Here is a 126,240-nt window from a genome sequence, read left to right on the forward strand (position 1 = left end):
CCCTGGTGGTCTGGGATAGTGAGGGGATACTTGTACATTCCCTGGTGGTCTGGGGTAGTGAGGGGGATACTTGTACACTCCCTGGTGGTCTGGGGTAGTGAGGGGGATACTTGTATATTCCCTGGTGGTCTGGGGTAGTGAGGGGGATACTTGTACACTCCCTGGTGGTCTGGGATAGTGAGGGGGATACTTGTACACTCCCTGGTGGTCTGGGATAGTGAGGGGGATACTTGTATATTCCCTGGTGGTCTGGGGTAGTGAGGGGGATACTTGTACACTCCCTGGTGGTCTGGGATAGTGAGGGGGATACTTGTACATTCCCTGGTGGTCTGGGATAGTGAGGGGGATACTTGTACTCTCCCTGGTGGTCTGGGGTAGTGAGGGGGATACTTGTACATTCCCTGGTGGTCTGGGATAGTGAGGGGGATACTTGTACATTCCCTGGTGGTCTGGGGTAGTGAGGGGGATACTTGTACATTCCCTGGTGGTCTGGGATAGTGAGGGGGATACTTGTATATTCCCTGGTGGTCTGGGGTAGTGAGGGGGATACTTGTACACTCCCTGGTGGTCTGGGGTAGTGAGGGGGATACTTGTACATTCCCTGGTGGTCTGGGGTAGTGAGGGGGATACTTGTACATTCCCTGGTGGTCTGGGGTAGTGAGGGGGATACTTGTACACTCCCTGGTGGTCTGGGGTAGTGAGGGGGATACTTGTACACTCCCTGGTGGTCTGGGGTAGTGAGGGGGATACTTGTACACTCCCTGGTGGTCTGGGATAGTGAGGGGGATACTTGTACATTCCCTGGTGGTCTGGGGTAGTGAGGGGATACTTGTACACTCCCTGGTGGTCTGGGATAGTGAGGGGGATACTTGTATATTCCCTGGTGGTCTGGGATAGTGAGGGGGATACTTGTACACTCCCTGGTGGTCTGGGATAGTGAGGGGGATACTTGTACATTCCCTGGTGGTCTGGGATAGTGAGGGGATACTTGTACACTCCCTGGTGGTCTGGGGTAGTGAGGGGGATACTTGTACACTCCCTGGTGGTCTGGGATAGTGAGGGGGATACTTGTATATTCCCTGGTGGTCTGGGGTAGTGAGGGGGATACTTGTACACTCCCTGGTGGTCTGGGGTAGTGAGGGGGATACTTGTACATTCCCTGGTGGTCTGGGGTAGTGAGGGGGATACTTGTACATTCCCTGGTGGTCTGGGGTAGTGAGGGGGATACTTGTACACTCCCTGGTGGTCTGGGGTAGTGAGGGGGATACTTGTACACTCCCTGGTGGTCTGGGATAGTGAGGGGGATACTTGTACATTCCCTGGTGGTCTGGGGTAGTGAGGGGGATACTTGTACATTCCCTGGTGGTCTGGGGTAGTGAGGGGGATACTTGTACATTCCCTGGTGGTCTGGGATAGTGAGGGGGATACTTGTACATTCCCTGGTGGTCTGGGATAGTGAGGGGGATACTTGTACACTCCCTGGTGGTCTGGGATAGTGAGGGGGATACTTGTACACTCCCTGGTGGTCTGGGATAGTGAGGGGGATACTTGTACACTCCCTGGTGGTCTGGGATAGTGAGGGGGATACTTGTATATTCCCTGGTGGTCTGGGATAGTGAGGGGGATACTTGTACACTCCCTGGTGGTCTGGGATAGTGAGGGGGATACTTGTACACTCCCTGGTGGTCTGGGATAATGAGGGGGATACTTGTACACTCCCTGGTGGTCTGGGGTAGTGAGGGGGATACTTGTACACTCCCTGGTGGTCTGGGATAGTGAGGGGGATACTTGTATATTCCCTGGTGGTCTGGGATAGTGAGGGGGATAATTGTACACTCCCTGGTGGTCTGGGGTAGTGAGGGGGATACTTGTACACTCCCTGGTGGTCTGGGGTAGTGAGGAGATACTTGTATATTCCCTGGTGGTCTGGGATAGTGAGGGGGATACTTGTACACTCCCTGGTGGTCTGGGATAGTGAGGGGGATACTTGTATATTCCCTGGTGGTCTGGGGTAGTGAGGGGGATACTTGTACACTCCCTGGTGGTCTGGGGTAGTGAGGGGGATACTTGTACATTCCCTGGTGGTCTGGGGTAGTGAGGGGGATACTTGTACATTCCCTGGTGGTCTGGGGTAGTGAGGGGGATACTTGTACACTCCCTGGTGGTCTGGGATAGTGAGGGGGATACTTGTACATTCCCTGGTGGTCTGGGGTAGTGAGGGGGATACTTGTACACTCCCTGGTGGTCTGGGGTAGTGAGGGGGATACTTGTATATTCCCTGGTGGTCTGGGATAGTGAGGGGGATACTTGTACACTCCCTGGTGGTCTGGGGTAGTGAGGGGGATACTTGTATATTCCCTGGTGGTCTGGGATAGTGAGGGGGATACTTGTATATTCCCTGGTGGTCTGGGGTAGTGAGGGGGATACTTGTATATTCCCTGGTGGTCTGGGGTAGTGAGGGGGATACTTGTACATTTCCTGGTGGTCTGGGGTAGTGAGGGGGATACTTGTACTCTCCCTGGTGGTCTGGGATAGTGAGGGGAATACTTGTACACTCCCTGGTGGTCTGGGATAGTGAGGGGGATACTTGTATATTCCCTGGTGGTCTGAGATAGTGAGGGGGATACTTGTACATTCCCTGGTGGTCTGGGGTAGTGAGGGGGATACTTGTACATTCCCTGGTGGTCTGGGGTAGTGAGGAGATACTTGTACACTCCCTGGTGGTCTGGGGTAGTGAGGGGGATACTTGTACACTCCCTGGTGGTCTGGGATAGTGAGGGGATACTTGTACATTCCCTGGTGGTCTGGGGTAGTGAGGGGGATACTTGTACACTCCCTGGTGGTCTGGGGTAGTGAGGGGGATACTTGTATATTCCCTGGTGGTCTGGGGTAGTGAGGGGGATACTTGTACACTCCCTGGTGGTCTGGGATAGTGAGGGGGATACTTGTACACTCCCTGGTGGTCTGGGATAGTGAGGGGGATACTTGTATATTCCCTGGTGGTCTGGGGTAGTGAGGGGGATACTTGTACACTCCCTGGTGGTCTGGGATAGTGAGGGGGATACTTGTACATTCCCTGGTGGTCTGGGATAGTGAGGGGGATACTTGTACACTCCCTGGTGGTCTGGGATAGTGAGGGGATACTTGTACACTCCCTGGTGGTCTGGGATAGTGAGGGGGATACTTGCATATTCCCTGGTGGTCTGGGGTAGTGAGGGGGATACTTGTACACTCCCTGGTGGTCTGGGATAGTGAGGGGGATACTTGTACACTCCCTGGTGGTCTGGGATAGTGAGGGGGATACTTGTATATTCCCTGGTGGTCTGGGGTAGTGAGGGGGATACTTGTACACTCCCTGGTGGTCTGGGATAGTGAGGGTGATACTTGTACATTCCCTGGTGGTCTGGGATAGTGAGGGGGATACTTGTACTCTCCCTGGTGGTCTGGGGTAGTGAGGGGGATACTTGTACATTCCCTGGTGGTCTGGGATAGTGAGGGGGATACTTGTACATTCCCTGGTGGTCTGGGGTAGTGAGGGGGATACTTGTACATTCCCTGGTGGTCTGGGATAGTGAGGGGGATACTTGTATATTCCCTGGTGGTCTGGGGTAGTGAGGGGGATACTTGTACATTCCCTGGTGGTCTGGGGTAGTGAGGGGGATACTTGTACATTCCCTGGTGGTCTGGGGTAGTGAGGGGGATACTTGTACACTCCCTGGTGGTCTGGGGTAGTGAGGGGGATACTTGTACACTCCCTGGTGGTCTGGGATAGTGAGGGGGATACTTGTACATTCCCTGGTGGTCTGGGGTAGTGAGGGGATACTTGTACACTCCCTGGTGGTCTGGGATAGTGAGGGGGATACTTGTATATTCCCTGGTGGTCTGGGATAGTGAGGGGGATACTTGTACATTCCCTGGTGGTCTGGGATAGTGAGGGGATACTTGTACACTCCCTGGTGGTCTGGGGTAGTGAGGGGGATACTTGTACACTCCCTGGTGGTCTGGGATAGTGAGGGGGATACTTGTATATTCCCTGGTGGTCTGGGGTAGTGAGGGGGATACTTGTACACTCCCTGGTGGTCTGGGGTAGTGAGGGGGATACTTGTACATTCCCTGGTGGTCTGGGGTAGTGAGGGGGATACTTGTACATTCCCTGGTGGTCTGGGGTAGTGAGGGGGATACTTGTACACTCCCTGGTGGTCTGGGGTAGTGAGGGGGATACTTGTACATTCCCTGGTGGTCTGGGGTAGTGAGGGGGATACTTGTACATTCCCTGGTGGTCTGGGGTAGTGAGGGGGATACTTGTACACTCCCTGGTGGTCTGGGGTAGTGAGGGGGATACTTGTACATTCCCTGGTGGTCTGGGGTAGTGAGGGGGATACTTGTACATTCCCTGGTGGTCTGGGGTAGTGAGGGGGATACTTGTATATTCCCTGGTGGTCTGGGGTAGTGAGGGGGATACTTGTACATTCCCTGGTGGTCTGGGATAGTGAGGGGGATACTTGTACATTCCCTGGTGGTCTGGGATAGTGAGGGGGATACTTGTACACTCCCTGGTGGTCTGGGATAGTGAGGGGGATACTTGTACACTCCCTGGTGGTCTGGGATAGTGAGGGGGATACTTGTACACTCCCTGGTGGTCTGGGATAGTGAGGGGGATACTTGTATATTCCCTGGTGGTCTGGGATAGTGAGGGGGATACTTGTACACTCCCTGGTGGTCTGGGATAGTGAGGGGGATACTTGTACATTCCCTGGTGGTCTGGGATAGTGAGGGGGATACTTGTACACTCCCTGGTGGTCTGGGGTAGTGAGGGGGATACTTGTACACTCCCTGGTGGTCTGGGATAATGAGGGGGATACTTGTACACTCCCTGGTGGTCTGGGGTAGTGAGGGGGATACATGTACACTCCCTGGTGGTCTGGGATAATGAGGGGGATACTTGTACACTCCCTGGTGGTCTGGGATAATGAGGGGGATACTTGTACACTCCCTGGTGGTCTGGGATAATGAGGGGGATACTTGTACACTCCCTGGTGGTCTGGGATAGTGAGGGGGATACTTGTACATTCCCTGGTGGTCTGGGGTAGTGAGGGGGATACTTGTACATTCCCTGGTGGTCTGGGGTAGTGAGGGGGATACTTGTACACTCCCTGGTGGTCTGGGATAGTGAGGGGGATACTTGTATATTCCCTGGTGGTCTGGGATAGTGAGGGGGATACTTGTACACTCCCTGGTGGTCTGGGATAGTGAGGGGGATACTTGTATATTCCCTGGTGGTCTGGGGTAGTGAGGGGGATACTTGTACACTCCCTGGTGGTCTGGGGTAGTGAGGGGGATACTTGTACATTCCCTGGTGGTCTGGGGTAGTGAGGGGGATACTTGTACATTCCCTGGTGGTCTGGGGTAGTGAGGGGGATACTTGTACACTCCCTGGTGGTCTGGGATAGTGAGGGGGATACTTGTACATTCCCTGGTGGTCTGGGGTAGTGAGGGGGATACTTGTACACTCCCTGGTGGTCTGGGGTAGTGAGGGGGATACTTGTATATTCCCTGGTGGTCTGGGATAGTGAGGGGGATACTTGTACACTCCCTGGTGGTCTGGGGTAGTGAGGGGGATACTTGTACATTTCCTGGTGGTCTGGGGTAGTGAGGGGGATACTTGTACTCTCCCTGGTGGTCTGGGATAGTGAGGGGAATACTTGTACACTCCCTGGTGGTCTGGGATAGTGAGGGGGATACTTGTATATTCCCTGGTGGTCTGGGACAGTGAGGGGGATACTTGTACATTCCCTGGTGGTCTGGGATAGTGAGGGGATACTTGTACATTCCCTGGTGGTCTGGGGTAGTGAGGGGGATACTTGTACACTCCCTGGTGGTCTGGGGTAGTGAGGGGGATACTTGTATATTCCCTGGTGGTCTGGGGTAGTGAGGGGGATACTTGTACACTCCCTGGTGGTCTGGGATAGTGAGGGGGATACTTGTACACTCCCTGGTGGTCTGGGATAGTGAGGGGGATACTTGTATATTCCCTGGTGGTCTGGGGTAGTGAGGGGGATACTTGTACACTCCCTGGTGGTCTGGGATAGTGAGGGGGATACTTGTACACTCCCTGGTGGTCTGGGATAGTGAGGGGGATACTTGTACACTCCCTGGTGGTCTGGGATAGTGAGGGGATACTTGTACACTCCCTGGTGGTCTTGGGTAGTGAGGGGATACTTGTACACTCCCTGGTGGTCTGGGGTAGTGAGGGGGATACTTGTACATTCCCTGGTGGTCTGGGATAGTGAGGGGGATACTTGTACTCTCCCTGGTGGTCTGGGGTAGTGAGGGGGATACTTGTACATTCCCTGGTGGTCTGGGATAGTGAGGGGGATACTTGTACATTCCCTGGTGGTCTGGGGTAGTGAGGGAGATACTTGTACATTCCCTGGTGGTCTGGGATAGTGAGGGGGATACTTGTATATTCCCTGGTGGTCTGGGGTAGTGAGGGGGATACTTGTACACTCCCTGGTGGTCTGGGGTAGTGAGGGGGATACTTGTACATTCCCTGGTGGTCTGGGGTAGTGAGGGGGATACTTGTACATTCCCTGGTGGTCTGGGGTAGTGAGGGGGATACTTGTACACTCCCTGGTGGTCTGGGGTAGTGAGGGGGATACTTGTACACTCCCTGGTGGTCTGGGATAGTGAGGGGGATACTTGTACATTCCCTGGTGGTCTGGGGTAGTGAGGGGATACTTGTACACTCCCTGGTGGTCTGGGATAGTGAGGGGGATACTTGTATATTCCCTGGTGGTCTGGGGTAGTGAGGGGGATACTTGTACACTCCCTGGTGGTCTGGGATAGTGAGGGGGATACTTGTACATTCCCTGGTGGTCTGGGATAGTGAGGGGATACTTGTACACTCCCTGGTGGTCTGGGGTAGTGAGGGGGATACTTGTACACTCCCTGGTGGTCTGGGATAGTGAGGGGGATACTTGTATATTCCCTGGTGGTCTGGGGTAGTGAGGGGGATACTTGTACACTCCCTGGTGGTCTGGGGTAGTGAGGGGGATACTTGTACATTCCCTGGTGGTCTGGGGTAGTGAGGGGGATACTTGTACATTCCCTGGTGGTCTGGGGTAGTGAGGGGGATACTTGTACACTCCCTGGTGGTCTGGGGTAGTGAGGGGGATACTTGTACACTCCCTGGTGGTCTGGGATAGTGAGGGGGATACTTGTACATTCCCTGGTGGTCTGGGGTAGTGAGGGGGATACTTGTACATTCCCTGGTGGTCTGGGATAGTGAGGGGGATACTTGTACACTCCCTGGTGGTCTGGGATAGTGAGGGGGATACTTGTACACTCCCTGGTGGTCTGGGGTAGTGAGGGGGATACTTGTACATTCCCTGGTGGTCTGGGGTAGTGAGGTGGATACTTGTACATTCCCTGGTGGTCTGGGGTAGTGGGGGGGATACTTGTACATTCCCTGGTGGTCTGGGGTAGTGAGGGGGATACTTGTACACTCCCTGGTGGTCTGGGGTAGTGAGGGGGATACTTGTACACTCCCTGGTGGTCTGGGATAGTGAGGGGGATACTTGTACATTCCCTGGTGGTCTGGGATAGTGAGGGGGATACTTGTACATTCCCTGGTGGTCTGGGATAGTGAGGGGGATACTTGTACACTCCCTGGTGGTCTGGGATAATGAGGGGGATACTTGTACACTCCCTGGTGGTCTGGGGTAGTGAGGGGGATACTTGTACACTCCCTGGTGGTCTGGGATAGTGAGGGGGATACTTGTATATTTCCTGGTGGTCTGGGATAGTGAGGGGGATACTTGTACACTCCCTGGTGGTCTGGGATAGTGAGGGGGATACTTGTATATTCCCTGGTGGTCTGGGGTAGTGAGGGGGATACTTGTACACTCCCTGGTGGTCTGGGGTAGTGAGGGGGATACTTGTACATTCCCTGGTGGTCTGGGGTAGTGAGGGGGATACTTGTACATTCCCTGGTGGTCTGGGGTAGTGAGGGGGATACTTGTACACTCCCTGGTGGTCTGGGATAGTGAGGGGGATACTTGTACATTCCCTGGTGGTCTGGGGTAGTGAGGGGGATACTTGTACATTCCCTGGTGGTCTGGGGTAGTGAGGGGATACTTGTACACTCCCTGGTGGTCTGGGGTAGTGAGGGGGATACTTGTACATTCCCTGGTGGTCTGGGATAGTGAGGGGGATACTTGTACATTCCCTGGTGGTCTGGGATAGTGAGGGGGATACTTGTACATTCCCTGGTGGTCTGGGGTAGTGAGGAGATACTTGTATATTCCCTGGTGGTCTGGGGTAGTGAGGGGGATACTTGTATATTCCCTGGTGGTCTGGGGTAGTGAGGGGGATACTTGTACACTCCCTGGTGGTCTGGGATAGTGAGGGGGATACTTGTATAGTCCCTGGTGGTCTGGGGTAGTGAGGGGGATACTTGTACATTCCCTGGTGGTCTGGGATAGTGAGGGGGATACTTGTACACTCCCTGGTGGTCTGGGATAGTGAGGGGGATACTTGTACACTCCCTGGTGGTCTGGGATAGTGAGGGGGATACTTGTACATTCCCTGGTGGTCTGGGGTAGTGAGGGGGATACTTGTACACTCCCTGGTGGTCTGGGATAGTGAGGGGGATACTTGTACACTCCCTGGTGGTCTGGGATAGTGAGGGGGATACTTGTACATTCCCTGGTGGTCTGGGATAGTGAGGGGGATACTTGTACACTCCCTGGTGGTCTGGGATAGTGAGGGGGATACTTGTACACTCCCTGGTGGTCTGGGATAATGAGGGGGATACTTGTACACTCCCTGGTGGTCTGGGGTAGTGAGGGGGATACTTGTACACTCCCTGGTGGTCTGGGATAGTGAGGGGGATACTTGTACATTCCCTGGTGGTCTGGGGTAGTGAGGGGGATACTTGTACATTCCCTGGTGGTCTGGGATAGTGAGGGGGATACTTGTACTCTCCCTGGTGGTCTGGGGTAGTGAGGGGGATACTTGTACATTCCCTGGTGGTCTGGGATAGTGAGGGGAATACTTGTACACTCCCTGGTGGTCTGGGATAGTGAGGGGGATACTTGTATATTCCCTGGTGGTCTGAGATAGTGAGGGGGATACTTGTACATTCCCTGGTGGTCTGGGGTAGTGAGGGGGATACTTGTACATTCCCTGGTGGTCTGGGGTAGTGAGGAGATACTTGTACACTCCCTGGTGGTCTGGGGTAGTGAGGGGGATACTTGTACACTCCCTGGTGGTCTGGGATAGTGAGGGGATACTTGTACATTCCCTGGTGGTCTGGGGTAGTGAGGGGGATACTTGTACACTCCCTGGTGGTCTGGGGTAGTGAGGGGGATACTTGTATATTCCCTGGTGGTCTGGGGTAGTGAGGGGGATACTTGTACACTCCCTGGTGGTCTGGGATAGTGAGGGGGATACTTGTACACTCCCTGGTGGTCTGGGATAGTGAGGGGGATACTTGTATATTCCCTGGTGGTCTGGGGTAGTGAGGGGGATACTTGTACACTCCCTGGTGGTCTGGGATAGTGAGGGGGATACTTGTACATTCCCTGGTGGTCTGGGATAGTGAGGGGGATACTTGTACACTCCCTGGTGGTCTGGGATAGTGAGGGGATACTTGTACACTCCCTGGTGGTCTGGGATAGTGAGGGGGATACTTGCATATTCCCTGGTGGTCTGGGGTAGTGAGGGGGATACTTGTACACTCCCTGGTGGTCTGGGATAGTGAGGGGGATACTTGTACACTCCCTGGTGGTCTGGGATAGTGAGGGGGATACTTGTATATTCCCTGGTGGTCTGGGGTAGTGAGGGGGATACTTGTACACTCCCTGGTGGTCTGGGATAGTGAGGGTGATACTTGTACATTCCCTGGTGGTCTGGGATAGTGAGGGGGATACTTGTACTCTCCCTGGTGGTCTGGGGTAGTGAGGGGGATACTTGTACATTCCCTGGTGGTCTGGGATAGTGAGGGGGATACTTGTACATTCCCTGGTGGTCTGGGGTAGTGAGGGGGATACTTGTACATTCCCTGGTGGTCTGGGATAGTGAGGGGGATACTTGTATATTCCCTGGTGGTCTGGGGTAGTGAGGGGGATACTTGTACATTCCCTGGTGGTCTGGGGTAGTGAGGGGGATACTTGTACATTCCCTGGTGGTCTGGGGTAGTGAGGGGGATACTTGTACACTCCCTGGTGGTCTGGGGTAGTGAGGGGGATACTTGTACACTCCCTGGTGGTCTGGGATAGTGAGGGGGATACTTGTACATTCCCTGGTGGTCTGGGGTAGTGAGGGGATACTTGTACACTCCCTGGTGGTCTGGGATAGTGAGGGGGATACTTGTATATTCCCTGGTGGTCTGGGATAGTGAGGGGGATACTTGTACATTCCCTGGTGGTCTGGGATAGTGAGGGGATACTTGTACACTCCCTGGTGGTCTGGGGTAGTGAGGGGGATACTTGTACACTCCCTGGTGGTCTGGGATAGTGAGGGGGATACTTGTATATTCCCTGGTGGTCTGGGGTAGTGAGGGGGATACTTGTACACTCCCTGGTGGTCTGGGGTAGTGAGGGGGATACTTGTACATTCCCTGGTGGTCTGGGGTAGTGAGGGGGATACTTGTACATTCCCTGGTGGTCTGGGGTAGTGAGGGGGATACTTGTACACTCCCTGGTGGTCTGGGGTAGTGAGGGGGATACTTGTACACTCCCTGGTGGTCTGGGATAGTGAGGGGGATACTTGTACATTCCCTGGTGGTCTGGGGTAGTGAGGGGGATACTTGTATATTCCCTGGTGGTCTGGGGTAGTGAGGGGGATACTTGTACATTCCCTGGTGGTCTGGGATAGTGAGGGGGATACTTGTACATTCCCTGGTGGTCTGGGATAGTGAGGGGGATACTTGTACACTCCCTGGTGGTCTGGGATAGTGAGGGGGATACTTGTACACTCCCTGGTGGTCTGGGATAGTGAGGGGGATACTTGTACACTCCCTGGTGGTCTGGGATAGTGAGGGGGATACTTGTATATTCCCTGGTGGTCTGGGATAGTGAGGGGGATACTTGTACACTCCCTGGTGGTCTGGGATAGTGAGGGGGATACTTGTACATTCCCTGGTGGTCTGGGATAGTGAGGGGGATACTTGTACACTCCCTGGTGGTCTGGGGTAGTGAGGGGGATACTTGTACACTCCCTGGTGGTCTGGGATAATGAGGGGGATACTTGTACACTCCCTGGTGGTCTGGGGTAGTGAGGGGGATACTTGTACACTCCCTGGTGGTCTGGGATAGTGAGGGGGATACTTGTATATTCCCTGGTGGTCTGGGATAGTGAGGGGGATACTTGTACACTCCCTGGTGGTCTGGGATAGTGAGGGGGATACTTGTATATTCCCTGGTGGTCTGGGGTAGTGAGGGGGATACTTGTACACTCCCTGGTGGTCTGGGGTAGTGAGGGGGATACTTGTACATTCCCTGGTGGTCTGGGGTAGTGAGGGGGATACTTGTACATTCCCTGGTGGTCTGGGGTAGTGAGGGGGATACTTGTACATTCCCTGGTGGTCTGGGGTAGTGAGGGGGATACTTGTACATTCCCTGGTGGTCTGGGGTAGTGAGGGGGATACTTGTACACTCCCTGGTGGTCTGGGGTAGTGAGGGGGATACTTGTACACTCCCTGGTGGTCTGGGGTAGTGAGGGGGATACTTGTACATTCCCTGGTGGTCTGGGGTAGTGAGGGGGATACTTGTACACTCCCTGGTGGTCTGGGGTAGTGAGGGGGATACTTGTACACTCCCTGGTGGTCTGGGGTAGTGAGGGGGATACTTGTACACTCCCTGGTGGTCTGGGGTAGTGAGGGGGATACTTGTACACTCCCTGGTGGTCTGGGATAGTGAGGGGGATACTTGTACATTCCCTGGTGGTCTGGGGTAGTGAGGGGGATACTTGTACATTCCCTGGTGGTCTGGGGTAGTGAGGGGGATACTTGTACACTCCCTGGTGGTCTGGGGTAGTGAGGGGGATACTTGTACATTCCCTGGTGGTCTGGGATAGTGAGGGGGATACTTGTACACTCCCTGGTGGTCTGGGATAGTGAGGGGGATACTTGTACATTCCCTGGTGGTCTGGGGTAGTGAGGGGGATACTTGTACACTCCCTGGTGGTCTGGGGTAGTGAGGGGGATACTTGTATATTCCCTGGTGGTCTGGGATAGTGAGGGGGATACTTGTACACTCCCTGGTGGTCTGGGGTAGTGAGGGGGATACTTGTACACTCCCTGGTGGTCTGGGGTAGTGAGGGGGATACTTGTACACTCCCTGGTGGTCTGGGGTAGTGAGGGGGATACTTGTACACTCCCTGGTGGTCTGGGATAGTGAGGGGATACTTGTACATTTCCTGGTGGTCTGGGGTAGTGAGGGGGATACTTGTACTCTCCCTGGTGGTCTGGGATAGTGAGGGGAATACTTGTACACTCCCTGGTGGTCTGGGATAGTGAGGGGGATACTTGTATATTCCCTGGTGGTCTGGGATAGTGAGGGGGATACTTGTACATTCCCTGGTGGTCTGGGATAGTGAGGGGATACTTGTACATTCCCTGGTGGTCTGGGGTAGTGAGGGGGATACTTGTACACTCCCTGGTGGTCTGGGGTAGTGAGGGGGATACTTGTATATTCCCTGGTGGTCTGGGGTAGTGAGGGGGATACTTGTACACTCCCTGGTGGTCTGGGGTAGTGAGGGGGATACTTGTACACTCCCTGGTGGTCTGGGATAGTGAGGGGGATACTTGTATATTCCCTGGTGGTCTGGGGTAGTGAGGGGGATACTTGTACACTCCCTGGTGGTCTGGGATAGTGAGGGGGATACTTGTACACTCCCTGGTGGTCTGGGATAGTGAGGGGATACTTGTACACTCCCTGGTGGTCTTGGGTAGTGAGGGGATACTTGTACACTCCCTGGTGGTCTGGGGTAGTGAGGGGGATACTTGTACATTCCCTGGTGGTCTGGGATAGTGAGGGGGATACTTGTACTCTCCCTGGTGGTCTGGGGTAGTGAGGGGGATACTTGTACATTCCCTGGTGGTCTGGGGTAGTGAGGGGGATACTTGTACACTCCCTGGTGGTCTGGGGTAGTGAGGGGGATACTTGTACACTCCCTGGTGGTCTGGGGTAGTGAGGGGGATACTTGTACACTCCCTGGTGGTCTGGGGTAGTGAGGGGGATACTTGTACACTCCCTGGTGGTCTGGGATAGTGAGGGGGATACTTGTACATTCCCTGGTGGTCTGGGGTAGTGAGGGGGATACTTGTACATTCCCTGGTGGTCTGGGATAGTGAGGGGGATACTTGTACACTCCCTGGTGGTCTGGGGTAGTGAGGGGGATACTTGTACATTCCCTGGTGGTCTGGGGTAGTGAGGGGGATACTTGTACACTCCCTGGTGGTCTGGGATAGTGAGGGGGATACTTGTACATTCCCTGGTGGTCTGGGGTAGTGAGGGGGATACTTGTACACTCCCTGGTGGTCTGGGGTAGTGAGGGGGATACTTGTATATTCCCTGGTGGTCTGGGATAGTGAGGGGGATACTTGTACACTCCCTGGTGGTCTGGGGTAGTGAGGGGGATACTTGTACACTCCCTGGTGGTCTGGGGTAGTGAGGGGGATACTTGTACACTCCCTGGTGGTCTGGGATAGTGAGGGGATACTTGTACATTTCCTGGTGGTCTGGGGTAGTGAGGGGGATACTTGTACTCTCCCTGGTGGTCTGGGATAGTGAGGGGAATACTTGTACACTCCCTGGTGGTCTGGGATAGTGAGGGGGATACTTGTATATTCCCTGGTGGTCTGGGATAGTGAGGGGGATACTTGTACATTCCCTGGTGGTCTGGGATAGTGAGGGGATACTTGTACATTCCCTGGTGGTCTGGGGTAGTGAGGGGGATACTTGTACACTCCCTGGTGGTCTGGGGTAGTGAGGGGGATACTTGTATATTCCCTGGTGGTCTGGGGTAGTGAGGGGGATACTTGTACACTCCCTGGTGGTCTGGGGTAGTGAGGGGGATACTTGTACACTCCCTGGTGGTCTGGGATAGTGAGGGGGATACTTGTATATTCCCTGGTGGTCTGGGGTAGTGAGGGGGATACTTGTACACTCCCTGGTGGTCTGGGATAGTGAGGGGGATACTTGTACACTCCCTGGTGGTCTGGGATAGTGAGGGGATACTTGTACACTCCCTGGTGGTCTTGGGTAGTGAGGGGATACTTGTACACTCCCTGGTGGTCTGGGGTAGTGAGGGGGATACTTGTACATTCCCTGGTGGTCTGGGATAGTGAGGGGGATACTTGTACTCTCCCTGGTGGTCTGGGGTAGTGAGGGGGATACTTGTACATTCCCTGGTGGTCTGGGATAGTGAGGGGGATACTTGTACATTCCCTGGTGGTCTGGGGTAGTGAGGGGGATACTTGTACATTCCCTGGTGGTCTGGGATAGTGAGGGGGATACTTGTATATTCCCTGGTGGTCTGGGGTAGTGAGGGGGATACTTGTACACTCCCTGGTGGTCTGGGGTAGTGAGGGGGATACTTGTACATTCCCTGGTGGTCTGGGGTAGTGAGGGGGATACTTGTACATTCCCTGGTGGTCTGGGGTAGTGAGGGGGATACTTGTACACTCCCTGGTGGTCTGGGGTAGTGAGGGGGATACTTGTACACTCCCTGGTGGTCTGGGATAGTGAGGGGGATACTTGTACATTCCCTGGTGGTCTGGGGTAGTGAGGGGATACTTGTACACTCCCTGGTGGTCTGGGATAGTGAGGGGGATACTTGTATATTCCCTGGTGGTCTGGGATAGTGAGGGGGATACTTGTACACTCCCTGGTGGTCTGGGATAGTGAGGGGGATACTTGTACATTCCCTGGTGGTCTGGGATAGTGAGGGGATACTTGTACACTCCCTGGTGGTCTGGGGTAGTGAGGGGGATACTTGTACACTCCCTGGTGGTCTGGGATAGTGAGGGGGATACTTGTATATTCCCTGGTGGTCTGGGGTAGTGAGGGGGATACTTGTACACTCCCTGGTGGTCTGGGGTAGTGAGGGGGATACTTGTACATTCCCTGGTGGTCTGGGGTAGTGAGGGGGATACTTGTACATTCCCTGGTGGTCTGGGGTAGTGAGGGGGATACTTGTACACTCCCTGGTGGTCTGGGGTAGTGAGGGGGATACTTGTACACTCCCTGGTGGTCTGGGATAGTGAGGGGGATACTTGTACATTCCCTGGTGGTCTGGGGTAGTGAGGGGGATACTTGTACATTCCCTGGTGGTCTGGGGTAGTGAGGGGGATACTTGTACATTCCCTGGTGGTCTGGGATAGTGAGGGGGATACTTGTACATTCCCTGGTGGTCTGGGATAGTGAGGGGGATACTTGTACACTCCCTGGTGGTCTGGGATAATGAGGGGGATACTTGTACACTCCCTGGTGGTCTGGGGTAGTGAGGGGGATACTTGTACACTCCCTGGTGGTCTGGGATAGTGAGGGGGATACTTGTATATTCCCTGGTGGTCTGGGATAGTGAGGGGGATACTTGTACACTCCCTGGTGGTCTGGGATAGTGAGGGGGATACTTGTATATTCCCTGGTGGTCTGGGGTAGTGAGGGGGATACTTGTACACTCCCTGGTGGTCTGGGGTAGTGAGGGGGATACTTGTACATTCCCTGGTGGTCTGGGGTAGTGAGGGGGATACTTGTACATTCCCTGGTGGTCTGGGGTAGTGGGGGGGATACTTGTACACTCCCTGGTGGTCTGGGATAGTGAGGGGGATACTTGTACATTCCCTGGTGGTCTGGGGTAGTGAGGGGGATACTTGTACACTCCCTGGTGGTCTGGGGTAGTGAGGGGGATACTTGTACACTCCCTGGTGGTCTGGGGTAGTGAGGGGGATACTTGTACATTCCCTGGTGGTCTGGGGTAGTGGGGGGGATACTTGTACACTCCCTGGTGGTCTGGGATAGTGAGGGGGATACTTGTACATTCCCTGGTGGTCTGGGGTAGTGAGGGGGATACTTGTACATTCCCTGGTGGTCTGGGGTAGTGAGGGGATACTTGTACACTCCCTGGTGGTCTGGGGTAGTGAGGGGGATACTTGTATATTCCCTGGTGGTCTGGGATAGTGAGGGAGATACTTGTACATTCCCTGGTGGTCTTGGGTAGTGAGGGGGATACTTGTACACTCCCTGGTGGTCTGGGGTAGTGAGGGGGATACTTGTACATTCCCTGGTGGTCTGGGATAGTGAGGGGGATACTTGTACATTCCCTGGTGGTCTGGGATAGTGAGGGGGATACTTGTACACTCCCTGGTGGTCTGGGGTAGTGAGGGGGATACTTGTATATTCCCTGGTGGTCTGGGATAGTGAGGGAGATACTTGTACATTCCCTGGTGGTCTTGGGTAGTGAGGGGGATACTTGTACACTCCCTGGTGGTCTGGGGTAGTGAGGGGGATACTTGTACATTCCCTGGTGGTCTGGGATAGTGAGGGGGATACTTGTACATTCCCTGGTGGTCTGGGATAGTGAGGGGGATACTTGTACATTCCCTGGTGGTCTGGGGTAGTGAGGAGATACTTGTATATTCCCTGGTGGTCTGGGGTAGTGAGGGGGATACTTGTATATTCCCTGGTGGTCTGGGGTAGTGAGGGGGATACTTGTACACTCCCTGGTGGTCTGGGATAGTGAGGGGGATACTTGTATAGTCCCTGGTGGTCTGGGGTAGTGAGGAGATACTTGTACATTCCCTGGTGGTCTGGGATAGTGAGGGGGATACTTGTACACTCCCTGGTGGTCTGGGATAGTGAGGGGGATACTTGTACACTCCCTGGTGGTCTGGGATAGTGAGGGGGATACTTGTACACTCCCTGGTGGTCTGGGATAGTGAGGGGGATACTTGTACACTCCCTGGTGGTCTGGGATAGTGAGGGGGATACTTGTACATTCCCTGGTGGTCTGGGGTAGTGAGGGGGATACTTGTACATTCCCTGGTGGTCTGGGATAGTGAGGGGGATACTTGTACACTCCCTGGTGGTCTGGGATAGTGAGGGGGATACTTGTACACTCCCTGGTGGTCTGGGATAATGAGGGGGATACTTGTACACTCCCTGGTGGTCTGGGGTAGTGAGGGGGATACTTGTACACTCCCTGGTGGTCTGGGATAGTGAGGGGGATACTTGTACATTCCCTGGTGGTCTGGGGTAGTGAGGGGGATACTTGTACATTCCCTGGTGGTCTGGGATAGTGAGGGGGATACTTGTACTCTCCCTGGTGGTCTGGGGTAGTGAGGGGGATACTTGTACATTCCCTGGTGGTCTGGGATAGTGAGGGGGATACTTGTACTCTCCCTGGTGGTCTGGGATAGTGAGGGGGATACTTGTACACTCCCTGGTGGTCTGGGATAGTGAGGGGGATACTTGTACACTCCCTGGTGGTCTGGGATAGTGAGGGGGATACTTGTACATTCCCTGGTGGTCTGGGGTAGTGAGGGGGATACTTGTACACTCCCTGGTGGTCTGGGATAATGAGGGGGATACTTGTACACTCCCTGGTGGTCTGGGGTAGTGAGGGGGATACTTGTACATTCCCTGGTGGTCTGGGGTAGTGAGGGGGATACTTGTATATTCCCTGGTGGTCTGGGATAGTGAGGGGGATACTTGTACATTCCCTGGTGGTCTGGGATAGTGAGGGGGATACTTGTACATTCCCTGGTGGTCTGGGATAGTGAGGGGATACTTGTACACTCCCTGGTGGTCTGGGATAGTGAGGGGGATACTTGTATATTCCCTGGTGGTCTGGGATAGTGAGGGGATACTTGTACATTCCCTGGTGGTCTGGGATAGTGAGGGGGATACTTGTACATTCCCTGGTGGTCTGGGGTAGTGAGGGGGATACTTGTACACTCCCTGGTGGTCTGGGGTAGTGAGGGGGATACTTGTACACTCCCTGGTGGTCTGGGATAGTGAGGGGGATACTTGTACATTCCCTGGTGGTCTGGGATAGTGAAGAATAAGCTGTACCTTTCCTAATGGTCCAGGATGGTGAGGGATAAGCTGTACCTATCCTAATGGTCCAGGATGGTGAGGGATAAGCTGTGCCTATCCTAATGGTCCAGGATGGTGAGGGATAAGCTGTACCTTTCCTAATGGTCCAGGACGATGAGGGATAAGCTGTGCCTATCCTAATGGTCCAGTATGGTGATGGATAAACAGTGCCTATCCTAGGGGTCCAGGATGGTGAGGGATAAGCTGTACCTTCCCTAGAGGTTTAGGATGGTGAGGGATAGGCTGTACCTATCCTAATGGTCCAGGATGGAGAGGGATAGGCTGTACCTTTCCTAGTGGTCCAGGATGGTGAGGGATAAGCTGTACCTTTCCTAGTGGTCCAGGATGGTGAGGGATAAGCTGTACCTCTCCTAGTGGTCCAGGATGGTGAGGGATAAGCTTTACCTTTTCTAATGGTCCAGGATGGTGAGGGATAAGCTGTACCTATCCTAATGGTCCAGGATGGTGAGGGATAAGCTGTGCCTATCCTAGTGGTCCAGGATGGTGAGGGATAAGCTGTACCTATCCTAGTGGTCCAGGATGGTGAGGGATAGGCTGTACTTATCCCAATAGTCCAGGATGGTGAGGGATAAGCTGTACTTTTCCTAAAGGTTCAGAATGGTGAGGGATAAGCTGTACCTATCCTAGTGGTCCAGGATGGTGAGGGATAGGCTGTACCTATTCTAATGGTCCAGGATGGTGAGGGATAGGCTGTACCTTTCCTAGTGGTCCAGGATGGTGAGGGATATGCTGTACCTATCCTAATGGTCCAGGATGGTGAGGGATAAGCTGTACCTTCCCTAGTGGTCCAGGATGGTGAGGGATAGGCTGTACCTTCCCTAGAGGTCCAGGATGGTGAGGGATAAGCTGTACCTTTCCTGTTGGTCCAGGATGGGGAGGGATAAGCTGTACCTTTTCTAGTGCTCCAGGATGGTGAGGGATAAGCTGTACCTTTTCTAGTGCTCCAGGATGGTGAGGGATAAGCTGTACATATCCTAGTGGTCCAGGATGGTGAGGGATAAGCTGTACCGTTTCTAATGGTCCAGGATGGTGAAGGATAAGCTGTACCTTTCCTAGTGCTCCAGGATGGTGAGGGATAAGCTGTATCTTTCCTCGTGGTCCAGGATGGTGAGGGATAAGCTGTACCGTTTCTAATGGTCCAGGATGGTGAAGGATAAGCTGTACCTTTCCTAGTGCTCCAGGATGGTGAGGGATAAGCTGTACCTTTCCCAGAGGTCCAGGATGGTGAGGGATAAGCTGTACCTTTCCTAGTGCTCCAGGATGGTGAGGGATATGCTGTACCTATCCTAGTGGTCCAGGATGGTGAGGGATATGCTGTACCTATCCTAGTGGTCCAGGATGGTGAGGGATAAGCTGTGCCTTTCCTAGTGGTCCAGGATGGTGAGGGATAAGCTGTACCTTTCCTAGTGGTCCAGGATGGTGAAGGATAGGCTGTACCTTTCCTAATGGTCCAGGATGGTGAGGGATAAGCTGTACCTTTCCTAGTGGATCAGGATGGTGAGGGATAAGCTGTACCTTTCCTGTTGGTCCAGGATGGTGAGGGATAGGCTGTACCTTTCCTAGTACTCCAGGATGGTGAGGGATATGCTGTATCTTTCCTAATAGTCCAGGATGTTGAGGGATAAGCTGTACCTTTCCTAGAGGTCCAGGATGGTGAGGGATAAGCTGTACCTTTCCTAGAGGTCCAGGATGGTGAGGGATATGCTGTACCTATCCTTTTGGTCCAGGATGGTGAGGGATATGCTGTACCTTTCCTAGTGGTCCAGGATGGTGAGGGATAAGCTGTACCTATCCTATTGGTCCAGGATGGCGAGGGATAAGCTGTACCTTTCCTAATGGTCCAGGATGGTGAGGGATATGCTGTACCTTTCCTAGTGGTCCAGGATGGTGAGGGATAAGCTGTACCTTTCCTAGTGGTCCAGGATGGGGAGGGATAAGCTGTACCTTTCCTAGAGGTCTAGGATGGTTAGGGATAAGCTGTGCCTATCCTAATGGTCCAGGATGGTGAGGGATATGCTGTACCTTTCCTAGAGGTCCAGGATGGCTAGGGATAAGCTGCATCTTACCTTGTGGTCCAGGATGTTGAGGGATAAGCTGTACCTATCCTAATGGTCCAGGATGGTGAGGGATATGCTGTACCTATCCTTTTGGTCCAGGATGGTGAGGGATATGCTGTACCTTTCCTAGTGGTCCAGGATGGTGAGGGATAAGCTGTACCTATCCTATTGGTCCAGGATGGCGAGGGATAAGCTGTACCTTTCCTAATGGTCCAGGATGGTGAGGGATATGCTGTACCTTTCCTAGTGGTCCAGGATGGTGAGGGATAAGCTGTACCTTTCCTAGTGGTCCAGGATGGGGAGGGATAAGCTGTACCTACCCTAGAGGTCCAGGATGGGGAGGGATAAGCTGTACCTATCCTAGTGGTCCAGGATGGTGAGGGATATGCTGTACCAATACTAGGGGTCCAGGATGGTGAGGGATATGCTGTATCTATCCTAGGGGTCCAGGATGGTGAGGGATAAGCTGTGCCTATCCCAGAGGTCCAGGATGGTGAGGGATAAGCTGTACCTATCCCAGAGGTCCAGGATGGTGAGGGATAAGCTGTACCTTTCCTAATGGTCCAGGATGGTGAGGGATAAGCTGTACCTTTCCTAATGGTCCAGGATGGTGAGGGATTAGCTATATCTTTCCTAATGGTCCAGGATGGTGAGGGATATGCTGTACCAATACTAGGGGTCCAGGATGGTGAGGGATAGGCTGTACCTATCCTAATGGTTCAGGATGGTGAGGGATAAGCTGTACCTTTCCTAGTGCACCAGGATGATGAGGGATAAGCTGTACCTTTCCTAATGGTCCAGGATGGTGAGGGATAAGCTGTACCTTTCCTAATGGTCCAGGATGGTGAGGGATAAGCTGTACCTTTCCTAGTGGTCCAGGATGGTGAGGGATATGCTGTACCTATCCTAGGGGTCCAGGATGGTGAGGGATAGGCTGTACCTTTCCTAGTACTCCAGGATGGTGAGGGATATGCTGTACCTATCCTAATGGTCCAGAATGGTGAGGGATAAGCTGTACCTTTCCTAGTGGTCCAGGATGATGAGGGATAAGCTGTACTTTTCCTAGTGGTCCAGGATGGTGAGGGATATGCTGTACCTTTCCTAGTGGTCCAGGATGGTGAGGGATAAGCTGTACCTATCCTATTGGTCCAGGATGGTGAGGGATAAGCTGTACCTTTCCTAATGGTCCAGGATGGTGAGGGATATGCTGTACCTTTCCTAGTGGTTCAGGATGGTGAGGGATAAGCTGTACCTTTCCTAGTGGTCCAGGATGGGGAGGGATAAGCTGTACCTACTCTAGAGGTCCAGGATGGGGAGGGATAAGCTGTACCAATACTAGGGGTCCAGGATGGTGAGGGATATGCTGTACCTATCCTAATGGTCCAGGATGGTGAGGGATAAGCTGTACCTATCCTATTGGTCCAGGATGGTGAGGGATAAGCTGTACCTTTCCTAATGGTCCAGGATAGTGAGGGATTAGCTATATCTTTCCTAATGGTCCAGGATGGTGAGGGATATGCTGTACCAATACTAGGGGTCCAGGATGGTGAGGGATAGGCTGTACCTATCCTAATGGTCCAGGATGGTGAGGGATAAGCTGTACCTTTCCTAGTGCTCCAGGATGATGAGGGATAAGCTGTACCTTTCCTAATGGTCCAGGATGGTGAGGGATAAGCTGTACCTTTCCTAATGGTCCAGGATGGTGAGGGATAAGCTGTACCTTTCCTAGTGGTCCAGGATGGTGAGGGATATGCTGTACCTATCCTAGGGGTCCAGGATGGTGAGGGATAGGCTGTACCTTTCCTAGTACTCCAGGATGGTGAGGGATATGCTGTACCTATCCTAATGGTCCAGGATGGTGAGGGATAAGCTGTACCTTTCCTAGTGGTCCAGGATGATGAGGGATAAGCTGTACTTTTCCTAGTGGTCCAGGATGGTGAGGGATATGCTGTACCTATCCTAGGGGTCCAGGATGGTGAGGGATAAGCTGTACCTTTCCTAGTGGTCCAGGATGGTGAGGGATAAGCTGTACCTTTCCTAGTGGTCCAGGATGGTGAGGGATATGCTGTATCTATCCTAGGGGTCCAGGATGGTGAGGGATAAGCTGTACCTTTCCTAGTACTCCAGGATGGTGAGGGATATGCTGTACCTATCCTAATGGTCCAGGATGGTGAGGGATAAGCTGTACCTTTCCTAGTGGTCCAGGATGGTGAGGGATAAGCTGTACCTTTCCTAGTGGTCCAGGATGATGAGGGATAAGCTGTACTTTTCCTAGTGGTCCAGGATGGTGAGGGATATGCTGTACCTATCCTAGGGGTCCAGGATGGTGAGGGATAGGCTGTACCTTTCCTAGTACTCCAGGATGGTGAGGGATATGCTGTACCTATCCTAATGGTCCAGGATGGTGAGGGATAAGCTGTACCAATACTAGGGGTCCAGGATGGTGAGGGATAAGCTGTACCTTTCCTAGTGGTCCTGGATGGTGAGGGATAAGCTGTGCCTATCCTAGGGGTCCAGGATGATGAGGGATAAGCTGTACTTTTCCTAGTGGTCCAGGATGGTGAGGGATATGCTGTACCTATCCTAGGGGTCCAGGATAGTGAGGGATATGCTGTGCCTTTCCTAATGGTCTAGGTTGGGGACAAGGTGAGCCATACATTGCCTGGTCTTCCATGTCAGGGGGTATAAGGTTAGTTGTATATTATAAGGTCTGTAAGAAACGTTTCGTTATAAATCCTGGTGCGATACAATGTGTGTACAGGACAGAAGAAACCGATATATAAAAAAATATTTATAAAATCATCAATTTACATAATCTGAGAATCTAAGCCTCATCCCAAAGAGTCAAAGTGCAGGGTAAATAAAGTACACACCCCTCCGCCTGTACTGTCCCCATCACACACACACCTCCGCGTGTACTGTCTCCATCACACACACACACCTCCGCCTGTACTGTCTCCATCACACACACACACCTCCGCCTGTACTGCCCCCATCACACACACACCTCCGCCTGTACTGTCTCCATCACACACACACCTCCGCCTGTACTGCCCCCATCACACACACCTCCGCCTGTACTGCCCCCGTCACACACACCTCCGCCTGTACTGCCCCCATCACACACACACACCTACACCTGTACTGTCCCCATCACACACACACCTCCGCCTGTACTGCCCCCATCACACACACCTCCGCCTGTACTGCCCCCATCACACACACACACCTACACCTGTACTGTCCCCATCACACACACACACCTCCGCCTGTACTGTCCCCATCACACACACACCTCCGCCTGTACTGTCCCCATCACACACACACACCTCCGCCTGTACTGTCTCCATCACACACACACACCTCCGCCTGTACTGCCCCCATCACACACACACACCTCCGCCTGTACTGCCCCCATCACACACACACACCTCCGCCTGTACTGTCCCCATCACACACACACACCTCCGCCTGTACTGTCCCCATCACACACACACACCTCCGCCTGTACTGTCCCCATCACACACACACACCTCCGCCTGTACTGTCTCCATCACACACACACACCTCCGCCTGTACTGCCCCCATCACACACACCTCCGCCTGTACTGCCCCCATCACACACACACACCTCCGCCTGTACTGCCCCCATCACACACACACACCTCCGCCTGTACTGTCCCCATCACACACACACCTCCGCTTGTACTGCCCCCATCACACACACACCTCCGCCTGTACTGCCCCCATCACACACACACCTCTGCCTGTACTGTCCCCATCACACACACACACACCTCCGCCTGTACTGCCCCCATCACACACACACACCTCCGCCTGTACTGCCCCCATCACACACACACACCTCCGCCTGTACTGTCCCCATCACACACACACACCTCCGCCTGTACTGTTCCCATCACACACACCTCCGCCTGTACTGCCCCCATCACACACACACCTCCGCCTGTACTGTCCCCATCACACACACACACCTCCGCCTGTACTGCCCCCATCACACACACACCTCCGCCTGTACTGCCCCCATCACACACACACCTCCGCCTGTACTGTCCCTATCACACACACACACCTCCGCCTGTACTGTTCCCATCACACACACACACCTCCGCCTGTACTGCCCCCATCACACACACACCTCCGCCTGTACCGCCCCCATCACACACACACCTCCGCCTGTACTGTCCCCATCACACACACACACCTCCGCCTGTACTGTTCCCATCACACACACACACCTCCGCCTGTACTGCCCCCATCACACACACACCTCCGCCTGTACCGCCCCCATCACACACACACCTCCGCCTGTACTGTCCCCATCACACACACACCTCCGCCTGTACTGCCCCATCACACACACACACCTCCGCCTGTACTGCCCCATCACACACACACACCTCCGCCTGTACTGTCCCCATCACACACACACACCTCCGCCTGTACTGTCCCCATCACACACACACACCTCCGCCTGTACTGTCCCCATCACACACACACACCTCCGCCTGTACTGTCCCCATCACACACACACACCTCCGCCTGTACTGTCCCCATCACACACACACCTCCAACACCATTTGTCCACCTGTACTGTTCCCATGACACTTTTTCAAATCAAACAGCATCACCAATCCTGTCCCCACCACAAAGCATCACCCACATCACCTGATCTTGTGAAACATGACCGTCTCCCTCTCACATGACAGTCACACTGACCATCTTTACCACCGCGTCACACGTCACCCGTACCATCACCCACCATAACAACATGCTGCACCGCCTGCACTGTCACCCTTAAACTGGTGCTGTATTTCAGTGACAGTCACTCAGAGTTGGCGCTGTGTATCAGTCGGTAGAAGTGCGAGTTTACGCTGCTGCTCAGGATTTTAGGAGAGTCCAGCTCAGCCACTTTCCCAGCATGCATCACCAGCACACGGTCCGAGTCCATGATAGTGTGCAGCCTGTAACACAATGGAAGCATAGCTTCAGCTTTGAGGATGGGGCTGTATGGTGGGGGGTTTGCAGGTTGTAGTATGTGTGTGTGAGGGGGTGGGTGCAGCTCTTGGCCGCTGGGTGACACGGATATATTTGGGGCAGGGTATAGTATGTGCCTACGAGGAGGTGGGTGTAGCTCATGGCCGGTCTGGGCAGGGTGTAGTATGTGTGTGTGAGGGGGTGGGTGTAGCTCATGGCCGGTCTGGGCAGGGTGTAGTATGTGTGTGTGAGGGGGTGGGTGAAGCTCATGGCCGGTCTGGGCAGGGTGTAGTATGTGTGTGTGAGGGGGTGGGTGTAGCTCATGGCCGGTCTGGGCAGGGTGTAGTATGTGTGTGTGAGGGGGTGGGTGTAGCTCATGGCCGGTCTGGGCAGGGTGTAGTATGTGTGTGTGAGGGGGTGGGTGTAGCTCATGGCCGGTCTGGGCAGGGTGTAGTATGTGTGTGTGAGGGGGTGGGTGTAGCTCATGGCCGGTCTGGCAGGGTGTAGTATGTGTGTATGAGGGGGTGGGTGTACTTCACGGCCGGTCTGGGCAGGGTGTAGTATGTGTGTGTGAGGGGGTGGGTGTAGCTCATGGCCGGTCTGGGCAGGGTGTAGCATGTGTGTGTGAGGGGGTGGGTGTAGCTCATGGCCGGTCTGGGCAGGGTGTAGTATGTGTGTGTGAGGGGGTGGGTGTACTTCATGGCCGGTCTGGGCAGGGTGTAGCATGTGTGTGTGAGGGGGTGGGTGTAGCTCATGGCCGGTCTGGGCAGGGTGTAGTATGTGTGTATGAGGGGGTGGGTGTACTTCATGGCCGGTCTGGGCAGGGTGTAGCATGTGTGTGTGAGGGGGTGGGTGTAGCTCATGGCCGGTCTGGGCAGGGTGTACTATGTGTGTGTGAGGGGGTGGGTGTAGCTCATGGCCGGTCTGGGCAGGGTGTAGTATGTGTGTGTGAGGAGGTGGGTGTAGCTCATGGCCGGTCTGGGCAGGGTGTAGTATGTGTGTGTGAGGGGGTGGGTGTAGCTCATGGCCGGTCTGGGCAGGGTGTAGTATGTGTGTGTGAGGGGGTGGGTGTAGCTCATGGCCGGTCTGGGCAGGGTGTAGTATGTGTGTGTGAGGGGGTGGGTGTAGCTCATGGCCGGTCTGGGCAGGGTGTAGTATGTGTGTGTGAGGGGGTGGGTGTAGCTCATGGCCGGTCTGGGCAGGGTGTAATATGTGTGTGTGAGGGGGTGGGTGTAGCTCATGGCCGGTCTGGGCAGGGTGTAGCATGTGTGTGTTAGGGGGTAGGTGTAGCTCATGGCCGGTCTGGGCAGGGTGTAGTATGTGTGTGTGAGGGGGTGGGTGTAGCTCATGGCCGGTCTGGGCAGGGTGTAGTATGTGTGTGTGAGGAGGTGGGTGTAGCTCATGGCCGGTCTGGGCAGGGTGTAGTATGTGTGTGTGAGGGGGTGGGTGTAGCTCATGGCCGGTCTGGGCAGGGTGTAGCATATGTGTATGAGGAGGTGGGTGTAGCTCATGGCCGGTCTGGGCAGGGTGTAGTGTGTGTGTGTGAGGGGGTGGGTGTAGCTCATGGCCGGTCTGGGCAGGGTGTAGTATGTGTGTGTGAGGGGGTAGGTGTAGCTCATGGCCGGTCTGGGCAGGGTGTAGTATGTGTGTAAGAGGGGGTGGGTGTAGCTCATGGCCGGTCTGGGCAGGGTGTAGTATGTGTGTGTGAGGAGGTGGGTGTAGCTCATGGCCGGTCTGGGCAGGGTGTAGTATGTGTGTGTGAGGGGATGGGTGTAGCTCATGGCCGGTCTGGGCAGGGTGTAGCATATGTGTATGAGGGGGTGGGTGTAGCTCATGGCCGGTCTGGGCAGGGTGTAGTGTGTGTGTGTGAGGGGGTGGGTGTAGCTCATGGCCGGTCTGGGCAGGGTGTAGTATGTGTGTGTGAGGGGGTGGGTGTACTTCATGGCCGGTCTGGGCAGGGTGTAGTATGTGTGTGTGAGGGGGTGGTGTAGCTCATGGCCGGTCTGGGCAGGGTGTAGTATGTGTGTGTGAGGGGGTGGGTGTAGCTCATGGCCGGTCTGGGCAGGGTGTAGTATGTGTGTATGAGGGGGTGGGTGTAGCTCATGGCCGGTCTGGGCAGGGTGTAGTATGTGTGTGTGAGGGGGTGGGTGTAGCTCATGGCCGGTCTGGGCAGGGTGTAGTATGTGTGTGTGAGGGGGTGGGTGTAGCTCATGGCCGGTCTGGGCAGGGTGTAGCATGTGTGTGTGAGGGGGTGGGTGTAGCTCATGGCCGGTCTGGGCAGGGTGTAGTATGTGTGTGTGAGGGGGTGGGTGTACTTCATGGCCGGTCTGGGCAGGGTGTAGTATGTGTGTGTGAGGGGGTGGGTGTAGCTCATGGCCGGTCTGGGCAGGGTGTAGTATGTGTGTATGAGGGGGTGGGTGTACTTCATGGCCGGTCTGGGCAGGGTGTAGTATGTGTGTATGAGGGGGTGGGTGTACTTCATGGCCGGTCTGGGCAGGGTGTAGCATGTGTGTGTGAGGGGGTGGGTGTAGCTCATGGCCGGTCTGGGCAGGGTGTAGTATGTGTGTGTGAGGGGGTGGGTGTACTTCATGGCCGGTCTGGGCAGGGTGTACTATGTGTGTGTGAGGGGGTAGGTGTAGCTCATGGCCGGTCTGGGCAGGGTATAGTATGTGTGTGTGAGGGGGTGGGTGTAGCTCATGGCCGGTCTGGGCAGGGTGTAGTATGTGTGTGTGAGGGGGTAGGTGTAGCTCATGGCCGGTCTGGGCAGGGTGTAGTATGTGTGTGTGAGGGGGTGGGTGTAGCTCATGGCCGGTCTGGGCAGGGTGTAGTATGTGTGTGTGAGGGGGTGGGTGTAGCTCATGGCCGGTCTGGGCAGGGTATAGTATGTGTGTGTGAGGGGGTGGGTGTAGCTCATGGCCGGTCTGGGCAGGGTGTAGTATGTGTGTGTGAGGGGGTGGGTGTAGCTCATGGCCGGTCTGGGCAGGGTGTAGTATGTGTGTGTGAGGGGGTGGGTGTAGCTCATGGCCGGTCTGGGCAGGGTGTAGTATGTGTGTGTGAGGGGGTGGGTGTAGCTCATGGCCGGTCTGGGCAGGGTGTAGTATGTGTGTGTGAGGGGGTGGGTGTAGCTCATGGCCGGTCTGGGCAGGGTGTACTATGTGTGTGTGAGGGGGTAGGTGTAGCTCATGGCCGGTCTGGGCAGGGTATAGTATGTGTGTGTGAGGGGGTGGGTGTAGCTCATGGCCGGTCTGGGCAGGGTGTAGTATGTGTGTGTGAGGGGGTAGGTGTAGCTCATGGCCGGTCTGGGCAGGGTGTAGTATGTGTGTGTGAGGGGGTGGGTGTAGCTCATGGCCGGTCTGGGCAGGGTGTAGTATGTGTGTAAGAGGGGGTGGGTGTAGCTCATGGCCGGTCTGGGCAGGGTGTAGTATGTGTGTGTGAGGGGGTGGGTGAAGCTCATGGCCGGTCTGGGCAGGGTGTAGTATGTGTGTGTGAGGAGGTGGGTGTAGCTCATGGCCGGTCTGGGCAGGGTGTAGTATGTGTGTGTGAGGGGGTGGGTGTAGCTCATGGCCGGTCTGGGCAGGGTGTAGTATGTGTGTGTGAGGGGGTGGGTGTAGCTCATGGCCGGTCTGGGCAGGGTGTAGTATGTGTGTGTGAGGGGGTGGGTGTAGCTCATGGCCGGTCTGGGCAGGGTGTAGTATGTGTGTGTGAGGGGGTGGGTGTAGCTCATGGCCGGTCTGGGCAGGGTGTAGTATGTGTGTGTGAGGGGGTGGGTGTAGCTCATGGCCGGTCTGGCAGGGTGTAGTATGTGTGTATGAGGGGGTGGGTGTACTTCATGGCCGGTCTGGGCAGGGTGTAGCATGTGTGTGTGAGGGGGTGGGTGTAGCTCATGGCCGGTCTGGGCAGGGTGTAGTATGTGTGTGTGAGGGGGTGGGTGTACTTCATGGCCGGTCTGGGCAGGGTGTAGCATGTGTGTGTGAGGGGGTAGGTGTAGCTCATGGCCGGTCTGGGCAGGGTGTAGTATGTGTGTGTGAGGGGGTGGGTGTAGCTCATGGCCGGTCTGGGCAGGGTGTAGTATGTGTGTGTGAGGGGGTGGGTGTAGTATGTGTGTGTGAGGGGGTGGGTGTAGTATGTGTGTGTGAGGGGGTGGGTGAAGCTCATGGCCGGTCTGGGCAGGGTGTAGTATGTGTGTGTGAGGGGGTGGGTGTAGCTCATGGCCGGTCTGGGCAGGGTGTAGCATGTGTGTGTTAGGGGGTGGGTGTAGCTCATGGCCGGTCTGGGCAGGGTGTAGTATGTGTGTGTGAGGGGGTGGTGTAGCTCATGGCCGGTCTGGGCAGGGTGTAGTATGTGTGTGTGAGGGGGTGGGTGTAGCTCATGGCCGGTCTGGGCAGGGTGTAGCTGGGGAATGTCATCACCTGTGTGCGATGGTGAGGACCGTGCGATCCCTGAACTTCTCACGGATGGTCACTTGGAGTAAGTGGTCTGTCTGGTGGTCAACGCTAGCCGTGGCTTCATCGATGCAGAGTATCTATGACACATAAGACACCCACAGTCACAAGGAAATCCGTGGAGTCCCTGTACCCAAGAGCTCGCACTCTCCTCCGCTCTGGCTGCCTCACCTTGGCTTCGGTTAGCAGAGCTCTGGCCAAACACAGAAGCTGCCGCTGCCCCAGGGAGAAATTCTTCCCTCTCTCACCCACGTCCGCGTCCAGGCCTCCTGCACAACATGGAGATAGAGGGATTTCTGTAATTGAAATTGAGTCTCCCCCTCCCAGTGACAGGGTCTAGGCCTCACCCATGCGCGACACCACGTCCTGTAGGTGGCATTGCCCCAGCACGTCCAGCAGCTCCACGTCTGTGTGATGGGACAGGGGGTCCAGGTTCTCCCTCACACTCCCGCTCAGCAGGAAGGCATCTTGTGGGATAATGGCCAGCCGGGACCTGGAGGGGACATGACGGTCAGCGCCTGCGGGGCTCTTTAAGTCTATCTCCAGGGTCTAGTACCTACCTCAGCACATCCAGGCTCAGCCCTCTGGTGGACACATTATCGATGATGATGGACCCTGAATTCAGCTCCATCATCCTGAACAGAGCCAAGAACAGGGTGGACTTCCCTGAACCCGTCCTTCCCACGATACCGATCTTCTCCCCTGCACGAATAGTGAAGTTGACCCCATCTAGAGCGTTGGGTAGACCCGGGCGGTAACACAGAACTGCGTCTCTGAACTCGATGCATCCGCAATGGGGCCACTCCGGCCGCACCTGGGAAAGAAGGTGGGAGGTGGGACATCCCCAACAGGAGCCGACATGACCCTCAACCTGTGGAGCCTAAACTTACCGTCACTGTGCCCTGTGTGGGCTCGGAGGGCAGTGTGGTGGAATACTCCTCTGCTCGCTCCACGCTCACCATCATGGCTTCAGTCTGAGTGAAGCTGGAGATGAGTCCAGAGAGTAAACCGGTGATGGAGAGAGCGTAGGACAGAGACAGTCCCACCAGCCCTGAGGAAGAAGAGGTCAGAGACGCTGCATAGAAGAGGCAGAGGAACCAGAATGTGCAGAACTTACCTGGATCTCCCGCATTTCTCTGGTGCTGGATTAGAGCAATGACAGCGATGGCAGTAACCACTACAACTCCTATCATCTGCAGCCGGATGTCCAACCACTGCACGGCCGTGTTACTGGCGAACAGGCAGCGCTGGTTCAGCTCCATCCGGGATTCACACTCCTCCGCAAACCTGAACCATGGGACGGACGGGAATGGGTCAAACTCATCGGGTGATAAACCATCCAGACCCGACGACAGTCAAACCCAGAACAAACTATTCATGACCCAAACACAAGTATAAATCCAGACGACCCAAACACAACTCCCATCCAGACCACAGAACCCATCACTGCAGTGACCCAACAGAACCGACCTGAAAATGGAACAACCCCCCCGTCTCACCTGTCCGCATGGCGCGTGGCTCGGATGGTGCTGAGGCCGGTCAGGGTCTCGGAGAAGTGGCTGTAGATGGGGGAGAGGGTGATGCTCTGCAGCCTCTTCAGTTCGCGCGATGTGTGGCGGTAGAATCGCTGGATATAGTAGTAGAGGACAGCCAGGGGCACCAGGATGAGCAGGATGAGCGGCAGCCCGTAGCTGATCATCACCAGCATCCCCAGAAGACCAAATACGTTCGCCAGGAAGATGTTCAGCATGAAGGGCAGGAAGTCGTCCACACAGTAGAGGTCGGAGGAGAAGCGGTTAATGATGCGGCCCACAGGTGTGCTGTCAAAGAAGGTGACCGTGGCCTAAAAACAGGGGAATAAGGCGGGTTACCTCTACTACACCTGACCCGGAGCCCCCGATCTGTATGATGACCCCGGCACAGGTCTGACCCTGCACCCCTGATCTGTATGATGGCCTCCGCACAGGTCTGACCCCGTGCCCCAGATCTGTATGATGACCCACACAGAGGTCAGACCCTACTCCCCTGATCTGTATGATGACCCCCGCACAGGTCTGACCCTGAGCCCTGATCTGTATGATGACCCCCGCACAGGTCTGACCCTGAGCCCTGATCTGTATGATGACCCCCGCACAGGTCTGACCCTGCACCCCTGATCTGTATGATGACCCCCGCACAGGTCTGACCCTGAGCCCTGATCTGTATGATGACCCCCGCACAGGTCTGACCCTGCACCCCAGATGTGTATGATGACCCCAGCACAGGTCTGACCCTGAGCCCCCGATCTGTTTCATGACCCCCGCACAGGTCTGACCCTGAGCCCCTGATCTGTATGATGACCCCGGCACAGGTCAGACCCTGCACTCCTGATCTGTATGATGACCCCGGCACAGGTCTGACCCTGCACCCCTGATCTGTATGATGACCCCCGCACAGGTCTGACCCTGAGCCCCTGATCTGTATGATGACCCCTGCACAGGTCAGACCCTGCACCCCTGATCTGTATGATGACCCCGGCACAGGTCAGACCCTGCACCCCTGATCTGTATGATGACCCCGGCACAGGTCTGACCCTGCACCCCTGATGTGTATGATGACCCCCGCACAGGTCTGACCCTGAGCCCCTGATCTGTATGATGACCCCAGCACAGGTCAGACCCTGCACCCCTGATCTGTATGATGACCTCCGGCACAGGTCTGACCCTGAGCCCCTGATCTGTATGATGACCCCGGCACAGGTCAGACCCTGCACTCCTGATCTGTATGATGACCCACACAGAGGTCAGACCCTACAAACCTGATCTGTATGATGGCCCCCGCACAGGACAGACCCTGCACCCCTGATCTGTATGATGACCCCGGCACAGGTCAGACCCTGAGCCCCTGATCTGTATGATGACCCCCGCACAGGTCTGACCCTGCACCCCTGATCTGTATGATGACCCTGCACAGGTCTGACCCTGCACCCCTGATCTGTATGATGACCCCTGCACAGGTCAGACCCTGCACCCCTGATCTGTATGATGACCCCTGCACAGGTCAGACCCTGCACCCCTGATCTGTATGATGACCCCGGCACAGGTCAGACCCTGCACCCCTGATCTGTATGATGACCCCGGCACAGGTCAGACCCTGCACCCCTGATCTGTATTATGACCCCGGCACAGGTCTAACCCTGAGCCCCGATCTGTATGATGACCCACACAGAGGTCAGACCCTACAAACCTGATCTGTATGATGACCCCCGCACAGGTCAGACCCTGCACTCCTGATCTGTATGATGACCCACACAGAGGTCAGACCCTACAAACCTGATCTGTATGATGGCCCCCGCACAGGTCAGACCCTGCACCCCTGATGTGTATGATGACCCCCGCACAGGTCTGACCTGAGCCCCTGATCTGTATGATGACCCCTGCACAGGTCAGACCCTGCACCCCTGATCTGTATGATGACCCCGGCACAGGTCAGACCCTGCACCCCTGATCTGTATGATGACCCCGGCACAGGTCAGACCCTGCACCCCTGATCTGTATGATGACCCCGGCACAGGTCTGACCCTGCACCCCTGATCTGTATGATGACCCCGGCACAGGTCAGACCCTGCACCCCTGATCCGTATGATGACCCCTGCACAGGTCAGACCCTGCACCCCTGATCTGTATGATGACCCCGGCACAGGTCAGACCCTGCACCCCTGATGTGTATGATGACCCCCGCACAGGTCTGACCCTGAGCCCCTGATCTGTATGATGGCCCCCGCACAGGTCTGACCCTGCACCCCTGATCTGTATGATGACCCAGGCACAGGTCTGACCCTGAGCCCCTGATCTGTATGATGACCCCTGCACAGGTCTGACCCTGAGCCCCTGATCTGTATGATGACCCCTGCACAGGTCTGACCCTGAGCCCCTGATCTGTATGATGACCCCTGCACAGGTCTGACCCTGAGCCCCTGATCTGTATGATGACCCCTGCACAGGTCAGACCCTGCACCCCTGATCTGAATGATGACCCCGGCACAGGTCTGACCCTGCGCCCCTGATCTGTATGATGACCCCCGCACAGGTCTGACCCTGCACCCCTGATGTGTATGATGACCCCTGCACAGGTCTGACCCTGCACCCCTGATCTGTATGATGACCCTGGCGCAGGTCTGACCCTGCACCCCTGATCTGTATGATGACCCCGGCACAGGTCTGACCCTGCACCCCTGATCTGTATGATGACCCCGGCGCAGGTCAGACCCTGCACCCCTGATCTGTATGACGACCCCGGCACAGGTCTGACCCTGCACCCCTGATCTGTATGATGACCCCGGCACAGGTCTGACCCTGCACCCCTGATCTGTATGATGACCCCGGCACAGGTCTGACCCTGCACCCCTGATCTGTATGATGACCCCTGCACAGGTCAGACCCTGCACCCCTGATCTGTATGATGACCCCGGCACAGGTCAGACCCTGCACCCCTGATCTGTATGATGACCCCGGCACAGGTCTGACCCTGCACCCCTGATCTGTATGATGACCCCGGCACAGGTCTGACCCTGCACCCCTGATCTGTATGATGACCCCGGCACAGGTCAGACCCTGCACCCCTGATCCGTATGATGACCCCTGCACAGGTCAGACCCTGCACCCCTGATCTGTATGATGACCCCGGCACAGGTCAGACCCTGCACCCCTGATCTGTATGATGACCCCCGCACAGGTCTGACGCTGCACCCCTGATCTCCTTGCATCACTCACCCTCAGCACCCGCTGTAGTAGACGCTTGTGGATGACGGTGGCTGCACGAACCGTCCCAAAAGCAAAGAGCAGGGCCCGCAGCGCGGTGAAGATGGAGTTAGCTGCGGCGATCCCCCCGTACACCGAGAGATAGAAGCCGACGTCCCCACTGGTGTTCTGACCCGCAGACTGGTCCCAGCGCACCGGGGTCCTGGAGCAACACAAAGGTCTATGACATGGATGAGGACGGCACAAGGAGGCTCCTAACACACAGCAGTATAGAAGGCAGTGTACAGAGGTATAGAGGGGGTTATTACCACATATGGAGGTATAGAGGGGGTTATTACCACATATGGAGATATAGAGGGGGTTATTACCACATATGGAGGTATAGAGGGGTTTATTATCACATATGGAGGTACAGAGGGGTTTATTATCACATATGGAGGTACAGAGGGGGTCATTACCACATATGGAGGTATAGAGGGGGTTATTACCACATATGGAGGTATAGAGGGGGTTATTATCACATATGGAGGTATAGAGGGGGTTATTATCACATATGGAGGTACAGAGGGGGTCATTATCACATATGGAGGTACAGAGGGGGTCATTACCACATATGGAGGTATAGAGGGGGTTATTACCACATATGGAGGTATAGAGGGGGTCATTATCACATATGGAGATATAGAGGGGGTTATTACCACATATGGAGGTATAGAGGGGGTCATTATCACATATGGAGGTACAGAGGGGGTCATTACCACATATGGAGGTATAGAGGGGGTCATTACCACATATGGAGGTATAGAGGGGGTTATTACCACATATGGAGGTATAGAGGGGGTTATTATCACATATGGAGGTATAGAGGGGGTTATTACCACATATGGAGGTATAGAGGGGGTTATTACCACATATGGAGGTATAGAGGGGGTTATTACCACATATGGAGGTATAGAGGGGGTTATTACCACGTATGGAGGTATAGAGGGGGTTATTACCACATATGGAGGTATAGAGGGGGTTATTACCACGTATGGAGGTATAGAGGGGGTTATTACCACATATGGAGGTATAGAGGGGGTTATTACCACATATGGAGGTACAGAGGGGGTTATTACCACGTATGGAGGTATAGAGGGGGTTATTACCACATATGGAGGTATAGAGGGGGTTATTACCACATATGGAGGTATAGAGGGGGTTATTACCACATATGGAGGTACAGAGGGGGTTATTACCACGTATGGAGGTACAGAGGGGGTTATTACCACGTATGGAGGTATAGAGGGGGTTATTACCACGTATGGAGGTATAGAGGGGGTTATTACCACGTATGGAGGTATAGAGGGGGTTATTACCACATATGGAGGTATAGAGGGGGTTATTACCACGTATGGAGGTATAGAGGGGGTTATTATCATATATGGAGGTACAGAGGGGTTATTATCACATATGAAGGTATAGAGGTGGTTATAGCCACACATGGATGTATAGAGGGGGTTATTACCACGTATGGAGGTATAGAGGGGGTTATTATCATATATGGAGGTACAGAGGGGGTCATTACCACATATGGAGGTATAGAGGGGGTTATTATCACATATGGAGGTATAGAGGGGGTTATTACCACATATGGAGGTATAGAGGGGGTTATTACCACATATGGAGGTATAGAGGGGGTTATTACCACGTATGGAGGTATAGAGGGGGTTATTACCACGTATGGAGGTATAGAGGGGGTTATTACCACGTATGGAGGTATAGAGGGGGTTATTACCACGTATGGAGGTATAGAGGGGGTTATTACCACATATGGAGGTATAGAGGGGGTTATTACCACGTATGGAGGTATAGAGGGGGTTATTACCACGTATGGAGGTATAGAGGGGGTTATTACCACATATGGAGGTATAGAGGGGGTTATTACCACATATGGAGGTATAGAGGGGGTTATTACCACATATGGAGGTACAGAGGGGGTTATTACCACGTATGGAGGTACAGAGGGGGTTATTACCACGTATGGAGGTATAGAGGGGGTTATTACCACGTATGGAGGTATAGAGGGGGTTATTACCACGTATGGAGGTATAGAGGGGGTTATTATCATATATGGAGGTACAGAGGGGTTATTATCACATATGAAGGTATAGAGGTGGTTATAGCCACACATGGATGTATAGAGGGGGTTATTACCACGTATGGAGGTATAGAGGGGGTTATTACCACATATGGAGGTATAGAGGGGGTTATTACCACGTATGGAGGTATAGAGGGGGTTATTATCATATATGGAGGTACAGAGGGGTTATTATCACATATGAAGGTATAGAGGGGGTTATTACCACATATGGAGGTATAGAGGGGGTTATTACCACGTATGGAGGTATAGAGGGGGTTATTACCACGTATGGAGGTATAGAGGGGGTTATTACCACATATGGAGGTATAGAGGGGGTTATTACCACATATGGAGGTACAGAGGGGGTTATTACCACGTATGGAGGTACAGAGGGGGTTATTACCACGTATGGAGGTATAGAGGGGGTTATTACCACGTATGGAGGTATAGAGGGGGTTATTACCACGTATGGAGGTATAGAGGGGGTTATTACCACATATGGAGGTATAGAGGGGGTTATTACCACGTATGGAGGTATAGAGGGGGTTATTATCATATATGGAGGTACAGAGGGGTTATTATCACATATGAAGGTATAGAGGGGGTTATTACCACATATGGAGGTATAGAGGGGGTTATTACCACGTATGGAGGTATAGAGGGGGTTATTACCACGTATGGAGGTATAGAGGGGGTTATTACCACATATGGAGGTATAGAGGGGGTTATTACCACATATGGAGGTACAGAGGGGGTTATTACCACGTATGGAGGTACAGAGGGGGTTATTACCACGTATGGAGGTATAGAGGGGGTTATTACCACGTATGGAGGTATAGAGGGGGTTATTACCACGTATGGAGGTATAGAGGGGGTTATTACCACATATGGAGGTATAGAGGGGGTTATTACCACGTATGGAGGTATAGAGGGGGTTATTATCACATATGAAGGTATAGAGGTGGTTATAGCCACACATGGATGTATAGAGGGGGTTATTACCCCGTATGGAGGTATAGAGGGGGTTATGTCCACATATGGAGGTATAGAGGGGGTTATTACCATGTATGGAGGTATAGAGGGGGTTATGTCCACATATGGATGTATAGAGGGGGTTATTACCCCGTATGGAGATATAGAGGGGGTTATATATGGATGTATATACCATATATATTATATACACACTGTCATGACTTACACAAGGCCCCCACTAGAAAACATCAGCAGTGATGGTCCCAGCACTGAAGGAGTTAACGCCAGGAGCGAGGAGTTGTGGGGTGGATCTTGTAATCCTGCGATCCAGTAGGAGAGCCACCAGTCCGAGATGTTCCTGGACGCTGGAGGAAAGGAGCCAGAAGGTCACATGTTATGGTGGTTCTGGTGCTGCCGGATCACAGGAGGGGACACTCACCCTGCATGAAGAGCAGCGCCAGGAGCAGCGAGACCCCCAGCGCGGCCCCCACCGCCCTCCAGTAGGACACATAGACCTGCAGGGACACGGCCCCTTCCTTCTTCTCCTCCTCTCCCATCCCCGGGGCTGTGACCGGCTCCTCATCTCTGACCTCTGACCTCTCAGGACTCGCGTTGGACCCTAGGACGACAGCGGTGACATCACAAGGTTCTCCATGAGACCCCTGGGTCCTGTACAGAGGACCCCACAGTCACCGGTCGCATCCCAGCCCCCAGAATACGCACCTGAGTCACCCGCCTGCGGCCGGCGAGAGCCCTGGGGTGTCGGAGATTTCTGCACCCGAGGCAAAATCTCCTCCGGTGACCCTGAAAGAAGGGGCAGAATTACAGAGGGCACAAGTATAACCCCCATCATCCACCTGTACAGTGGAGACAACCCCCATCATCCACCTGTACAGTGGAGACAACCCCCATCATCCAGCTGTGCAGAGGAGACAACCCCCATCCTCCACCTGTGCAGAGGGCACAACCCCCATCATCCACCTGTGCAGAGGGCACAACCCCCATCATCCACCTGTACAGAGGGCACAACCCCCATCATCCACCTGTGCAGAGGGCACAACCCCCATCATCCACCTGTGCAGAGGGCACAACCCCCATCATCCACCTGTACAGAGGGCACAACCCCCATCATCCACCTGTACATAGGGCACAACCCCCATCATCCACCTGTACAGAGGGCACTACCCCCATCATCCACCTGTGCAGAGGGCACAACCCCCATCATCCACCTGTGCAGAGGGCACAACCCCCATCATCCATCGGTACAGAGGGCACAACCCCCATCATCCATCGGTACAGAGGGCACAACCCCCATCATCCACCTGTACAAAGGGCACAACCCCCGTCATCCACCTGTGCAGAGGAGATAACCCCCATCATCCACCTGTACAGAGGGCACAACCCCCATCATCCACCTGTACAAAGGGCACAACCCCCATCATCCATCGGTACAGAGGGCACAACCCCCATCATCCACCTGTACAAAGGGCACAACCGCCGTCATCCACCTGTGCAGAGGAGATAACCCCCATCATCCACCTGTGCAGAGGGCACAACCCCCATCATCCACCTGTGCAGAGGGCACAACCCCCATCATCCACCTGTGCAGAGGGCACAACCCCCATCGGTACAGAGGGCACAACCCCCATCATCCACCTGTACAAAGGGCACAACCCCCGATATCCACCTGTGCAGAGGAGATAACCCCCATCATCCACCTGCACAGAGGGCACTACCCCCATCATACACCTGCACAGAGGACACTACCTCCATCATCCACCTGTACAAAGGGCACAACCCCCTTCATCCACCTGTGCAGAATAGACAACCCCCATCATCCACCTGTGCAGAATAGACAACCCCCATCATCCACCTGTGCAGAATAGACAACCCCCATCATCCACCTGTGCAGAGGAGACAACCCCCATCATCCACCTGTGCAGAGGAGACAACCCCCATCATCCACCTGTACAGAGGGCACTACCCCCATCATCCACCTGTACAGAGGGCACAACCCCCATCATCCCCCTGTACAGAGGGCACTACCCCCATCGTCCCCCTGTACAGAGGGCACAACCCCCATCATCCTCCTGTACAGAGGGCACAACCCCCATCATCCTCCTGTACAGAGGGCACTACCCCCATCATCCATCGGTACAGAGGGCACAACCCCCATCATCCACCTGTACAAAGGGCACAACCCCCGTCATCCACCTGTGCAGAGGAGATAACCCCCATCATCCACCTGTACAGAGGGCACAACCCCCATCATCCACCTGTACAAAGGGCACAACCCCCATCATCCATCGGTACAGAGGGCACAACCCCCATCATCCACCTGTACAAAGGGCACAACCGCCGTCATCCACCTGTGCAGAGGGCACAACCCCCATCATCCACCTGTGCAGAGGGCACAACCCCCATCATCCACCTGTGCAGAGGGCACAACCCCCATCATCCACCTGTGCAGAGGGCACAACCCCCATCGGTACAGAGGGCACAACCCCCATCATCCACCTGTACAAAGGGCACAACCCCCGATATCCACCTGTGCAGAGGAGATAACCCCCATCATCCACCTGCACAGAGGGCACTACCCCCATCATACACCTGCACAGAGGACACTACCTCCATCATCCACCTGTACAAAGGGCACAACCCCCTTCATCCACCTGTGCAGAATAGACAACCCCCATCATCCACCTGTGCAGAATAGACAACCCCCATCATCCACCTGTGCAGAATAGACAACCCCCATCATCCACCTGTGCAGAGGAGACAACCCCCATCATCCACCTGTGCAGAGGAGACAACCCCCATCATCCACCTGTACAGAGGGCACTACCCCCATCATCCCCCTGTACAGAGGGCACAACCCCCATCATCCCCCTGTACAGAGGGCACTACCCCCATCGTCCCCCTGTACAGAGGGCACAACCCCCATCATCCTCCTGTACAGAGGGCACAACCCCCATCATCCTCCTGTACAGAGGGCACTACCCCCATCATCCACCTGTACAGAGGGCACTACCCCCATCATCCACCTGTACAGAGGGCACTACCCCCACCATCCTCCTGTGCAGAGGGCACAACCCCCATCATCCATCGGTACAGAGGGCACTACCCCCATCATCCACCTGTACACAGGGAACAACCCCCATCATCTTCCTGTACAGAGGGCACTACCCCCACCATCCTCCTGTACAGAGGGCACAACCCCCATCATCCTCCTGTACAGAGGGCACTACCCCCATCATCCACCTGTACAGAGGGCACTACCCCCACCATCCTCCTGTACAGAGGGCACTACCCCCACCATCCTCCTGTACAGAGGGCACTACCCCCACCATCCTCCTGTACAGAGGGCACTACCCCCACCATCCTCCTGTACAGAGGGCACTACCCCCACCATCCTCCTGTACAGAGGGCACTACCCCCACCATCCTCCTGTACAGAGGGCACTACCCCCACCATCCTCCTGTGCTCACCTGTACACACAATCTTCCCGTCCTCCATCAGGGCGATGGCGTCGGCCTTGGCCAGTAGTTCGGTGCGGTGGGTGCAGAGGATCCTGGTCTTGTGGCTGAGAATTCCCAGAATGCACCTGTCCATGAGGTGCGCGGCCACGTCCGTGTCTACCGCAGCGAGGGGATCGTCCAGGAGGTAGATGTCCTTCTCCTGAGGAGGTAAGTACCGGTCATACAGCCCCTCCAGGGGGTCCCCCCTATAATGGACTCACCTGATACACGGCCCGGGCCAGGCTGATCCGAGCCTTCTGCCCCCCGCTCAGGGTCACCCCGTTCTCCCCCACCTCCGTCTGGTCTCCTGCTGGGAGGATCTGTAATGGAGGAGAATGTGTCACGTGGACGGGGGTCTCGTGTTATGGGGGGAGGTGTCCAAGGTCACTCACGCTGAGGTCCTGGGTCAGGGCGCACGCCTCCAGAACCTCCCTGTACAGCCGCTCGTTGTATTCCTTCCCAAACAGAATGTTCTGCCGGATGGAGGCGAACTGGATCCACGACTCCTGAGCCACAAACCCAAATCCAAACTCCTGGTGGGCGACAAACAAGTCACCACCCAATCTGCAGCGAGAAGAGATGACCCCGGTTACTGCGAGGCCCCCGAGCTGCACCCGAGAGTCAGAGAGCGCCCCCTACCTTGTGAGTTCTCCAGTCATGGCCGCCAGTAGGGAGCTCTTACCACATCCCACCTTCCCGACAACTGCCAGCAGCGCCCCCTGCGGATGAGACCCCAAAACGTGACCCCAACAATTCACCGGGCGCCTGGCACCCCACGCTCCGGGCTGTATATGGGGGGCTCAGACCCCGGGGGATAGATACCGCTCCTCACCTTTCTCACAGACAGATGATGGATGAACAGTGTGGGGGATCCCGGATCCTTGACCTCTGACCCCCAGGTGAAGGTGGCGTTCCTCATCTCCACTGCAATGGACCCATTTCTGGAAGAAGCTGAATTGAGCCGGATGTCAGCGCCATCATGTGACTGGCAGGAGGACCCCCGGACCCCGCACCTCACCTTCCCCCCTGTAGTAGCGCAGCATGTCCTGCTCCGGGAGGTCCAGGAAGTTCTGCACTCGGTCCAGGGAGACTTTGGCCTCTAAAACTCCATTGAGGATCCAAGGGAAGTTATTCAGGGGCAGAATCAACATCCCCACAAGGGCCAAGGTCGTGAACACCTGCAAGAGAGGAGGGAGACATGGAGCCGAGCAGATGAGGAGGGGCCTAGGAGGGAGACATGGAGCCGAGCAGATGAGGAGGGGCCTAGGAGGGAGACATGGAGCCGAGCAGATGAGGAGGGGCACAGGAGGGAGACATGGAGCCGAGCAGATGAGGAGGGGCCTAGGAGGGAGACATGGAGCCGAGCAGATGAGGAGGGGCACAGGAGGGAGACATGGAGCCGAGCAGACGAGGAGGGGAACAGGAGGAAGACATGGAGCCGAGCAGACGAGGAGCGGGCACAGGAGGGAGACATGGAGCCGAGCAGACGAGGAGCGGGCACAGGAGGGAGACATGGAGCCGAGCAGACGAGGAGGGGAACAGGAGGAAGACATGGAGCCGAGCAGACGAGGAGGGGAACAGGAGGAAGACATGGAGCCGAGCAGACGAGGAGGGGAACAGGAGGAAGACATGGAGCCGAGCAGACGAGGAACGGGCACAGAAGGGAGACATGGAGCCGAGCAGACGAGGAGCGGGCACAGGAGGGAGACATGGATCCGAGCAGACGAGGAGGGGAACAGGAGGGAGACATGGAGCCGAGCAGACGAGGAGGGGGCACAGTAGGGAGACATGGAGCCGAGCAGACGAGGAGGGGAACAGGAGAGCAACATGGAGCCGAGCAGACGAGGAGGGGGCACAGGGGGGAGACATGGAGCCGAGCAGACGAGGAGGGGAACAGGAGGGAGACATGGATCCGAGCAGACGAGGAGGGGAACAGGAGGGAGACATGGATCCGAGCAGACGAGGAGGGGAACAGGACGGAGACATGGAGCCGAGCAGACGAGGAGGGGAACAGGAGGGCGACATAGAGCCGAGCAGACGAGGAGGGGCACAGGAGGGCAACATGGAGCTGAGCAGACGAGGAGGGGCACAGGGGGGCGACATGGAGCCGAGCAGACGAGGAGGGGGCACAGGAGGGTGACATGGAGCCGAGCAGTCAGGGAGGGGCACAGGAGGGCGACATGGAGCCGAGCAGACGAGGAGGGGGCACAGGAGGGAGACATGGAGCCGAGCAGTCAGGGAGGGGCACAGGAGGGCGACATGGAGCCGAGCAGACGAGGAGGGGGCACAGGAGGGAGACATGGAGCCGAGCAGACGAGGAGGGGAACAGGAGAGCAACATGGAGCCGAGCAGACGAGGAGGGGCACAGGAGGGAGACATGGAGCCGAGCAGTCAGGGAGGGGCACAGGGGGGCGACATGGAGCCGAGCAGACGAGGAGGGGGCACAGGAGGGAGACATGGAGCCGAGCAGACGAGGAGGGGAACATGAGGGAGACATGGAGCCGAGCAGAGGAGGAGGGGAACAGGGGGGCAACATGGAGCCGAGCAGACGAGGAGGGGGCACAGGAGGGAGACATGGAGCCGAGCAGACGAGGAGGGGGCACAGGAGGGAGACATGGAGCCGAGCAGAGGAGGAGGGGACACAGGGGGGCGACATGGAGCCGAGCAGACGAGGAGGGGGCACAGGGGGGGCGACATGGAGCCGAGCAGACGAGGAGGGGTCACAGGAGGGAAAGGAATATGAGGGATGGATAGAAATAACAGAGGTGACGGGTGACTGGGGTCAGGATGGGGGGAGAGGTCACTGACCTTGGCGGCCGTCAGCTGATGTCCCAGTAACACGTAGGTGATAAATGTGATGATGGACACGAGGACGGGCAGCGCCGCCCACAGGTAGACGCACACCGCATCCAGCAGCTTAATGGCACGAAGACTCCGCAGCTCCTCAGCCCGTAACCGGGTCACCTGACCAGCGAAGTGCTCCTCCCACGTGTACAACTTCACCACCCGCATCCCCGACAGGAGCTCCGTCACCAGCTGCAAAGACACAGACATCAGGTAGCAGTGATATTATACAGGAGAGACAGGTAGCAGTGATATTATACAGGAGAGACAGGTAGCAGTGATATTATACAGGAGAGACAGGTAGCAGTGATATTATACAGGAGAGACAGGTAGCAGTGATATTACACAGGAGAGACAGGTAGCAGTGAGATTACACAGGAGGAGACAGGTAGCAGTGATATTACACAGGAGGGGGACAGGTAGCGGTGATATTATACAGGAGGAGAGGACAGGTAGCAGTGATATTATACAGGAGGAGGGGACAGGTAGCGGTGATATTATACAGGAGGAGGGGACAGGTAGCAGTGATATTATACAGGAGAGACAGGTAGCAGTGATATTACACAGGAGGGGGACAGGTAGCAGTGATATTATACAGGAGGAGGGGACTGGTAGCAGTGATATTACACAGGAGGTGACAGGTAGCGGTGATATTATACAGGAGGAGAGGACAGGTAGCAGTGATATTATACAGGAGACAGGTAGCAGTGATATTATACAGGAGAGACAGGTAGCAGTGATATTATACAGGGGGAGGGGACAGGTAGCGGTGATATTATACAGGAGAGACAGGTAGCAGAGATATTATACAGGAGGAGGGGACAGGTAGCAGTGATATTATACAGGAGAGACAGGTAGCAGTGATATTACACAGGAGGGGGACAGGTAGCAGTGATATTATACAGGAGGAGGGGACAGGTAGCAGTGATATTATACAGGAGAGACAGGTAGCAGTGATATTACACAGGAGGGGGACAGATAGCAGTGATATTATACAGGAGGAGGGGACAGGTAGCAGTGATATTATACAGGAGGAGGGGACAGGTAGCAGTGATATTACACAGGAGGGGGACAGGTAGCAGTGATATTATACCGGAGGAGGGGACAGGTAGCAGTGATATTATACAGGAGGAGGGGACAGGTAGCAGTGATATTATACAGGAGGAGGAGACAGGTAGCAGTGATATTATACAGGAGAGACAGGTAGCAGTGATATTAAACAGGAGGAGACAGGTAGCAGTGATATTACACAGGAGAGACAGGTAGCAGTGATATTACACAGGAGGAGACAGGTAGCGGTGATATTACACAGGAGGGGGACAGGTAGCGGTGATATTACACAGGAGGGGGACAGGTAGCAGTGATATTATACAGGAGGAGGGGACAGGTAGCAGTGATATTATACAGGAGGAGGAGACAGGTAGCAGTGATATTATACAGGAGGAGGAGACAGGTAGCAGTGATATTATACAGGAGGAGGGGACAGGTAGCAGTGATATTATACAGGAGGAGGAGACAGGTAGCAGTGATATTATACAGGAGAGACAGGTAGCAGTGATATTACACAGGAGAGACAGGTAGCAGTGATATTATACAGGAGAGACAGGTAGCAGTGATATTATACAGGAGGAGGGGACAGGTAGCAGTGATATTATACAGGAGGAGGAGACAGGTAGCAGTGATATTATACAGGAGAGACAGGTAGCAGTGATATTACACAGGAGAGACAGGTAGCAGTGATATTATACAGGAGAGACAGGTAGCAGTGATATTACACAGGAGGGGGACAGGTAGCGGTGATATTACACAGGAGGGGGACAGGTAGCGGTGATATTACACAGGAGGGGGACAGGTAGCAGTGATATTATACAGGAGGAGGGGACAGGTAGCAGTGATATTATACAGGAGGAGGGGACAGGTACCAGTGATATTACACAGGAGGAGGGGACAGGTAGCAGTGATATTATACAGGAGGAGGAGACAGGTAGCAGTGATATTACACAGGAGGAGGGGACAGGTAGCAGTGATATTATACAGGAGGAGGAGACAGGTAGCAGTGATATTACACAGGAGGAGACAGGTAGCAGTGATATTACACAGGAGGAGACAGGTAGCAGTGATATTATACAGGAGAGACAGGTAGCAGTGATATTATACAGGAGAGACAGGTAGCAGTGATATTACACAGGGGGAGACAGGTAGCAGTGATATTACACAGGAGAGACAGGTAGCAGTGATATTACACAGGAGAGACAGGTAGCAGTGATATTACACAGGAGGAGACAGGTAGCAGTGATATTACACAGGAGGAGACAGGTAGCAGTGATATTATACAGGAGAGACAGGTAGCAGTGATATTATACAGGAGAGACAGGTAGCAGTGATATTACACAGGGGGAGACAGGTAGCAGTGATATTACACAGGAGAGACAGGTAGCAGTGAGATTACACAGGAGGAGACAGGTAGCAGTGATATTACACAGGAGGGGGACAGGTAGCGGTGATATTATACAGGAGGAGGGGACAGGTAGGAGTGATATTACACAGGAGGAGAGGACAGGTAGCAGTGATATTATACAGGAGGAGGGGACAGGTAGCAGTGATATTATACAGGAGGAGGAGACAGGTAGCAGTGATATTACACAGGAGGAGACAGGTAGCAGTGATATTACACAGGAGGAGACAGGTAGCAGTGATATTATACAGGAGAGACAGGTAGCAGTGATATTATACAGGAGAGACAGGTAGCAGTGATATTACACAGGAGAGACAGGTAGCAGTGATATTATACAGGAGAGACAGGTAGCAGTGATATTATACAGGAGAGACAGGTAGCAGTGATATTACACAGGAGGGGGACAGGTAGCAGTGATATTATACCGGAGGAGGGGACAGGTAGCGGTGATATTATACAGGAGACAGGTAGCAGTGATATTATACAGGAGATGACAGGTAGCAGTGATATTACACAGGAGGAGGGGCAGGTAGCAGTGATATTATACAGGAGGGGACAGGTAGCAGTGATATTACACAGGAGGAGGGGACAGGTAGCAGTGATATTACACAGGAGGAGGGGACAGGTAGCAGTGCTATTACACAGGAGGAGATGACAGGTAGCAGTGCTATTACACAGGAGGAGGGGACAGGTATCAGTGATATTACACAGGAGGGGACAGGTAGCAGTGATATTATACAGGAGGAGGGGACAGGTAGCAGTGATATTATACAGCAGGAGGGGACAGGTAGCAGTGATATTACACAGGAGTAGGGGACAGGTATCAGTGATATTACACAGGAGGGGACAGGTAGCAGTGCTATTACCTTGACCCTCTTGTCCTTGTGTCGCAGCATGTCCTTGTTGTTCTTCATGATGCGGGAGGCCAGGACCTTGTTGAGGGGCACCAGGAGGAGGGCGAGGCAGAGACCCCCCAGGAAGGCGATCCCCACCTGGAGGTGCAGGAGGTAGAGGGTGACGGCAAACTGCAGCGGGAGGCTCCAGAGCTCGTGGAAGCTGCGGTAGAAGTTTGCGATGCGGTCGGCGTCGGTGCTCATGAAGTTGACGACTTCCCCCGGGGAGAAGGTGGAGAGTCCGGCTCCTTCCCCGCGGAGGGTCTTCCGGTAGACCCCGCTGAGCACGGCCGCCCGCACAGACAGCATCGTCTTATTAATCTCATGCGTCAGCTGGTTCTGGACCAGAGCACCAAGGAGCCCGGCAGAGAAGAGCCCGAGGGTGTAGAGCGCCCCCCAGCTGAGCGCCTCCTCCCGCGTCTCCATGAAAGTGACCAAGAGGTTCAGCAGCAGCGGCCCCATGAACCCCAGGGCACAGGACAGGAGCTTCAGGAGCCCCAGGGAGTAGTAACCAGCCCCGAAACAGGAGTGCAGCCCCCGCAGGAGGCGCGGGGGGCCGGGGCCACAGCGGGACACAAAGTCCTGGCGGATCCTCCAGGTCTGGAGACGACGAGGCAAGAGATAAACATCCTGCGGACCCCTCAGTCCTCCGGCGGCCCCTCTCCGCAGCAGCGGCTGCATCCAGGAGTGGAAGAAGCGGGACCCCCAGCTCTCCCCGTCCTCTGCCGCCTCTTCATCCGAGGAGAAGGGGGCGACTAATGGGGAACATTCCCCCTCATCATTGATGGAGACGAGCGCAGGAGGCACCGGGGGGCGAGGGGGGGCCAAAAAGGCGCAAAAATACACGAGGAGACAGAAGAGGCGGCAACACAATAACGAGAAGCGGGCGAGGGGCACCGGGTCCAGGGGCGACCCCACCGCCCCCCCCTCAACCAACCAAACCAAAGTGATCACCCCCGAGGGGACCACCAGCAGGACCGGGACCAGCAGGCTCAGAGGCCCCCGGGAGTTACCATGGCAGGACCCCCGCAGGTGCAGGAGGGACAGGAAGTGAGTGACCCACGACAGCAAGGACACGGCGCCGGACAGGACCTCCACATCAGCGCTGACCTCACGGGGGAAGAGAGAGCCCAGGACCAGGTCAGCCACACACAGGAACGAAATCCACAGAGACACGAAGGTCCTGCACCACCAGGAGGGGCCCGGGGGACCGTCCATGCCCAACCTGAAGGAGGAGGAGGACACAGGAGTCACCACCGAGGCATCAGGGGGGAGGCTACACAGGAGGCATCGGGGGGGGGGGCTACACAGGAGGCATGAGGGGGGGGGGCTACACAGGAGGCATCAGAGAGGGGGCGGCTACACAGGAGGCATCAGGGGGGGGCTACACAGGAGGCATCAGGGGGGGGCTACACAGGAGGCATCGGGGGGGGGCTACACAGGAGGCATCGGGGGGGCTACACAGGAGGCATCAGGGGGGAGGCTACACAGGAGGCATTAGGGGGGGAGGCTACACAGGAGGCATCAGGGGGGGGCTACACAGGAGGCATCAGAGAGGGGGCGGCTACACAGGAGGCATCAGGGGGGGGCTACACAGGAGGCATCAGGGGGGGGGCTACACAGGAGGCATCAGTGGGGGGCTACACAGGAGGCATTAGGGGGGGGGCTACACAGGAGGCATCAGTGGGGGGCTACACAGGAGGCATTAGGGGGGGGGCTACACAGGAGGCATCAGTGGGGGGCTACACAGGAGGCATTAGGGGGGGAGGCTACACAGGAGGCATCAGGGGGGGAGGCTACACAGGAGGCATTAGGGGGGGGGCTACACAGGAGGCATCAGTGGGGGGCTACACAGGAGGCATTAGGGGGGGGGCTACACAGGAGGCATCAGTGGGGGGCTACACAGGAGGCATTAGGGGGGAGGCTACACAGGAGGCATTAGGGGGGAGGCTACACAGGAGGCATCGGGGGGGGGCTACACAGGAGGCATCAGAGGGGGAGGCTACACAGGAGGCATCAGGGGGGGGGAGGCTACACAGGAGGCATCAGAGAGGGGGGGGCTACACAGGAGGCATTAGGGGGGGAGGCTACACAGGAGGCATCAGAGGGGGAGGCTACACAGGAGGCATCGGGGGGGGGGCTACACAGGAGGCATCAGAGGGGGAGGCTACACAGGAGGCATTAGGGGGGGAGGCTACACAGGAGGCATCGGGGGGGGGCTACACAGGAGGCATCGGGGGGGGGGCTACACAGGAGGCATCGGGGGGGGGGGCTACACAGGAGGCATCAGAGGGGGAGGCTACACAGGAGGCATCGGGGGGGGGCTACACAGGAGGCATCGGAGGGGGAGGCTACACAGGAGGCATCAGTGGGGGGCTACACAGGAGGCATCGGAGGGGGGGGGCTACACAGGAGGCATCAGAGAGGGGGGAGGCTACACAGGAGGCATCAGAGAGGGGGGAGGCTACACAGGAGGCATCAGGGGGGGAGGCTACACAGGAGGCATCAGAGAGGGGGGGGCTACACAGGAGGCATTAGGGGGGGAGGCTACACAGGAGGCATCAGAGAGGGGGGGGCTACACAGGAGGCATCAGGGGGGGGGCTACACAGGAGGCATCAGAGGGGGAGGCTACACAGGAGCCATGGGGGGGGCTACACAGGAGGCATCGGGGGGGGCTACACAGGAGGCATCAGGGGGGGGGGCTACACAGGAGGCATCAGGGGGGGGGGGGCTACACAGGAGGCATCAGAGGGGGAGGCTACACAGGAGGCATCAGGGGGGGGGAGGCTACACAGGAGGCATCAGGGGGGGAGGCTACACAGGAGGCATCAGAGGGGGAGGCTACACAGGAGGCATCAGAGGGGGAGGCTACACAGGAGGCATCAGGGGGGGGAGGCTACACAGGAGGCATCAGGGGGGGAGGCTACACAGGAGGCATCAGGGGGGGCTACACAGGAGGCATCAGAGGGGGAGGCTACACAGGAGGCATCAGAGGGGGAGGCTACACAGGAGGCATCAGGGGGGGGGGGAGGCTACACAGGAGGCATCAGAGGGGGAGGCTACACAGGAGGCATCAGGGGGGGAGGCTACACAGGAGGCATCAGAGGGGGAGGCTACACAGGAGGCATCAGAGGGGGAGGCTACACAGGAGGCATCAGAGGGGGAGGCTACACAGGAGGCATCAGAGGGGGGGGAGGCTACACAGGAGGCATCAGGGGGGGAGGCTACACAGGAGGCATCAGGGGGGGAGGCTACACAGGAGGCATCAGGGGGGGAGGCTACACAGGAGGCATCAGGGGGGGGGCTACACAGGAGGCATCAGAGGGGGAGGCTACACAGGAGGCATCAGAGGGGGAGGCTACACAGGAGGCATCAGAGGGGGGGGAGGCTACACAGGAGGCATCAGGGGGGGAGGCTACACAGGAGGCATCAGGGGGGGAGGCTACACAGGAGGCATCAGGGGGGGGGCTACACAGGAGGCATCAGAGGGGGAGGCTACACAGGAGGCATCAGAGGGGGAGGCTACACAGGAGGCATCCCCCCTCCTCCGCCCTCTCCAGTATACATGTATCTATTCCTCCTTTATCTGTTTCCCTTTTCAGGGAGAGGTCCGTGGAGTTACCTGGGGGCCCCTGCGTGGCCGGCGCTGATCACAGCCAGGAGAACGTGAGGGACGGCGCTGAGGAGGAGGTGATTGAAGCAAACGCCGACGTGTCCCTGCACCCAGACCGGCAGAGGGTCCGACACGTTGGATCTACAGAACCGGACCACCACATCTTCCATCACAGTCACAGCGGACGAGACTCTACAGGACAGAGAAGAGACCGAAAGTATATTATACACCACACACTATACAGTACACGGGAGGCCACAGATCATCGTATTAAATAAAGGGGACACTCAAATAACATCATAGATCTGAATGAGTGAAATATTCAAATTGATTTTTTAAGCAATGGAGGCCTCGGCATGCTCCTGATGAGGCTCAGTATGGTGTGTGGACTCCACGTGCCTGTATGACCTCCCTACAACACCTCGGCATGCTCCTGATGAGGTCAGTATTGTGTGTGGACTCCACGTGCCTGTATGACCTCCCTACAACACCTGGGCATGCTCCTGATGAGGTCAGTATTGTGTGTGGACTCCACGTGCCTGTATGACCTCCCTACAACACCTCGGCATGCTCCTGATGGGGCTCAGTATTGTGTGTGACCTCCACGTGCCTGTATGACCTCCCTACAACACCTGGGCATGCTCCTGATGAGGCTCAGTATGGTGTGTGGCCTCCACGTGCCTGTATGACCTCCCTACAACACCCGGGCATGCTCCTGATGAGGCTCAGTATTGTGTGTGGGCTCCACGTGCCTGTATGACCTCCCTACAACATCTGGGCATCCTCCTGATGAGGCTCAGTATTGTGTGTGGCCTCCACGTGCCTGTATGACCTCCCTACAACACCTGGGCAGCTCCTGATGAGGCTCGGTATTGTGTGTAGCCTCCACGTGCCTGTATGACCTCCCTACAACACCTGGGCATGCTCCTGATGAGGCTCAGTATTGTGTGTGGGCTCCACGTGCCTGTATGACCTCCCTACAACATCTGGGCATGCTCCTGATGAGGCTCAGTATTGTGTGTAGCCTCCACGTGCCTGTATGACCTCCCTACAACACCTGGGCAGCTCCTGATAAGGCTCATTATTGTGTGTGACCTCCACGTGCCTGTATGACCTCCCTACAACACCTCGGCATGCTCCTGATGAGGCTCAGTATTGTGTGTGTCCTCCACGTGCCTGTATGACCTCCCTACAACACCTCGGCAGCCCCTAATGAGGCTCAGTATTGTGTGTAGCCTCCACGTGCCTGTATGACCTCCCTACAACACCTGGGCATGCTCCTGATGAGGCTCAGTATTGTGTGTGGCCTCCACGTGCCTGTATGACCTCCCTACAACACCTGGGCAGCTCCTGATGAGGCTCAGTATTGTGTGTGGCCTCCACGTGCCTGTATGACCTCCCTACAACATCTGGGCATGCTCCTGATGAGGCTCAGTATTGTGTGTAGCCTCCACGTGCCTGTATGACCACCCTACAACACCTGGGCATGCTCCTGATGAGGCTCAGTATTGTGTGTGTCCTCCACGTGCCTGTATGACCTCCCTACAACACCTCGGCATGCTCCTGATGAGGCTCAGTATTGTGTGTGGGCTCCACGTGCCTGTATGACCTCTCTACAACACCTGGGCATGCTCCTGATGAGGCTCAGTATTGTGTGTGGGCTCCACGTGCCTGTATGACCTCCCTACAACACCTCGGCATGCTCCTGATGGGGCTCAGTATTGTGTGTGACCTCCACGTGCCTGTATGACCTCCCTACAACACCTGGGCATGCTCCTGATGAGGCTCAGTATTGTGTGTGGGCTCCACGTGCCTGTATGACCTCTCTACAACACCTGGGCATGCTCCTGATGAGGCTCAGTATTGTGTGTGGGCTCCACGTGCCTGTATGACCTCCCTACAACACCTCGGCATGCTCCTGATGGGGCTCAGTATTGTGTGTGGGCTCCACGTGCCTGTATGACCTCCCTACAACATCTGGGCATCCTCCTGATAAGGCTCATTATTGTGTGTGACCTCCACGTGCCTGTATGACCTCCCTACAACACCTCGGCATGCTCCTGATGAGGCTCAGTATTGTGTGTGTCCTCCACGTGCCTGTATGACCTCCCTACAACACCTCGGCAGCCCCTAATGAGGCTCAGTATTGTGTGTAGCCTCCACGTGCCTGTATGACCTCCCTACAACATCTGGGCATGCTCCTGATGAGGCTCAGTATTGTGTGTAGCCTCCACGTGCCTGTATGACCTCCCTACAACACCTGGGCATGCTCCTGATGAGGCTCAGTATTGTGTGTAGCCTCCACGTGCCTGTATGACCTCCCTACAACACCTCGGCATGCTCCTGATGAGGTCAGTATTGTGTGTGTCCTCCACGTGCCTGTATGACCTCCCTACAACACCTGGGAATGCTCCTGATGAGGCTCAGTATTGTGTGTGGCCTCCACGTGCCTGTATGACCTCCCTACAACACCTCGGCAGCTCCTGATGAGGTTGCGGATGATCTCCTGAGGGATCTCCTCCCAGACCTGGACTAAAACACCCGCCATCTCCTGGACAGTCTGTGGTGACATTGGTGGATGGAGCGAGACATGATGTCCCTGATGAGCTCAATCGGGTTCAGGTCTGGGGAACGAGAGTCCAGTTCATAGCATCAATGGCTTCATCCTGCAGAACTGCTGACGCACTCCGGCCACATGAGGTCCAGCATTGTCCTGCGTTAGGAGGAACCCAGGGCCATCAGCACCAGCATATGGTAACTAGGGGTCTGAGGATCTCATCTCGGTACCTAATGGCAGTCAGGCCCCTCTGGCGAGCACATGGGGGGCTTGCCCCCAGACCATTACTGACCACTGCCAGACCGGTCCTGCTGAAGGATGTTGCAGGCAGCAGATGTCTCTCCATGGTCTCCAGACTCACCACTTCTGTTGCATGTGCTCCGTGTGAACCTGTGAAGAGCACAGGGCAACAGTGGACGTCAGGCCCTCAGACCATCCTCATGGAGTCCAAACGTTTGTGCAGATACATGGACACTGGTGGCTGCTGGAGGTCATTTTGCAGGGCTCTGGCGGTGCTCTTCCTGTTCCTTCCACTCTAGCGCACCTATTGCTGGATTGTTGTCCTCCTACGGCCCCTCCCCGTTCCCTGGTGTACTGGCCTGTCTCCTGGTATCTCCTCCTCCTCCGTGTCTCCTGGTATCTCCTCCTCCGTGTGTCCTGGTCTCTCCTCCTCCTCCTCCGTGTGTCCTGGTCTCTCCTCCTCCTCCTCCGTGTGTCCTGGTCTCTCCTCCTCCTCCTCCGTGTGTCCTGGTCTCTCCTCCTCCTCCTCCGTGTGTCCTGGTCTCTCCTCCTCCTCCTCCGTGTGTCCTGGTCTCTCCTCCTCCTCCTCCGTGTGTCCTGGTCTCTCCTCCTCCTCCTCCGTGTGTCCTGGTCTCTCCTCCTCCTCCTCCGTGTGTCCTGGTCTCTCCTCCTCCTCCTCCGTGTGTCCTGGTCTCTCCTCCTCCTCCGTGTGTCCTGGTCTCTCCTCCTCCTCCTCCGTGTGTCCTGGTATCTCCTCCTCCATGTCTCCTGGTCTCTCCCTCCTCCTCCTCCGTGTCTCCTGGTATCTCCTCCTCCTCCGTGTCTCCTGGTATCTCCTCCTCCATGTCTCCTGGTATCTCCTCCTCCATGTCTCCTGGTATCTCCTCCAGCCTCTGGACACTACACTGACAGACACAGCAATCCTCCTGGCCACAGCGGCCATTAATGCACCCTCCTGGATGAGCTGCACCTGTGTAGGTTGTAGAGTCCGTCTCTTGTTACCACCAGTGTGAAAGCAGCGGTACTGACCCAAACATCAGCCAGAAAGCAGCGGTACTGACCCAAACATCAGCCAGAAAGCAGCGGTGCTGACCCAAACAGCAGCCAGACAGCAGCGGTGCTGACCCAAACAGCAGCCAGAAAGCAGCGGTGCTGACCCAAACAGCAGCCAGAAAGCAGCGGTGCTGACCCAAACAGCAGCCAGAAAGCAGCGGTGCTGACCCAAACAGCAGCCAGAAAGCAGCGGTGCTGACCCAAACATCAGCCAGAAAGCAGCGGTGCTGACCCAAATATCAGCCAGAAAGCAGCGGTGCTGACCCAAACAGCAGCGGTGCTGACCCAAACAGCAGCGGTGCTGACCCAAACAGCAGCCAGAAAGCAGCGGTGCTGACCCAAACAGCAGCCAGAAAGCAGCGGTGCTGACCCAAACAGCAGCCAGAAAGCAGCGGTGCTGACCCAAACAGCAGCCAGAAAGCAGCGGTGCTGACCCAAACAGCAGCGGTGCTGACCCAAACATCAGCCAGAAAGCAGCGGTGCTGACCCAAACATCAGCCAGAAAGCAGCGGTGCTGACCCAAACAGCAGCGGTGCTGACCCAAACATCAGCCAGAAAGCAGCGGTGCTGACCCAAACATCAGCCAGAAAGCAGCGGTGCTGACCCAAACATCAGCCAGAAAGCAGCGGTGCTGACCCAAACATCAGCCAGAAAGCAGCGGTACTGACCCAAACATCAGCCAGAAAGCGGCGGTGCTGACCCAAACATCAGCCAGAAAGTGGCGGTGCTGACCCAAACATCAGCCAGAAAGCGGCGGTGCTGACCCAAACATCAGCCAGAAAGCAGCGGTGCTGACCCAAACATCAGCCAGAAAGCAGCGGTGCTGACCCAAACATCAGCCAGAAAGCAGCGGTGCTGACCCAAACAGCAGCCAGAAAGCAGCGGTGCTGACCCAAACAGCAGCGGTGCTGACCCAAACAGCAGCCAGAAAGCAGCGGTGCTGACCCAAACATCAGCCAGAAAGCAGCGGTGCTGACCCAAACATCAGCCAGAAAGCAGCGGTGCTGACCCAAACATCGGCCAGAAAGCAGCAGTGCTGACCCAAACATCAGCCAGAAAGTGTCTGTGGTCCCCACCTGCAGGACCTCTCCTTTAATGAGTGTCCTGCTAATCACCTGTCAGATTGATTGTCTGAGGACAGACTCCTCTCAGGGGGTTCATTTATATTGTGATTAAATGTTCCCTTTACTTTCCTGAGATTGTTATACATTGTACATTATATATAACATCCTATGTATTACAGACAGCACATTGTATGCTATCATCCTGTACATTATATGGTGAGGATAATAACACCCCCTGATCGGCTCCATCCACTGCTAACAGGAGGCACCAGGAACCTCTCACCTCAATCCTCTTCCTGCTCCCGGGAAGATGACTCCACGGAAGCGGAACTAATCTGCTCACTGCTGATTCCCGGGGACGACATTCCCCGGCGGACCAAGAACCATAGAGATGAGGCGTGTACAGCGCGACCTGTCCACCACGGCCTGTACTAATGCGGCCGGGCGCTAGATGGCGGAATACATACATACATTCATACATACAGTACAGATGTAATAATGCGGCCGGCCTGTAGATGGCAGTATATCCGCACAGTAACAGATGTAATAATGCGGCCGGCCTGTAGATGGCAGTATATCCGCACAGTACAGGTGTAATAATGCGGCCGGCCTGTAGATGGCAGTATATCCGCAGAGTACAGATGTAATAATGCGGCCGGCCTGTAGATGGCAGTATATCCGCACAGTACAGGTGTAATAATGCGGCCGGCCTGTAGATGGCAGTATATCCGCACAGTACAGGTGTAATAATGCGGCCGGCCTGTAGATGGCAGTATATCCGCACAGTACAGGTGTAATAATGCGGCCGGCCTGTAGATGGCAGTATATCCGCACAGTACAGGTGTAATAATGCGGCCGGCCTGTAGATGGCAGTATATCCGCAGAGTACAGATGTAATAATGCGGCCGGCCTGTAGATGGCAGTATATCCGCACAGTACAGATGTAATAATGCGGCCGGCCTGTAGATGGCAGTACATCCCGTAGTAATAATGCGAAAACTCATGTAACATAGAAAGAGATGCAAACGCTTTTTGCCCCGCACATTATCCCGCCCCTTTATAGCATATTGACCCCCCCCAAGGCCCCAAATATATTATCCCCAAAGCAACTCACAAACATATGATGTTTCCCACACTCATGATGCCCTACCTCTCCACCCCTCACATTGTGGCCCCTCTTCTTCCCTTATATTGTGGCCCCTCTCTTCCCCATCAAAGTGTGGCCCCTCTTCTCCTCATCACTTTGTGGCCCCTCTTCTCCTCATCACATTGTGGCCCCTCTTCTCCTCATCACATTGTGGCCCCTCTCCTCCTCATCACATTGTGGCCCCTCTCCTCCTCATCCCATTGTGGCCCCTCTCCTCCTCATCACATCGGGGCCCCTCTCTTCCCCCTCACATTGCGGCCCCTCTCCCCCTCCTCACATTGTGGCCCCTCTCCCCCTCCTCACATTGTGGCCCCTCTCTTCCCTCTTACATTGTGGCCCCTCTCCCCCTCCTCACATTGTGGCCCCTCTCTTCCCCCTCACATTGTGGCCCCTCTCCCCCTCCTCACATTGTGGCCCCTCTCCCCCTCCTCACAGTGTGGCCCATCTCCTTCCCTCACATTGTGGCCCCTCTCCTCCTCCTCACATTGTGGCCCCTCTCCTCCTCCTCACATTGTGGCCCCTCTCCTCCTCCTCACATTGTGGCCCCTCTCCTCCTCATCACATTGTGGACCCTCTCTTCCCCCTCACTTTGTGGCCCTTCTCCTCCTCATCACAGTGTGGCCCCTCTCTTCCCCCTTACATTGTGGCCCCTCTCCCCCTCATCACATTGTGGCCCCTCTCTTCCCCCTCACATTGTGGCCCCTCTCCCCCTCCTCACACTGTGGCCCCTCTTCTCCTCCTGTCCCCCTGTGTATAGATGTCTTGGTATCTCCCAGTTGCTGCCCCTGTCCCCCTGTGTGTACATGTCTTGGTATCTCCCAGTTGGGGCCCCTGTCCCCTGTGTGTAGATATCTTGGTATCTCCCAGTTGGGGCCCCTATCCCCTGTGTGTAGATATCTTGGTATCCCCCAGTTGGGGCCCCTGTCCCCTGTGTGTAGATGTCTTGGTATCTCCCAGTTGGGGTCCCTGTCCCCCTGTGTGTAGATGTCTTGGTATCTCCCAGTAGGGGCCCCTGTCCCCTGTGTGTAGATGTCTTGGTATCTCCCAGTTGTGGCCCCTGTCCCCTGTGTGTAGATGTCTTGGTATCTCCCAGTTGGGGCCCCTGTCCCCTGTGCGTAGATGTCTTGGTATCTCCCAGTTGGGGCCCCTGTCCCCCTGTGTGTAGATGTCTTGGTATCTCCCAGTTGGGGCCCCTGTCCCCTGTGTGTAGATGTCTTGGTATCTCCCAGTTGGGGCCCCTGTCCCCCTGTGTGTAGATGTCTTGGTATCTCCCAGTTGGGGCCCCTGTCCCCTGTCTATAGATATCTTGGTATCTCCCAGTTGGGGCCCCTGTCCCCTGTGTGTAGATGTCTTGGTATCTCCCAGTTGGGGTCTCTGTCCCCTGTGTGTAGATATCTTGGTATCTCCCAGTTGGGGTCCCTGTCCCCCTGTGTGTAGATATCTTGGTATCTCCCAGTTGGGGCCCCTGTGTGTAGATGTCTTGGTATCTCCCAGTTGGACCCCTATCCCCCTGTGTGTAAATGTCTTGGTATCTCCCAGTTGGGGCCCCTGTGTGTAGATGTCTTGGTATTTCCCAGTTAGGGCCCCTGTCCCCTGTGTGTAGATGTCTTGGTATCTCCCAGTTGGGGCCCCTGTCCCCTGTGTGTAGATGTCTTGGTATCTCACAGTTGGGGCCCCTGTCCCCTGTGTGTAGATATATTGGTATCTCCCAGTTGGGGTCCCTGTCCCCCTGTGTGTAGATGTCTTGGTATCTCCCAGTTGGGGCCCCTGTCCCCTGTCTATAGATATATTGGTATCTCCCAGTTGGGGCCCCTGTCCCCTGTGTGTAGATGTCTTGGTATCTCCCAGTTGGGGTCTCTGTCCCCTGTGTGTAGATATCTTGGTATCTCCCAGTTGGGGTCCCTGTCCCCCTGTGTGTAGATATCTTGGTATCTCCCAGTTGGGGCCCCTGTGTGCAGATGTCTTGGTATCTCCCAGTTGGGGCCCCTATCCCCCTGTGTGTAAATGTCTTGGTATCTCCCAGTTGGGGCCCCTGTGTGTAGATGTCTTGGTATTTCCCAGTTAGGGCCCCTGTCCCCTGTGTGTAGATGTCTTGGTATCTCACAGTTGGGGCCCCTGTCCCCTGTGTGTAGATGTCTTGGTATCTCACAGTTGGGGCCCCTGTCCCCTGTGTGTAGATATATTGGTATCTCCCAGTTGGGGTCCCTGCCCCCCTGTGTGTAGATGTCTTGGTATCTCCCAGTTGGGGCCCCTGTCCCCTGTCTATAGATATCTTGGTATCTCCCAGTTGGGGCCCCTGTACCCTGTGTGTAGATGTCTTAGTATCTCCCAGTTGGGGTCCCTGTCCCCTGTGCGTAGATATCTTGGTATCTCCCAGTTGGGGCCCCTGTCCCCTGTGTGTAGATGTCTTGGTATCTCCCAGTTGGGGCCCCTGTCCCCTGTGTGTAGATGTCTTGGTATCTCCCAGTTGGGGTCTCTGTCCCCTGTGTGTAGATATCTTGGTATCTCCCAGTTGGGGTCCCTGTCCCCCTGTGTGTAGATATCTTGGTATCTCCCAGTTGGGGCCCCTGTGTGTAGATGTCTTGGTATCTCCCAGTTGGACCCCTATCCCCCTGTGTGTAAATGTCTTGGTATCTCCCAGTTGGGGCCCCTGTGTGTAGATGTCTTGGTATTTCCCAGTTAGGGCCCCTGTCCCCTGTGTGTAGATGTCTTGGTATCTCCCAGTTGGGGCCCCTGTCCCCTGTGTGTAGATGTCTTGGTATCTCACAGTTGGGGCCCCTGTCCCCTGTGTGTAGATATATTGGTATCTCCCAGTTGGGGTCCCTGTCCCCCTGTGTGTAGATGTCTTGGTATCTCCCAGTTGGGGCCCCTGTCCCCTGTCTATAGATATATTGGTATCTCCCAGTTGGGGCCCCTGTCCCCTGTGTGTAGATGTCTTGGTATCTCCCAGTTGGGGTCTCTGTCCCCTGTGTGTAGATATCTTGGTATCTCCCAGTTGGGGTCCCTGTCCCCCTGTGTGTAGATATCTTGGTATCTCCCAGTTGGGGCCCCTGTGTGCAGATGTCTTGGTATCTCCCAGTTGGGGCCCCTATCCCCCTGTGTGTAAATGTCTTGGTATCTCCCAGTTGGGGCCCCTGTGTGTAGATGTCTTGGTATTTCCCAGTTAGGGCCCCTGTCCCCTGTGTGTAGATGTCTTGGTATCTCACAGTTGGGGCCCCTGTCCCCTGTGTGTAGATGTCTTGGTATCTCACAGTTGGGGCCCCTGTCCCCTGTGTGTAGATATATTGGTATCTCCCAGTTGGGGTCCCTGCCCCCCTGTGTGTAGATGTCTTGGTATCTCCCAGTTGGGGCCCCTGTCCCCTGTCTATAGATATCTTGGTATCTCCCAGTTGGGGCCCCTGTACCCTGTGTGTAGATGTCTTAGTATCTCCCAGTTGGGGTCCCTGTCCCCTGTGCGTAGATATCTTGGTATCTCCCAGTTGGGGTCCCTGTCCCCATGTGTGTAGATATCTTGGTATCTCCCAGTTGGGGCCCCTGTGTGTAGATGTCTTGGTATCTCCCAGTTGGGGCCCCTATCCCCCTGTGTGTAGATATCTTGGTATCTGCCAGTTGGGGCCCCTGTCCCCTGTGTGTAGATGTCTTGGTATCTCCCAGTTGGGGACCCTGTCCCCTGTGTGTAGATGTCTTGGTATCTCCCAGTTGGGGACCCTGTCCCCTGTGTGTAGATGTCTTGGTATCTCCCAGTTGGGGCCCCTGTCCCCTGTGTGTAGATGTCTTGGTATTTCCCAGTTGGGGCCCCTGTCGCCTGTGTGTAGATATCTTGGTATCTCCCAGTTGGGGCCCCTGTCCCCTGTGTGTAGATGTCTTGGTATCTCCCAGTTGGGGCCCCTGTCCCCTGTGTGTAGATGTCTTGGTATCTCCCAGTTGGGGTCCCTGTCCCCCTGTGTGTAGATGTCTTGGTATCTCCCAGTTGGGGCCCCTGTCCCCTGTGTGTAGATGTCTTGGTATCTCCCAGTTGGGGACCCTGTCCCCTGTGTGTAGATGTCTTGGTATCTCACAGTTGGGGCCCCTGTCCCCTGTGTGTAGATATATTGGTATCTCCCAGTTGGGGTCCCTGTCCCCCTGTGTGTAGATGTCTTGGTATCTCCCAGTTGGGGCCCCTGTCCCCTGTCTATAGATATCTTGGTATCTCCCAGTTGGGGCCCCTGTCCCCTGTGTGTAGATGTCTTGGTATCTCCCAGTTGGGGTCTCTGTCCCCTGTGTGTAGATATCTTGGTATCTCCCAGTTGGGGTCCCTGTCCCCCTGTGTGTAGATATCTTGGTATCTCCCAGTTGGGGCCCCTGTGTGCAGATGTCTTGGTATCTCCCAGTTGGGGCCCCTATCCCCCTGTGTGTAAATGTCTTGGTATCTCCCAGTTGGGGCCCCTGTGTGTAGATGTCTTGGTATTTCCCAGTTAGGGCCCCTGTCCCCTGTGTGTAGATGTCTTGGTATCTCACAGTTGGGGCCCCTGTCCCCTGTGTGTAGATGTCTTGGTATCTCACAGTTGGGGCCCCTGTCCCCTGTGTGTAGATATATTGGTATCTCCCAGTTGGGGTCCCTGCCCCCCTGTGTGTAGATGTCTTGGTATCTCCCAGTTGGGGCCCCTGTCCCCTGTCTATAGATATCTTGGTATCTCCCAGTTGGGGCCCCTGTACCCTGTGTGTAGATGTCTTAGTATCTCCCAGTTGGGGTCCCTGTCCCCTGTGCGTAGATATCTTGGTATCTCCCAGTTGGGGTCCCTGTCCCCATGTGTGTAGATATCTTGGTATCTCCCAGTTGGGGCCCCTGTGTGTAGATGTCTTGGTATCTCCCAGTTGGGGCCCCTATCCCCCTGTGTGTAGATATCTTGGTATCTGCCAGTTGGGGCCCCTGTCCCCTGTGTGTAGATGTCTTGGTATCTCCCAGTTGGGGACCCTGTCCCCTGTGTGTAGATGTCTTGGTATCTCCCAGTTGGGGACCCTGTCCCCTGTGTGTAGATGTCTTGGTATCTCCCAGTTGGGGCCCCTGTCCCCTGTGTGTAGATGTCTTGGTATTTCCCAGTTGGGGCCCCTGTCCCCTGTGTGTAGATATCTTGGTATCTCCCAGTTGGGGCCCCTGTCCCCTGTGTGTAGATGTCTTGGTATCTCCCAGTTGGGGCCCCTGTCCCCTGTGTGTAGATGTCTTGGTATCTCCCAGTTGGGGTCCCTGTCCCCCTGTGTGTAGATGTCTTGGTATCTCCCAGTTGGGGCCCCTGTCCCCTGTGTGTAGATGTCTTGGTATCTCCCAGTTGGGGACCCTGTCCCCTGTGTGTAGATGTCTTGGTATCTCCCAGTTGGGATCCCTGTCCCCCTGTGTGTAGATGTCTTGGTATCTCCCAGTTGGGGTCCCTGTCCCCATGTGTGTAGATATCTTGGAATCTTCCAGTTGGGGCCCCTGTCCCCTGTCTATAGATATCTTGATATCTCCTAGTTGGGCCCCTGTCCCCCTGTGTGTAGATATCTTGGTATCTCCCAGTTAGTGCCCCTGTCCCCTGTGTGTAGATATATTGGTATCTCCCAGTTGGGGCCCCTGTCCCCTGTGTGTAGATGTCTTGGTATCTCCCAGTTGGGGTCCCTGTCCCCCTGTGTGTAGATGTCTTGGTATCTCCCAGTTAGGGTCCCTGTCCCCCTGTGTGTAGATATCTTGGTATCTCCCAGTTGGGGTCCATGTCCCCTGTCTATAGATATCTTGGTATCTCCCAGTTGGGGCCCCTGTCCCCTGTGTATAGATGTCTTGGTATCTCCCAGTTGGGGCCCCTGTCCCCTGTGTGTAGATGTCTTGGTATCTCCCAGTTGGGGCCCCTGTCCCCTGTGTGTAGATATCTTGGTATCTCCCAGTTGGGGTCCCTGCCCCCCTGTGTGTAGATGTCTTGGTATCTCCCAGTTGGGGTCCCTGTCCCCATGTGTGTAGATATCTTGGTATCTCCCAGTTGGGGCCCCTGTCCCCTGTGTGTAGATGTCTTGGTATCTCCCAGTTGGGATCCCTGTCCCCTGTGTGTAGATGTCTTGGTATCTCCCAGTTGGGGTCCCTGCCCCCCTGTGTGTAGATGTCTTGGTATCTCCCAGTTGGGGCCCCTGTCCCCTGTCTATAGATATCTTGGTATCTCCCAGTTTAGGCCCCTGTACCCTGTGTGTAGATGTCTTAGTATCTCCCAGTTGGGGTCCCTGTCCCCTGTGCGTAGATATCTTGGTATCTCCCAGTTGGGGTCCCTGTCCCCATGGGTGTAGATATCTTGGTATCTCCCAGTTGGGGCCCCTGTCCCCTGTGTGTAGATGTCTTGGTATCTCCCAGTTGGGGACCCTGTCCCCTGTGTGTAGATGTCTTGGTATCTCCCAGTTGGGGACCCTGTCCCCTGTGTGTAGATGTCTTGGTATCTCCCAGTTGGGGTCCCTGTCCCCTGTGTGTAGATGTCTTGGTATTTCCCAGTTGGGGCCCCTGTCCCCTGTCTATAGATATATTGGTATCTCCCAGTTGGGGCCCCTGTCCCCTGTGTGTAGATGTCTTGGTATCTCCCAGTTGGGGTCTCTGTCCCCTGTGTGTAGATATCTTGGTATCTCCCAGTTGGGGTCCCTGTCCCCCTGTGTGTAGATATCTTGGTATCTCCCAGTTGGGGCCCCTGTGTGCAGATGTCTTGGTATCTCCCAGTTGGGGCCCCTATCCCCCTGTGTGTAAATGTCTTGGTATCTCCCAGTTGGGGCCCCTGTGTGTAGATGTCTTGGTATTTCCCAGTTAGGGCCCCTGTCCCCTGTGTGTAGATGTCTTGGTATCTCACAGTTGGGGCCCCTGTCCCCTGTGTGTAGATGTCTTGGTATCTCACAGTTGGGGCCCCTGTCCCCTGTGTGTAGATATATTGGTATCTCCCAGTTGGGGTCCCTGCCCCCCTGTGTGTAGATGTCTTGGTATCTCCCAGTTGGGGCCCCTGTCCCCTGTCTATAGATATCTTGGTATCTCCCAGTTGGGGCCCCTGTACCCTGTGTGTAGATGTCTTAGTATCTCCCAGTTGGGGTCCCTGTCCCCTGTGCGTAGATATCTTGGTATCTCCCAGTTGGGGTCCCTGTCCCCATGTGTGTAGATATCTTGGTATCTCCCAGTTGGGGCCCCTGTGTGTAGATGTCTTGGTATCTCCCAGTTGGGGCCCCTATCCCCCTGTGTGTAGATATCTTGGTATCTGCCAGTTGGGGCCCCTGTCCCCTGTGTGTAGATGTCTTGGTATCTCCCAGTTGGGGACCCTGTCCCCTGTGTGTAGATGTCTTGGTATCTCCCAGTTGGGGACCCTGTCCCCTGTGTGTAGATGTCTTGGTATCTCCCAGTTGGGGCCCCTGTCCCCTGTGTGTAGATGTCTTGGTATTTCCCAGTTGGGGCCCCTGTCCCCTGTGTGTAGATATCTTGGTATCTCCCAGTTGGGGCCCCTGTCCCCTGTGTGTAGATGTCTTGGTATCTCCCAGTTGGGGCCCCTGTCCCCTGTGTGTAGATGTCTTGGTATCTCCCAGTTGGGGTCCCTGTCCCCCTGTGTGTAGATGTCTTGGTATCTCCCAGTTGGGGCCCCTGTCCCCTGTGTGTAGATGTCTTGGTATCTCCCAGTTGGGGACCCTGTCCCCTGTGTGTAGATGTCTTGGTATCTCCCAGTTGGGATCCCTGTCCCCCTGTGTGTAGATGTCTTGGTATCTCCCAGTTGGGGTCCCTGTCCCCATGTGTGTAGATATCTTGGAATCTTCCAGTTGGGGCCCCTGTCCCCTGTCTATAGATATCTTGATATCTCCTAGTTGGGCCCCTGTCCCCCTGTGTGTAGATATCTTGGTATCTCCCAGTTGGGGCCCCTGTCCCCTGTGTGTAGATATATTGGTATCTCCCAGTTGGGGCCCCTGTCCCCTGTGTGTAGATGTCTTGGTATCTCCCAGTTGGGGTCCCTGTCCCCCTGTGTGTAGATGTCTTGGTATCTCCCAGTTAGGGTCCCTGTCCCCCTGTGTGTAGATATCTTGGTATCTCCCAGTTGGGGTCCATGTCCCCTGTCTATAGATATCTTGGTATCTCCCAGTTGGGGCCCCTGTCCCCTGTGTATAGATGTCTTGGTATCTCCCAGTTGGGGCCCCTGTCCCCTGTGTGTAGATGTCTTGGTATCTCCCAGTTGGGGCCCCTGTCCCCTGTGTGTAGATATCTTGGTATCTCCCAGTTGGGGTCCCTGCCCCCCTGTGTGTAGATGTCTTGGTATCTCCCAGTTGGGGTCCCTGTCCCCATGTGTGTAGATATCTTGGTATCTCCCAGTTGGGGCCCCTGTCCCCTGTGTGTAGATGTCTTGGTATCTCCCAGTTGGGATCCCTGTCCCCTGTGTGTAGATGTCTTGGTATCTCCCAGTTGGGGTCCCTGTCCCCCTGTGTGTAGATGTCTTGGTATCTCCCAGTTGGGGCCCCTGTCCCCTGTCTATAGATATCTTGGTATCTCCCAGTTTAGGCCCCTGTACCCTGTGTGTAGATGTCTTAGTATCTCCCAGTTGGGGTCCCTGTCCCCTGTGCGTAGATATCTTGGTATCTCCCAGTTGGGGTCCCTGTCCCCATGGGTGTAGATATCTTGGTATCTCCCAGTTGGGGCCCCTGTCCCCTGTGTGTAGATGTCTTGGTATCTCCCAGTTGGGGACCCTGTCCCCTGTGTGTAGATGTCTTGGTATCTCCCAGTTGGGGACCCTGTCCCCTGTGTGTAGATGTCTTGGTATCTCCCTGTTGGGGTCCCTGTCCCCTGTGTGTAGATGTCTTGGTATTTCCCAGTTGGGGCCCCTGTCCCCTGTGTGTAGATATCTTGGTATCTCCCAGTTGGGGCCCCTGTCCCCTGTGTGTAGATGTCTTGGTATCTCCCAGTTGGGGCCCCTGTCCCCTGTGTGTAGATGTCTTGGTATCTCCCAGTTGGGGCCCCTGTCCCCCTGTGTGTAGATGTCTTGGTATCTCCCAGTTGGGGCCCCTGTCCCCCTGTGTGTAGATGTCTTGGTATCTCCCAGTTGGGGCCCCTGTCCCCTGTCTATAGATATCTTGGTATCTCCCAGTTGGGGCCCCTGTCCCCTGTGTGTAGATGTCTTGGTATCTCCCAGTTGGGGACCCTGTCCCCTGTGTGTAGATGTCTTGGTATCTCACAGTTGGGACCCCTGTCCCCTGTGTGTAGATATCTTGGTATCTCCCAGTTGGGGTCCCTGTCCCCTGTGTGTAGATGTCTTGGTATCTCCCAGTTGGGGTCCCTGTCCCCCTGTGTGTAGATGTCTTGGTATCTCCCAGTTGGGGTCCCTGTCCCCATGTGTGTAGATATCTTGGTATCTCCCAGTTGGGGCCCCTGTCCCCTGTGTGTAGATGTCTTGGTATCTCCCAGTTGGGGCCCCTGTCCCCCTGTGTGTAGATGTCTTGGTATCTCCCAGTTGGGGCCCCTGTCCCCCTGTGTGTAGATGTCTTGGTATCTTCCAGTTGGGGCCCCTGTCCCCTGTCTATAGATATCTTGATATCTCCCAGTTGGGGCCCCTGTCCCCCTGTGTGTAGATATCTTGGTATATCCCAGTTGGGGCCCCTATCCCCTGTGTGTAGATATCTTGGTATCTCCCAGTTGGGGTCCCTGCCCCCTGTTTGTAGATGTCTTGGTATCTCCCAGTTGGGGTCCCTGTCCCCCTGTGTGTAGATGTCTTGGTATCTCCCAGTTGGGGTCCCTGTCCCCCTGTGTGTAGATATCTTGGTATCTCCCAGTTGGGGTCCATGTCCCCTGTCTATAGATATCTTGGTATCTCCCAGTTGGGGCCCCTGTCCCCTGTGTATAGATGTCTTGGTATCTCCCAGTTGGGGCCCCTGTCCCCTGTGTGTAGATGTCTTGGTATCTCCCAGTTGGGGCCCCTGTCCCCTGTGTGTAGATATCTTGGTATCTCCCAGTTGGGGTCCCTGCCCCCCTGTGTGTAGATGTCTTGGTATCTCCCAGTTGGGGTCCCTGTCCCCATGTGTGTAGATATCTTGGTATCTCCCAGTTGGGGCCCCTGTCCCCTGTGTGTAGATGTCTTGGTATCTCCCAGTTGGGATCCCTGTCCCCCTGTGTGTAGATGTCTTGGTATCTCCCAGTTGGGGTCCCTGTCCCCATGTGTGTAGATATCTTGGAATCTTCCAGTTGGGGCCCCTGTCCCCTGTCTATAGATATCTTGATATCTCCTAGTTGGGCCCCTGTCCCCCTGTGTGTAGATATCTTGGTATATCCCAGTTGGGGCCCCTATCCCCTGTGTGTAGATATCTTGGTATCTCCCAGTTGGGGCCCCTGTCCCCCTGTGTGTAGATGTCTTGGTATCTCCCAGTTGGGGTCCCTGTCCCCCTGTGTGTAGATGTCTTGGTATCTTCCAGTCGGGGCCCCTGTCCCCCTGTGTGTAGTTGTCTTGGTATCTCCCAGTTGGGGTCCCTGTCCCCTGTGTGTAGATGTCTTGGTATCTCCCAGTTGGGGCCCCTGTCCCCTGTGTGTAGATGTCTTGGTATCTCCCAGTTGGGGCCCCTGTCCCCTGTGTGTAGATGTCTTGGTATCTCCCAGTTGGGGTCCCTGTCCCCTATGTGTAGATATCTTGGTATCTCCCAGTTGGGGTCCCTGCCCCCCTGTATGTAGATGTCTTGGTATCTCCCAGTTGGGGTCCCTGTCCCCTGTGTGTAGATATCTTGGTATCTCCCAGTTGGGGCCCCTGTCCCCTTTGTGTAGATATCTTGGTATCTCCCAGTTGCTGCCCCTGTCCCCCTGTGTGTAGATGTCTTGGTATCTCCCAGTTGGGGTCCCTGTCCCCGGTGTGTAGATATCTTGGTATCTCCCAGTTGGGGTCCCTGTCCCCTGTGTGTAGATGTCTTGGTATCTCCCAGTTGGGGCCCCTGTCCCCTGTGTGTAGATGTGTTGGTATCTCCCAGTTGGGGCCCCTGTCCCCTGTCTATAGATATCTTGATATCTCCTAGTTGGGCCCCTGTCCCCCTGTGTGTAGATATCTTGGTATCTCCCAGTTGGGGCCCCTGTCCCCTGTGTGTAGATATATTGGTATCTCCCAGTTGGGGCCCCTGTCCCCTGTGTGTAGATGTCTTGGTATCTCCCAGTTGGGGTCCCTGTCCCCCTGTGTGGATGTCTTGGTATCTCCCAGTTGGGGTCCCTGTCCCCCTGTGTGTAGATATCTTGGTATCTCCCAGTTGGGGTCCATGTCCCCTGTCTATAGATATCTTGGTATCTCCCAGTTGGGGCCCCTGTCCCCTGTGTATAGATGTCTTGGTATCTCCCAGTTGGGGCCCCTGTCCCCTGTGTGTAGATGTCTTGGTATCTCCCAGTTGGGGCCCCTGTCCCCTGTGTGTAGATATCTTGGTATCTCCCAGTTGGGGTCCCTGCCCCCCTGTGTGTAGATGTCTTGGTATCTCCCAGTTGGGGTCCCTGTCCCCATGTGTGTAGATATCTTGGTATCTCCCAGTTGGGGCCCCTGTCCCCTGTGTGTAGATGTCTTGGTATCTCCCATTTGGGATCCCTGTCCCCTGTGTGTAGATGTCTTGGTATCTCCCAGTTGGGGTCCCTGCCCCCCTGTGTGTAGATGTCTTGGTATCTCCCAGTTGGGGCCCCTGTCCCCTGTCTATAGATATCTTGGTATCTCCCAGTTTAGGCCCCTGTACCCTGTGTGTAGATGTCTTAGTATCTCCCAGTTGGGGTCCCTGTCCCCTGTGCGTAGATATCTTGGTATCTCCCAGTTGGGGTCCCTGTCCCCATGGGTGTAGATATCTTGGTATCTCCCAGTTGGGGCCCCTGTCCCCTGTGTGTAGATGTCTTGGTATCTCCCAGTTGGGGTCCCTGTCCCCCTGTGTGGATGTCTTGGTATCTCCCAGTTGGGGTCCCTGTCCCCCTGTGTGTAGATATCTTGGTATCTCCCAGTTGGGGTCCATGTCCCCTGTCTATAGATATCTTGGTATCTCCCAGTTGGGGCCCCTGTCCCCTGTGTATAGATGTCTTGGTATCTCCCAGTTGGGGCCCCTGTCCCCTGTGTGTAGATGTCTTGGTATCTCCCAGTTGGGGCCCCTGTCCCCTGTGTGTAGATATCTTGGTATCTCCCAGTTGGGGTCCCTGCCCCCCTGTGTGTAGATGTCTTGGTATCTCCCAGTTGGGGTCCCTGTCCCCATGTGTGTAGATATCTTGGTATCTCCCAGTTGGGGCCCCTGTCCCCTGTGTGTAGATGTCTTGGTATCTCCCATTTGGGATCCCTGTCCCCTGTGTGTAGATGTCTTGGTATCTCCCAGTTGGGGTCCCTGCCCCCCTGTGTGTAGATGTCTTGGTATCTCCCAGTTGGGGCCCCTGTCCCCTGTCTATAGATATCTTGGTATCTCCCACTTTAGGCCCCTGTACCCTGTGTGTAGATGTCTTAGTATCTCCCAGTTGGGGTCCCTGTCCCCTGTGCGTAGATATCTTGGTATCTCCCAGTTGGGGTCCCTGTCCCCATGGGTGTAGATATCTTGGTATCTCCCAGTTGGGGCCCCTGTCCCCTGTGTGTAGATGTCTTGGTATCTCCCAGTTGGGGACCCTGTCCCCTGTGTGTAGATGTCTTGGTATCTCCCAGTTGGGGACCCTGTCCCCTGTGTGTAGATGTCTTGGTATCTCCCAGTTGGGGTCCCTGTCCCCTGTGTGTAGATGTCTTGGTATTTCCCAGTTGGGGCCCCTGTCCCCTGTGTGTAGATATCTTGGTATCTCCCAGTTGGGGCCCCTGTCCCCTGTGTGTAGATGTCTTGGTATCTCCCAGTTGGGGCCCCTGTCCCCTGTGTGTAGATGTCTTGGTATCTCCCAGTTGGGGCCCCTGTCCCCCTGTGTGTAGATGTCTTGGTATCTCCCAGTTGGGGCCCCTGTCCCCCTGTGTGTAGATGTCTTGGTATCTCCCAGTTGGGGCCCCTGTCCCCTGTCTATAGATATCTTGGTATCTCCCAGTTGGGGCCCCTGTCCCCTGTGTGTAGATGTCTTGGTATCTCCCAGTTGGGGACCCTGTCCCCTGTGTGTAGATGTCTTGGTATCTCACAGTTGGGACCCCTGTCCCCTGTGTGTAGATATCTTGGTATCTCCCAGTTGGGGTCCCTGTCCCCTGTGTGTAGATGTCTTGGTATCTCCCAGTTGGGGTCCCTGTCCCCCTGTGTGTAGATGTCTTGGTATCTCCCAGTTGGGGTCCCTGTCCCCATGTGTGTAGATATCTTGGTATCTCCCAGTTGGGGCCCCTGTCCCCTGTGTGTAGATATATTGGTATCTCCCAGTTGGGGCCCCTGTCCCCTGTGCGTAGATGTCTTGGTATCTCCCAGTTGGGGTCCCTGTCCCCCTGTGTGTAGATGTCTTGGTATCTCCCAGTTAGGGTCCCTGTCCCCCTGTGTGTAGATATCTTGGTATCTCCCAGTTGGGGTCCATGTCCCCTGTCTATAGATATCTTGGTATCTCCCAGTTGGGGCCCCTGTCCCCTGTGTATAGATGTCTTGGTATCTCCCAGTTGGGGCCCCTGTCCCCTGTGTGTAGATGTCTTGGTATCTCCCAGTTGGGGCCCCTGTCCCCTGTGTGTAGATATCTTGGTATCTCCCAGTTGGGGTCCCTGCCCCCCTGTGTGTAGATGTCTTGGTATCTCCCAGTTGGGGTCCCTGTCCCCATGTGTGTAGATATCTTGGTATCTCCCAGTTGGGGCCCCTGTCCCCTGTGTGTAGATGTCTTGGTATCTCCCAGTTGGGATCCCTGTCCCCTGTGTGTAGATGTCTTGGTATCTCCCAGTTGGGGTCCCTGCCCCCCTGTGTGTAGATGTCTTGGTATCTCCCAGTTGGGGCCCCTGTCCCCTGTCTATAGATATCTTGGTATCTCCCAGTTTAGGCCCCTGTACCCTGTGTGTAGATGTCTTAGTATCTCCCAGTTGGGGTCCCTGTCCCCTGTGCGTAGATATCTTGGTATCTCCCAGTTGGGGTCCCTGTCCCCATGGGTGTAGATATCTTGGTATCTCCCAGTTGGGGCCCCTGTCCCCTGTGTGTAGATGTCTTGGTATCTCCCAGTTGGGGACCCTGTCCCCTGTGTGTAGATGTCTTGGTATCTCCCAGTTGGGGACCCTGTCCCCTGTGTGTAGATGTCTTGGTATCTCCCTGTTGGGGTCCCTGTCCCCTGTGTGTAGATGTCTTGGTATTTCCCAGTTGGGGCCCCTGTCCCCTGTGTGTAGATATCTTGGTATCTCCCAGTTGGGGCCCCTGTCCCCTGTGTGTAGATGTCTTGGTATCTCCCAGTTGGGGCCCCTGTCCCCTGTGTGTAGATGTCTTGGTATCTCCCAGTTGGGGCCCCTGTCCCCCTGTGTGTAGATGTCTTGGTATCTCCCAGTTGGGGCCCCTGTCCCCCTGTGTGTAGATGTCTTGGTATCTCCCAGTTGGGGCCCCTGTCCCCTGTCTATAGATATCTTGGTATCTCCCAGTTGGGGCCCCTGTCCCCTGTGTGTAGATGTCTTGGTATCTCCCAGTTGGGGACCCTGTCCCCTGTGTGTAGATGTCTTGGTATCTCACAGTTGGGACCCCTGTCCCCTGTGTGTAGATATCTTGGTATCTCCCAGTTGGGGTCCCTGTCCCCTGTGTGTAGATGTCTTGGTATCTCCCAGTTGGGGTCCCTGTCCCCCTGTGTGTAGATGTCTTGGTATCTCCCAGTTGGGGTCCCTGTCCCCATGTGTGTAGATATCTTGGTATCTCCCAGTTGGGGCCCCTGTCCCCTGTGTGTAGATGTCTTGGTATCTCCCAGTTGGGGCCCCTGTCCCCCTGTGTGTAGATGTCTTGGTATCTCCCAGTTGGGGCCCCTGTCCCCCTGTGTGTAGATGTCTTGGTATCTTCCAGTTGGGGCCCCTGTCCCCTGTCTATAGATATCTTGATATCTCCCAGTTGGGGCCCCTGTCCCCCTGTGTGTAGATATCTTGGTATATCCCAGTTGAGCCCCTATCCCCTGTGTGTAGATATCTTGGTATCTCCCAGTTGGGGTCCCTGCCCCCTGTTTGTAGATGTCTTGGTATCTCCCAGTTGGGGTCCCTGTCCCCCTGTGTGTAGATGTCTTTGTATCTCCCAGTTGGGGTCCCTGTCCCCCTGTGTGTAGATATCTTGGTATCTCCCAGTTGGGGTCCATGTCCCCTGTCTATAGATATCTTGGTATCTCCCAGTTGGGGCCCCTGTCCCCTGTGTATAGATGTCTTGGTATCTCCCAGTTGGGGCCCCTGTCCCCTGTGTGTAGATGTCTTGGTATCTCCCAGTTGGGGCCCCTGTCCCCTGTGTGTAGATATCTTGGTATCTCCCAGTTGGGGTCCCTGCCCCCCTGTGTGTAGATGTCTTGGTATCTCCCAGTTGGGGTCCCTGTCCCCATGTGTGTAGATATCTTGGTATCTCCCAGTTGGGGCCCCTGTCCCCTGTGTGTAGATGTCTTGGTATCTCCCAGTTGGGATCCCTGTCCCCCTGTGTGTAGATGTCTTGGTATCTCCCAGTTGGGGTCCCTGTCCCCATGTGTGTAGATATCTTGGAATCTTCCAGTTGGGGCCCCTGTCCCCTGTCTATAGATATCTTGATATCTCCTAGTTGGGCCCCTGTCCCCCTGTGTGTAGATATCTTGGTATATCCCAGTTGGGGCCCCTATCCCCTGTGTGTAGATATCTTGGTATCTCCCAGTTGGGGCCCCTGTCCCCCTGTGTGTAGATGTCTTGGTATCTCCCAGTTGGGGTCCCTGTCCCCCTGTGTGTAGATGTCTTGGTATCTTCCAGTCGGGGCCCCTGTCCCCCTGTGTGTAGTTGTCTTGGTATCTCCCAGTTGGGGTCCCTGTCCCCTGTGTGTAGATGTCTTGGTATCTCCCAGTTGGGGCCCCTGTCCCCTGTGTGTAGATGTCTTGGTATCTCCCAGTTGGGGCCCCTGTCCCCTGTGTGTAGATGTCTTGGTATCTCCCATTTGGGGTCCCTGTCCCCTATGTGTAGATATCTTGGTATCTCCCAGTTGGGGTCCCTGCCCCCCTGTATGTAGATGTCTTGGTATCTCCCAGTTGGGGTCCCTGTCCCCTGTGTGTAGATATCTTGGTATCTCCCAGTTGGGGCCCCTGTCCCCTTTGTGTAGATATCTTGGTATCTCCCAGTTGCTGCCCCTGTCCCCCTGTGTGTAGATGTCTTGGTATCTCCCAGTTGGGGTCCCTGTCCCCGGTGTGTAGATATCTTGGTATCTCCCAGTTGGGGTCCCTGTACCCTGTGTGTAGATGTCTTGGTATCTCCCAGTTGGGGCCCCTGTCCCCTGTGTGTAGATGTGTTGGTATCTCCCAGTTGGGGCCCCTGTCCCCTGTCTATAGATATCTTGATATCTCCTAGTTGGGCCCCTGTCCCCCTGTGTGTAGATATCTTGGTATCTCCCAGTTGGGGCCCCTGTCCCCTGTGTGTAGATATATTGGTATCTCCCAGTTGGGGCCCCTGTCCCCTGTGTGTAGATGTCTTGGTATCTCCCAGTTGGGGTCCCTGTCCCCCTGTGTGGATGTCTTGGTATCTCCCAGTTGGGGTCCCTGTCCCCCTGTGTGTAGATATCTTGGTATCTCCCAGTTGGGGTCCATGTCCCCTGTCTATAGATATCTTGGTATCTCCCAGTTGGGGCCCCTGTCCCCTGTGTATAGATGTCTTGGTATCTCCCAGTTGGGGCCCCTGTCCCCTGTGTGTAGATGTCTTGGTATCTCCCAGTTGGGGCCCCTGTCCCCTGTGTGTAGATATCTTGGTATCTCCCAGTTGGGGTCCCTGCCCCCCTGTGTGTAGATGTCTTGGTATCTCCCAGTTGGGGTCCCTGTCCCCATGTGTGTAGATATCTTGGTATCTCCCAGTTGGGGCCCCTGTCCCCTGTGTGTAGATGTCTTGGTATCTCCCATTTGGGATCCCTGTCCCCTGTGTGTAGATGTCTTGGTATCTCCCAGTTGGGGTCCCTGCCCCCCTGTGTGTAGATGTCTTGGTATCTCCCAGTTGGGGCCCCTGTCCCCTGTCTATAGATATCTTGGTATCTCCCAGTTTAGGCCCCTGTACCCTGTGTGTAGATGTCTTAGTATCTCCCAGTTGGGGTCCCTGTCCCCTGTGCGTAGATATCTTGGTATCTCCCAGTTGGGGTCCCTGTCCCCATGGGTGTAGATATCTTGGTATCTCCCAGTTGGGGCCCCTGTCCCCTGTGTGTAGATGTCTTGGTATCTCCCAGTTGGGGACCCTGTCCCCTGTGTGTAGATGTCTTGGTATCTCCCAGTTGGGGACCCTGTCCCCTGTGTGTAGATGTCTTGGTATCTCCCTGTTGGGGTCCCTGTCCCCTGTGTGTAGATGTCTTGGTATTTCCCAGTTGGGGCCCCTGTCCCCTGTGTGTAGATATCTTGGTATCTCCCAGTTGGGGCCCCTGTCCCCTGTGTGTAGATGTCTTGGTATCTCCCAGTTGGGGCCCCTGTCCCCTGTGTGTAGATGTCTTGGTATCTCCCAGTTGGGGCCCCTGTCCCCCTGTGTGTAGATGTCTTGGTATCTCCCAGTTGGGGCCCCTGTCCCCCTGTGTGTAGATGTCTTGGTATCTCCCAGTTGGGGCCCCTGTCCCCTGTCTATAGATATCTTGGTATCTCCCAGTTGGGGCCCCTGTCCCCTGTGTGTAGATGTCTTGGTATCTCCCAGTTGGGGACCCTGTCCCCTGTGTGTAGATGTCTTGGTATCTCACAGTTGGGACCCCTGTCCCCTGTGTGTAGATATCTTGGTATCTCCCAGTTGGGGTCCCTGTCCCCTGTGTGTAGATGTCTTGGTATCTCCCAGTTGGGGTCCCTGTCCCCCTGTGTGTAGATGTCTTGGTATCTCCCAGTTGGGGTCCCTGTCCCCATGTGTGTAGATATCTTGGTATCTCCCAGTTGGGGCCCCTGTCCCCTGTGTGTAGATGTCTTGGTATCTCCCAGTTGGGGCCCCTGTCCCCCTGTGTGTAGATGTCTTGGTATCTCCCAGTTGGGGTCCCTGTCCCCATGTGTGTAGATATCTTGGTATCTTCCAGTTGGGGCCCCTGTCCCCTGTCTATAGATATCTTGATATCTCCCAGTTGGGGCCCCTGTCCCCCTGTGTGTAGATATCTTGGTATATCCCAGTTGGGGCCCCTATCCCCTGTGTTTAGATATCTTGGTATCTCCCAGTTGGGGTCCCTGTCCCCTGTATGTAGATGTCTTGTTATCTCCCAGTTGGGGTCCCTGTCCCCCTGTGTGTAGATGTCTTGGTATCTCCCAGTTGGGGTCCCTGTCCCCCTGTGTGTAGATATCTTGGTATCTCCCAGTTGGGGTCCATGTCCCCTGTCTATAGATATCTTGGTATCTCCCAGTTGGGGCCCCTGTCCCCTGTGTATAGATGTCTTGGTATCTCCCAGTTGGGGCCCCTGTCCCCTGTGTGTAGATGTCTTGGTATCTCCCAGTTGGGGCCCCTGTCCCCTGTGTGTAGATATCTTGGTATCTCCCAGTTGGGGTCCCTGCCCCCCTGTGTGTAGATGTCTTGGTATCTCCCAGTTGGGGTCCCTGTCCCCATGTGTGTAGATATCTTGGTATCTCCCAGTTGGGGCCCCTGTCCCCTGTGTGTAGATGTCTTGGTATCTCCCAGTTGGGATCCCTGTCCCCCTGTGTGTAGATGTCTTGGTATCTCCCAGTTGGGGTCCCTGTCCCCATGTGTGTAGATATCTTGGAATATTCCAGTTGGGGCCCCTGTCCCCTGTCTATAGATATCTTGATATCTCCTAGTTGGGCCCCTGTCCCCCTGTGTGTAGATATCTTGGTATATCCCAGTTGGGGCCCCTATCCCCTGTGTGTAGATATCTTGGTATCTCCCAGTTGGGGCCCCTTTCCCCCTGTGTGTAGATGTCTTGGTATCTCCCAGTTGGGGTCCCTGTCCTCCTGTGTGTAGATGTCTTGGTATCTCCCAGTCGGGGCCCCTGTCCCCCTGTGTGTAGATGTCTTGGTATCTCCCAGTTGGGGTCCCTGTCCCCTGTGTGTAGATGTCTTGGTATCTCCCAGTTGGGGCCCCTGTCCCCTGTGTGTAGATATCTTGGTATCTCACAGTTGGGACCCCTGTCCCCTGTCTATAGATATCTTGGTATCTCCCAGTTGGGGTCCCTGTCCCCTGTGTGTAGATATCTTGGTATCTCCCAGTTGGGGCCCCTGTCCCCTGTGTGTAGATGTCTTGGTATCTCCCAGTTGGGGTCCCTGTCCCCTATGTGTAGATATCTTGGTATCTCCCAGTTGGGGTCCCTGCCCCCCTGTATGTAGATGTCTTGGTATCTCCCAGTTGGGGTCCCTGTCCCCTGTGTGTAGATATCTTGGTATCTCCCAGTTGGGGCCCCTGTCCCCTTTGTGTAGATATCTTGGTATCTCCCAGTTGCTGCCCCTGTCCCCCTGTGTGTAGATGTCTTGGTATCTCCCAGTTGGGGTCCCTGTCCCCGGTGTGTAGATATCTTGGTATCTCCCAGTTGGGGTCCCTGTCCCCTGTGTGTAGATGTCTTGGTATCTCCCAGTTGGGGCCCCTGTCCCCTGTGTGTAGATGTGTTGGTATCTCCCAGTTGGGGCCCCTGTCCCCTGTCTATAGATATCTTGGTATCTCCCAGTTGGGGTCCCTGCCCCCCTGTGTGTAGATGTCTTGGTATCTCCCAGTTGGGGTCCCTGTCCCCATGTGTGTAGATATCTTGGTATCTCCCAGTTGGGGCCCCTGTCCCCTGTGTGTAGATGTCTTGGTATCTCCCAGTTGGGATCCCTGTCCCCCTGTGTGTAGATGTCTTGGTATCTCCCAGTTGGGGTCCCTGTCCCCATGTGTGTAGATATCTTGGAATCTTCCAGTTGGGGCCCCTGTCCCCTGTCTATAGATATCTTGATATCTCCTAGTTGGGCCCCTGTCCCCCTGTGTGTAGATATCTTGGTATATCCCAGTTGGGGCCCCTTTCCCCTGTGTGTAGATATCTTGGTATCTCCCAGTTGGGGCCCCTGTCCCCCTGTGTGTAGATGTCTTGGTATCTCCCAGTTGGGGTCCCTGTCCCCCTGTGTGTAGATGTCTTGGTATCTCCCAGTCGGGGCCCCTGTCCCCCTGTGTGTAGATGTCTTGGTATCTCCCAGTTGGGGTCCCTGTCCCCTGTGTGTAGATGTCTTGGTATCTCCCAGTTGGGGCCCCTGTCCCCTGTGTGTAGATGTCTTGGTATCTCCCAGTTGGGGCCCCTGTCCCCTGTGTGTAGATGTCTTGGTATCTCCCAGTTGGGGTCCCTGTCCCCTATGTGTAGATATCTTGGTATCTCCCAGTTGGGGTCCCTGCCCCCCTGTATGTAGATGTCTTGGTATCTCCCAGTTGGGGTCCCTGTCCCCTGTGTGTAGATATCTTGGTATCTCCCAGTTGGGGCCCCTGTCCCCTGTGTGTAGATATCTTGGTATCTCCCAGTTGCTGCCCCTGTCCCCCTGTGTGTAGATGTCTTGGTATCTCCCAGTTGGGGTCCCTGTCCCCTGTGTGTAGATGTGTTGGTATCTCCCAGTTGGGGCCCCTGTCCCCTGTCTATAGATATCTTGGTATCTCCCAGTTGGGGCCCCTGTCCCCTGTGTGTAGATGTCTTGGTATCTCCCAGTTGGGGTCTCTGTCCCCTGTGTGTAGATATCTTGGTATCTCCCAGTTGGGGTCCCTGTCCCCCTGTGTGTAGATATCTTGGTATCTCCCAGTTGGGGCCCCTGAGTGTAGATGTCTTGGTATCTCCCAGTTGGGGCCCCTATCCCCCTGTGTGTAAATGTCTTGGTATCTCCCAGTTGGGGCCCCTGAGTGTAGATGTCTTGGTATCTCCCAGTTGGGGCCCCTATCCCCCTGTGTGTAAATGTCTTGGTATCTCCCAGTTGGGGCCCCTGTGTGTAGATGTCTTGGTATTTCCCAGTTAGGGCCCCTGTCCCCTGTGTGTAGATATATTGGTATCTCCCAGTTGGGGTCCCTGTCCCCCTGTGTGTAGATGTCTTGGTATCTCCCAGTTGGGGCCCCTGTCCCCTGTGTGTAGATGTCTTGGTATCTCCCAGTTGGGGTCCCTGCCCCCCTGTGTGTAGATGTCTTGGTATCTCCCAGTTGGGGCCCCTGTCCCCCTGTGTGTAGATATCTTGGTATCTCCCAGTTGGGGTCCATGTCCCCTGTCTATAGATATCTTGGTATCTCCCAGTTGGGGCCCCTGTCCCCTGTGTATAGATGTCTTGGTATCTCCCAGTTGGGGCCCCTGTCCCCTGTGTGTAGATGTCTTGGTATCTCCCAGTTGGGGCCCCTGTCCCCTGTGTGTAGATATCTTGGTATCTCCCAGTTGGGGTCCCTGTCCCCCTGTGTGTAGATGTCTTGGTATCTCCCAGTTGGGGTCCATGTCCCCATGTGTGTAGATATCTTGGTATCTCCCAGTTGGGGCCCCTGTCCCCTGTGTGTAGATGTCTTGGTATCTCCCAGTTGGGATCCCTGTCCCCCTGTGTGTAGATGTCTTGGTATCTCCCAGTTGGGGTCCCTGTCCCCATGTGTGTAGATATCTTGGAATCTTCCAGTTGGGGCCCCTGTCCCCTGTCTATAGATATCTTGATATCTCCTAGTTGGGCCCCTGTCCCCCTGTGTGTAGATATCTTGGTATCTCCCAGTTGGGGCCCCTGTCCCCGGTGTGTAGATGTCTTGGTATCTCTTAGTTGGGGCCCCTGTCCCCCTGTGTGTAGATATCTTGGTATCTCCCAGTTGGGGCCCCTGTCCCCCTGTGTGTAGATGTCTTGGTATCTCCCAGTTGGGGTCCCTGTCCCCCTGTGTGTAGATGTCTTGGTATCTCCCAGTTGGGGCCCCTGTCCCCCTGTGTGTAGATGTCTTGGTATCTCCCAGTTGGGGTCCCTGTCCCCGGTGTGTAGATGTCTTGGTATCTCCCAGTTGGGGCCCCTGTCCCCTGTGTGTAGATGTCTTGGTATCTCCCAGTTGGGGCCCCTGTCCCCTGTGTGTAGATGTCTTGGTATCTCCCAGTTGGGGTCCCTGTCCCCTATGTGTAGATATCTTGGTATCTCCCAGTTGGGGTCCCTGCCCCCCTGTATGTAGATGTCTTGGTATCTCCCAGTTGGGGTCCCTGTCCCCTGTGTGTAGATATCTTGGTATCTCCCAGTTGGGGCCCCTGTCCCCTGTGTGTAGATATCTTGGTATCTCCCAGTTGCTGCCCCTGTCCCCCTGTGTGTAGATGTCTTGGTATCTCCCAGTTGGGGTCCCTGTCCCCATGTGTAGATGTCTTGGTATCTCCCAGTTGGGGTCCCTGTCCCCTGTGTGTAGATATCTTGGTATCTCCCATTTGCTGCCCCTGTCCCCTGTGTGTAGATATCTTGGTATCTCCCAGTTGGGGCCCCTGTCCCCGTGTGTAGATGTCTTGGTATCTCCCAGTTGGGGCCCCTGTCCCCTGTGTGTAGATGTCTTGGTATCTCCCAGTTGGGGTCCCTGTCCCCTGTGTGTAGATGTCTTGGTATCTCCCAGTTGGGGCCCCTGTCCCCTGTCTATAGATATCTTGGTATCTCCCAGTTGGGGTCCCTGTCCCCTGTGTGTAGATATCTTGGTATCTCCCAGTTTGGGCCCCTGTCCCCGTGTGTAGATGTCTTGGTATCTCCCAGTTGGGGCCCCTGTCCCCTGTGTGTAGATGTCTTGGTATCTCCCAGTTGGGGTCCCTGTCCCCTGTGTGTAGATGTCTTGGTATCTCCCAGTTGGGGCCCCTGTCCCCTGTGTGTAGATGTCTTGGTATCTCCCAGTTGGGGTCCCTGTCCCCTGTGTGTAGATGTCTTGGTATCTCCCAGTTGGGGCCCCTGTCCCCTGTCTATAGATATCTTGGTATCTCCCAGTTGGGGTCCCTGTCCCCTGTGTGTAGATATCTTGGTATCTCCCAGTTTGGGCCCCTGTCCCCGTGTGTAGATGTCTTGGTATCTCCCAGTTGGGGCCCCTGTCCCCTGTGTGTAGATGTCTTGGTATCTCCCAGTTGGGGTCCCTGTCCCCTGTGTGTAGATGTCTTGGTATCTCCCAGTTGGGGCCCCTGTCCCCCTGTGTGTAGATGTCTTGGTATCTCCCAGTTGGGGCCCCTGTCCCCCTGTGTGTAGATGTCTTGGTATCTTCCAGTTGGGGCCCCTGTCCCCTGTCTATAGATATCTTGATATCTCCCAGTTGGGGCCCCTGTCCCCCTGTGTGTAGATATCTTGGTATATCCCAGTTGGGGCCCCTATCCCCTGTGTGTAGATATCTTGGTATCTCCCAGTTGGGGTCCCTGCCCCCTGTTTGTAGATGTCTTGGTATCTCCCAGTTGGGGTCCCTGTCCCCCTGTGTGTAGATGTCTTGGTATCTCCCAGTTGGGGTCCCTGTCCCCCTGTGTGTAGATATCTTGGTATCTCCCAGTTGGGGTCCATGTCCCCTGTCTATAGATATCTTGGTATCTCCCAGTTGGGGCCCCTGTCCCCTGTGTATAGATGTCTTGGTATCTCCCAGTTGGGGCCCCTGTCCCCTGTGTGTAGATGTCTTGGTATCTCCCAGTTGGGGCCCCTGTCCCCTGTGTGTAGATATCTTGGTATCTCCCAGTTGGGGTCCCTGCCCCCCTGTGTGTAGATGTCTTGGTATCTCCCAGTTGGGGTCCCTGTCCCCATGTGTGTAGATATCTTGGTATCTCCCAGTTGGGGCCCCTGTCCCCTGTGTGTAGATGTCTTGGTATCTCCCAGTTGGGATCCCTGTCCCCCTGTGTGTAGATGTCTTGGTATCTCCCAGTTGGGGTCCCTGTCCCCATGTGTGTAGATATCTTGGAATCTTCCAGTTGGGGCCCCTGTCCCCTGTCTATAGATATCTTGATATCTCCTAGTTGGGCCCCTGTCCCCCTGTGTGTAGATATCTTGGTATATCCCAGTTGGGGCCCCTATCCCCTGTGTGTAGATATCTTGGTATCTCCCAGTTGGGGCCCCTGTCCCCCTGTGTGTAGATGTCTTGGTATCTCCCAGTTGGGGTCCCTGTCCCCCTGTGTGTAGATGTCTTGGTATCTTCCAGTCGGGGCCCCTGTCCCCCTGTGTGTAGTTGTCTTGGTATCTCCCAGTTGGGGTCCCTGTCCCCTGTGTGTAGATGTCTTGGTATCTCCCAGTTGGGGCCCCTGTCCCCTGTGTGTAGATGTCTTGGTATCTCCCAGTTGGGGCCCCTGTCCCCTGTGTGTAGATGTCTTGGTATCTCCCAGTTGGGGTCCCTGTCCCCTATGTGTAGATATCTTGGTATCTCCCAGTTGGGGTCCCTGCCCCCCTGTATGTAGATGTCTTGGTATCTCCCAGTTGGGGTCCCTGTCCCCTGTGTGTAGATATCTTGGTATCTCCCAGTTGGGGCCCCTGTCCCCTTTGTGTAGATATCTTGGTATCTCCCAGTTGCTGCCCCTGTCCCCCTGTGTGTAGATGTCTTGGTATCTCCCAGTTGGGGTCCCTGTCCCCGGTGTGTAGATATCTTGGTATCTCCCAGTTGGGGTCCCTGTCCCCTGTGTGTAGATGTCTTGGTATCTCCCAGTTGGGGCCCCTGTCCCCTGTGTGTAGATGTGTTGGTATCTCCCAGTTGGGGCCCCTGTCCCCTGTCTATAGATATCTTGATATCTCCTAGTTGGGCCCCTGTCCCCCTGTGTGTAGATATCTTGGTATCTCCCAGTTGGGGCCCCTGTCCCCTGTGTGTAGATATATTGGTATCTCCCAGTTGGGGCCCCTGTCCCCTGTGTGTAGATGTCTTGGTATCTCCCAGTTGGGGTCCCTGTCCCCCTGTGTGGATGTCTTGGTATCTCCCAGTTGGGGTCCCTGTCCCCCTGTGTGTAGATATCTTGGTATCTCCCAGTTGGGGTCCATGTCCCCTGTCTATAGATATCTTGGTATCTCCCAGTTGGGGCCCCTGTCCCCTGTGTATAGATGTCTTGGTATCTCCCAGTTGGGGCCCCTGTCCCCTGTGTGTAGATGTCTTGGTATCTCCCAGTTGGGGCCCCTGTCCCCTGTGTGTAGATATCTTGGTATCTCCCAGTTGGGGTCCCTGCCCCCCTGTGTGTAGATGTCTTGGTATCTCCCAGTTGGGGTCCCTGTCCCCATGTGTGTAGATATCTTGGTATCTCCCAGTTGGGGCCCCTGTCCCCTGTGTGTAGATGTCTTGGTATCTCCCATTTGGGATCCCTGTCCCCTGTGTGTAGATGTCTTGGTATCTCCCAGTTGGGGTCCCTGCCCCCCTGTGTGTAGATGTCTTGGTATCTCCCAGTTGGGGCCCCTGTCCCCTGTCTATAGATATCTTGGTATCTCCCAGTTTAGGCCCCTGTACCCTGTGTGTAGATGTCTTAGTATCTCCCAGTTGGGGTCCCTGTCCCCTGTGCGTAGATATCTTGGTATCTCCCAGTTGGGGTCCCTGTCCCCATGGGTGTAGATATCTTGGTATCTCCCAGTTGGGGCCCCTGTCCCCTGTGTGTAGATGTCTTGGTATCTCCCAGTTGGGGTCCCTGTCCCCCTGTGTGGATGTCTTGGTATCTCCCAGTTGGGGTCCCTGTCCCCCTGTGTGTAGATATCTTGGTATCTCCCAGTTGGGGTCCATGTCCCCTGTCTATAGATATCTTGGTATCTCCCAGTTGGGGCCCCTGTCCCCTGTGTATAGATGTCTTGGTATCTCCCAGTTGGGGCCCCTGTCCCCTGTGTGTAGATGTCTTGGTATCTCCCAGTTGGGGCCCCTGTCCCCTGTGTGTAGATATCTTGGTATCTCCCAGTTGGGGTCCCTGCCCCCCTGTGTGTAGATGTCTTGGTATCTCCCAGTTGGGGTCCCTGTCCCCATGTGTGTAGATATCTTGGTATCTCCCAGTTGGGGCCCCTGTCCCCTGTGTGTAGATGTCTTGGTATCTCCCATTTGGGATCCCTGTCCCCTGTGTGTAGATGTCTTGGTATCTCCCAGTTGGGGTCCCTGCCCCCCTGTGTGTAGATGTCTTGGTATCTCCCAGTTGGGGCCCCTGTCCCCTGTCTATAGATATCTTGGTATCTCCCAGTTTAGGCCCCTGTACCCTGTGTGTAGATGTCTTAGTATCTCCCAGTTGGGGTCCCTGTCCCCTGTGCGTAGATATCTTGGTATCTCCCAGTTGGGGTCCCTGTCCCCATGGGTGTAGATATCTTGGTATCTCCCAGTTGGGGCCCCTGTCCCCTGTGTGTAGATGTCTTGGTATCTCCCAGTTGGGGACCCTGTCCCCTGTGTGTAGATGTCTTGGTATCTCCCAGTTGGGGACCCTGTCCCCTGTGTGTAGATGTCTTGGTATCTCCCAGTTGGGGTCCCTGTCCCCTGTGTGTAGATGTCTTGGTATTTCCCAGTTGGGGCCCCTGTCCCCTGTGTGTAGATATCTTGGTATCTCCCAGTTGGGGCCCCTGTCCCCTGTGTGTAGATGTCTTGGTATCTCCCAGTTGGGGCCCCTGTCCCCTGTGTGTAGATGTCTTGGTATCTCCCAGTTGGGGCCCCTGTCCCCCTGTGTGTAGATGTCTTGGTATCTCCCAGTTGGGGCCCCTGTCCCCCTGTGTGTAGATGTCTTGGTATCTCCCAGTTGGGGCCCCTGTCCCCTGTCTATAGATATCTTGGTATCTCCCAGTTGGGGCCCCTGTCCCCTGTGTGTAGATGTCTTGGTATCTCCCAGTTGGGGACCCTGTCCCCTGTGTGTAGATGTCTTGGTATCTCACAGTTGGGACCCCTGTCCCCTGTGTGTAGATATCTTGGTATCTCCCAGTTGGGGTCCCTGTCCCCTGTGTGTAGATGTCTTGGTATCTCCCAGTTGGGGTCCCTGTCCCCCTGTGTGTAGATGTCTTGGTATCTCCCAGTTGGGGTCCCTGTCCCCATGTGTGTAGATATCTTGGTATCTCCCAGTTGGGGCCCCTGTCCCCTGTGTGTAGATATATTGGTATCTCCCAGTTGGGGCCCCTGTCCCCTGTGCGTAGATGTCTTGGTATCTCCCAGTTGGGGTCCCTGTCCCCCTGTGTGTAGATGTCTTGGTATCTCCCAGTTAGGGTCCCTGTCCCCCTGTGTGTAGATATCTTGGTATCTCCCAGTTGGGGTCCATGTCCCCTGTCTATAGATATCTTGGTATCTCCCAGTTGGGGCCCCTGTCCCCTGTGTATAGATGTCTTGGTATCTCCCAGTTGGGGCCCCTGTCCCCTGTGTGTAGATGTCTTGGTATCTCCCAGTTGGGGCCCCTGTCCCCTGTGTGTAGATATCTTGGTATCTCCCAGTTGGGGTCCCTGCCCCCCTGTGTGTAGATGTCTTGGTATCTCCCAGTTGGGGTCCCTGTCCCCATGTGTGTAGATATCTTGGTATCTCCCAGTTGGGGCCCCTGTCCCCTGTGTGTAGATGTCTTGGTATCTCCCAGTTGGGATCCCTGTCCCCTGTGTGTAGATGTCTTGGTATCTCCCAGTTGGGGTCCCTGCCCCCCTGTGTGTAGATGTCTTGGTATCTCCCAGTTGGGGCCCCTGTCCCCTGTCTATAGATATCTTGGTATCTCCCAGTTTAGGCCCCTGTACCCTGTGTGTAGATGTCTTAGTATCTCCCAGTTGGGGTCCCTGTCCCCTGTGCGTAGATATCTTGGTATCTCCCAGTTGGGGTCCCTGTCCCCATGGGTGTAGATATCTTGGTATCTCCCAGTTGGGGCCCCTGTCCCCTGTGTGTAGATGTCTTGGTATCTCCCAGTTGGGGACCCTGTCCCCTGTGTGTAGATGTCTTGGTATCTCCCAGTTGGGGACCCTGTCCCCTGTGTGTAGATGTCTTGGTATCTCCCTGTTGGGGTCCCTGTCCCCTGTGTGTAGATGTCTTGGTATTTCCCAGTTGGGGCCCCTGTCCCCTGTGTGTAGATATCTTGGTATCTCCCAGTTGGGGCCCCTGTCCCCTGTGTGTAGATGTCTTGGTATCTCCCAGTTGGGGCCCCTGTCCCCTGTGTGTAGATGTCTTGGTATCTCCCAGTTGGGGACCCTGTCCCCCTGTGTGTAGATGTCTTGGTATCTCCCAGTTGGGGCCCCTGTCCCCCTGTGTGTAGATGTCTTGGTATCTCCCAGTTGGGGCCCCTGTCCCCTGTCTATAGATATCTTGGTATCTCCCAGTTGGGGCCCCTGTCCCCTGTGTGTAGATGTCTTGGTATCTCCCAGTTGGGGACCCTGTCCCCTGTGTGTAGATGTCTTGGTATCTCACAGTTGGGACCCCTGTCCCCTGTGTGTAGATATCTTGGTATCTCCCAGTTGGGGTCCCTGTCCCCTGTGTGTAGATGTCTTGGTATCTCCCAGTTGGGGTCCCTGTCCCCCTGTGTGTAGATGTCTTGGTATCTCCCAGTTGGGGTCCCTGTCCCCATGTGTGTAGATATCTTGGTATCTCCCAGTTGGGGCCCCTGTCCCCTGTGTGTAGATGTCTTGGTATCTCCCAGTTGGGGCCCCTGTCCCCCTGTGTGTAGATGTCTTGGTATCTCCCAGTTGGGGCCCCTGTCCCCCTGTGTGTAGATGTCTTGGTATCTTCCAGTTGGGGCCCCTGTCCCCTGTCTATAGATATCTTGATATCTCCCAGTTGGGGCCCCTGTCCCCCTGTGTGTAGATATCTTGGTATATCCCAGTTGGGGCCCCTATCCCCTGTGTGTAGATATCTTGGTATCTCCCAGTTGGGGTCCCTGCCCCCTGTTTGTAGATGTCTTGGTATCTCCCAGTTGGGGTCCCTGTCCCCCTGTGTGTAGATGTCTTTGTATCTCCCAGTTGGGGTCCCTGTCCCCCTGTGTGTAGATATCTTGGTATCTCCCAGTTGGGGTCCATGTCCCCTGTCTATAGATATCTTGGTATCTCCCAGTTGGGGCCCCTGTCCCCTGTGTATAGATGTCTTGGTATCTCCCAGTTGGGGCCCCTGTCCCCTGTGTGTAGATGTCTTGGTATCTCCCAGTTGGGGCCCCTGTCCCCTGTGTGTAGATATCTTGGTATCTCCCAGTTGGGGTCCCTGCCCCCCTGTGTGTAGATGTCTTGGTATCTCCCAGTTGGGGTCCCTGTCCCCATGTGTGTAGATATCTTGGTATCTCCCAGTTGGGGCCCCTGTCCCCTGTGTGTAGATGTCTTGGTATCTCCCAGTTGGGATCCCTGTCCCCCTGTGTGTAGATGTCTTGGTATCTCCCAGTTGGGGTCCCTGTCCCCATGTGTGTAGATATCTTGGAATCTTCCAGTTGGGGCCCCTGTCCCCTGTCTATAGATATCTTGATATCTCCTAGTTGGGCCCCTGTCCCCCTGTGTGTAGATATCTTGGTATATCCCAGTTGGGGCCCCTATCCCCTGTGTGTAGATATCTTGGTATCTCCCAGTTGGGGCCCCTGTCCCCCTGTGTGTAGATGTCTTGGTATCTCCCAGTTGGGGTCCCTGTCCCCCTGTGTGTAGATGTCTTGGTATCTTCCAGTCGGGGCCCCTGTCCCCCTGTGTGTAGTTGTCTTGGTATCTCCCAGTTGGGGTCCCTGTCCCCTGTGTGTAGATGTCTTGGTATCTCCCAGTTGGGGCCCCTGTCCCCTGTGTGTAGATGTCTTGGTATCTCCCAGTTGGGGCCCCTGTCCCCTGTGTGTAGATGTCTTGGTATCTCCCATTTGGGGTCCCTGTCCCCTATGTGTAGATATCTTGGTATCTCCCAGTTGGGGTCCCTGCCCCCCTGTATGTAGATGTCTTGGTATCTCCCAGTTGGGGTCCCTGTCCCCTGTGTGTAGATATCTTGGTATCTCCCAGTTGGGGCCCCTTTGTGTAGATATCTTGGTATCTCCCAGTTGCTGCCCCTGTCCCCCTGTGTGTAGATGTCTTGGTATTTCCCAGTTGGGGTCCCTGTCCCCGGTGTGTAGATATCTTGGTATCTCCCAGTTGGGGTCCCTGTACCCTGTGTGTAGATGTCTTGGTATCTCCCAGTTGGGGCCCCTGTCCCCTGTGTGTAGATGTGTTGGTATCTCCCAGTTGGGGCCCCTGTCCCCTGTCTATAGATATCTTGATATCTCCTAGTTGGGCCCCTGTCCCCCTGTGTGTAGATATCTTGGTATCTCCCAGTTGGGGCCCCTGTCCCCTGTGTGTAGATATATTGGTATCTCCCAGTTGGGGCCCCTGTCCCCTGTGTGTAGATGTCTTGGTATCTCCCAGTTGGGGTCCCTGTCCCCCTGTGTGGATGTCTTGGTATCTCCCAGTTGGGGTCCCTGTCCCCCTGTGTGTAGATATCTTGGTATCTCCCAGTTGGGGTCCATGTCCCCTGTCTATAGATATCTTGGTATCTCCCAGTTGGGGCCCCTGTCCCCTGTGTATAGATGTCTTGGTATCTCCCAGTTGGGGCCCCTGTCCCCTGTGTGTAGATGTCTTGGTATCTCCCAGTTGGGGCCCCTGTCCCCTGTGTGTAGATATCTTGGTATCTCCCAGTTGGGGTCCCTGCCCCCCTGTGTGTAGATGTCTTGGTATCTCCCAGTTGGGGTCCCTGTCCCCATGTGTGTAGATATCTTGGTATCTCCCAGTTGGGGCCCCTGTCCCCTGTGTGTAGATGTCTTGGTATCTCCCATTTGGGATCCCTGTCCCCTGTGTGTAGATGTCTTGGTATCTCCCAGTTGGGGTCCCTGCCCCCCTGTGTGTAGATGTCTTGGTATCTCCCAGTTGGGGCCCCTGTCCCCTGTCTATAGATATCTTGGTATCTCCCAGTTTAGGCCCCTGTACCCTGTGTGTAGATGTCTTAGTATCTCCCAGTTGGGGTCCCTGTCCCCTGTGCGTAGATATCTTGGTATCTCCCAGTTGGGGTCCCTGTCCCCATGGGTGTAGATATCTTGGTATCTCCCAGTTGGGGCCCCTGTCCCCTGTGTGTAGATGTCTTGGTATCTCCCAGTTGGGGACCCTGTCCCCTGTGTGTAGATGTCTTGGTATCTCCCAGTTGGGGACCCTGTCCCCTGTGTGTAGATGTCTTGGTATCTCCCAGTTGGGGTCCCTGTCCCCTGTGTGTAGATGTCTTGGTATTTCCCAGTTGGGGCCCCTGTCCCCTGTGTGTAGATATCTTGGTATCTCCCAGTTGGGGCCCCTGTCCCCTGTGTGTAGATGTCTTGGTATCTCCCAGTTGGGGCCCCTGTCCCCTGTGTGTAGATGTCTTGGTATCTCCCAGTTGGGGCCCCTGTCCCCCTGTGTGTAGATGTCTTGGTATCTCCCAGTTGGGGCCCCTGTCCCCCTGTGTGTAGATGTCTTGGTATCTCCCAGTTGGGGCCCCTGTCCCCTGTCTATAGATATCTTGGTATCTCCCAGTTGGGGCCCCTGTCCCCTGTGTGTAGATGTCTTGGTATCTCCCAGTTGGGGACCCTGTCCCCTGTGTGTAGATGTCTTGGTATCTCACAGTTGGGACCCCTGTCCCCTGTGTGTAGATATCTTGGTATCTCCCAGTTGGGGTCCCTGTCCCCTGTGTGTAGATGTCTTGGTATCTCCCAGTTGGGGTCCCTGTCCCCCTGTGTGTAGATGTCTTGGTATCTCCCAGTTGGGGTCCCTGTCCCCATGTGTGTAGATATCTTGGTATCTCCCAGTTGGGGCCCCTGTCCCCTGTGTGTAGATGTCTTGGTATCTCCCAGTTGGGGCCCCTGTCCCCCTGTGTGTAGATGTCTTGGTATCTCCCAGTTGGGGTCCCTGTCCCCATGTGTGTAGATATCTTGGTATCTTCCAGTTGGGGCCCCTGTCCCCTGTCTATAGATATCTTGATATCTCCCAGTTGGGGCCCCTGTCCCCCTGTGTGTAGATATCTTGGTATATCCCAGTTGGGGCCCCTATCCCCTGTGTTTAGATATCTTGGTATCTCCCAGTTGGGGTCCCTGTCCCCTGTATGTAGATGTCTTGTTATCTCCCAGTTGGGGTCCCTGTCCCCCTGTGTGTAGATGTCTTGGTATCTCCCAGTTGGGGTCCCTGTCCCCCTGTGTGTAGATATCTTGGTATCTCCCAGTTGGGGTCCATGTCCCCTGTCTATAGATATCTTGGTATCTCCCAGTTGGGGCCCCTGTCCCCTGTGTATAGATGTCTTGGTATCTCCCAGTTGGGGCCCCTGTCCCCTGTGTGTAGATGTCTTGGTATCTCCCAGTTGGGGCCCCTGTCCCCTGTGTGTAGATATCTTGGTATCTCCCAGTTGGGGTCCCTGCCCCCCTGTGTGTAGATGTCTTGGTATCTCCCAGTTGGGGTCCCTGTCCCCATGTGTGTAGATATCTTGGTATCTCCCAGTTGGGGCCCCTGTCCCCTGTGTGTAGATGTCTTGGTATCTCCCAGTTGGGATCCCTGTCCCCCTGTGTGTAGATGTCTTGGTATCTCCCAGTTGGGGTCCCTGTCCCCATGTGTGTAGATATCTTGGAATATTCCAGTTGGGGCCCCTGTCCCCTGTCTATAGATATCTTGATATCTCCTAGTTGGGCCCCTGTCCCCCTGTGTGTAGATATCTTGGTATATCCCAGTTGGGGCCCCTATCCCCTGTGTGTAGATATCTTGGTATCTCCCAGTTGGGGCCCCTTTCCCCCTGTGTGTAGATGTCTTGGTATCTCCCAGTTGGGGTCCCTGTCCTCCTGTGTGTAGATGTCTTGGTATCTCCCAGTCGGGGCCCCTGTCCCCCTGTGTGTAGATGTCTTGGTATCTCCCAGTTGGGGTCCCTGTCCCCTGTGTGTAGATGTCTTGGTATCTCCCAGTTGGGGCCCCTGTCCCCTGTGTGTAGATATCTTGGTATCTCACAGTTGGGACCCCTGTCCCCTGTCTATAGATATCTTGGTATCTCCCAGTTGGGGTCCCTGTCCCCTGTGTGTAGATATCTTGGTATCTCCCAGTTGGGGCCCCTGTCCCCTGTGTGTAGATGTCTTGGTATCTCCCAGTTGGGGTCCCTGTCCCCTATGTGTAGATATCTTGGTATCTCCCAGTTGGGGTCCCTGCCCCCCTGTATGTAGATGTCTTGGTATCTCCCAGTTGGGGTCCCTGTCCCCTGTGTGTAGATATCTTGGTATCTCCCAGTTGGGGCCCCTGTCCCCTTTGTGTAGATATCTTGGTATCTCCCAGTTGCTGCCCCTGTCCCCCTGTGTGTAGATGTCTTGGTATCTCCCATTTGGGGTCCCTGTCCCCGGTGTGTAGATATCTTGGTATCTCCCAGTTGGGGTCCCTGTCCCCTGTGTGTAGATGTCTTGGTATCTCCCAGTTGGGGCCCCTGTCCCCTGTGTGTAGATGTGTTGGTATCTCCCAGTTGGGGCCCCTGTCCCCTGTCTATAGATATCTTGGTATCTCCCAGTTGGGGTCCCTGCCCCCCTGTGTGTAGATGTCTTGGTATCTCCCAGTTGGGGTCCCTGTCCCCATGTGTGTAGATATCTTGGTATCTCCCAGTTGGGGCCCCTGTCCCCTGTGTGTAGATGTCTTGGTATCTCCCAGTTGGGATCCCTGTCCCCCTGTGTGTAGATGTCTTGGTATCTCCCAGTTGGGGTCCCTGTCCCCATGTGTGTAGATATCTTGGAATCTTCCAGTTGGGGCCCCTGTCCCCTGTCTATAGATATCTTGATATCTCCTAGTTGGGCCCCTGTCCCCCTGTGTGTAGATATCTTGGTATATCCCAGTTGGGGCCCCTTTCCCCTGTGTGTAGATATCTTGGTATCTCCCAGTTGGGGCCCCTGTCCCCCTGTGTGTAGATGTCTTGGTATCTCCCAGTTGGGGTCCCTGTCCCCCTGTGTGTAGATGTCTTGGTATCTCCCAGTCGGGGCCCCTGTCCCCCTGTGTGTAGATGTCTTGGTATCTCCCAGTTGGGGTCCCTGTCCCCTGTGTGTAGATGTCTTGGTATCTCCCAGTTGGGGCCCCTGTCCCCTGTGTGTAGATGTCTTGGTATCTCCCAGTTGGGGCCCCTGTCCCCTGTGTGTAGATGTCTTGGTATCTCCCAGTTGGGGTCCCTGTCCCCTATGTGTAGATATCTTGGTATCTCCCAGTTGGGGTCCCTGCCCCCCTGTATGTAGATGTCTTGGTATCTCCCAGTTGGGGTCCCTGTCCCCTGTGTGTAGATATCTTGGTATCTCCCAGTTGGGGCCCCTGTCCCCTGTGTGTAGATATCTTGGTATCTCCCAGTTGCTGCCCCTGTCCCCCTGTGTGTAGATGTCTTGGTATCTCCCAGTTGGGGTCCCTGTCCCCTGTGTGTAGATGTGTTGGTATCTCCCAGTTGGGGCCCCTGTCCCCTGTCTATAGATATCTTGGTATCTCCCAGTTGGGGCCCCTGTCCCCTGTGTGTAGATGTCTTGGTATCTCCCAGTTGGGGTCTCTGTCCCCTGTGTGTAGATATCTTGGTATCTCCCAGTTGGGGTCCCTGTCCCCCTGTGTGTAGATATCTTGGTATCTCCCAGTTGGGGCCCCTGAGTGTAGATGTCTTGGTATCTCCCAGTTGGGGCCCCTATCCCCCTGTGTGTAAATGTCTTGGTATCTCCCAGTTGGGGCCCCTGAGTGTAGATGTCTTGGTATCTCCCAGTTGGGGCCCCTATCCCCCTGTGTGTAAATGTCTTGGTATCTCCCAGTTGGGGCCCCTGTGTGTAGATGTCTTGGTATTTCCCAGTTAGGGCCCCTGTCCCCTGTGTGTAGATATATTGGTATCTCCCAGTTGGGGTCCCTGTCCCCCTGTGTGTAGATGTCTTGGTATCTCCCAGTTGGGGCCCCTGTCCCCTGTGTGTAGATGTCTTGGTATCTCCCAGTTGGGGTCCCTGCCCCCCTGTGTGTAGATGTCTTGGTATCTCCCAGTTGGGGCCCCTGTCCCCCTGTGTGTAGATATCTTGGTATCTCCCAGTTGGGGTCCATGTCCCCTGTCTATAGATATCTTGGTATCTCCCAGTTGGGGCCCCTGTCCCCTGTGTATAGATGTCTTGGTATCTCCCAGTTGGGGCCCCTGTCCCCTGTGTGTAGATGTCTTGGTATCTCCCAGTTGGGGCCCCTGTCCCCTGTGTGTAGATATCTTGGTATCTCCCAGTTGGGGTCCCTGTCCCCCTGTGTGTAGATGTCTTGGTATCTCCCAGTTGGGGTCCATGTCCCCATGTGTGTAGATATCTTGGTATCTCCCAGTTGGGGCCCCTGTCCCCTGTGTGTAGATGTCTTGGTATCTCCCAGTTGGGATCCCTGTCCCCCTGTGTGTAGATGTCTTGGTATCTCCCAGTTGGGGTCCCTGTCCCCATGTGTGTAGATATCTTGGAATCTTCCAGTTGGGGCCCCTGTCCCCTGTCTATAGATATCTTGATATCTCCTAGTTGGGCCCCTGTCCCCCTGTGTGTAGATATCTTGGTATCTCCCAGTTGGGGCCCCTGTCCCCGGTGTGTAGATGTCTTGGTATCTCTTAGTTGGGGCCCCTGTCCCCCTGTGTGTAGATATCTTGGTATCTCCCAGTTGGGGCCCCTGTCCCCCTGTGTGTAGATATCTTGGTATCTCCCAGTTGGGGTCCATGTCCCCTGTCTATAGATATCTTGGTATCTCCCAGTTGGGGCCCCTGTCCCCTGTGTATAGATGTCTTGGTATCTCCCAGTTGGGGCCCCTGTCCCCTGTGTGTAGATGTCTTGGTATCTCCCAGTTGGGGCCCCTGTCCCCTGTGTGTAGATATCTTGGTATCTCCCAGTTGGGGTCCCTGTCCCCCTGTGTGTAGATGTCTTGGTATCTCCCAGTTGGGGTCCATGTCCCCATGTGTGTAGATATCTTGGTATCTCCCAGTTGGGGCCCCTGTCCCCTGTGTGTAGATGTCTTGGTATCTCCCAGTTGGGATCCCTGTCCCCCTGTGTGTAGATGTCTTGGTATCTCCCAGTTGGGGTCCCTGTCCCCATGTGTGTAGATATCTTGGAATCTTCCAGTTGGGGCCCCTGTCCCCTGTCTATAGATATCTTGATATCTCCTAGTTGGGCCCCTGTCCCCCTGTGTGTAGATATCTTGGTATCTCCCAGTTGGGGCCCCTGTCCCCGGTGTGTAGATGTCTTGGTATCTCTTAGTTGGGGCCCCTGTCCCCCTGTGTGTAGATATCTTGGTATCTCCCAGTTGGGGCCCCTGTCCCCCTGTGTGTAGATGTCTTGGTATCTCCCAGTTGGGGTCCCTGTCCCCCTGTGTGTAGATGTCTTGGTATCTCCCAGTTGGGGCCCCTGTCCCCCTGTGTGTAGATGTCTTGGTATCTCCCAGTTGGGGTCCCTGTCCCCGGTGTGTAGATGTCTTGGTATCTCCCAGTTGGGGCCCCTGTCCCCTGTGTGTAGATGTCTTGGTATCTCCCAGTTGGGGCCCCTGTCCCCTGTGTGTAGATGTCTTGGTATCTCCCAGTTGGGGTCCCTGTCCCCTATGTGTAGATATCTTGGTATCTCCCAGTTGGGGTCCCTGCCCCCCTGTATGTAGATGTCTTGGTATCTCCCAGTTGGGGTCCCTGTCCCCTGTGTGTAGATATCTTGGTATCTCCCAGTTGGGGCCCCTGTCCCCTGTGTGTAGATATCTTGGTATCTCCCAGTTGCTGCCCCTGTCCCCCTGTGTGTAGATGTCTTGGTATCTCCCAGTTGGGGTCCCTGTCCCCATGTGTAGATGTCTTGGTATCTCCCAGTTGGGGTCCCTGTCCCCTGTGTGTAGATATCTTGGTATCTCCCAGTTGCTGCCCCTGTCCCCTGTGTGTAGATATCTTGGTATCTCCCAGTTGGGGCCCCTGTCCCCGTGTGTAGATGTCTTGGTATCTCCCAGTTGGGGCCCCTGTCCCCTGTGTGTAGATGTCTTGGTATCTCCCAGTTGGGGTCCCTGTCCCCTGTGTGTAGATGTCTTGGTATCTCCCAGTTGGGGCCCCTGTCCCCTGTCTATAGATATCTTGGTATCTCCCAGTTGGGGTCCCTGTCCCCTGTGTGTAGATATCTTGGTATCTCCCAGTTTGGGCCCCTGTCCCCGTGTGTAGATGTCTTGGTATCTCCCAGTTGGGGCCCCTGTCCCCTGTGTGTAGATGTCTTGGTATCTCCCAGTTGGGGTCCCTGTCCCCTGTGTGTAGATGTCTTGGTATCTCCCAGTTGGGGCCCCTGTCCCCTGTGTGTAGATGTCTTGGTATCTCCCAGTTGGGGTCCCTGTCCCCTGTGTGTAGATGTCTTGGTATCTCCCAGTTGGGGCCCCTGTCCCCTGTCTATAGATATCTTGGTATCTCCCAGTTGGGGTCCCTGTCCCCTGTGTGTAGATATCTTGGTATCTCCCAGTTTGGGCCCCTGTCCCCGTGTGTAGATGTCTTGGTATCTCCCATTTGGGGTCCCTGTCCCCTGTGTGTAGATGTCTTGGTATCTCCCAGTTGGGGCCCCTGTCCCCTGTCTATAGATATCTTGGTATCTCCCAGTTGGGGTCCCTGTCCCCTGTGTGTAGATATCTTGGTATCTCCCAGTTTGGGCCCCTGTCCCCGTGTGTAGATGTCTTGGTATCTCCCAGTTGGGGCCCCTGTCCCCTGTGTGTAGATGTCTTGGTATCTCCCAGTTGGGGTCCCTGTCCCCTGTGTGTAGATGTCTTGGTATCTCCCAGTTGGGGCCCCTGTCCCCTGTGTGTAGAGTCTCAGTATGTCACTTACCTCCAGGTAGGTTCCCCTGTGTGTAGAGTCTCAGTATGTCACTTACCTCCAGGTAGGTTCCCCTGTGTGTAGAGTCTCAGTATGTCACTTACCTCCAGGTAGGTTCCCCTGTGTGTAGAGTCTCAGTATGTCACTTACCTCCAGGTAGGTTCTCCCGGTGTTGGTTCTTCTCCCGCCTCACGAGTTTCTGTAAATGTGAAGTTTGATCTTTGGACTTAATATCTGTAATTGTCATAAATTGAGTCTCTGGTGCCAGGACACGGGGACATGTGCCACCACCACCACACCACAGGGTCCCCAGGGACCTCACCCCGGCATACAGACCCCGGAGGATCCCCCGTGTATCCGAGGCTGGTAGGGGGGGGTAGCCAGTGTCTGTCCTTACAGCTCGGTGTTACTGCCCCCAATACACGGATCAGTATCTATGTCCCGGAAAATTCCTTCAAGCCAAAAACATAAATATAAATTGGACCTCCCTGGTTCTGACTCCCGTCAGTGATAAATGACTCAGGTGCATTTCAGGGCTGAGACGTGGCTGGCAGAACAGTCCATAAAGGACGGTGCGCTGATAGATGTGCTGGTTCTGGGGACCCGAGTGCTCATTAATAGGTGTAGTATTATTAGAGGGACACTGTATGATGGGGTGTAGTATTATTAGAGGGGCACTGTATGATGGGGGTGTAGTATTATTAGAGGGGGCACTGTATGATGGGGTGTAGTATTATTAGAGGGGGCACTGTATGATGGGGTGTAGTATTATTAGAGGGGGCACTGTATGATGGGGGTGTAGTGTTATTAGAGGGGACACTGTATGATGGGGGTGTAGTATTATTAGAGGGGGCACTGTATGATGGGGTGTAGTATTATTAGAGGGGGCACTGTATGATGGGGGTGTAGTGTTATTAGAGGGGACACTGTATGATGGGGGTGTAGTATTATTAGAGGGGGCACTGTATGATGGGGGTGTAGTATTATTAGAGGCGGCACTGTATGATGGGGGTGTAGTATTATTAGATGGGGCACTGTATGATGTGGGGTGTAGTATTATTAGAGGGGGCACTGTATGATGGGGGTGTAGTATTATTAGAGGGGGCACTGTATGATGTGGGGTGTAGTATTATTAGAGGGGGCACTGTATGATGGGGGTGTAGTATTATTAGAGGCGGCACTGTATGATGGGGGTGTAGTATTATTAGAGGGGGCACTGTATGATGGGGGTGTAGTATTATTAGAGGCGGCACTGTATGATGGGGGTGTAGTATTATTAGATGGGGCACTGTATGATGTGGAGTGTAGTATTATTAGAGGGACACTGTATGATTGGGGTGTAGTATTATTAGAGAGGGCACTGTATGATGGGGGTGTAGTATTATTAGAGGGGGCACTGTATGATGGGGGTGTAGTATTATTAGAGGCGGCACTGTATGATGGGGGTGTAGTATTATTAGAGGGGGGCACTGTATGATGGGGGTGTAGTATTATTAGAGGGGGCACTGTATGATTGGGGTGTAGTATTATTAGAGGGGGCACTGTATGATGGGGTGTAGTATTATTAGAGGGGGCACTGTATGATGGGGGGTGTAGTATTATTAGAGGGGGCACTGTATGATGGGGGTGTAGTATTATTAGAGGCGGCACTGTATGATGGGGGTGTAGTATTATTAGATGGGGCACTGTATGATGTGGAGTGTAGTATTATTAGAGGGACACTGTATGATTGGGGTGTAGTATTATTAGAGAGGGCACTGTATGATGGGGGTGTAGTATTATTAGTGGGGGCAGTGTATGATGGGGGTGTAGTATTATTAGAGGGGGGCACTGTATGATGGGGTGTAGTATTATTAGAGGGGGCACTGTATGATGGGGGGTGTAGTATTATTAGAGGGGGCACTGTATGATGGGGTGTAGTATTATTAGAGGGGGCACTGTATGATGGGGGTGTAGTAATATTAGAGGGGGCACTGTATGATGGGGGTGTAGTATTATTAGAGGGGGCACTGTATGATGGGGGTGTAGTATTATTAGAGGGGGCACTGTATGATGGGGGTGTAGTATTATTAGAGGGGACACTGTATGATGGGGGTACTGTATGATGGGGGTGTAGTATTATTAGAGGGGGCACTGTATGATGGGGGTGTAGTATTATTAGAGGGGGCACTGTATGATGGGGATATAGTATTATTAGAGGGGACACTGTATGATGGGGGTGTAGTATTATTAGAGGGGGCACTGTATGATGGGGGTGTAGTATTATTAGAGGGGGCACTGTATGATGGGGGGTGTAGTATTATTAGAGGGGGCACTGTATGATGGGGAGTGTAGTATTATTAGAGGGGACACTGTATGATGGGAGTGTAGTATTATTAGAGGGGGCACTGTATGATGGGGGTGTAGTATTATTAGAGGGGACACTGTATGATGGGAGTGTAGTATTATTAGAGGGGGCACTGTATGATGGGGGTGTAGTATTATTAGAGGGGGCACTGTATGATGGGGTGTAGTATTATTAGAGGGGGCAGTGTATGATGGGGGGTGTAGTATTATTAGAGGGGACACTGTATGATGGGGGTATAGTATTATTAGATGGGGCACTGTATGATGGGGGTGTAGTATTATTAGAGGGGGCACTGTATGATGGGGGTGTAGTATTATTAGAGGGGGCACTGTATGATGGGGGTGTAGTATTATTAGATGGGGCACTGTATGATGGGGGTGTAGTATTATTAGATGGGGCACTGTATGATGGGGGTGTAGTATTATTAGATGGGGCACTGTATGATGGGGGTGTAGTATTATTAGATGGGGCACTGTATGATGGGGGTGTAGTATTATTAGAGGGGACACTGTATGATGGGGGTGTAGTATTATTAGAGGGGGCAGTGTATGATGGGGGTGTAGTATTATTAGAGGGGGCACTGTATGATGGGGTATAGTATTATTAGAGGGGGCACTGTATTATGTGGGGTGTAGTATTATTAGAGGGGGCACTGTATGATGGGGGGTGTAGTATTATTAGAGGGGACACTGTATGATGGGGGTGTAGTATTATTAGAGGGGACACTGTATGATGGGGGTGTAGTATTATTAGAGGGGGCAGTGTATGATGGGGGTGTAGTATTATTAGAGGGGGCAGTGTATGATTGGGGTGTAGTATTATTAGAGTGGGCACTGTATGATATGGGGTGTAGTATTATTAGAGGGGGCACTGTATGATGGGGGTGTAGTATTATTAGATGGGGCACTGTATGTTGGGGGTGTAGTATTATTAGAGGAGGCACTGTATGATGGGGGGTGTAGTATTATTAGAGGGGGCACTGTATGATGGGGGTGTAGTATTATTAGAGGAGGCACTGTATGATGGGGGGTGTAGTATTATTAGATGGGGCACTGTATGTTGGGGGTGTAGTATTATTAGAGGGGGCACTGTATGATGGGGGTGTAGTATTATTAGAGGGGACACTGTATGATGGGGGTGTAGTATTATTAGAGGAGGCACTGTATGATGGGGGGTGTAGTATTATTAGAGGGGCACTGTATGATAGGGGGTGTAGTATTATTAGAGGGGGCAGTGTATGATGGGGGTGTAGTATTATTAGAGGGGGCACTGTATGATTGGGGTGTAGTATTATTAGAGGGGGCACTGTATGATGGGGTGTAGTATTATTAGAGGGGGCACTGTATGATGGGGGGTGTAGTATTATTAGAGGGGGCACTGTATGATGGGGGTGTAGTATTATTAGAGGGGGCACTGTATGATGGGGGTGTAGTATTATTAGATGGGGCACTGTATGATGTGGGGTGTAGTATTATTAGAGGGGGCACTGTATGATGGGGGTGTAGCATTATTAGAGGGGCACTGTATGATGGGGGGTGTAGTATTATTAGAGGGGGCACTGTATGATGGGGGTGTAGTATTATTAGAGGGGGCACTGTATGATGGGGGTGTAGTATTATTAGAGAGGGCACTGTATGATGGGAGTGTAGTATTATTAGAGGGGGCACTGTATGATGGGGGTGTAGTATTATTAGATGGGGCACTGTATGATGGGGGTGTAGTATTATTAGAGGGACACTGTATGATGGGGTGTAGTATTATTAGATGGGGCACTGTATGATGGGGTGTAGTATTATTAGAGGGGACACTGTATGATGGGGGTGTAGTATTATTAGAGGGGCACTGTATGATGAGGGTGTAGTATTATTAGAGGGGGCACTGTATGATGTGGGGTGTAGTATTATTAGAGGGGGCACTGTATAAAGGGGGTGTAGTATTATTAGAGGGGACACTGTATGATGGGGGTGTAGTATTATTAGAGGGGCACTGTATGATGGGGGTGTAGTATTAATAGAGGGGCACTGTATGATGGGGGGTGTAGTATTATTAGAGGGGGCACTGCATGATGTGGGGTGTAGTATTATTAGAGGGGGCACTGTATGATTGGGGTGTAGTATTATTAGAGGGGGCACTGTATGATGGGGTGTAGTATTATTAGAGGGGGCACTGTATGATGGGGTGTAGTATTATTAGAGGGGGCAGTGTATGATGGGATGTAGTATTATTAGAGGGGGCAGTGTATGATGGGGGTGTAGTATTATTAGAGGGGGCACTGTATGATGGGGTGTAGTATTATTAGAGGGGGCACTGTATGATGTGGGGTGTAGTATTATTAGAGGGAGCACTGTATGATGGGGTGTAGTATTATTAGAGGGGGCACTGTATGATGTGGGGTGTAGTATTATTAGAGGGGGGCACTGTATGATGGGGGTGTAGTATTATTAGAGGGGGGCACTGTATGATGGGGGTGTAGTATTATTAGAGGGGGCACTGTATGATGGGGGTGTAGTATTATTAGAGGGGGCAGTGTATGATGTGGGGTGTAGTATTATTAGAGGGGGCACTGTATGATGGGGTGTAGTATTATTAGAGGGGGCACTGTATGATGGGGTGTAGTATTATTAGAGGGGGCACTGTATGATGTGGGTGTAGTATTATTAGAGGGGGCACTGTATGATGGGGTGTAGTATTATTAGAGGGGGCACTGTATGATGGGGGGTGTAGTATTATTAGAGGGGCACTGTATGATGGGGGGTGTAGTATTATTAGAGGGGCCACTGTATGATGGGGTGTAGTATTATTAGAGGGGGCACTTTATGATGGGGTGTAGTATTATTAGAGGGGGCACTGTATGATGGGGGGTGTAGTATTATTAGAGGGGCACTGTATGATGGGGGTGTAGCATTATTAGAGGGGGCACTGTATGATGGGGGTGTAGTATTATTAGAGGGGGCACTGTATGATGGGGGGTGTAGTATTATTAGAGGGGCACTGTATGATGGGGGGTGAAGTATTATTAGAGGGGGCAGTGTATGATGGGGGTGTAGTATTATTAGAGGGGACACTGTGTGATGTGGAGTGTAGTATTATTAGAGGGGGCACTGTATGATGGGGGGTGTAGTATTATTAGAGGGGGCACTGTATGATTGGGGTGTAGTATTATTAGAGGGGACACTGTATGATGGGGTGTAGTATTATTAGAGGGGGCACTGTATGATGGGGTGTAGTATTATTAGAGGGGGCACTGTATGATGGGGGTGTAGTATTATTAGAGAGGGCACTGTATGATGGGGGTGTAGTATTATTAGAGGGGACACTGTATGATGGGGGTGTAGTATTATTAGAGGGGGCACTGTATGATGGGGGTGTAGTATTATTAGAGGGGGCACTGTATGATGGGGGTGTAGTATTATTAGAGGCGGCACTGTATGATGGGGGTGTAGTATTATTAGAGGGGCACTGTATGATGGGGGTGTAGTATTATTAGAGGGGGCACTGTATGATGTGGGGTGTAGTATTATTAGATGGGGCACTGTATGATGGGGGTGTAGTATTATTAGAGGGGGCACTGTATGATGTGGGGTGTAGTATTATTAGAGGGGGGCACTGTATGATGGGAGTGTAGTATTATTAGAGGGGGCACTGTATGATGGGGGGTGTAGTATTGTTAGAGGGGCACTGTATGATGGGGGTTTAGTATTATTAGAGGGGGCACTGTATGATGGGGGGTGTAGTATTATTAGAGGGGGCACTGTATGATGGGGTGTAGTATTATTAGAGGGGGCAGTGTATGATGGGGGTGTAGTATTATTAGAGGGGGCAGTGTATGATGGGGTGTAGTATTATTAGAGGGGGCACTGTATGATGGGGGTGTAGTATTATTAGAGGGGGCACTGTATGATGGGGTGTAGTATTATTAGAGGGGGCACTGTATGATGGGGGTGTAGTATTATTAGAGGGGGCACTGTATGATGTGGGGTGTAGTATTATTAGAGGGGGTACTGTATGATGGGGGGTGTAGTATTATTAGAGGGGGCACTGTATGATGGGGGGTGTAGTATTATTAGAGGGGGCACTGTATGATGGGGGTGTAGTATTAATAGAGGGGCACTGTATGATGGGGGTGTAGTATTATTAGAGGGGGCACTGTATGATGGGGGTTTAGTATTATTAGAGGGGGCAGTGTATGATGTGGGGTGTAGTATTATTAGAGGGGGGCACTGTATGATGGGGGGTGTAGTATTGTTAGAGGGGCAGTGTATGATGGGGGTTTAGTATTATTAGAGGGGGCACTGTATGATGGGGTGTAGTATTATTAGAGGGGGCACTGTATGATGGGGGTGTAGTATTATTAGAGGGGGCACTGTATGATGGGGTGTAGTATTATTAGAGGGGGCACTGTTTGATGGGGATGTAGTATTATTAGAGGGGGCACTGTATGATGTGGGGTGTAGTATTATTAGAGGGGGCACTGTATGATGGGGGTGTAGTATTATTAGAGGGGGCACTGTATGATGGGGGGTGTAGTATTATTAGAGGGGGCACTGTATGATGGGGGTGTAGTATTATTAGAGGGGCACTGTATGATGGGGGTGTAGTATTATTAGAGGGGGCACTGTATGATGTTGGGTGTAGTATTATTAGAGGGGGGCACTGTATGATGGGGGGTGTAGTATTATTAGAGGGGGCACTGTATGATGGGGTGTAGTATTATTAGAGGGGGCACTGTATGATGGGGGGTGTAGTATTATTAGAGGGGGCACTGTATGATGTGGGGTGTAGTATTATTAGAGGCGGCACTGTATGATGGGGGTGTAGTATTATTAGAGGGGCACTGTATGATGGGGAGTGTAGTATTATTAGAGGGGGCACTGTATGATGGGGGTGTAGTATTATTAGAGGGGGCACTGTATGATGGGGGTGTAGTATTATTAGAGGGGGGCACTGTATGATGGGGGTGTAGTATTATTAGAGGGGGCACTGTATGATGGGGTATAGTATTATTAGAAGGGGCAGTGTATGATGGGGGGTGTAGTATTATTAGAGGGGACACTGTATGATGGGGGTGTAGTATTATTAGAGGGGGCACTGTATGATGGGGGTGTAGTATTATTAGAAAGGGCACTGTATGATGGGGGTGTAGTATTATTAGAGGCGGCACTGTATGATGGGGGTGTAGTATTATTAGAAGGGGCAGTGTATGATGGGGGGTGTAGTATTATTAGAGGGGACACTGTATGATGGGGTATAGTATTATTAGAAGGGGCAGTGTATGATGGGGGGTGTAGTATTATTAGAGGGGACACTGTATGATGGGGGTGTAGTATTATTAGAGGGGGCACTGTATGATGGGGGTGTAGTATTATTAGAGGGGCACTGTATGATGGGGGTGTAGTATTATTAGAGGGGGCACTGTATGATGGGGGTGTAGTATTATTAGAAGGGGCAGTGTATGATGGGGGTGTAGTATTATTAGAGGGGGCACTGTATGATGGGGGTGTAGTATTATTAGAGGGGGCACTGTATGATGGGGTGTAGTATTATTAGAGGGGGCAGTGTATGATGGGGGGTGTAGTATTATTAGAGGGGACACTGTATGATGGGGGTATAGTATTATTAGATGGGGCACTGTATGATGGGGGTGTAGTATTATTAGAGGGGGCACTGTATGATGGGGGTGTAGTATTATTAGAGGGGGCACTGTATGATGGGGGTGTAGTATTATTAGATGGGGCACTGTATGATGGGGGTGTAGTATTATTAGATGGGGCACTGTATGATGGGGGTGTAGTATTATTAGATGGGGCACTGTATGATGGGGGTGTAGTATTATTAGAGGGGACACTGTATGATGGGGGTGTAGTATTATTAGAGGGGGCAGTGTATGATGGGGGTGTAGTATTATTAGAGGGGGCACTGTATGATGGGGTATAGTATTATTAGAGGGGGCACTGTATTATGTGGGGTGTAGTATTATTAGAGGGGGCACTGTATGATGGGGGGTGTAGTATTATTAGAGGGGACACTGTATGATGGGGGTGTAGTATTATTAGAGGGGACACTGTATGATGGGGGTGTAGTATTATTAGAGGGGGCAGTGTATGATGGGGGTGTAGTATTATTAGAGGGGGCAGTGTATGATTGGGGTGTAGTATTATTAGAGTGGGCACTGTATGATATGGGGTGTAGTATTATTAGAGGGGGCACTGTATGATGGGGGTGTAGTATTATTAGATGGGGCACTGTATGTTGGGGGTGTAGTATTATTAGAGGAGGCTCTGTATGATGGGGGGTGTAGTATTATTAGAGGGGGCACTGTATGATGGGGGTGTAGTATTATTAGAGGAGGCACTGTATGATGGGGGGTGTAGTATTATTAGATGGGGCACTGTATGTTGGGGGTGTAGTATTATTAGAGGGGGCACTGTATGATGGGGGTGTAGTATTATTAGAGGGGACACTGTATGATGGGGGTGTAGTATTATTAGAGGAGGCACTGTATGATGGGGGGTGTAGTATTATTAGAGGGGCACTGTATGATAGGGGGTGTAGTATTATTAGAGGGGGCAGTGTATGATGGGGGTGTAGTATTATTAGAGGGGGCACTGTATGATTGGGGTGTAGTATTATTAGAGGGGGCACTGTATGATGGGGTGTAGTATTATTAGAGGGGGCACTGTATGATGGGGGGTGTAGTATTATTAGAGGGGGCACTGTATGATGGGGGTGTAGTATTATTAGAGGGGGCACTGTATGATGGGGGTGTAGTATTATTAGATGGGGCACTGTATGATGTGGGGTGTAGTATTATTAGAGGGGGCACTGTATGATGGGGGTGTAGCATTATTAGAGGGGCACTGTATGATGGGGGGTGTAGTATTATTAGAGGGGGCACTGTATGATGGGGGTGTAGTATTATTAGAGGGGGCACTGTATGATGGGGGTGTAGTATTATTAGAGAGGGCACTGTATGATGGGAGTGTAGTATTATTAGAGGGGGCACTGTATGATGGGGGTGTAGTATTATTAGATGGGGCACTGTATGATGGGGGTGTAGTATTATTAGAGGGACACTGTATGATGGGGTGTAGTATTATTAGATGGGGCACTGTATGATGGGGTGTAGTATTATTAGAGGGGACACTGTATGATGGGGGTGTAGTATTATTAGAGGGGCACTGTATGATGAGGGTGTAGTATTATTAGAGGGGGCACTGTATGATGTGGGGTGTAGTATTATTAGAGGGGGCACTGTATAAAGGGGGTGTAGTATTATTAGAGGGGACACTGTATGATGGGGGTGTAGTATTATTAGAGGGGCACTGTATGATGGGGGTGTAGTATTAATAGAGGGGCACTGTATGATGGGGGGTGTAGTATTATTAGAGGGGGCACTGCATGATGTGGGGTGTAGTATTATTAGAGGGGGCACTGTATGATTGGGGTGTAGTATTATTAGAGGGGGCACTGTATGATGGGGTGTAGTATTATTAGAGGGGGCACTGTATGATGGGGTGTAGTATTATTAGAGGGGGCAGTGTATGATGGGATGTAGTATTATTAGAGGGGGCAGTGTATGATGGGGGTGTAGTATTATTAGAGGGGGCACTGTATGATGGGGTGTAGTATTATTAGAGGGGGCACTGTATGATGTGGGGTGTAGTATTATTAGAGGGAGCACTGTATGATGGGGTGTAGTATTATTAGAGGGGGCACTGTATGATGTGGGGTGTAGTATTATTAGAGGGGGGCACTGTATGATGGGGGGTGTAGTATTATTAGAGGGGGGCACTGTATGATGGGGGTGTAGTATTATTAGAGGGGGCACTGTATGATGGGGGTGTAGTATTATTAGAGGGGGCAGTGTATGATGTGGGGTGTAGTATTATTAGAGGGGGCACTGTATGATGGGGTGTAGTATTATTAGAGGGGGCACTGTATGATGGGGTGTAGTATTATTAGAGGGGGCACTGTATGATGTGGGTGTAGTATTATTAGAGGGGGCACTGTATGATGGGGTGTAGTATTATTAGAGGGGGCACTGTATGATGGGGGGTGTAGTATTATTAGAGGGGCACTGTATGATGGGGGGTGTAGTATTATTAGAGGGGCCACTGTATGATGGGGTGTAGTATTATTAGAGGGGGCACTTTATGATGGGGTGTAGTATTATTAGAGGGGGCACTGTATGATGGGGGGTGTAGTATTATTAGAGGGGCACTGTATGATGGGGGTGTAGCATTATTAGAGGGGGCACTGTATGATGGGGGTGTAGTATTATTAGAGGGGGCACTGTATGATGGGGGGTGTAGTATTATTAGAGGGGCACTGTATGATGGGGGGTGAAGTATTATTAGAGGGGGCAGTGTATGATGGGGGTGTAGTATTATTAGAGGGGACACTGTATGATGTGGAGTGTAGTATTATTAGAGGGGGCACTGTATGATGGGGGGTGTAGTATTATTAGAGGGGGCACTGTATGATTGGGGTGTAGTATTATTAGAGGGGACACTGTATGATGGGGTGTAGTATTATTAGAGGGGGCACTGTATGATGGGGTGTAGTATTATTAGAGGGGGCACTGTATGATGGGGGTGTAGTATTATTAGAGAGGGCACTGTATGATGGGGGTGTAGTATTATTAGAGGGGACACTGTATGATGGGGGTGTAGTATTATTAGAGGGGGCACTGTATGATGGGGGTGTAGTATTATTAGAGGGGGCACTGTATGATGGGGGTGTAGTATTATTAGAGGCGGCACTGTATGATGGGGGTGTAGTATTATTAGAGGGGCACTGTATGATGGGGGTGTAGTATTATTAGAGGGGGCACTGTATGATGTGGGGTGTAGTATTATTAGATGGGGCACTGTATGATGGGGGTGTAGTATTATTAGAGGGGGCACTGTATGATGTGGGGTGTAGTATTATTAGAGGGGGGCACTGTATGATGGGAGTGTAGTATTATTAGAGGGGGCACTGTATGATGGGGGGTGTAGTATTGTTAGAGGGGCACTGTATGATGGGGGTTTAGTATTATTAGAGGGGGCACTGTATGATGGGGGGTGTAGTATTATTAGAGGGGGCACTGTATGATGGGGGTGTAGTATTATTAGAGGGGGCAGTGTATGATGGGGGTGTAGTATTATTAGAGGGGGCAGTGTATGATGGGGTGTAGTATTATTAGAGGGGGCACTGTATGATGGGGGTGTAGTATTATTAGAGGGGGCACTGTATGATGGGGTGTAGTATTATTAGAGGGGGCACTGTATGATGGGGGTGTAGTATTATTAGAGGGGGCACTGTATGATGTGGGGTGTAGTATTATTAGAGGGGGCACTGTATGATGGGGGGTGTAGTATTATTAAAGGGGGCACTGTATGATGGGGGGTGTAGTATTATTAGAGGGGGCACTGTATGATGGGGGTGTAGTATTATTAGAGGGGCACTGTATGATGGGGGTGTAGTATTATTAGAGGGGGCACTGTATGATGGGGGTTTAGTATTATTAGAGGGGGCAGTGTATGATGTGGGGTGTAGTATTATTAGAGGGGGCACTGTATGATGGGGGGTGTGGTATTGTTAGAGGGGCACTGTATGATGGGGGTTTAGTATTATTAGAGGGGGCACTGTATGATGGGGTGTAGTATTATTAGAGGGGGCACTGTATGATGGGGGTGTAGTATTATTAGAGGGGGCACTGTATGATGGGGTGTAGTATTATTAGAGGGGGCACTGTATGATGGGGATGTAGTATTATTAGAGGGGGCACTGTATGATGTGGGGTGTAGTATTATTAGAGGGGGCACTGTATGATGGGGGTGTAGTATTATTAGAGGGGGCACTGTATGATGGGGGGTGTAGTATTATTAGAGGGGGCACTGTATGATGGGGGTGTAGTATTATTAGAGGGGCACTGTATGATGGGGGTGTAGTATTATTAGAGGGGGCACTGTATGATGTTGGGTGTAGTATTATTAGAGGGGGGCACTGTATGATGGGGGGTGTAGTATTATTAGAGGGGGCACTGTATGATGGGGTGTAGTATTATTAGAGGGGGCACTGTATGATGGGGGGTGTAGTATTATTAGAGGGGGCACTGTATGATGTGGGGTGTAGTATTATTAGAGGCGGCACTGTATGATGGGGGTGTAGTATTATTAGAGGGGCACTGTATGATGGGGAGTGTAGTATTATTAGAGGGGGCACTGTATGATGGGGGTGTAGTATTATTAGAGGGGGCACTGTATGATGGGGGTGTAGTATTATTAGAGGGGGGCACTGTATGATGGGGGTGTAGTATTATTAGAGGGGGCACTGTATGATGGGGTATAGTATTATTAGAAGGGGCAGTGTATGATGGGGGGTGTAGTATTATTAGAGGGGGCACTGTATGATGGGGGGTGTAGTATTATTAGAGGGGGCACTGTATGATGGGGTGTAGTATTATTAGAGGGGCACTGTATGATGGGGGGTGTAGTATTATTAGAGGGGACACTGTATGATGGGGGTGTAGTATTATTAGAGGGGGCACTGTATGATGGGGGTGTAGTATTATTAGAAAGGGCACTGTATGATGGGGGGTGTAGTATTATTAGAGGGGACACTGTATGATGGGGGTGTAGTATTATTAGAGGGGGCACTGTATGATGGGGGGTGTAGTATTATTAGAGGGGGCACTGTATGATGGGGGTGTAGTATTATTAGAGGCGGCACTGTATGATGGGGGTGTAGTATTATTAGAAGGGGCAGTGTATGATGGGGGGTGTAGTATTATTAGAGGGGACACTGTATGATGGGGTATAGTATTATTAGAAGGGGCAGTGTATGATGGGGGGTGTAGTATTATTAGAGGGGACACTGTATGATGGGGGTGTAGTATTATTAGAGGCGGCACTGTATGATGGGGGTGTAGTATTATTAGAGGGGCACTGTATGATGGGGGTGTAGTATTATTAGAGGGGGCACTGTATGATGGGGGTGTAGTATTATTAGAGGGGGCACTGTATGATGGGAGTGTAGTATTATTAGAGGGGGCACTGTATGATGTGGGGTGTAGTATTATTAGAGGGGCACTGTATGATGAGGGTGTAGTATTATTAGAGGGGCACTGTATGATGTGGGGTGTAGTATTATTAGAGGGGGCACTGTATGATGTGGGGGCACTGTATGATGGGGTGTAGTATTATTAGAGGGGGCACTGTATGATGTGGGGGCACTGTATGATGGGGTGTAGTATTATTAGAGGGGGCATTGTATGATGGGGTGTAGTATTATTAGAGGGGGCACTGTATGATACGGGGGCACTGTACAGTGTCTTCCCCCTTAGATGTTCCCCCGCGGGTGTACTAAGATGGCGCCGCCGTAGACTCTCTGTTGGAGCAGTAAGATGGAGTGTACAGGTGACGTGATGACGTTGAGCGTGTGACGTGCAGCCGTATCTCCGGCTCTCGGTGTTTTTCGGCTGCGGCTCCGTCATGTACCGGACCCCGATGCGCCGGGGCCTCTCCCCGGACTCCCCGCACCTGTACCGGGGAAGCCCGCACTCCCGGGAGGGCTCGAGGTCCCGGGGTCACTCCCCGGACAGGCGCTCCCCCGGCCGGCATGGCCGCTCCCCCGAGAGACGGCGCCGCTCCAGGTCCCGCTCCAGGTCCCGGGGCCGCCGCTCCAGGTCCCGGGGCCGCCGCTCCCGCTCCAGGCCCCGCCGCTCCCCATCGCCATATTACCGGCGCCGCTCCCCGGGGGACTCCTACCGCTATGATGGGCGCCGCAGTGACCAGGTGAGTAGCCCGCCCATGCGGATCATGGCTCCGCCCCCGAGGACATTGGAAGGTCACAGGACAAGAGAACATGATGGACTGCGGGTCATGTGACATTGTACCCCAGGGGAAGGGGAGCACATGGGGTGGCACTTCAGCAGGATGGAGGATTGTCACCTTGAGGTTGGTGGTTGTGGGTTGGCGCTGGGGGTCACAAGGTCACTCTATCTGTGGTTGAGGGGGTATCAGGGGGTGTGAAGTATTTAGTGGTATGAGGGTGTAGCTTTAGTAGTGCGGGTGTGATGTATCTAGTGCTACGAGGGTGTAGCTGTAGTAGCCCGGGGTGTGATGTATCTGGTGGTATGAGGGTGTAGCTGTAGTAGTGCAGGGTGTGATGTATCTGGTGGTATGAGGGTGTAGCTGTAGTAGTGCAGGGTGTGACACATCATGGGTCAGTTGTAGTTGGGCCTTGTTTGTGTACATCTGCCTGGATTTCCCCTAACAACCTGTCACAGCTCAGCTTTCATTTTTCCAAAACTGCCTATAGAGGAGCCTTTCCCACCTCACACAGCATAGGGATTAGCACACTATGCTGTAAGGATTAGCACACTATGCTGTAGGGATTAGCACACTATGCTGTTGGGATTAGCACACTATGCTGTAGGGATTAGCACACTATGCTGTAGGGATTAGCACACTATGCTGTAGGGATTAGCACACTATGCTGTAGGGATTAGCACACTATGCTGTAGGGATTAGCACACTATGCTGTCGGGATTAGCACACTATGCTGTCGGGATTAGCACACTATGCTGTCGGGATTCAGGAGCACTTAGAATTTTCTTTGTAGCCCCCATGGTTGCAGAGATATCAGTCCCAGTATTTGACCATTATTGTCCTCTCCACTGTCAGAGAGGAGGAGCTGGAGAAGAGGAGGCGGCGTGTGTTAATCCTCTCCAAATTTCAGCGTCAGAGAAGATTACCCTAAAACATTCCACCTCCTCTCTGACACAGGCTGTTGCTGATTGGACAGTGACTGAGAAGTTTAGAATAACACACCACCTCCTCTTCTCCAGCTCTTCTTCTCTGATAGTGGAGAGGATTATAATGGTCAGATACCAGGACTGATATCTCAGCAGCCGTGAGAGCTAGAGAGAAAGTTTCCCCCTGAATCTGTGTAGCGGCCTCTACAGTACGGCTCATCCTCCTTGTGTGTGGTGGTGAACTGATTGGTATTTTTGGTTCTTATTTGCTAATTTTTTTTATCTTGCAGCATCGACTCTCCCCCAGCTATCGCTCCAATTCATCCAGTGATCACCGGCCTCTGAGCAGCCCCCATGACCATGACAGGTACAGCTACTGTGAGTGTGAAGGCCGATGCGCAGTGCATCTTGGGATTTGTCCACCGGAGGCTTTGGCCTCTCCATAAATGACTGGGATCACCAGTAAGCTGGAAATTCCTGTGTTGTGTGCTGGTGTTCAGCGACTATTGCAAGTTGAAGGCTTGTTGATGGTTTCCATGTTTTGAAGGGCTTGTATGACCCAGAAGGTGGACTGTCCCAGGCATGACACAGCGATGGATAGCATTCACCAGAATCTGTGGTTAGCAAAGAAGCCTCCAAATGTGGTGTGTTTGCTGTTTCAGGTCCACCTACCAGAGCTCTGGTGACTCCCACACTGCTCCGCTGCCCATGCCTAAGAAGTCCATCCTGAAGAAACGCTCGGATGTGGAGTCTTCTGGTGGCGACCCGTCTCCTCAGGTGTGGGCGCCATAACTTCTGTGAGGCTGGTGAAGGCTTCCATAGTGGACTATCCAGTGCTACCCTATGACAACGCCAGACAACACGCTAACATCCATGTCTCTTATGTCTACTTTTTTCTTTAGGCCGATAAGTTTTCAAATAGCGAAGATATACGAAGTACCAGCTCCACGGGAGCGTCGAAAAGTGTTGAGAAGAGTAGCCTAAATGTAGAACGCCATCAGCTGTCTCCCCCACGTCTAATGGGAAAATCCGGCTCTTCTGTTTCAGCTCAGAAATCTGCACGTCTGCCGGGCAGTAACCAGCCCACGACAACGCCCGGTACCTGGACACCCAGCAGCAGCACAGAGATTGGTGTAAAAGGAAATCTCACAGATAATACCCCTCCGTCTGAGCTGAAAGACAACTCCAAGGTGTCTCCATACACTATAGAAAACTCTCTGTATAGTAAGAGTGCCTCTGTATCTCAGACTCCATTCAGCGGCATGAGCGTCTTCCCAGAGGGCATACCGAAGCGGATAGACGAGGCAGGTGGATTCCTGCTGCCTCATGAACAGGATAGTCAATCGTCGCCTCTCCACAGCAAACAACTTAGTCCTAAGCAGCGAAGCTCCATTGAGATTGAGGATGAGGAGCGCTTCCTCTACGGAGACGAGGAGGATAAGAAGCCGGAGTTGCAGAAGACTCCGACCACCCAAGCAGCCCTTGCTCCACCTGCCACAGGTTCACCCGACAAACAGGAGTTTGAGAAGATCCACGACCTGCTGAAGACCATCGGCCTCGATATTGGCGTAGCGGAAATCGGTAAACTTGCTGTCAGGACACAAGAGCGTCTTCATGGAAAGAAAGCGACACCCAAGATTTGTCAACCTACAGCCGAGCGTTCACCGAGCACGGCGACAGCCAGTCCGACTGACGTTAAGGCTAAGGTCCCCGAACCCCAAGTGAAAACAGAAAAGAAAGACGGAGCTGGAGCCCTGGGGAAGACTGAATCACCTGTAAAACCAGTTCCTAAAGAGGCAACAAAGCCAGTGAAGCAGCCAAGCCCAGCCACTGCCACTAAGGAGAAACCCCAACTTATATTACGGAAGCCTTTACTTAAAGAGACCGCTGCAGTGACAAAAATAGACATCCCTGTTCAGCAACCCACCCCCAGTCCGGTGCCTGATCCCACTCCACCTCCCATGAGTCCCTCACAAATCCCCGTCTATCCTCCGTACCCACATTCTCCAATGGTCTCTGCATATAACATACCACCTCCAAACTACAACCCCTATACTCCCTATGTATCCTATCCTACTTCCAGCTGGGCAATGTTTCCACCCATGCCCCCCCAGCCCCCACCTGGTCCTATGCTGACACCACCAGTATCACAAATGAGTATCCCAGTGAGTACACCCGCCCCAGTGTATAACCCCCGCAGCAACCTGCGCATTATAGAAACCACTGAAGATATTCCTGACGCTAAAGCTCTGGTCAAAACAGAAACCAAACCTGCAACTGCGCTTGCAGCGCTGCTGGCCAAACAGGAGGCTGACCGCAAAAACAAAGAAACTGAGAAAAAGAAAGTAAGTCTGCCGAGACCTCGGGCGCTGTGTAGCACTGCAAAGCGATTTTGCCTTCACCCTTTACTTCCACAGCTCTTATGGTTTGGATGGGGGGGGTCATTTCATTATGTGATTTTGTGTATAACCACTGTGTACAAGACCAAGACAACTACATTGTGGCCCCTGTATACAGTGGAAACATGCAGATTCTGACCCTGGAACTGTACGAAACAAATTCTTTGCATCAGACTTGTTGTCAGGGTTAATGTTGGGGAGGTGAGTTTTGTTAATCGCACAAGAGCTTCATAGGTTTAGAGCTTGTATTGTAGCAGTGCCGGGTAATCTTGTGTTCTGGGCACTATCCTGCTGCTTCAGGTAAGTGTGAAAACCTGATCAGGGAGTTACTGTGTTGTTACAAAGCTGCTGCTTATGACCCAAAAGGAAAAAGCATTTCATTTATTAAAGGTCTTGGAAGAGCTGGATTGTATCAGGAAGGAGCACAAGGTCAAGAGCGAGAGCTTGAAGACCCTCACCGCCAAGGTGGAGCAGCTTCGGGTCCAGCAGGGTGAGTATAACCAATAACAGGATCCACATACATTCTTAGCTTTACTTAACATTACAGCTGGAAGCTGTTTTCTATCCATTGACTGTTATGTTTCTCACAGGTATACTTCTGCGGAAGAAGCGTCGGGAAAAGGATGGACACAAGGACCCTCTACTGGAGGAACTTAATAATGTATTGGAAACTGCCCATAAGCAGATGAAATCCCTGCGAGAGGAGATTTCAACAACAAAACTGAAACAGCATCAGCTCATCAAGGTGGCGGAGATCCTGGGTGTCAACCCGTCAGAACTGGTCGAGAAGATTGAACCAAGGAAAGAGAGGAGCCCGGCTTCTCCTGCGCCATCCCGGGTGAGCACGAGGTTCACTCCGCATTGTGCAGCGGCTGCTCCCGGGTACAACCTAAGTCTGTGTAGCCGAATATAATTGTATATACCTGTCGACATGTTAAACTTTTGTAATTGCTTTTATTTTGAATGATGTTGATTTGCACTGTGTTCCATACATTTGTTGATGTTGGAGCTCCTCTTAGACCTATCTTATCTCTTACCCAGGACTCTGATAATGAGTCGAGAACCAGTAGTGACTCCTCAAAGTCTTCAAAGGACTTAAAGACGAGCAGCAACCTAGCGTCTAAGAATGATGCTAAAGCTAACAGTAGCCCTAAATCTGGAGCTGACACAAAACCATTGGGGGCTTCCCACCAGTCCAAAGTCACTGAGAAGTCAGAAGACACCAAATGTAAGGGAACACCAGCTAAGCCAAGCCCTGACTCTAAAAACTCCCCCGAGCCTCACTTGTCAAAATCTAAGGACACAATGAAAACGAGAGACAAGTCACGGTCAAAAAGCCCGCGCCCCTGCACACCTTCCTCCAAAATAACCCCCAAGTCTGAGGAACCACCACCCTTTGATATAGCGGAAGTCTTTGAGTATTATGACCCGGGCTCACATTGGTGCGAACATTGTAATGCAATCTGCATGACCCTACCCGAATATTTGCTGCATTTACACGATAAGAAGCATGGCCAGGTAAGAAGCTGATATCGGTCTTGTATGATGAGTGGGAATGTCTTGTTTCTTACCTGTAGAAAAAGTTTAGACCCAAGTTTACATTGTTTACTCTTTTGATCTTCGTATCCATTCAGTTTGTGAAAGGGGAGAAGAGGCCGTGGCTGAAAAAGAAAGTTGAAGAAGCAGTCGACAAGAAGAAGAAAAAAGTTAATATTCCTCTAAAAGGTGAGGACATGCTTTCCACACGAACCACATCCAATTAGGCCAAAAACAATCTCTTATTACTATGTCACCTGTTACAGGTCCTGAATTTCTGGTGCCAGTAAGCGGATACTACTGTGATCTATGCAATGAACTGTTCCCAGATCACATTGCAGCCGAGGAGCATCTGAGAGCTTACGCCCACAATGACAAGTATAAGGTTCGTCTCATTAATGTCTGTCCATAAACCAGTGTTGATATCTGGTTGTTCCATACAGGATTGGTATTGGACTTGTAAGAGATCTTACGAGGTCTTCAAGAGCCAATCTCCCGATGTATTCTATAAAAGTTTTGTGTGTAAAATCTAAGAATTGTATTTATTACTTGCGATTCTTTCACAGAAATACTTGGATTCGCACGTCTATTATGAGACCTTTCGCCGTGAGAAGAAGAAGGCAAAATTGACTGCTGCTCAGGAGGCTTCACGAGAGGCAGCCCGTAAACTAGCAGAGCAAAAACGCAAGCGTGCGGAGCAGAAACATGAAGCGCATGAGCACAGCAAATCTAAGAAGCCAAAGAAAGAAGAGCAAAAAGACAGTAAGGCCAAAACTAAGCGTCGCACATCCGCCTCGCCAACAGAAACCAGAAGCTCTTCTGACCAGAAACGAAAGAAGACGCCTGAAAAGGAGCCTGTAAAGAGCCCTGCTTTTGGAAAATTTTTCTGGAAACAAGAAAGCAAAACCCAGGCAGCTGTCATCACTTCAAAAGTGGAAACTCCCCAGAACAAGCCAAAAGATGAAGAACCCAAACCTTTTAGCTTGAAGCCGAAAGGTTTTGCAATGAAACTTATTGGTAAACCCAGTACCTTGCCAGGTAATGCCCTGTCCACCTCTCATTCATCGCCCTCCACACCTGCCACGTCTGCTGCACAAACGGCCTTTCCAGTCCCTCCCGTTTCCACAGCCTTTCCAGTCCCTCCTGTTTCCAAAGCCTTTCCTGTACCTCCCGTTTCTACAGTCTTTCCAGTGTCTACTACTCCCACTGGTTTTCCAGTGTCTCCTGCTCCAGCCACTACTACTACTACTACTGCTACTACTCCTCCATCTACGACAACACAAACCAAGGTTCAACCCAACCTGTCTAATGTTATGACCATCCGACCCAACTTGCCTATTGTAAATATTCGTTCTGCAGCCCCATTGGTAACGGTGAGCAAGCCTGCTCCCCTAAACACCTTCTTATCTATCAGATCTCCAAATTCAACATCTAAATCTATTCCTATAATGAAGAACAAACCCACAGGTGTCTTCTCCGCGGACTGGGTCTCCAAAGCTTTTGGAGGAGAAGTGGTCATACTTAAAGAAAGCACAAAACCAGATCCCAAAGGTAAAACTGAAAATAATGATATGGAAAAAGCAGCTGAACAGAGCCCAAAACCTTCACAGACTAAAGGACAAGATATGATCAACGTGCTTATGGATAAAAATGAAAGTGTAAAAAATCAAGAAGTCAAGACTGAAAAGGAAGGTTCTGCCTCTAAGCAGCTTCCGAGTTCAGTATCCCAGAAATCTGATCTCGTCCCTCCAGCAAGCACTTCACAAGTAATCAACATTAGCCCAACCAAACCAGCACAGAGCCAAGGCTCTGGGACGGGCCAGCAAACAACAAATACCAAGCCTTTTATAAATTTCACTCCTGTCAGCAGCACAACATCTGTTAAATCTTCCATAAGTAGTTTCACCAAGAGCTCAAATACCAGTGTTAAATTAGATAGCAACTTCAGACCCATTAGAAAGCAACCCGCTAAACCCCACTTCACACCAAAAAGAGAAGAAAGCAAAGTCCAACAACCACAAGAAGCAAAGCCTCCAACTAAATCAGAAATGAAGCCAACTAAAGAGGTCAATACGTCTTCAACGAAGTCTTCTACCGAGAGGTTTGAATATTTACCTGTACAGAAAACTAAAGTCAGTGACACAAATAGCCAAAAACTGCCAGAAACCAAACCAGTACCAACATCAGATACTGAAGTGAGTGGTGTCAAACCACATCCAGCGGCATCTGTCCCTCCAGAGATGAACGCGAAACCAACTTTTAACGCTACTACTAAACTCAATCAGAAATTTAAGAAAGCCCCAATATCCTTGCCCAGTTCTCTGTTTGGTCATGTGCAAGATTCCGGGTGTAGAGATATCAAAATCACATCCATAGAGATCCAAAAGACTGGTAAAGAAATGGAGAAGTTTCAGAGTCCTGCACAGAAGGCGGTGTCCTCCAATTTATCTGCAAAACCCAACCTGCAGAACGAACTTGACACGTATTACAAGCTGATAGCATCTGAAGACGATCCTGAAGATTTAACCACATCTGAAGACCAAGACTCGGAATCTTTACCTGCGAATGCTACAAGAACTCCCATCCAGTCAAAGGTAGAGAGTCCACTAGAGAAGAAAGCAAAATTAGAAAGTGCACTACCTGCTGTGAAAACACCGGTCAAACAAGTCTTTCCGGATGTTTCTAGTGAAGATGTCGATGACGCGGACATGGCATGTGAAGTTCCTGATGCTCCCTCGGGTTCTGTTTCTCAAACCTCTGGGTGGAAATTCACGCAAGCCAGCAATCCATCCAACCAAAGCCAATGGGGCAGCAACACTTCAGTGAACAAGGGACAATCAAATGAAACGCATGCGACCACGGCAGCTGCATCGGATAATTCAATGGAAGACCTTTCTGTGTATGTTACCTGTGATTCCGATTAACACTTCACAAAAAAAAAAAATGGAATAGACTGTTGTGATCTCCAACCCTGAGCTGCTCAAGGGAAACCTCGCCATGAAATAGTGGAAGAATAGCGGAAATTTTTATAGTGGCCACGTTTTTGTTCCATGTATACGTTACCCATTGAGGTCAATAACCACCGTTTTGGGACGGTTTCTGGCCTGAAGCCCAGAACATATGGTGGAACCATGACCTGCCAACTCAATCCTTGTCTTGGATTGTCTCAAATTATTGATAATATTTTTAGTTGTATTTTTTGCTTTAACATTCCATGAGATTTTTATGTGAGTGAGTTCTTCACTTGACGAGGGTGACTCCCGGGTGTGGCATCTCACTGTTCTTGTACCAATATAAAAATGCCTCTTCTTGTGCTGTGTCGTTGCATCTGTATCTGAGTTTTGTCCTGTATTTTTAATTTTGGTAACGATCCTTCACCGCGGCCTACCCTGAGGAAACGAAGATTGTGCCTGGAGATATTGTTTGGGTAAGAGATGTTCTGTACAGATTGACCCTGTTTTCGGGTTATTGCATGTTGTTTTTGTTTTGTTTTTCAGTTTGTATATTTTAAAGGAAAGTCTGGAGGAGAGCGTCACAGTAATTTCTTTATCTCCCTCGAGCGTTGCTGTAGATCCTGAACATTTCAATAAAATTCTTTTCCTCCATCTATGTGACTCTACCTTGTCATTCATTTCCTGTGTAAAATCAGGATTTTTTTTGTAGCAAGGACGAGCTACCTCGATGGGCTGTGAAGAGCTTGGGGTGACTGGCCATTGCCTTGCAGAATGCACCCTATATCACATCCTAGAAAAGTTGATTCTGACACAGATTAGAAGTTTGGATTCTAATTTCTATGGTGTTCGGTCACCTCCAGGCAATAGAAAATCGCTGCCATTTCCAGCCAAATAAAAATTTTTACAACTTATTGTGGATGTCCCAGCCAGTCATTGCCCACAGAGAATGGAACAAGGAGTTTGGAACTTGTTTCATTTAACTTCTATCGTTTTTTGTCATCAAAAGGTAAGAGGAAATAGCTGCAATTTGCAGCCAAAAAAACCTTGAGTTACCACTGGTGCCACATCTGCAGAACTCGTTCCCAAATGTTTAGAAATGTCTAAAAGCAGAAGTGACCCATTTCTAAACAGAAGACCCAGAACTTGTCCTCCAAAAGTAAGAACACGGCAGGTAGTAGTGGCAAAGGTCAGGTAGGTGTTTGCAATAGTAGAAGGCCATAGGAAGAAGCCAATGTTCCCCAGTGGTGCCAGCTACCACAGGAGTTGCCTCCTTTTCCTTGGCTTACGTGCAGTTGCCAGTCTTCATCTGGGAAGAGCGCGAAGTCTTACACATCTGCCTTATCCGTGTGTTATTCCAGATCTAACTCCTGGCCCACCAGCTGAATGTTTTATTGGCGAGGTAGCACTCGAGCAACATTGCCAGTTCCGCTTGTGACCTTCATGCTTTTATTGGCCAGTATTCCAGACCAAGCACCTCCATAGACACCCTTTGGTCTGCATCAGCATGATGGCACAGCTCGTGATAAGGGTTGTCCGGTCATAGCAAGTTATGCCATATCCAAAGGTCTTTGTGACTGGTCTTCCACGGATCACGAGAACATTGCACCTGAGATGACCGGAGCAGCCAGTCACAAATGATTTCTATGGAGCTGTCAGAGATAGACAAGTTCAGTGCTCAACAATTTACGACAGAGCCATAGAGCTGAACAGAGCAGCCTACGAACACTATGAGATACAACGGACCCACGTTCGCACGATTCATATTTCTCAGGCTTTTCACAACCAAGCTGGGCATTGTACTCCATGCGGTATTACAGTAGAACAGCACCTCAAAATTGCAAACACCAAAAATGAAATGGTATCCAGGTTAAAAGAATCTCAAAGCTTTATTTGTATATTACAACAAATATGGCAATATACCCTGAACCAGGTGTTTTGTCCTTTTACGTGGATAATATCTTTGCATCTTAGTATATACAGGGTATCAAATATCACAGCCAAATCATGTCGATATAACATATATATACATCCATGAAAAAAAATCTAATATTCACAAACATAAAAGACAAGCATTTTGCCCTTGAAGTGCTTTTGGGATAACAGAACACTTATGAGGGTGCCAGTTTCTTTTCCTGTCCGGACACATGAGTCGACTTCAGCCAGAGATCACTGGCGCAAACACCTCAATCACCCGCCGAGAGCTGACCCACTTCTGACACTCAGATTCTACTGCACATGCCTAATCGGAGGTCATCAAATCACAAAAGAGGCAGGAGTGGAAACGTAGTCAGATGCCTCCACTCAGTATTGCACATGTGCACCCCAGGGAACTCTTAAATATACAGTATACTTAAAGGGGTTGGCGACTCTTTTGCATAAGTTGCGCATGTGCCTTTACTGCCTTAATAATCCATGAATGATCATAAAGTGATTCAGCACTCCTGCTACTTCTGTGCAGATTCTCCCTAATCTCTGATGAACAGGAGGAGCTGCAGCAGGAGAGTTATGTCTCATCCTGCACCCTCCCCTTCCCCTCTTCCTGTCTTTTTCAGTAAGGACGGACAGTGGGTGACGTCATGAGGATAGGCTGGAGCAGTGAGAGAGAGGAGGTTGTGTATATATGCAGGGGGCAGCATGGTGAGAACAGGGTAAAGCTTTTGAAGGAGGCAAAGAGACACATCTAATAGAAGAGATTTATTGAAAAGTGGCCAACCCCTTTAATACATATCTATATATTTTACAAATTTCCAGTACAATAAATGTCAAAATAAGAATAAATACTACAAGGTATAACTCATATATATCCATACATGTCTATACATATCAACCATAATTCTGAACTTACTAATAGATATGTATGAATTGCACATGTAGAGTGGGCGAGTTGAACCCAAGCCCCATGACATACACTCCCTGTATGACACATAATTAATCTTGTGGGGCAAATGTCCTGCACAAATTATAGCAAATGGTGAGGAGTAGACCCAGGAGGGGTTCGGTGCGGCTAAAGGAACTCTCCACTAACGACCATGATCGGTGCTGCTACACATCACCAATTGCGGGGGTGACCCGGAACTTTCGTTTGAAGTCCATGTTCGGGGAAATGAACCCGCAACGTTCAGATATGCTACAGATATCAACATTTGTGTTTGGATCCTCTCATCCTCATCATGTGGCAATCGTTTCAGCCATTTCTACGTGGAACTAAAGGCTCTGCTCGACTTACAGCCTCAAGTCCAATACTCCCCAAATTGACACTAAACATTTAAGTGAGGTTCTATGAGAGGAAAAACAACAGATTACTTTGTCATGAAAAGCAAAAATTATCGAAAATGGGATGTTATTTAACGATCCAGCAGTGGAAGCTGGTCCAAGATGTCTAGGGTGCTGAAGCCTTTAGAAGAGATGGCAAAATTAGTCATCAGTAGCAGCTGTGGTCTGAACAGCCTAATTTCCCAAATATTTGTGCTCGGAAAGACGCTGGTGATCAGAGGATGATGGGGAGACGAGGTCAGAAGGCGCGTCCTTCTTCAAGCCCTGGTGCTGTTGGGCAGCCATACGGAAAGTTCCATGGAGGAAGACCAGGAGGAGGAAACGCATCTCCCCATGGAGGAGCATGAGGATGACACTAGAAGCAACTACACCGAATCATCGCAGAGGGAGGCATGAACTAGATCCTAAGAAACACTGCCTATGATGGCGAGTTGTATGCTCACCTACTTAGGTGCACATAGCACACGACCAGCTAAGGTAGATGCATAGATCTGGCCTTGCTGAGGTTGTCCCACCGTGGCCGCCACCGCGGACAAGTCGCGCCTGTGGAGCGACCATGCCGCAGCAAGTTCAACATGCTTTGCGGCGGGCACCCTAGAAGCACCAGCAAAAATGCCAGCCCAGAAATGATAAAAACCACAACGAAGTACTAAATACCAACCCAGCAACTAAATACTGCATTCACACCATAACTAGTACAGACACCAGACAATTAAGAATAGAGACATCAGAGCAAACAAAAACATACAATAAGGGAGACCCAAGAGCAGATAAATTATGGTGATGGGAACCTCCAAGGCATACAATAATGGAGAACCCAGAGCAGACCCTAATGATGGAGAGATTCCAGAGCAGATAATACTGGAGACCCCAGAGCAAACTATTAATATTGAAGACCCCACACAAGACACATAATAATGGATATAAGACAACAGACTAATAAGAATGGAGAGATGAGACAAAAGAAAATGTTAGATACATCTGTTGGCTCCTCTTTTTCTCTTTACCACTCTGCTCTTTGTCCTAATGCTGGTTGTATGCGCTGCCATCAGGACCTGGGGCAGAAGAGGATGCAGGAGCCGTAAGTACTCTTCTGTACTCACCACTCCCAGGTACTCCCCTGATTTGGGCTCTGCTCTGGGTCCTGACACTGGTGCCTACTATTGGCATCAGAACGCAGAGCAGCTGGACAGGGGACTTGGGATCATTGAGTAATTGTCTGCTGGACTGCACCAATGTTCTCTCATTGGACCGGTGGGTTGTATACCCTGCCCAACTAATTTGCTTGTACTACTTGTTACGGGTGCCCCTGCGACCCATATCCCGGGTTGCAGACGGACCCATGTACCTCCTTGTGCCACCTGAGCCATCCTGCACGTCAACTCTCCTTTCCCGGCTCCAGCGGCGGTCTCCGCGTCCCCGTCTCCGTTCCTTACCTCGCTTCTGCGCTGCCCGTCCTGACCTTCCACTACGTCCCCGACTCCGATCCTGTGCTGCCCGTCTCGACCTTCTGGCTTTTCCCGACCACGACCCTGCCTTACAATTCTGTTCTCCGTCTTGGCCGCCACTGCGTACAAAGTCGCACCTGTGGAACGACCTGGTGGTACCACGTTGCAACATGTCCAATCTGCTTTGCGGCAGGCTGACTCCGGTCCCAGGTGTCGGCTTATGTCATCGTCAGCGGTGGTCCACTACCCCTGATCCTAACACTACTATGACTTATAACCAGCCCATCTTCTGATATACTCAAAACAAACCAAGCCACCCAGTCTTCGTTCTGATAGCACAGTAGGCGTCTGCCCTTGGCATAAATTCTTAGGCTTTGTCCCCAATAAGTCAGACATTTTGACTATAACTGTTTGTGTGTATTCAGCCCCGTTAAGGTCTATTTTTTAGGCTTGGTTCCTCATCAAGTGTAATTTTCTTTAACCCCATGTGCTTCTAATAATGGTCAATTTTGGGAAATAATAAAATGTGTCTTTATCCCTCTAACCCCCTTGTTCCATAAAGCCCAGATTCCCATCGGGACCGCATAGGGAAGCGTTTCACGCCCGGAGAGCATATGATGATCCACAGATGCGGGATATCTTGGAGGGATCACCCCTGCCATTGTTTAGTAGGCTGACCTCTCGGCAAGACGTTCATCCGCTCTTGTGAATGGGATATCCACAGTTGAGCTTCTTTCTTTGAGCACTTGGTTCTTCCACGTTTACTGCTTTCCTAATCCCTTTTGAGGACCATTTCTGGTCTTCTCCCCTAGTTGATGTTGAGGCTGCCTATGGCTCCTGGAAGTTCATGAGGTGATGTGCTCCATGTCTGGTGGGTATGCAGCAAAATTCAACTATTTTGGGAAGCGGTGTTCTCCACTTATCATTTTATCTTGGGCTCACCCTAGATTACTTTTATCTATATTTCCAGACTTAGTCTCACCGTGGCCAATTGGTGTTTTCATGCCACTGGTGGTTCACCACACCACCTTCAATCCCAGGAGATTATACAGATCTATCACATGGAGGAACATTCAGCAGAGGCTTCTGAGACGAGAGATAAATCTATACAGCTGTGGCAATTGAGGTCGTCTTTTTAGGCGCCCCCTGGCCTTTCAGACCCTCCCCCCCCCCCCTATAATGAATTGCTGAAATGCGCTGCTGCTATTGGGTCAAGGTCCACCTGGCCCACTTTTTTTCCATGTCGCCTCCTGTTTTGGTTCTTCCGTTTTATCTTTCTTGTTTCCTGTCTCTTTCTTTTGTGCTGTTACGTTGTTTCGTGTTCTACTCCCTGGTTTTTGTGTTTGTTTGCTCGATTGTTTCTGGGTTCCTGTTACTATAGATACTCAATCCAATCCTCGGTGTAAGCTTGACCCTGTTAGGTTTTTTTTTTGGTTCTATTGGGTCCCATCTCCTTTGCTGTAGTCTGTATATACCTGAATGTGATACTACTGCTGCTGTTTTGAGACTTGTACACTTGTATGTTACCTTCTCAGGGGCTTGGGACACCATGATGGTTTAGACTTAGTCCATCTGTCTTCCGTTTCCGTGTTTTTTTAGGATGTTTTGTGAACTGGATCTGTTGAAAAACATGGCGGAGTATTGGTGATTCTTGGATGCTTCAATCATCTCTAATCTTGTCCTTAACAACAAGTCTTTCTGTGCTGCTCCAAGAGGTCCCGGCCAGTGAGGTCTCACCGCGCTATGTAGGGATGAGGGTCTCATTGCGCCTGAAGGATTTAGTGGCGGAGGGCGAGTGCTTCCTCTTGCTGAAGTACAAGCATGATCAAGGGGTTTGGCAACACTTACTAGATGAGATTGCTGCATTGTTGATGTTGTTGGTTCTATGTGACTTGTGTGGAGCTTCCTGAAGCAGAAGATGATACAGATACACATGGGCTCCTACTTGTCTATCTCCTTGGTCACGTCCACCTCGTCTGTGATGTTGCAGCTGGTGAAGGTTCTGCAGGGGGTTCAGCTGTCTCTGCTGATCACTGAGGTCCATCCTCTTCTCACACACCTGTTGATTTCCTGAAATAAACTTCAAATTCCCACCAGCCAGCTGTCCTGGATCCTCCAGACAAGTCCTGCGTCCCTCTCCCACGCTCATGTGAATGCCCCCTCAATCTGTTGCCATTAGAAATGACGGAATTGGCAGAGGTACATGTTTTGATCGCAAGTCAGACGTACCCTGGGATGATTTCCATTAAAAAATACAACTTGTCCTGCAAAACCAAGCCCAAGCCCCATAGGCACAGAAATATCATTATTATCTTGAAAGCTTTCGGGTCCCACAGAGACTTTGCGCTGATGGCCAGAACGCATAGCCGGACATTCATTCTGGTCATGTGATGGATCATTGGTTTTTTTGTCTATTTGTGGTGTTTTGGCGCAGTTATGATGCAAATGCTGTTTTGCGGCTTTCCATTGCGCCAAATGAACATAAGACAAAGTTCCTGTGACTGGGACCCTCCAGCACCGGATCCATTATCTGAATAGAACTGTTTTCACAATTGGACTGAATTCATGACTGGTGACTTTCCGTTTAGGGGCAAGTGTTCAGTCATAGTGCCGCCGGTCCTCACCCTGGTCCCCCAATTTGGTCCTCACCCTGGTCCTCGCCCAGGTCCCCACCCTGGTCCTCACCCAGGTCCCCACCCTGGTCCTCGCCCAGGTCCCCACCCTGGTCCTCGCCCAGGTCCCCACCCTGGTCCTCACCCCTAGTCATCACCCTGGTCCTCACCCCTAGTCATCACCCTGGTCCTCACCCCTAGTCATCACCCTGGTCCTCGCCCAGGTCCCCGCCCTGGTCCATGTTCTGAAAATTTTTATGTGACTGTTTCAAACAACCCACATAGCATAAGACGGTCCCATCAGATTTATTAACCCCTTAACGACCAGGCCCTTTTATTTTTTTGCGTTTCCGTTTTTCACTCCCCACCTTGAAAAACTATAATTTTTGTAAAGAGCTGTGTGAGGGCTTGTTTTCTGCGTAACACATTACACATCCGCGCCACGTACTGGGAAGCGGGGAAAAAAATTAAAATGTTGTGAAATTGGTGATGAAATGCTTTTGCGTCGTCCCCTTGGGCGCTTGTATTTACGGATTTGCGCTCCAGATGGCTCCTCCTTTATTCTTCGGGTCGGTGCGATCCAAAGAATATATGAAAATAATATTAAAACCTCCTGTACAAACGAAAAATTCTTCACTTTGCCGTCTTCTGGGGCTCATAACTTTTTTATACTTCGGTGTACGGAGCTGTGGGGGGTGTCATTTTTTGAGAGATGAGCTGACGTTTTCTTGGACTCTCATCATTATTAGGTTGTGACATAATGACACGCCAAAACTTCAGTGCCTCTAAGCTGGGTCCTATATCACAGTACACATTGGGGGGGCTTGCTACACGGCACCCAAGGGGCACTGCCATGTTGCCGGCTCGGAGCTGCACTAATGGTTTAGTCTCACTACATGAAGGTGGTCTCCGGCACCCCCGGGCAATCCCCCGCTGGGGTGAAACGTGTCGGGATCTCCGTTGCATTAATGTCATTGACTGCCATGAGCCAATAATAATGATAGGAGATAATAGGGCCGGGTTTATAGGGTCAGGTTGCAGTTGGGGCTATGGATATTTAAGGTGTAGTAAAAACTTGTGATTTCTTGGACACTAGGGACAGTGACACCCCCTGAACCCCCGGCCAGTGACACAAGCATCTACCCTCCCCCTCACTTTTGTCTGTGGCTATACGTGATCTCTATGTGACTTCTTAATAAGCAGTGTTACACGAAAATCCATTCTGATTCAGGGGTGTAACTACCGTGGCAGCAGCTGCTATGGGGCCCGCAGTGTCAGGGGGCCCCATCAACCAACCTGACGCACTAAAGAAGGAGGATGTATACTGTATATGATGTGTATAGGATGTATATGATATATATACTGTATATAATGTATGTGTGTATATATACTGTATATGTGTGTGTATATTCTGTATATGTAAAGTTTATGTGCTGCATGTGTATACGGTGTATGTTTGTGTATATAGACTGTATGTGAAGTGTATATGTGTGTATAGGATGTATATGATATATATACTGTACGTGTGTATATATGTAGAGTTTATGTGCTGCATGTGTATACGGTGTATGTGTGTATATATACTGTATATGATGTGTATATGTGTGTATAGAATGAATATGATATATATACTGTATGTGTGTATATATACTATATATGATGTGTATAGGATGTATGTGTGTGTATATATACTGTATGTGATGTGTATATGTGTGTATAGGATGTATATGATATATATACTGTACGTGTGTATATATGCTGTATATATGTAGAGTTTATGTGCTGCATGTGTATACGGTGTATGTGTGTATATATACTGTATATGATGTGTATAGGATGTATGTGTGTGTATATATACTGTATGTGATGTGTATATGTGTGTATAGGATGTATATGATATATATACTGTACGTGTGTATATATGCTGTATATATGTAGAGTTTATGTGCTGCATGTGTATACGGTGTATGTGTGTATGTGGTTACGTCTCTGCCAGGATTGGAATATCTGAAGTTTTTGAGCAGCAGGACAGAGCGGATTACACGGGTGACTTCTCCTTATTGTATTGGTAGGTAAGTGACCGCATGCAGATGACTCCATGTTTGTAGCTCCTGTTGTATTATCTGTGACTGGTGTTTGAAGGTTATGGTTATAAGGGAAGTTTTGGGTTATGATCTTTTGTTTTTATTTTTTGTGTTTGTGGAGGTATTATGCGTCAGAACATTAAGCAGCCGCCATAAAAACCTGTTAAGGAGGTCGTGAAGGTGTAAAGATTAAATCAGTAAATTATAGGTGCCCTAAAAAGGTGGCATTGGAAAACGGGCGCTATCCTACAAAACTCAAGCCCTCAGACGACCCCAATGATGGAAATTACCTGCACCCATGAGTTATACACAGAGAACGTGGAGCTATCGGCAGGACGGCCGCCGCTTCTGACTATTCTCACCAAACTGCAGATCAGGGCGGAGTCCAAGTGTCACCCCGCCCCCTCCTGATGATTGGTCATCAATACTGGTTC

The 126,240-nt window shown here is 53.1% G+C and overlaps 2 protein-coding genes across 4 annotated transcripts; one reads left to right on the forward strand and one right to left on the reverse strand.

Annotated features, from left to right (window-relative positions):
• Positions 1-24,597: 24,597 nt before the first annotated feature.
• ABCC10 (ATP binding cassette subfamily C member 10) lies at positions 24,598-94,606 on the reverse strand. 2 transcript variants are annotated; one of them, XM_072139829.1, is made up of 22 exons: positions 94,562-94,606; positions 50,789-50,971; positions 47,139-48,390; positions 43,782-44,009; positions 41,992-42,151; positions 41,806-41,924; positions 41,613-41,692; positions 41,366-41,537; positions 41,195-41,293; positions 40,944-41,133; positions 38,179-38,259; positions 37,895-38,074; positions 37,682-37,820; positions 34,374-34,563; positions 31,122-31,465; positions 30,740-30,909; positions 30,513-30,673; positions 30,183-30,436; positions 29,970-30,115; positions 29,794-29,891; positions 29,590-29,702; positions 24,598-25,167 (listed from the first exon to the last, which is right to left on the reverse strand). In XM_072139829.1, the coding sequence occupies exons 2-22, from the start codon at positions 50,947-50,949 to the stop codon at positions 25,029-25,031; spliced, it is 4,476 nt and encodes a 1,491-aa protein (XP_071995930.1). In that variant the 5' UTR covers positions 50,950-50,971; positions 94,562-94,606; the 3' UTR covers positions 24,598-25,028. The 2 variants fall into 2 exon arrangements, with proteins under 2 accessions (XP_071995930.1, XP_071995929.1); XM_072139828.1 differs by lacking the exon at positions 94,562-94,606 and adding an exon at positions 55,977-56,081.
• A 13,544-nt stretch (positions 94,607-108,150) lies between these two features.
• ZNF318 (zinc finger protein 318) lies at positions 108,151-117,042 on the forward strand. 2 transcript variants are annotated; one of them, XM_072139830.1, is made up of 10 exons: positions 108,151-108,538; positions 109,791-109,867; positions 110,163-110,277; positions 110,403-111,845; positions 112,290-112,389; positions 112,490-112,737; positions 112,941-113,417; positions 113,534-113,624; positions 113,702-113,820; positions 114,002-117,042. In XM_072139830.1, exons 1-10 carry the CDS (start codon positions 108,236-108,238, stop codon positions 116,357-116,359), a joined length of 5,331 nt encoding a protein of 1,776 aa, XP_071995931.1. In that variant the 5' UTR covers positions 108,151-108,235; the 3' UTR covers positions 116,360-117,042. The 2 variants fall into 2 exon arrangements, with proteins under 2 accessions (XP_071995931.1, XP_071995932.1); XM_072139831.1 differs by lacking the exon at positions 108,151-108,538 and adding an exon at positions 108,565-108,700.
• The last annotated feature ends 9,198 nt before the right edge of the window (positions 117,043-126,240 follow it).

The sequence above is a fragment of the Engystomops pustulosus genome, chromosome 3 (genome assembly GCF_040894005.1).
Source record: "Engystomops pustulosus chromosome 3, aEngPut4.maternal, whole genome shotgun sequence".
Taxonomy (NCBI): domain Eukaryota; kingdom Metazoa; phylum Chordata; class Amphibia; order Anura; family Leptodactylidae; genus Engystomops; species Engystomops pustulosus.

Excerpts from the sequence above, each read along its gene's own strand:
- ABCC10 (XM_072139829.1), bottom strand. The coding sequence starts at position 50,949 with ATGGAAGATGTGGTGGTCCGGTTCTGTAGATCCAACGTGTCGGACCCT. Across the intron at positions 41,693-41,805 it reads ATCATCTGTCTGTGAGAAAG|GGGGCGCTGCTGGCAGTTGT; the intron begins GTGAGGAGCGGT and ends TCTCATCCGCAG. Across the intron at positions 37,821-37,894 it reads GGCGCTGCTCTTCATGCAGG|CGTCCAGGAACATCTCGGAC; the intron begins GTGAGTGTCCCC and ends CCTTTCCTCCAG.
- ZNF318 (XM_072139830.1), top strand. The coding sequence starts at position 108,236 with ATGTACCGGACCCCGATGCGCCGGGGCCTCTCCCCGGACTCCCCGCAC. Across the intron at positions 108,539-109,790 it reads ATGGGCGCCGCAGTGACCAG|CATCGACTCTCCCCCAGCTA; the intron begins GTGAGTAGCCCG and ends TTTATCTTGCAG. Across the intron at positions 113,418-113,533 it reads ACGATAAGAAGCATGGCCAG|TTTGTGAAAGGGGAGAAGAG; the intron begins GTAAGAAGCTGA and ends GTATCCATTCAG.